Source organism: Gadus chalcogrammus, chromosome 7, assembly GCF_026213295.1.
Source record: "Gadus chalcogrammus isolate NIFS_2021 chromosome 7, NIFS_Gcha_1.0, whole genome shotgun sequence".
Taxonomy (NCBI): Eukaryota; Metazoa; Chordata; class Actinopteri; order Gadiformes; family Gadidae; genus Gadus; species Gadus chalcogrammus.
In genome coordinates this window covers 4,946,583-5,080,167 of record NC_079418.1, presented here as the reverse complement: position 1 = coordinate 5,080,167, position 133,585 = coordinate 4,946,583, and the positions used below count along the sequence as shown (strand labels likewise).

Below are 133,585 nucleotides of genomic sequence, written 5' to 3'. Positions count from 1 at the left end.
TCATGCAGATTCAGGATCGGAACGAGCCCATCAAAAAAAGGGTTAAAAAAAACAAAAACAAAAATTAATGAATTTTCAATTTCAAATTTGAAAAAAAAAAAGAATATATGAATGTCCAAAAAAATGCACCACAGACCACCACCAAACGACTCAAATGGCCTAAAACGTGATCCTAGACACTTCTGTGGGGATTCCACACTTTCACCAATTTTCACAAAATGTTCACAACATTTTCCAAGTATTTTTACATTGGGGTCAACGGCAGCTATGTGAAGGAAGTGAGCTACAACTCCAAAAATTCCCACACATGTAGAAGGAGTCGATTCCTACGTTGGACGATTTGCGGTTGCTGAGAAACGGAAAGCTTCGATGGACAGATGGCGCAAAAGATAACGTGGCTGAGAAACGTTCTTATCTTTATTTATCCGACAGAAAGAGGAAAAACCCACCTCACTCATCGCGTCGATAAAGAACTTTTTTTTTTTACGACCCAGCAAAAAGAGACACCAAAAGCGTTGGATCGAATCCCCGTGAAATCAACGCTTTTGACCTGCCGTTCTCGTCGGAAATGAAGACGAGAACCCTTTATTGTGTTATAATTATTATTACAATACTATATGCAAAATATGACAGACCAAAAGCACTTATTGTGAATTTTATTTTCTTGTCTTGTTACTTATAGACCTGAATTGCATCCTTGTCCAATAGGTGGCGCTCTTGAATAATGTCTGTAGAGCGTGGTGTGGGGAGGGGGGTCTTGACCTTGGTATGGTAACCGTTTTGTATTTATTTAGAATGAGATCGTATTTACTTAACGGTTGCTAAGTTATACTTGTCCAATAGGGGGCGCTCTCGAATAATGTTCAGGATCGGAACGAGCCCAGCAAAAAAAAGGTATAAAAAAAAAAAAAATGAAATTTTATCGGTTTTAAGTTATTTTCTCGGCCTAGGAAGGGTCTAGAAGCATAATTCCTGCAGATTCAGGATCGGAACGAGCCCAGCAAAAAAAGGTTAAAAAAAACAAAAAAAATGCAATTTTATCGGTTTGAAGTTATTTTCTCGGCCTAGGAAGGGTCTAGAAGCATAATTCATGCAGATTCAGGATCGGAACGAGCCCATCAAAAAAAGGGTTAAAAAAACAAAAACAAAAAATTAATGAATTTTCAAATTTCAAATTTGAAAAAAAAAAAAGAATATATATGAATGTCCAAAAAAATGCACCACAGACCACCACCAAACGACTCAAAATGGCCTAAAACGTGATCCTAGACACTTTCTGTGGGGATTCCACACTTTTCACCAATTTTCACAAAATGTTCACAACATTTTCCAAGTATTTTTACATTGGGGTCAACGGCAGCTATGTGAAGGAAGTGAGCTACAACTCCAAAAATTCCCACACATGTAGAAGGAGTCGATTCCTACGTTGGACGATTTGCGGTTGCTGAGAAACGGAAAGCTTCGATGGACAGATGGCGCAAAAGATAACGTGGCTGAGAAACGTTCTTATCTTTATTTATCCGACAGAAAAGAGGAAAAAACCCACCTCACTCATCGCGTCGATAAAGAACTTTTTTTTTTTACGACCCAGCAAAAAAGAGACACCAAAAGCGTTGGATCGAATCCCCGTGAAATCAACGCTTTTGACCTGCCGTTCTCGTCGGAAATGAAGACGAGAACCCTTTATGTGTTATAATTATTATTACAATACTATATGCAAAATATGACAGACCAAAAGCACTTATTGTGAATTTTATTTTCTTGTCTTTGTTACTTATAGACCTGAATTGCATCCTTGTCCAATAGGTGGCGCTCTTGAATAATGTCTGTAGAGCGTGGTGTGGGGAGGGGGGTCTTGACCTTGGTATGGTAACCGTTTTGTATTTATTTAGAATGAGATCGTATTTACTTAACGGTTGCTAAGTTATACTTTATGTCCAATAGGGGGCGCTCTCGAATAATGTTCAGGATCGGAACGAGCCCAGCAAAAAAAAGGTATAAAAAAAAAAAAATGAAATTTTATCGGTTTTAAGTTATTTTCTCGGCCTAGGAAGGGTCTAGAAGCATAATTCCTGCAGATTCAGGATCGGAACGAGCCCAGCAAAAAAAAGGTTAAAAAAAAAACAAAAAAATGCAATTTTATCGGTTTTAAGTTATTTTCTCGGCCTAGGAAGGTCTAGAAGCATAATTCCTGCAGATTCAGGATCGGAACGAGCCCAGCAAAAAAAAGGTTAAAAAAAAGGTTAAACAAAAAAAAATGCAATTTTATCGGTTTTAAGTTATTTTCTCGGCCTAGGAAGGGTCTAGAAGCATAATTCCTGCAGATTCAGGATCGGAACGAGCCCAGCTAAAAAAACAAAAAAACAAAAAAAATGAAATTTTATCGGTTTTAAGTTATTTTCTCGGCCTAGGAAGGGTCTAGAAGCATAATTCCTGCAGATTCAGGATCGGAACGAGCCCAGCAAAAAAAAGGTTAAAAAAACAAAAAAAATGCAATTTTATCGGTTTTAAGTTATTTTCTCGGCCTAGGAAGGGTCTAGAAGCATAATTCCTGCAGATTCAGGATCGGAACGAGCCCAGCAAAAAAAAGGTATAAAAAAAAAAAAAAATGAAATTTTATCGGTTTTAAGTTATTTTCTCGGCCTAGGAAGGGTCTAGAAGCATAATTCCTGCAGATTCAGGATCGGAACGAGCCCAGCAAAAAAAAGGTTAAAAAAAACAAAAAAAAATGCAATTTTATCGGTTTTGAAGTTATTTTCTCGGCCTAGGAAGGGTCTAGAAGCATAATTCATGCAGATTCAGGATCGGAACGAGCCCAGCAAAAAAGGGTTAAAAAAACAAAAACAAAAATTAATGAATTTTCAAATTTCAAATTTGAAAAAAAAAAAAGAATATATATGAATGTCCAAAAAAATGCACCACAGACCACCACCAAACGACTCAAATGGCCTAAAACGTGATCCTAGACACTTTCTGTGGGGATTCCACACTTTTCACCAATTTTCACAAAATGTTCACAACATTTTCCAAGTATTTTTACATTGGGGTCAACGGCAGCTATGTGAAGGAAGTGAGCTACAACTCCAAAAATTCCCACACATGTAGAAGGAGTCGATTCCTACGTTGGACGATTTGCGGTTGCTGAGAAACGGAAAGCTTCGATGGACAGATGGCGCAAAAGATAACGTGGCTGAGAAACGTTCTTATCTTTATTTATCCGACAGAAAAGAGGAAAAAACCCACCTCACTCATCGCGTCGATAAAGAACTTTTTTTTTTTACGACCCAGCAAAAAAGACCCAAAAGCGTTGGATCGAATCCCCGTGAAATCAACGCTTTTGACCTGCCGTTCTCGTCGGAAATGAAGACGACCCTTTATTGTGTTATAATTATTATTACAATACTATATGCAAATATGACAGACCAAAAGCACTTATTGTGAATTTTATTTTCTTGTCTTGTTACTTATAGACCTGAATTGCATCCTTGTCCAATAGGTGGCGCTCTTGAATAATGTCTGTAGAGCGTGGTGTGGGGAGGGGGGTCTTGACCTTGGTATGGTAACCGTTTTGTATTTATTTAGAATGAGATCGTATTTACTTAACGGTTGCTAAGTTATACTTTATGTCCAATAGGGGGCGCTCTCGAATAATGTTCAGGATCGGAACGAGCCCAGCAAAAAAAAGGTATAAAAAAAAAAAAATGAAATTTTATCGGTTTTAAGTTATTTTCTCGGCCTAGGAAGGGTCTAGAAGCATAATTCCTGCAGATTCAGGATCGGAACGAGCCCAGCAAAAAAAAGGTTAAAAAAAACAAAAAAATGCAATTTTATCGGTTTTAAGTTATTTTCTCGGCCTAGGAAGGGTCTAGAAGCATAATTCCTGCAGATTCAGGATCGGAACGAGCCCAGCAAAAAAAAGGTTAAAAAAAAAAAAAAAAAAAAAAAAATGCAATTTTATCGGTTTTAAGTTATTTTCTCGGCCTAGGAAGGGTCTAGAAGCATAATTCCTGCAGATTCAGGATCGGAACGAGCCCAGCTAAAAAAAACAAAAAAACAAAAAAAAATGAAATTTTATCGGTTTTAAGTTATTTTCTCGGCCTAGGAAGGGTCTAGAAGCATAATTCCTGCAGATTCAGGATCGGAACGAGCCCAGCAAAAAAAGGTTAAAAAAACAAAAAAAATGCAATTTTATCGGTTTTAAGTTTTTTCTCGGCCTAGGAAGGGTCTAGAAGCATAATTCCTGCAGATTCAGGATCGGAACGAGCCCAGCAAAAAAAAGGTTAAAAAAAACAAAAAAAAATGCAATTTTATCGGTTTGAAGTTATTTTCTCGGCCTAGGAAGGGTCTAGAAGCATAATTCATGCAGATTCAGGATCGGAACGAGCCCAGCAAAAAAAGGGTTAAAAAAAACAAAAACAAAAAATTAATGAATTTTCAAATTTCAAATTTGAAAAAAAAAAAAGAATATATGAATGTCCAAAAAAATGCACCACAGACCACCACCAAACGACTCAAAATGGCCTAAAACGTGATCCTAGACACTTTCTGTGGGGATTCCACACTTTTCACCAATTTTCACAAAATGTTCACAACATTTTCCAAGTATTTTTACATTGGGGTCAACGGCAGCTATGTGAAGGAAGTGAGCTACAACTCCAAAAATTCCCACACATGTAGAAGGAGTCGATTCCTACGTTGGACGATTTGCGGTTGCTGAGAAACGGAAAGCTTCGATGGACAGATGGCGCAAAAGATAACGTGGCTGAGAAACGTTCTTATCTTTATTTATCCGACAGAAAAGAGGAAAAAACCCACCTCACTCATCGCGTCGATAAAGAACTTTTTTTTTTACGACCCAGCAAAAAAGAGACACCAAAAGCGTTGGATCGAATCCCCGTGAAATCAACGCTTTTGACCTGCCGTTCTCGTCGGAAATGAAGACGAGAACCCTTTATTGTGTTATAATTATTATTACAATACTATATGCAAAATATGACAGACCAAAAGCACTTATTGTGAATTTTATTTTCTTGTCTTGTTACTTATAGACCTGAATTGCATCCTTGTCCAATAGGTGGCGCTCTTGAATAATGTCTGTAGAGCGTGGTGTGGGGAGGGGGGTCTTGACCTTGGTATGGTAACCGTTTTGTATTTATTTAGAATGAGATCGTATTTACTTAACGGTTGCTAAGTTATACTTTATGTCCAATAGGGGGCGCTCTCGAATAATGTTCAGGATCGGAACGAGCCCAGCAAAAAAAAGGTATAAAAAAAAAAAATGAAATTTTATCGGTTTTAAGTTATTTTCTCGGCCTAGGAAGGGTCTAGAAGCATAATTCCTGCAGATTCAGGATCGGAACGAGCCCAGCTAAAAAAAACAAAAAAACAAAAAAAAATGAAATTTTATCGGTTTTAAGTTATTTTCTCGGCCTAGGAAGGGTCTAGAAGCATAATTCCTGCAGATTCAGGATCGGAACGAGCCCAGCAAAAAAAGGTTAAAAAAAACAAAAAAAATGCAATTTTATCGGTTTTAAGTTATTTTCTCGGCCTAGGAAGGGTCTAGAAGCATAATTCCTGCAGATTCAGGATCGGAACGAGCCCAGCAAAAAAAAGGTTAAAAAAAACAAAAAAAATGCAATTTTATCGGTTTTAAGTTATTTTCTCGGCCTAGGAAGGGTCTAGAAGCATAATTCCTGCAGATTCAGGATCGGAACGAGCCCAGCAAAAAAAAGGTTAAAAAAAACAAAAAAAATGCAATTTTACGGTTTGAAGTTATTTTCTCGGCCTAGGAAGGGTCTAGAAGCATAATTCCTGCAGATTCAGGATCGGAACGAGCCCAGCAAAAAAAGGGTTAAAAAAACAAAAACAAAAAATTAATGAATTTTCAAATTTCAAATTTGAAAAAAAAAAAAGAATATATATGAATGTCCAAAAAATGCACCACAGACCACCACCAAACGACTCAAAATGGCCTAAAACGTGATCCTAGACACTTTCTGTGGGGATTCCACACTTTTCACCAATTTTCACAAAATGTTCACAACATTTTCCAAGTATTTTTACATTGGGGTCAACGGCAGCTATGTGAAGGAAGTGAGCTACAACTCCAAAAATTCCCACACATGTAGAAGGAGTCGATTCCTACGTTGGACGATTTGCGGTTGCTGAGAAACGGAAAGCTTCGATGGACAGATGGCGCAAAAGATAACGTGGCTGAGAAACGTTCTTATCTTTATTTATCCGACAGAAAAGAGGAAAAAACCCACCTCACTCATCGCGTCGATAAAGAACTTTTTTTTTTACGACCCAGCAAAAAAGAGACACCAAAAGCGTTGGATCGAATCCCCGTGAAATCAACGCTTTTGACCTGCCGTTCTCGTCGGAAATGAAGACGAGAACCCTTTATTGTGTTATAATTATTATTACAATACTATATGCAAAATATGACAGACCAAAAGCACTTATTGTGAATTTTATTTTCTTGTCTTGTTACTTATAGACCTGAATTGCATCCTTGTCCAATAGGTGGCGCTCTTGAATAATGTCTGTAGAGCGTGGTGTGGGGAGGGGGGTCTTGACCTTGGTATGGTAACCGTTTTGTATTTATTTAGAATGAGATCGTATTTACTTAACGGTTGCTAAGTTATACTTTATGTCCAATAGGGGGCGCTCTCGAATAATGTTCAGGATCGGAACGAGCCCAGCAAAAAAAAGGTATAAAAAAAAAAAAAAATGAAATTTTATCGGTTTTAAGTTATTTTCTCGGCCTAGGAAGGGTCTAGAAGCATAATTCCTGCAGATTCAGGATCGGAACGAGCCCAGCAAAAAAAGGTTAAAAAAAAAAAAAAAATGCAATTTTATCGGTTTGAAGTTATTTTCTCGGCCTAGGAAGGGTCTAGAAGCATAATTCATGCAGATTCAGGATCGGAACGAGCCCATCAAAAAAAGGGTTAAAAAAACAAAAACAAAAAATTAATGAATTTTCAAATTTCAAATTTGAAAAAAAAAAAAGAATATATATGAATGTCCAAAAAAATGCACCACAGACCACCACCAAACGACTCAAAATGGCCTAAAACGTGATCCTAGACACTTTCTGTGGGGATTCCACACTTTTCACCAATTTTCACAAAATGTTCACAACATTTTCCAAGTATTTTTACATTGGGGTCAACGGCAGCTATGTGAAGGAAGTGAGCTACAACTCCAAAAATTCCCACACATGTAGAAGGAGTCGATTCCTACGTTGGACGATTTGCGGTTGCTGAGAAACGGAAAGCTTCGATGGACAGATGGCGCAAAAGATAACGTGGCTGAGAAACGTTCTTATCTTTATTTATCCGACAGAAAAGAGGAAAAAACCCACCTCACTCATCGCGTCGATAAAGAACTTTTTTTTTTTACGACCCAGCAAAAAAGAGACACCAAAAGCGTTGGATCGAATCCCCGTGAAATCAACGCTTTTGACCTGCCGTTCTCGTCGGAAATGAAGACGAGAACCCTTTATTGTGTTATAATTATTATTACAATACTATATGCAAAATATGACAGACCAAAAGCACTTATTGTGAATTTTATTTTCTTGTCTTGTTACTTATAGACCTGAATTGCATCCTTGTCCAATAGGTGGCGCTCTTGAATAATGTCTGTAGAGCGTGGTGTGGGGAGGGGGGTCTTGACCTTGGTATGGTAACCGTTTTGTATTTATTTAGAATGAGATCGTATTTACTTAACGGTTGCTAAGTTATACTTTATGTCCAATAGGGGGCGCTCTCGAATAATGTTCAGGATCGGAACGAGCCCAGCAAAAAAAAGGTATAAAAAAAAAAAAAAGACATTTTATCGGTTTTAAGTTATTTTCTCGGCCTAGGAAGGGTCTAGAAGCATAAGTCCTGCAGATTCAGGATCGGAACGAGCCCAGCTAAAAAAACAAAAAAACAAAAAAAATGAAATTTTATCGGTTTTAAGTTATTTTCTCGGCCTAGGAAGGGTCTAGAAGCATAATTCCTGCAGATTCAGGATCGGAACGAGCCCAGCAAAAAAAGGTTAAAAAAAACAAAAAAAAATGCAATTTTATCGGTTTGAAGTTATTTTCTCGGCCTAGGAAGGGTCTAGAAGCATAATTCATGCAGATTCAGGATCGGAACGAGCCCAGCAAAAAAAGGGTTAAAAAAAACAAACAAAAAATTAATGAATTTTCAAATTTCAAATTTGAAAAAAAAAAAGAATATATATTAATGTCCAAAAAAATGCACCACAGACCACCACCAAACGACTCAAAATGGCCTAAAACGTGATCCTAGACACTTTCTGTGGGGATTCCACACTTTTCACACCAATTTTCACAAAATGTTCACAACATTTTCCAAGTATTTTTACATTGGGGTCAACGGCAGCTATGTGAAGGAAGTGAGCTACAACTCCAAAGATTCCCACACATGTAGAAGGAGCCTGGAAAACCTTCCACACCAATTTTCTTCAAAAGAAAATATTGGTAACACCCCTTTTTCCCCCGCGTTTAGTGAAAAACTTCAAATGCGATTTTCTATACCAAAACAAGCCACCAGGTGGCCAGAACTTGGCACAGACTTAGCCCTGATCCATAGCTACCACTCCATAGGGTTTATATTCCCACGCCTCTCTCCCTGTTCCCATGGCAACGCTTTTAGGTGTTTTCCAATGTTAAAAAATGTTGCCACTAGGGGCGCCAAATTCCCTTCTGCTTCATATTTACCGTACCAAAATGAACCTTTAAATGGGGGGGGGTCAATGGCAGCTATACGAAGGAAGTTGGCTAGAACTCCGAAACTTTGAATTAAAACTTAAAAGATAGAACGCTTCACGAATTTGCGTGTCATCCTTGCGCCACCGGAATGTTGTTGTGCTCTACACTTGTGTTTCACTTGTTTCACTTGCTCTCCCGCCCTCCCCCGCCCTGGCGGAAAAACCACTCCTGTCTGATTGGTCTGTTTCATTTACTGGGCCAAAACCACGCATGGTTTGATTGGACTGTTTCATTTGCGTCCTGAGACGTGATTGGCTGCCGGCGGGGAGCGCAAGTTATCATAAACTCCTCCAGCCGAAAGATTTTCATTACTTTGACAGTTTTCAACCGTCACTAGTTTTCCGTTCACTACCATCACGTAAGTAAATGACTAGAATCGTGGAAACTGCATTAAAGTGTGAATAGACGACTCGGTTATATGCTATAGACCATAGTGTGTATGTGGTATAAAGGCTGGGACGAATTTCGAATTATAAATAAGTAAAACGAATTGTTGAAAGTACGGAGCTTCCCTCTTCCCATTCAAACGCATTGCGCGACGGTTAGCCTTCTCAACGTCGAGTGCTTCTGGTAAATCGTGAAAAATGCATAAAAATGCGAACAGACGACTCGGTTATATTCTATAGACCATAGTGTGTATGTGGTATAAAGGCTGGGACGAATTTCGAATTATAAATAAGTAAAACGAATTGTTGAAAGTACGGAGCTTCCCTCTTCCCATTCAAACGCATTGCGCGACGGTTAGCCTTCTCAACGTCGAGTGCTTCTGGTAAATCTTGAAAAATGCATAAAAATGCGAACAGACGACTCGGTTATATTCTATAGACCATAGTGTGTATGTGGTATAAAGGCTGGGACGAATTTCGAATTATAAATAAGTAAAACGAATTGTTGAAAGTACGGAGTTTCCCTCTTCCCATTCAAACGCATTGCGCGACGGTTAGCCTTCTCAACGAGTGCTGCTTGCTGGTAAATCGTGAAAAATGCATAAAAATGCGAACAGACGACTCGGTTATATTCTATAGACCATAGTGTGTATGGGGTATAAATGATGGGACGAATTTCGAATTATAAATATGTAAAACGAATTGTTGAAAGTACGGAGCTTCGCGCTTCCCATTCATACGTATGGGGAGTGCTGCTTGTAAATCGTGAAAAATGCATTGGTGTAATATGTGATATAAAGGCTGGTCTAAATGTGAATTATTAATGTGTGATTTCGGTGTTTGAAATGCAACCGCGATTTGCATAGGAGAGGTGTTAATAGTGGGGGGAGAGCAACAGGTCACTCTCAGGCTAAACCTAATGGCCTCTTGACATTAACGTTGACAGTATTAACCTAACACCCCTGATGGTTAAAGGCCTCTTTTTGTATATTGGGTAAAAAAACCTCTAATTTGCCGAAATTGAGTGATAGGTTATACAATTAAGAATAAACAACGGTGGGCCTCTTCATGACTAATTTATATATATTTTTAATTCAATAATGTAATTGTTATTATGTATTTATTTTTACAAACCTTAATTCTGCCCCCCCCCCCCGGGGGGCCTGCCTAATGGGCTGATCTCCTGACATTAACATTGTTATCAACATTGTTATCTTAACACCCAATTAGTACATTGTAATACACTTCACTGACTTGTTTTGTTTCTTCTTGTCTTTCAGAAAATGTCTTTTGCTCCCCTTTTCCGGTTCGAACCCTCTTCCTCCGAGCTCACCCTTCGCCCCTCTGATGCCGCTGACGCAGTGGCAAGCAAACGCCAGGCCTCTACCACTGGGTCTCAGGTGAAGAGGGGTGATGTGGTTCGAGCCGAGGCGAGGGCCAGAGCCCTGCAGAAGGGTGGCATGTCGGGCGAGTTTGTGCTGGCGGAGAGCGAGGTGCAGTTTGGCCTGTACCGCGGCCAAACTTTCCAGTGGCTGCTGGGAAATGCGGTGGGGTACGCCGTCACCATCTTGGTGTCCCACCAGATGGAGAGAGAGGGAGGAGACACCAGCAAGTCGCCCCTCATGGAGAACAAGGACGCCCTCGCCTCCTACGCCGGGCTGTTCCCACCCATGGTGACGGCCGTCGCCAGGCGTAGGTTGTGCGAGGGCTCCGGGTCTTCCAGGGGGCTGGACGACGCGCTGGTGGGGTTCGGGGTGCATTCACACCGGACCTACAAGTCCCTGTATGGCGCGCGGGACCAAGAGAGTCGAACGTAAGTAGTGTGTGTGTGTGTGTGTTGATTTTATGTGTGTGTGTGTGTGTGTGTGTGTGTGTGTGCTGATTTTGTGTGTTTTTTCTTTGCTCTACTACAGCTATGTGGCTTGGGTCAGGACCCAGAAGGTGGGAGCTACTGCGTCAAGGATGGGGACCCTGAAGCAGTATGTGCTGGCCCGGGACGCTGAGCCCACAGCAGCACCGGAGCCAGGACATGTCCTCCCACGGCCAGGTAACTGCACCGTCTACAAAACAGCCTGGGAGGTGCTTTTAACAACACACCAGTGCTTCATCAGTTCATGTTGTCGTCTCGTTGTCGTTCTTTGCAGGTGTCTCCTACTCTGACCCGACCGACGCCGAACTGCTCGCCGCTGCCAACGAGGTCGACCCTCCCAGTGAGTATACGTTTTGATGTGAATACACTTGTACCGCACGTGTAACGTACCTCCCTAACGCTCATATGGGTTGTCAGGCACGTCCAGGGACGCCCCGCCGGCCGCGGCCCCGCTGGAAGGACCAGCACCAGGTCCAGGACCAGGACCGATGGCCACGAGGCCTGCCTCCGGCAAAGAGGTTTGTATAATGTGTGTGTGTGTGTGTGTGTATATGATGTGTGTGTGTATGTGTGCCTGTCTGCTGAACATTCACACCCGCTAACTGTGTGTGTCTGCTGCGTGTGTGTTTCAGCTGCTTCCCCTCAGCTGGAGGAAGACGCTGCCTGAGGAGCAGCAGGAGTGGGTGGGCCGGGCGCTGTTCCGCAGGGACCCCAGCAGCGGGAAGGCTGTGCTCACCACACCGCCCCGACTGTGGTGGTACCCGCCAGGCGCCCGGCTCCTCTACACTCAGCCCCCCGCCACAGCCCACGCCTTCTTCCAGCGCCCCTTCTTCCTCTGGCTTCCGTACCGGATGTGGGCGTACCACCTCAAGTGCCCCGCCGATGGGGGTAAGCTGATGGGCGCTGGCCTATACAAGACCGTGCGGAGGGTCTTGGACAGGAGCGGGTGGTATTATATGGCCACAGAGTGCCTTCAGTGCCCCTCCTGCGGCAAGAAGGTGGCGGGCTGGTCCCAGGACATCCTGGAGCAGCTGGACGTTGCTCACCGCGAGCAATTCCCGGCCGTTCTTACCTACAAGTATGTCACTTTTAGTCATTCTGCGTTTACCCAGCGTTTTGTCGCTCGTGGTTAACTACGGTTAACTGTCTGTGTTCTCTGTTTCCAGGTTGTCCTGCGACAGGGCGGTGATAGCCATGCTCAAGGAGCGCACCTTGGGCAACGGCGTCTCTCGCCTCCGTGCCTCCCTGGTGGAGCAGCACTCCAGGGACTGGATGCAGCGCTCCATCGCCTACCTGTCTGTGCTCCGCAAGCTGAGGGGACCCGGAGCGGCCCGGAAGGACGACGTGTCCCTGCCGACCTTCGTCAAGGTGCCCGGGCTCACCTGGTTTGGTCGGGTGTACGTGCTGGAGGCCGTGACCAGGCTGGACGAGACCAAGGCCAGGGTGACGTCGATCTTCGGCGACATCCTAAAGATGGACTCCACCAAGAAGGTGAGGTTTCTCTCTCCGTGCCGTCGCCTCGTATGACGTCTGTGTGCCGTCCGTCCGTCCGTGTGTCTAAACGTGTGTTTGTGTCTTGCAGATCGCCAAAAAGCTCGCGGGCGCCGCCGCCGGGTCTGCCGCCTGGATGACCAACGTTGGCAACGAGTACGGGCAGGTGCTCGTGTCCGTTCTCACCTCGGCCGAGGGGGAGGGACTTACCAACATGGCGGTCGGCCTCATGCGGCGGTACCGCGAAGCCGGGAAGGCCCCTCCGAGGGTCCTGTATGTGGACCGGGACTGCTGTGCCGCCGTGGGCAATTCTGCCACGCACGGCATGTACCACGAGTGGCAAGAGCTGGTGGTGCGGCTGGACGTGTGGCACCTCATGCGGCGCTTCGCGAGGGGCGTCACCACCGACAGCCACCAGCTCTACGGCCTCTTCATGGCCAGGCTGTCCTTCGCCATCTTTGAGTGGGACGGCGAGGACGTGCGGCGCCTGAAGGAGGCCAAGCAGTCCTCGGAGGGGAGGGACGCCCAGGTCACGCTGTCCGCCAAGGAGCTGGCTCGCCACTGTCGCCGCCGTACGAGGGGTGCGGCGGAGACGGAGCGGCTCATCCAGGAGGTGCTGGACGCCTTCTGGCATGTGACGGACACCATGGGCGTCGCTTTGATCGACCGCGCCCGCATGGAGGACATCTGGGGCACGCAGCGCCGCCACCTCGACTGCGTCCAGGACCCAGAGGGGGTGGAGCTGTACACCAAGACGGGAGAGATCACCAAGGGTGGTGTGAGGCTCCCCGTCTTCCGGTGCGCTCGCGGCTCCACCTCCCTCGAGTCCTTCCACCTGCACCAGTGCCGCTTCGTTCCGGGTAAATCTATTTCCACCGCGTTGACAAAGTTCTGCTTGTTTGTTTTCCTTTTTCACTAACTCTTCTCCCCCTCGTGTTTTATGTACAGGTACCACCTCGAGTGATGTTCACTATCAGGTGTACCTGCTGGAGGGCCTGGCTCGGTGGAACGAGGACCGCGGCAGGGCGGCAGTCGAGGGAGCCGCGAGCGGCGCTGCGGTGCTACAGCGCCCGGCTGCAGCACAGCTTCAACGAGCTGGCCTCTGAGGTCAACGGGGTCCAGCCGGTCGACGACTTCACCCAGCCCAGAGAGTACACAGGTACATGGAGATTAGCGACAGAGAGTGTTTGCTGCGGCTGTTCTTGTGGCATCTGCTAATGTGTGTGTGTGTGTGTGTGTGTGTGTGTGTGTGTGTGTGTGTGTGTGGTGTGTGTGTGTGTGTCTCTCTCTGCAGGGGAACTCTTAGGGGTGGAGTACTTGTACTCCCAGTCGGGCGCTGTGCTGCAGCCGGATCCCGAACCTCTGGATGGGGCAGAGGAGGAAGAGGCCGCCGCCGATGACGGCTTCGAGGAGGAGGAGGAGCACCCGGAGGAGGAGCCAGAGGAGATCCGTCTCCTGGCACACCACAGCGCCCTGCTCCAGGAGCCCTGCGGTGTGCTCCAGGTCGATGCCACCTTGGGATCGCCCCTTTCCGAGGTGGAGGAGGAGATGGAGATGGAGGAGGAGGAGGAAGTGAGTGGCAGTCGCCTGTCCACATTTCATATCGGCCGCGGTGTTTGTGTGCGGCGTCTCATCGTGTGCCGTGTCTGTGCGTTTTTTTCAGGACGTCGTCGGGCCGGACGGTCAGCCCGGGTACCACCACGCGGTGGCCCTGGCCCACGGCCTCGTGGAGCTGCGTCACCACGCCTTCGTCACCGCCCGTCAGACCAGAGGCATCATCGCTCTCTGGGAGAGGCTGACGGAGCGGGACAAGGCCGCGGTGACCTTCCCCCCCCGCCACCAGGACCGGCTGGCTAAAGGTCGGTTCAAGACCAGCAACCGCCACGCCCACATCCCGGGAGTGGACAGTGTGAAGCGGTAAGCAGTGCATTAACAATTTCATTCAATCTTTTTTTTTACAGCCCCCTATAATCAGTAACTAACACGCTCTCTCTCTCTCTCTCTGCAGTGTCGTCGTGGGTAAGGGTGCGGGAGCGGCACAGTACCCAAGCCTCAGCAGGGTCGTCGAGGCCATCATGTTGGAGCTGTGCCGCGTCCACAGCGGCGACGCCAAGACCATCGCCGGGGCACGCCTCAACCGCTGGGGTGCCGTCATGAGGGACTACAAGTTGATCCAGGACAACGTGGTCAACTGTCCTGCCCTCATGGCGAGCACCCGCATCATGCTGTACGACGTGAACCAGCGGACCCTGTCCATGTGGTAAGTCCACATACTTTGGCTCGCAGAACTGATGTGTGTGTGTGTGTGTGTGTGTGTGTTTGTCGTCGTGATTGATATCTTTGTCGTCATAATTAACGCATTGTTTCTATTTCTTGAAAGGCAAAACACCAGGGAAAAAAAAAGATGAGGGACACCCTCTCCCTCGCAGTCCCGGGCCCAGCGCTCCCCAGACTGCAGCGGAGCCCCTGTCGGCCCCACGGACTCTGCTGCAGCAGCCCCAGCAGCCAGACCAGCCCCTCCAGCACCACCTGCCCGCGGATGCCTCTGGTCTGGCTGCAACAATCAGAGGGCCGCTGGCCCCGGAGCTCTACGACCTCATGGTGAAGCAGCAGAGTGCCGCCGCCACCGCCACCGCCACCGCCCCCCCGGACCTCAGCCCGCTCTCAGCCGCGGCCACCGCTCCAGCCATTGCCGTCGCCATTGCTGGAGCCATGCCCCGCACCACTGCCTGGAGGCACAGGGTCCTGGAGGAGAAGGAGCGTCGTGCCCGGGAGCTAGGGGTCTACCTCAAGCCCCCTAAAAAGGTCTCCTCCTTTACCTGCAAGCGCTGTGGCCAGCACAAGACCAGGGAGAACGGCCACAGCCGCTACAAGCGGGAGACCTTTTGCGCCCGGGCCGACGGGGGAACGGTGGAGCAGTGGCGCCGAGATCGGCTGGCCAGAGACCGCGAGGCCCCCCCCCCGCCGCCACCCTGACATTCTCTCCCCCCCCCCCCCCCCCCCCCCGCAGCAGTGTGGAGCTGGCTGTGTAGAGGGACCACCAGCCATTGTAAATTATGTATATATATATAAACAGCCTACCGTTACCGAAAGACTCTGTGTCGTTTGTGTGGAAGAAAGAACGATTTTTGCTCAAATCACATCACAAAAAGAAAACACGCCTTAAAAGCTGGTTGAAAAAACACCATTCTTTATTAAACAATGTATAAATTAACAACACATAAAAGAGGGTTGCTAAAAGTCATTATTTTTTCCAGATCATGCATACGCATCCATTAATTTCTGCTACCTTTTTGGCTGTCCGAGTATTTTCCTTAAATCATGTCTTTAACTGCCACACACATACACACACACACACACATACAACACTTCAAACAGCATGATGGACACACACACATCACACACATCTATCATGACAGTAGCAGTGGGAATTAGAAGTGAAGCGCAGAGAGCCCCCCCCCCCCCCGACACCCTGAGTTCATTTCACACCTCCAACTTGGACTCTTTTGTCTATCAGGATGACTGATCAAGCTAAGACAAAAGATCAGACAGGGCAGCTGGCCTCGGGAAAGTCTCCCGTGTGCAGGTGAAGGTGAAGGTCCACCCCTTTCTCGTACAAGGTTCAAATAGGGCTGCAGGAGATGCCTCTAAACCACACTACGATGGAAGCCACTAACAGCAACCTCGGAGCGCAGCCTGAGCCAGAGGCCGTGGAACCAGAAGGTGTGTATCTAACTTGCTAAATTGTTGTGTGTGTGTGTGTGTGCACATCCATCCATTTAATTTGACCTAGACTAAAAGAGTTCTATATTGCCTTGTGTTCAGAGTCCGACAGCGCTGCTGCTGCTCCTCCTCCTCCATCAAAGAGGAAAAGGAAGCAAAAAAGGAAGCCAAGCAGGGTTACCATTTGCCGCCACAAGTCCCAACTGAGGCAGGACACCAGGGTGTTGAATGAGCAAAAGGGGAAGCCCCAATGCCAGCCGGGGGACCCCTGCCCCACGTGCGCCCAACCCAGGACCCTGGACACGGGGCACGCGCTCTACAAGAGCAGTGCGTACTGCGAGTCAGAGGCGGGCCCTGGGGGCCTCACCGCTCGTGAGTGGCTAATCAGCCAACAGGCCCCCGAGGACGCCGGGAAGGTGCCCAGGACCACCCTCTGGAACATCGCCCGCAGGAAGGAGGTCGGCGACTCCTCTTCCCCTGGGCGCAAAACCACAAGCTGCGGATCTGCCAGCGGTGCCTCCAGCCGGCGCAGAAAGATTTTGGCCACAGCCGGTTCGACGGGGAGAACTTCTGCTCCCTCTACGCCGGCAAAGGCGTAGACCTGTGGCTGGCCGAGAAGAGGGACCGCAAGAGGCGAAAGCCAAAGAGGTGAATTGATTGTTTCTGAATGCGTTTCGAAGTAAACTGCTTGCATTTACCTAAAGAACTAAAATTCGATGTTGAAATCCGTTCACCAGGAAGCAGAGGAAGCAGCGGGAGGAGAGGAGGGCGAAGGGCCCGGTGTCAGCCCCTGGAGAGGAACACAGCCCCGGCAGAGTGTGAGGCTGCTCCTCCCCGGGAACCCCCCTCCTGTGTTGTGCATGTTTTTAATTTAATAAATCTATTTGAATTACACACGCTTGTCCCTTCTTTTTACTTTAAGCAACAAGTCCACAACAACAATGATAACAAACGTTTTTAGTTTAATAATAAAAAAGCAATACATTAGAAACAGTGTAAAAGCGTCTCGAAATAAAGCCATTCTTTAAGAAACAATCACATTGAAAATAAAGCCTTTAATAAACACATTGAAAATAAAGCCATTCTTTAAGAAACAATCACATTGAAAATAAAGCCTTTAATAAACACATTGAAAATAAAGCCATTCTTTAAGAAACAAGCAATATATTGAAAATAAAGCCGCTCTTTGATAAACAATCAATACATTGAAAATAACGCCATTCTTTAATAAGCAATCACATTGAACATTAAAGCCTTCTTTGATAAACAATTGTGGCGACCCGGCGGCCCCAAACCCCTCAAGCCGGGCGGCCAGAGGGAGAGGCGGTGGATGGCGTATACCGCCGATGTCCACCAGCCGGAGCCCAAGAGGCCTCACCGACGGGGGTGACGAGACCCGCCCGGCCGGAGAGACAATTGCCATGGACACCACCGTGGCTCACCGAGTCACACGTATGATTTCTGATTTTCCCCTATATTTATAATAAATGAATATATAAATGAATTTATAATAAATGAATAAACGCCCTACCGAACGACTTGGCGTGTGTTGATTTCGGCGTGAGAGAGACGTTCCACACAATCGATACATTGAAAATAAAGCCGTTCTTTAACGAACAAGCAATACGTTGAAAATATAGCCTCTCTTTGATAAACAAGCGACGCGTTGCGATAACGGACACGGGTCGAATCAGACGAACGCTTGTTTATAACGGCACCGGTCCCTCGACATGGGCGTTTCCACCCGTGTCCCGACCCGACCCCGTGCGTTCCGTTTCGTTCCGATCGTTCCGATTTCGGCCTCTGCTCAAAGCAGACGGTGCGTTCCGATTTCGACCCCGAACCGTCGGTTCGACCGGTTGGACCGAACTTATTCTCGGTCCGAGGTGCCCGCGGGGGCCGGGACGGGCCCGAGGTGCGGCGGCCGAAAGGGGGCGCCAAAGCGGTCCGTCCCGCGGCTGCGCCGCGGGCCGGACCCCGATAGAGAACGGTAACCTTCCTTTGCGCAGGGGCCATGCTAATCTTCTCTGTATCGTTCCAATTTTAGTAGATGTGATACCGAAGTAACACAAATACTGCCTAATCCTCAGTTAGCTATGTACCTCTGCTCAGACACCAAACGCTATCTGCTGGTGGAGCTACAACAGACGATTCCTACGTTGGACGATTTGCGGTTGCTGAGAAACGGAAAGCTTCGATGGACAGATGGCGCAAAAGATAACGTGGCTGAGAAACGTTCTTATCTTTATTTATCCGACAGAAAAGAGGAAAAAACCCACCTCACTCATCGCGTCGATAAAGAACTTTTTTTTTTACGACCCAGCAAAAAAGAGACACCAAAAGCGTTGGATCGAATCCCCGTGAAATCAACGCTTTTGACCTGCCGTTCTCGTCGGAAATGAAGACGAGAACCCTTTATTGTGTTATAATTATTATTACAATACTATATGCAAAATGACAGACCAAAAGCACTTATTGTGAATTTTATTTTCTTGTCTTGTTACTTATAGACCTGAATTGCATCCTTGTCCAATAGGTGGCGCTCTTGAATAATGTCTGTAGAGCGTGGTGTGGGGAGGGGGGTCTTGACCTTGGTATGGTAACCGTTTTGTATTTATTTAGAATGAGATCGTATTTACTTAACGGTTGCTAAGTTATACTTTATGTCCAATAGGGGGCGCTCTCGAATAATATTCAGGATCGGAACGAGCCCAGCAAAAAAAAGGTATAAAAAAAAAAAAAATGAAATTTTATCGGTTTTAAGTTATTTTCTCGGCCTAGGAAGGGTCTAGAAGCATAATTCCTGCAGATTCAGGATCGGAACGAGCCCAGCTAAAAAAAACAAAAAAAACAAAAAAAAATGAAATTTTATCGGTTTTAAGTTATTTTCTCGGCCTAGGAAGGGTCTAGAAGCATAAATCCTGCAGATTCAGGATCGGAACGAGCCCAGCAAAAAAAAGGTTAAAAAAAACAAAAAAAAATGCAATTTTATCAGTTAGAAGTTATTTTCTCGGCCTAGGAAGGGTCTAGAAGCATAATTCATGCAGATTCAGGATCGGAACGAGCCCAGCAAAAAAAGGGTTAAAAAAAACAAAAACAAAAAATTAATGAATTTTCAAATTTCAAATTTGAAAAAAAAAAAGAATATATATGAATGTCCAAAAAAATGCACCACAGACCACCACCAAACGACTCAAAATGGCCTAAAACGTGATCCTAGACACTTTCTGTGGGGATTCCACACTTTTCACCAATTTTCACAAAATGTTCACAACATTTTCCAAGTATTTTTACATTGGGGTCAACGGCAGCTATGTGAAGGAAGTGAGCTACAACTCCAAAGATTCCCACACATGTAGAAGGAGCCTGGAAAACCTTCCACACCAATTTTCTTCAAAAGAAAATATTGGTAACACCCCTTTTTCCCGCGTTTAGTGAAAAACTTCAAATGCGATTTTCTATACCAAAACAAGCCACCAGGTGGCCAGAACTTGGCACAGACTTAGCCCTGATCCATAGCTACCACTCCATAGGGTTTATATTCCCACGCCTCTCTCCCTGTTCCCATGGCAACGCTTTTAGGTGTTTTCCAATGTTAAAAAATGTTGCCACTAGGGGCGCCAAATTCCCTTCTGCTTCATATTTACCGTACCAAAATGAACCTTTAAATGGGGGGGGTCAATGGCAGCTATACGAAGGAAGTTGGCTAGAACTCCGAAACTTTGAATTAAAACTTAAAAGATAGAACGCTTCACGAATTTGCGTGTCATCCTTGCGCAGGGGCCATGCTAATCTTCTCTGTATCGTTCCAATTTTAGTAGATGTGATACCGAAGTAACACAAATACTGCCTAATCCTCAGTTAGCTATGTACCTCTGCTCAGACACCAAACGCTATCTGCTGGTGGAGCTACAACAGACGATTCCTACGTTGGACGATTTGCGGTTGCTGAGAAACGGAAAGCTTCGATGGACAGATGGCGCAAAAGATAACGTGGCTGAGAAACGTTCTTATCTTTATTTATCCGACAGAAAAGAGGAAAAACCCACCTCACTCATCGCGTCGATAAAGAACTTTTTTTTTTACGACCCAGCAAAAAAGAGACACCAAAAGCGTTGGATCGAATCCCCGTGAAATCAACGCTTTTGACCTGCCGTTCTCGTCGGAAATGAAGACGAGAACCCTTTATTGTGTTATAATTATTATTACAATACTATATGCAAAATATGACAGACCAAAAGCACTTATTGTGAATTTTATTTTCTTGTCTTGTTACTTATAGACCTGAATTGCATCCTTGTCCAATAGGTGGCGCTCTTGAATAATGTCTGTAGAGCGTGGTGTGGGGAGGGGGTCTTGACCTTGGTATGGTAACCGTTTTGTATTTATTTAGAATGAGATCGTATTTACTTAACGGTTGCTAAGTTATACTTTATGTCCAATAGGGGGCACTCTCGAATAATGTTCAGGATCGGAACGAGCCCAGCAAAAAAAAGGTATAAAAAAAAAAAAAAAGACATTTTATCGGTTTTAAGTTATTTTCTCGGCCTAGGAAGGGTCTAGAAGCATAATTCCTGCAGATTCAGGATCGGAACGAGCCCAGCAAAAAAAAGGTTAAAAAAAACAAAAAAAAATGCAATTTTATCGGTTTGAAGTTATTTTCTCGGCCTAGGAAGGGTCTAGAAGCATAATTCATGCAGATTCAGGATCGGAACGAGCCCAGCAAAAAAAGGGTTAAAAAAAACAAAAACAAAAAATTAATGAATTTTCAAATTTCAAATTTGAAAAAAAAAAAATATATATGAATGTCCAAAAAAATGCACCACAGACCACCACCAAACGACTCAAAATGGCCTAAAACGTGATCCTAGACACTTTCTGTGGGATTCCACACTTTTCACACCAATTTTCACAAAATGTTCACAACATTTTCCAAGTATTTTTACATTGGGGTCAACGGCAGCTATGTGAAGGAAGTGAGCTACAACACCAAAGATTCCCACACATGTAGAAGGAGCCTAGAAAACCTTCCACACCAATTTTCTTCAAAAGAAAATATTGGTAACACCCCTTTTTCCCGTTTAGTGAAAAACTTCAAATGCGATTTTCTATACCAAAACAAGCCACCAGGTGGCCAGAACTTGGCACAGACTTAGCCCTGATCCATAGCTACCACTCCATAGGGTTTATATTCCCACGCCTCTCTCCCTGTTCCCATGGCAACGCTTTTAGGTGTTTTCCAATGTTAAAAAATGTTGCCACTAGGGGCGCCAAATTCCCTTCTGCTTCATATTTACCGTACCAAAATGAACCTTTAAATGGGGGGGTCAATGGCAGCTATACGAAGGAAGTTGGCTAGAACTCCGAAACTTTGAATTAAAACTTAAAAGATAGAACGCTTCACGAATTTGCGTGTCATCCTTGCGCAGGGGCCATGCTAATCTTCTCTGTATCGTTCCAATTTTAGTAGATGTGATACCGAAGTAACACAAATACTGCCTAATCCTCAGTTAGCTATGTACCTCTGCTCAGACACCAAACGCTATCTGCTGGTGGAGCTACAACAGACGATTCCTACGTTGGACGATTTGCGGTTGCTGAGAAACGGAAAGCTTCGATGGACAGATGGCGCAAAAGATAACGTGGCTGAGAAACGTTCTTATCTTTATTTATCCGACAGAAAAGAGGAAAAAACCCACCTCACTCATCGCGTCGATAAAGAACTTTTTTTTTTACGACCCAGCAAAAAAGAGACACCAAAAGCGTTGGATCGAATCCCCGTGAAATCAACGCTTTTGACCTGCCGTTCTCGTCGGAAATGAAGACGAGAACCCTTTATTGTGTTATAATTATTATTACAATACTATATGCAAAATATGACAGACCAAAAGCACTTATTGTGAATTTTATTTTCTTGTCTTGTTACTTATAGACCTGAATTGCATCCTTGTCCAATAGGTGGCGCTCTTGAATAATGTCTGTAGAGCGTGGTGTGGGGAGGGGGGTCTTGACCTTGGTATGGTAACCGTTTTGTATTTATTTAGAATGAGATCGTATTTACTTAACGGTTGCTAAGTTATACTTTATGTCCAATAGGGGGCGCTCTCGAATAATGTTCAGGATCGGAACGAGCCCAGCAAAAAAAAGGGAATAAAAAAAAAAAAATGAAATTTTATCGGTTTTAAGTTATTTTCTCGGCCTAGGAAGGGTCTAGAAGCATAATTCATGCAGATTCAGGATCGGAACGAGCCCAGCAAAAAAAAAGTTAAAAAAAACAAAAAATTAATGAATTTTCAAATTTCAAATTTGAAAAAAAAAAAGAATATATATGAATGTCCAAAAAAATGCACCACAGACCACCACCAAACGACTCAAATGGCCTAAAACGTGATCCTAGACACTTTCTGTGGGGATTCCACACTTTTCACCAATTTTCACAAAATGTTCACAACATTTTCCAAGTATTTTTACATTGGGGTCAACGGCAGCTATGTGAAGGAAGTGAGCTACAACTCCAAAGATTCCCACACATGTAGAAGGAGCCTGGAAAACCTTCCACACCAATTTTCTTCAAAAGAAAATATTGGTAACACCCCTTTTTCCCGCGTTTAGTGAAAAACTTCAAATGCGATTTTCTATACCAAAACAAGCCACCAGGTGGCCAGAACTTGGCACAGACTTAGCCCTGATCCATAGCTACCACTCCATAGGGTTTATATTCCCACGCCTCTCCCCTGTTCCCATGGCAACGCTTTTAGGTGTTTTCCAATGTTAAAAAATGTTGCCACTAGGGGCGCCAAATTCCCTTCTGCTTCATATTTACCGTACCAAATGAACCTTTAAATGGGGGGGGTCAATGGCAGCTATACGAAGGAAGTTGGCTAGAACTCCGAAACTTTGAATTAAAACTTAAAAGATAGAACGCTTCACGAATTTGCGTGTCATCCTTGCGCAGGGGCCATGCTAATCTTCTCTGTATCGTTCCAATTTTAGTAGATGTGATACCGAAGTAACACAAATACTGCCTAATCCTCAGTTAGCTATGTACCTCTGCTCAGACACCAAACGCTATCTGCTGGTGGAGCTACAACAGACGATTCCTACGTTGGACGATTTGCGGTTGCTGAGAAACGGAAAGCTTCGATGGACAGATGGCGCAAAAGATAACGTGGCTGAGAAACGTTCTTATCTTTATTTATCCGACAGAAAAGAGGAAAAAACCCACCTCACTCATCGCGTCGATAAAGAACTTTTTTTTTTACGACCCAGCAAAAAAGAGACACCAAAAGCGTTGGATCGAATCCCCGTGAAATCAACGCTTTTGACCTGCCGTTCTCGTCGGAAATGAAGACGAGAACCCTTTATTGTGTTATAATTATTATTACAATACTATATGCAAAATATGACAGACCAAAAGCACTTATTGTGAATTTTATTTCTTGTCTTGTTACTTATAGACCTGAATTGCATCCTTGTCCAATAGGTGGCGCTCTTGAATAATGTCTGTAGAGCGTGGTGTGGGGAGGGGGGTCTTGACCTTGGTATGGTAACCGTTTTGTATTTATTTAGAATGAGATCGTATTTACTTAACGGTTGCTAAGTTATACTTTATGTCCAATAGGGGGCGCTCTCGAATAATGTTCAGGATCGGAACGAGCCCAGCAAAAAAAGGTATAAAAAAAAAAAAAATGACATTTTATCGGTTTTAAGTTATTTTCTCGGCCTAGGAAGGTCTAGAAGCATAATTCCTGCAGATTCAGGATCGGAACGAGCCCAGCTAAAAAAACAAAAAAACAAAAAAAAATGAAATTTTATCGGTTTTAAGTTACAAATTTGAAAAAAAAAAAAGATATATGAATGTCCAAAAAAATGCACCACAGACCACCACCAAACGACTCAAAATGGCCTAAAACGTGATCCTAGACACTTTCCACCAATTTTACAAAATGTTCACAACATTTCCAAGTATTTTTACATTGGGGTCAACGGCAGCTATGTGAAGGAAGTGAGCTACAACTCCAAAAATTCCCACACATGTAGAAGGAGCCTGGAAAACCTTCCACACCAATTTTCTTCAAAAGAAAATATTGGTAACACCCCTTTTTCCCGCGTTTAGTGAAAAACTTCAAATGCGATTTTCTATACCAAAACAAGCCACCAGGTGGCCAGAACTTGGCACAGCCTTAGCCCTGATCCATAGCTACCACTCCATAGGGTTTATATTCCCACGCCTCTCTCCCTGTTCCCATGGCAACGCTTTTAGGTGTTTTCCAATGTTAAATTTTTTTGCCACTAGGGGCGCCAAATTCCCTTCTGCTTCATATTTACCGTACCAAAATGAACCTTTAAATGGGGGGGGTCAATGGCAGCTATACGAAGGAAGTTGGCTAGAACTCCGAAACTTTGAATTAAACTTAAAAGATAGAACGCTTCACGAATTTGCGTGTCATCCTTGCGCAGGGGCCATGCTAATCTTCTCTGTATCGTTCCAATTTTAGTAGATGTGATACCGAAGTAACACAAATACTGCCTAATCCTCAGTTAGGTATGTACCTCTGCTCAGACACCAAACGCTATCTGCTGGTGGAGCTACAACAGACGATTCCTACGTTGGACGATTTGCGGTTGCTGAGAAACGGAAAGCTTCGATGGACAGATGGCGCAAAAGATAACGTGGCTGAGAAACGTTCTTATCTTTATTTATCCGACAGAAAAGAGGAAAAAACCCACCTCACTCATCGCGTCGATAAAGAACTTTTTTTTTACGACCCAGCAAAAAAGAGACACCAAAAGCGTTGGATCGAATCCCCGTGAAATCAACGCTTTTGACCTGCCGTTCTCGTCGGAAATGAAGACGAGAACCCTTTTTGTGTTATAATTATTATTACAATACTATATGCAAAATATGACAGACCAAAAGCACTTATTGTGAATTTTATTTTCTGTCTTGTTACTTATAGACCTGAATTGCATCCTTGTGCAATAGGTGGCGCTCTTGAATAATGTCTGTAGAGCGTGGTGTGGGGAGGGGGGTCTTGACCTTGGTATGGTAACCGTTTTGTATTTATTTAGAATGAGATCGTATTTACTTAACGGTTGCTAAGTTATACTTCATGTCCAATAGGGGGCGCTCTCGAATAATGTTCAGGATCGGAACGAGCCCAGCAAAAAAAAGGTAAAAAAAAAAAAAAAAAAATGCAATTTTATCGGTTTTAAGTTATTTTCTCGGCCTAGGAAGGGTCTAGAAGCATAATTCCTGCAGATTCAGGATCGGAACGAGCCCAGCTAAAAAAACAAAAAAAAAAAAAAAATGAAATTTTTATCGGTTTTAAGTTATTTTCTCGGCCTAGGAAGGGTCTAGAAGCATAATTCCTGCAGATTCAGGATCGGAACGAGTCCAGCAAAAAAAAGGTTAAAAAAAACAAAAAAAAATGAAATTTTATCGGTTTTAAGTTTTTTTCGGCCTAGCAAGGGTCTAGAAGCATAATTCCTGCAGATTCAGGATCGGAACGAGCCCAGCAAAAAAAAGGGTTAAAAAAAACAAAAACAAAAAATTAATGAATTTTCAAATTTCAAATTTGAAAAAAAAAAAAGAATATATATGAATGTCCAAAAAAATGCACCACAGACAACCACCAAACGACTCAAAATGGCCTAAAACGTGATCCTAGACACTTTCTGTGGGGATTCCACACTTTTCACCAATTTTCACAAAATGTTCACAACATTTTCCAAGTATTTTTACATTGGGGTCAACGGCAGCTATGTGAAGGAAGTGAGCTACAACTCCAAAAATTCCCACACATGTAGAAGGAGCCTGGAAAACCTTCCACACCAATTTTCTTCAAAAGAAAATATTGGTAACACCCCTTTTTCCCGCATTTAGTGAAAAACTTCAAATGCGATTTTCTATGCCAAAACAAGCCACCAGGTGGCCAGAACTTGGCACAGACTTAGCCCTGATCCATAGCTACCACTCCATAGGGTTTATATTCCCACGCCTCTCTCCCTGTTCCCATGGCAACGCTTTTAGGTGTTTTCCAATGTTAAATTTTTTTGCCACTAGGGGCGCCAAATTCCCTTCTGCTTCATATTTACCGTACCAAAATGAACCTTAAATGGGGGGGGTCAATGGCAGCTATACGAAGGAAGTTGGCTAGAACTCCGAAACTTTGAATTAAAACTTAAAAGATAGAACGCTTCACGAATTTGCGTGTCATCCTTGCGCAGGGGCCATGCTAATCTTCTCTGTATCGTTCCAATTTTAGTAGATGTGATACCGAAGTAACACAAATATTGCCTAATCCTCAGTTAGCTATGTACCTCTGCTCAGACACCAAACGCTATCTGCTGGTGGAGCTACAACAGACGATTCCTACGTTGGACGATTTGCGGTTGCTGAGAAACGGAAAGCTTCGATGTACAGATGGCGCAAAAGATAACGTGGCTGAGAAACGTTCTTATCTTTATTATCCGACAGAAAAGAGGAAAAAAACCCACCTCACTCATCGCGTCGATAAAGAACTTTTTTTTTACGACCCAGCAAAAAAGAGACACCAAAAGCGTTGGATCGAATCCCCGTGAAATCAACGCTTTTGACCTGCCGTTCTCGTCGGAAATGAAGACGAGAAACCCTTTATTGTGTTATAATTATTATTACAATACTATATGCAAAATATGACAGACCAAAAGCACTTATTGTGAATTTTATTTTCTTGTCTTGTTACTTATAGACCTGAATTGCATCCTTGTCCAATAGGTGGCGCTCTTGAATAATGTCTGTAGAGCGTGGTGTGGGGAGGGGGGTCTTGACCTTGGTATGGTAACCGTTTTGTATTTATTTAGAATGAGATCGTATTTACTTAACGGTTGCTAAGTTATACTTTATGTCCAATAGGGGGCGCTCTCGAATAATGTTCAGGATCGGAACGAGCCCAGCAAAAAAAAGGTATAAAAACAAAAAAAAAATGAAATTTTATCGGTTTTTAAGTTATTTTCTCGGCCTAGGAAGGGTCTAGAAGCATAATTCATGCAGATTCAGGATCGGAACGAGCCCAGCTAAAAAAAACAAAAAAACAAAAAAAAATGAAATTTTTATCGGTTTTAAGTTATTTTCTCGGCCTAGGAAGGGTCTAGAAGCATAATTCCTGCAGATTCAGGATCGGAACGAGTCCAGCAAAAAAAAGGTTAAAAAAAACAAAAAAAAATGAAATTTTATCGGTTTAAAGTTATTTTCTCGGCCTAGCAAGGGTCTAGAAGCATAATTCCTGCAGATTCAGGATCGGAACGAGCCCAGCAAAAAAAGGATTAAAAAAAACAAAAACAAAAAATTAATGAATTTTCAAATTTCAAATTTGAAAAAAAAAAAAGAATATATATGAATGTCCAAAAAAATGCACCCAGACCACCACCAAACGACTCAAAATGGCCTAAAACGTGATCCTAGACACTTTCTGTGGGGATTCCACACTTTTCACCAATTTTCACAAAATGTTCACAACATTTTCCAAGTATTTTTACATTGGGGTCAACGGCAGCTATGTGAAGGAAGTGAGCTACAACTCCAAAAATTCCCACATGTAGAAGGAGTCGATTCCTACGTTGGACGATTTGCGGTTGCTGAGAAACGGAAAGCTTCGATGGACAGATGGCGCAAAAGATAACGTGGCTGAGAAACGTTCTTATCTTTATTTATCCGACAGAAAAGAGGAAAAAACCCACCTCACTCATCGCGTCGATAAAGAACTTTTTTTTTACGACCCAGCAAAAAAGAGACACCAAAAGCGTTGGATCGAATCCCCGTGAAATCAACGCTTTTGACCTGCCGTTCTCGTCGGAAATGAAGACGAGAACCCTTTATTGTGTTATAATTATTATTACAATACTATATGCAAAATATGACAGACCAAAAGCACTTATTGTGAATTTTATTTTCTTGTCTTGTTACTTATAGACCTGAATTGCATCCTTGTCCAATAGGTGGCGCTCTTGAATAATGTCTGTAGAGCGTGGTGTGGGGAGGGGGGTCTTGACCTTGGTATGGTAACCGTTTTGTATTTATTTAGAATGAGATCGTATTTACTTAACGGTTGCTAAGTTATACTTTATGTCCAATAGGGGGCGCTCTCGAATAATGTTCAGGATCGGAACGAGCCCAGCAAAAAAAAGGTATAAAACAAAAAAAAATGCAATTTTATCGGTTTTAAGTTATTTTCTCGGCCTAGGAAGGGTCTAGAAGCATAATTCCTGCAGATTCAGGATCGGAACGAGCCCAGCTAAAAAAAACAAAAAAAAAAAAAAAAAAAATGAAATTTTTCGGTTTTAAGTTATTTCTCGGCCTAGGAAGGGTCTAGAAGCATAATTCCTGCAGATTCAGGATCGGAACGAGTCCAGCAAAAAAAAGGTTAAAAAAAACAAAAAAAAATGAAATTTTATCGGTTTAAAGTTATTTCTCGGCCTAGCAAGGGTCTAGAAGCATAATTCCTGCAGATTCAGGATCGGAACGAGCCCAGCAAAAAAAGGGTTAAAAAAAACAAAAACAAAAAATTAATGAATTTTCAAATTTCAAATTTGAAAAAAAAAAAAGAATATATATGAATGTCCAAAAAAATGCACCACAGACCACCACCAAACGACTCAAAATGGCCTAAAACGTGATCCTAGACACTTTCTGTGGGGATTCCACACTTTTCACCAATTTTCACAAAATGTTCACAACATTTTCCAAGTATTTTTACATTGGGGTCAACGGCAGCTATGTGAAGGAAGTGAGCTACAACTCCAAAAATTCCCACACATGTAGAAGGAGTCGATTCCTACGTTGGACGATTTGCGGTTGCTGAGAAACGGAAAGCTTCGATGGACAGATGGCGCAAAAGATAACGTGGCTGAGAAACGTTCTTATCTTTATTTATCCGACAGAAAAGAGGAAAAAACCCACCTCACTCATCGCGTCGATAAAGAACTTTTTTTTTACGACCCAGCAAAAAAGAGACACCAAAAGCGTTGGATCGAATCCCCGTGAAATCAACGCTTTTGACCTGCCGTTCCTGTCGGAAATGAAGACGAGAACCCTTTATTGTGTTATAATTATTATTACAATACTATATGCAAAATATGACAGACCAAAAGCACTTATTGTGAATTTTATTTTCTTGTCTTGTTACTTATTGACCTGAATTGCATCCTTGTCCAATAGGTGGCGCTCTTGAATAATGTCTGTAGAGCGTGGTGTGGGGGGGGGTCTTGACCTTGGTATGGTAACCGTTTTGTATTTATTTAGAATGAGATCGTATTTACTTAACGGTTGCTAAGTTATACTTTATGTCCAATAGGGGGCGCTCTCGAATAATGTTCAGGATCGGAACGAGCCCAGCAAAAAAAGGTATAAAACAAAAAAAAATGCAATTTTATCGGTTTTAAGTTATTTCTCGGCCTAGGAAGGGTCTAGAAGCATAATTCATGCAGATTCAGGATCGGAACGAGCCCAGCAAAAAAGGGTTAAAAAAAACAAAAACAAAAAATTAATGAATTTCAAATTTCAAATTTTAAAAAAAAAAAGAATATTATGAATGTCCAAAAAAATGCACCACAGACCACCACCAAACGACTCAAAATGGCCTAAAACGTGATCCTAGACACTTTCTGTGGGGATTCCACACTTTTCACACAATTTTCACAAAATGTTCACAACATTTTCCAAGTATTTTACATTGGGGTCAACGGCAGCTATGTGAAGGAAGTGAGCTACAACTCCAAAAATTCCCACACATGTAGAAGGAGCCTGGAAAACCTTCCACACCAATTTTCTTCAAAAGAAAATATTGGTAACACCCCTTTTTCCCGCGTTTAGTGAAAAACTTCAAATGCGATTTTCTATACCAAAACAAGCCACCAGGTGGCCAGAACTTGGCACAGCTTAGCCCTGATCCATAGCTACCACTCCATAGGGTTTATATTCCCACGCCTCTCTCCCTGTTCCCATGGCAACGCTTTTAGGTGTTTTCCAATGTTAAATTTTTTGCCACTAGGGGCGCCAAATTCCCTTCTGCTTCATATTTACCGTACCAAAATGAACCTTTAAATGGGGGGGGTCAATGGCAGCTATACGAAGGAAGTTGGCTAGAACTCCGAAACTTTGAATTAAAACTTAAAAGATAGAACGCTTCACGAATTTGCGTGTCATCCTTGCGCTATCTGCCCAGCGATGCTCTCTGTCTCTCAGCCAATCGTGGACCTTCCGCGTTGACCTGCACCCAATCAGCATTAAGTCCTTGGACTGACCTTCGCCCAATCAGCATTAAGTCCTTGGACTTTCCGCGTCGACCTTCGCCCAATCAGCAACCCGCATCAGCATCAACTCCAGGAAAACCTTCCACGTGTGTCAGCCATTATCTCTGCAGTCGGTGATAAGGTAGGATGTGGCGATTAGCCTTGAAAACGAGAGCTGGTAAACCGTGAAAAATGCGTTAAAATGTTAGAGGAAGACTCGGTTATATGCTATAGACCCTATGTGTATGTGGTATAAAGGCTGGGACGAATTTCGAATTATAAATATGTAAAAATTAATGTTGAAATTACGGAGAGTCGCGATTGCCATTCAAACGGATTGCGCGGGAGTTAGCCTTGAAAACGAGTACTGGTAAATCGTGAAAAATGCGTTAAAATGTTAGAGGAAGACTCGGTTATATGCTATAGACCCTAGTGTGTATGTGGTATAAATGCTGGGACGAATTTCGAATTATAAATATGTTAAAATTAATGTTGAAATTACGGTGAGTCGCGATTCGCATTGAAACTGGTGGCGCGGCGATTAGCATTCCAACCTTTCAAACCTTCTGTTATCTTTCCTGTAAGCATCCATGAACATAAAAGTCACTTTAAGGTAGTAAACTGTAATGCACGTTTAATGCAATGCTCGTTTAATGCTGTGTCGTGTCATTTGTTGTCATTGTAGATGTCTTTTGCAAATTTAAGGATGACGCCGTCGCATCAGTTGGTCCTGCGGGCCTCTGATGCGGCGGCGGCCTTCACCGCCGCCATGGGGCCACGCGGGACCCAGGCTCCCGCCAGCGCCAAGAGGCCGGAGGAGGTGGAGAAGGAGGCCCGAGCCCGCGTCGTCTCCGAGGGTGGTGACCCCGGGAACCCCATGCTGGTGCTGGGCTGCCACAGCATCCAGCCTGGCAAGTACCGGGGTCAGACCTTCAGATGGCTCCTGGAGAACGACGCGGGCTACGCCTGTCACCTGGTCGCCAGTCACCAGCGGGAGCGGGAGACGAGTGCCTTGGACAGCCCGTTCATGGCCAACAAGGACAGCCTCGCCCGCTACTCCTGCGCCCACCCCGCTTTTGCGGAGCACCTCAAGTTCCGCCGGGCGCAGGAGGAGGCCCGGGCTCGCGCCACTCTGCCCGGGCGGGGGGGCGAGGCGCTTGTTGGCTTCGGGCTGTTCAAGGAGGACACCCTGAAGGACCTGTACGAATCCAAGGACAAGGACCGTCAGGAGTAAGTCATATTGTGGTGAAGGGCAGTGGAGACGGTGCTGTGACATGTTTATATTTTTTGATTTTCGATCATTGTCTTGCAGATACGTCAAGTGGCTACGACGGAAGACACCGCAGCCTGGGAGCTCCATGGACGCCGCCATTCAGTACTTCTTGGGCCGAGACAAGGAGCGGTCGGCGGAGGCGGCTGCTACACCCCCTCCGCCCGCCAGCAGCAGCACCAGCAGCGGCCCCAGCACCACCACCAGCCAGGCCGCTGCTTCAACCGTGCTGCCGCCCCGCAAGCCGACCGCTCCCAATTTCTCGGCCCTTGTGCGCGGGCGTCCGATGGGCCCCAGGGAGCTGCAGGCCCAGATCAGGAGACTGATGAGCCCACCAGCACGGCCTGCAGCTCCAGGTCGGTAGCTCTTTCTTTCTCTTTCACACAACAGAGGTTGAGTGTATACGATTTACTGACCGTTGCCCCCCCCCCCATAGCGGTGTCTTCCGTCAGAGACCAGCGCCCCTCGGTTCCGCCGCCCCCCACCACAGAGGTGACGGACGAGGAGCTGGTCCGGATGGTCACTGATGTAGAAATGGGTAACTGGCACCACACCGGACGTGTCGCACTGTAACATTGGCCTTGGATATCTATTCTTGAGTCAGTATGTTTGTATTAACTGTAACTTTTTAATTTGCTGGTCGCTAAAGCTGATGCCTGAAGGATAAAGGTAGGTTTATCAGGTGATGTAGCCGTCTTTGTAGGTGGTAGACGCGCCGTCCTCTCTCACGTGGTGGTAATGTGGATTTGATTAAACTCCCAGTCTAGCAAACCTCGCCTTGTAACTAACAGTCGCCTTGTAGCACTAAACCATTTGATCTAATCAACGGCATGCTGCACGTCATGAATGCTCAGACTCACTTAGTCTCGCTTGCCCGTGTGTTGCCCCGTCACTCTCATTGTGCTGATGCCATTTGGTTGTGCGTGACCGTGTCTGAAGCTGGCGTACAGGTCCTTCAGGCCCTCCCGCTCCCGCTGGTGACGCCTCCGACTCCACCTCCCCCGGCACCGTCCTCCACCCCACCACCACCACCACCACCACCACCACCACCACCACCACCACACCACCACCACCACAAGTTGCGGCTGCTCCACCGACGGTCGGGCTTCCTGCTCGGGCTCCGGCGCAGACCAGGGTGGAGCCTCGTGGCGTCTCCGTGGAGGAGACGCCGTGCGGGGAGGCCACCCTGGCGCCGGAGCCGAAGAAGAAGAGGAGGAAGACGACGACGACGGGCGACGTGGAGCAGCCGGCAACGCCCGCTCCTGCTCGGGCTGAGGTACAGACACACGCCCGTCGTACTCACAGACACACGACTCGGTGGAGACGACCGTCAGACTGCGTACGCAGCAGCGACTCGCCCTCCTCACGGTGTGTTTCTGTGTTGTCTTCATCTTCCTCACAGACCCGGTTGCCTGAGGGCTGGCGGACAGCCCTCACCGGGGCAGAGCAGGAGTGGATCGGCCGGGCGCTGTTCCAGCAGACCAGCGGGGGGTCCCTCAAGCTAACCACGGACCTCAAGCTGTGGTGGGACCCCCCCCAGCCCCGGCTGAACTATACTCAGCCACCCGCCTCGGCGGCTGCCTTCTTCGCGTGTCGGTTGTTCCTCTGGGCGCCCCTGCACATGTGGGGTCCCCGGCCGACATGCTGCCAGAAACATCTCACCAAGTGTGGGATGTACAAGACCATCCGGAAGGTCTTGGACATCGACGGCTGGTACTTGATGGCCACCGAGTACCTGGAGTGCCGTCGGTGTCGGAGGAAGGTAGCCGCCTGGTCGCAGGAGGTCGTGAGGCAGCTGGGAGAGGGGCATCGCGCCCTCTTCCCGGCGATCCTCACCTACAAGTAAGCAGCTGTCTGAAAACTGTCGGTGTGTCTGCGTGTGGCTCTTCTGTAACACGTGCGCTCCCCTGTAGGCTTGCCTGCGACCGGCGGGTCATCATCCAGCTGCGTGAGCGTACTCGGGGGAACAGCGCCACGCAGCTGCAAAAAAAACTCTGTGAGGCACACACAGAGGCCTGGATGCGGCGGTCCATACACTACCTCAGCGTCATGGAGCCCTTCACGTCGACGGGTGTCGTGCGCCAGTGCACCCCACCGCCGAAACCATCGCCAGACGTGCCGCAGTACGGCTGGCTGTTGGTGGTGTACTGCCACGACATCCTGTCTCGCCTGGAGGACGTGAAGGCCCGGGTCACCTCAGTCTTCGGATCCATCTTGAAGATGGATTCGACCAAGAAGGTGAATGTGGTGTCGGAGCACGAGCGTTACTCTCTTGCGACGTGCGTGCAGCCCTATTGACTTGCGACGTGCGTGCAGCCTTATTGACGTGTGTGTGTGTGTGTGTGTGTGTGTGTGTGTCTGTGTCTGTGTCTGTGTCTGTCGCCTCACCTTCAAACAGGTGACCCGGAAGCTCGCCGGTGCCGCCGCCCATACCGCAGCCTGGGCGACCAACGTGGGCAACGAGCACGGGCAGGTGCTAATGTCCGTGCTCACGGCCACCGAGGGGGGTGGCCTGTTGCCCATGGCCGCGGGGTTAATGCGGCGGTACCGGGACGCTGGGGTAGCGCAGCCTCGCGTCCTCTACGTCGACCGGGACTGCTGTTCGTCCCACGGGGGGTCCAAGGCAGCTGCTGCGTTCCAGGAGTGGGACAAGCTGGTGGTCCGGTTGGACATTTGGCACCTGATGCGACGCTACGCATCAGGTGTCACAACCGAGAGCCACCAGCTCTACAAGCCCTTCCTGCAGCAGCTGTCCGCCAGTATCTTCCTGTGGGACCCAGAGGACACAGCCCGGTTGCTCAACGCCAAGAGGAGGACGCTAGAGGCGCAGGGGATGACCTTCTCGTCCGAAGCCGGAGTGTGGAGGCACGTCAGCCGCAGGGAGATGGCTCTCCATTGCCGTCGCCGCACGCGTGGAGCTGCGGCGACCGAGCGGCTGATTGATGACCTCCTGCAAACCTTCGGCGGTGCCAACGGGCGAGACACCATGGGGATTCCCCTGCTGGACCGAGACCGCATCCAGGCAATCCGTGCGGAGCAGCGACGGCACCTCGAGTGCATCCAGGACCCGCCGGGCGTGGAGCTGTACACGGAGACAGGCAGGCTGACCAAGGGGGGGATCAGCCTGCCGACGTACCGTTGTGCGCGCGGCTCCACGTCCCTGGAGTCGTTCCATCTCCACCTCAACCGCTTCATTCCAGGTAAACCACGGGTTTCACCGTCGTGTCTATCTTTCACCGCCGCCGCCCTCGTTGTCGTTCACGTTGTGCGTGCTAAACCGCTAAACGCGTCTGTGTTCCTCCTCAGGAGAAAGTGCCAACCCTTGGCACTTCCAGGCTTTTCTCCTGGAGGGGTTGGTGAGATGGAACGAGGACAGGGCGGCGTCCGCGGCACAGGAGGGTCGTCCGCTGCTCCGCACCTACAGTGGCCCCCTGCAGCACTCCCTTGACCAGCTCAGCCAACGGGTGCTTGGCTCGAGTTTGGTCAGGGACTACACCAAGCCCAGGGAGTACACGGGTAAGAACGTTTTGAGCGCCGTCACCACGCTTACACGTGTCCGCGCCGAGGCGATGTTTGTAACCAGATTGAGTGACGATGCCCGTTGTGCTTCAGGGGAACTCATCGGCATCGAGTACTGTACTCCCAGACGGGCAGAGTGCTGCAGGACGTCCAGCTTGGACCCTGACGTCCGGGACGCGGGTCCACCGCCTACCGAGGAGGACGACGAGCTCGCCGAAGGCCGGCATGAGTTTGGAGGACCTCACACTCCACGTGCCTGGCGAGTTCACCGCTCCTCGGACGGACCCGCGGTCAGGGCAACCAGCTGACTCACCCGCGCCCGAGCCATCCCGTCCGACCGATCCCCCCGAGCCCGCGCCCCGCTCCCCCGGCCGGTCCTCACCAGAGCCTCAGCAGACCGCTGAGGTGAGTGCGACAGCGGTGCGACTCACTGGCTCGATCAAACGCAGCGCTCTGTGGCGTCCGTCTGACTTGTTGTTTTCTTGTATCCGCTTGTGTTCGCAGGACTACCGAGGACCAGACGACCAGCCGGGGTACCTGGCCGTGGTCCGCTTGGCCACGGCCTTAGTGGGGCTGCGCCACGAACAGGCCCTGTCCGAGGGAGGGTAGACGAGCTCATCGGGCTCCTACGAGGCCCTGTCCCCGTTCGACAGGGCCCGAGTAGTTTACCCTCCCCGCTACACGGACGGGGCAGCTCGGGGGGTCGATTCATGGCAGCGAAGCCAGGCCGCACCAGTATCCCTGGTGTGGAGAGCCTGCGACGGTGAGGAGGCTAAGCTTCGGTCGTACATTTCCCCGACGTACACGCAGGCCGCTTTACGTAACGTCTGTCGTTGTTTTTGTCCCTCGTCCGCAGCTGCCTGGTCGGACAGACCTCTGGACCCGCCAGCAGTCCCAGCACAAGCCGGCTGGTAGAAGCAGTGTGCGTCCAGCTCTGCAACCTGTTACCCTACGGGCACCCGTGTGCAAGGCGGCGCCCTTGGGGGGTTACACGGTGGGACAGCGCCATCGCTTCGTTACCGCCACATCCGGGGAGCTTGTGCTGGGACACCAGAGGTTGATGGCTCGGGCGCCCGTTCAGCTCTTTGAGCTGAACGCTAGGACCCTCTCGCTGTGGTGCGTGGATGCTTTGGGCGTGACACGCTTGAACCACACGCTCTCGATGGTGTAACTGTGACTAAAACACTATGTCGCCACCACGCTCTCAGGTTTACCCGACGCAGCGAGAGAAGGAGAGGGCTGTGCTGACTCCAGGCGTTGCAGCAGACGGAGGACGACCACCGGCGGCGGCGGCCGCGGCGACAGCGCCGGGCCCGGCCTCAGCAGCGGCGGTGGATCGTCCGGCGGCAGCAGCAACGGCGACGCCGGCGGTGCCTCAAGGCCGGGCGACGACAGCGGCAGCGAGGGGGGCTGCGGCGGCGGCCCCGGCAGCGGCACCGGCTGTGGCAGCACCGGTGCCCGCTCTGCCGGCGCCCAGACGGCTACTGGCACCTCGACAGCCCGCCCCCTCGGCTGCTTACCCGGTCTTCCTGCCGACGGCTGCTGCTGCCGCAGCTGCAACTGGACCTTTAAGAGCAGCCACAGCCTCTCCTTGTGGACCTCTCACTGCCCCGGCAGTAATGTGTGGGTGCTCCCCGTCCCCCCCCCCCCTCCTGACGCTCCCTCGGACATTGCCGGCTCCACACGTCCTCCCTCGGCCGCTGGCCGCCGCACAGCACGCCGGCCCTGAGCTGCCTGTAGCCCTGCCCGCCGCACAGCACGCCGGCGAGCTCCCTGTACCCTGAGAACTGTACAATGGAGGAGGCTGACCGCCGAGCGGCGGGCGGAGGGGGGGAAACCGCTCTAGCCGGGCCCAACGTGGGCGTGCCACAGGCACATAAGTGCAGTAAATGCGGCCAGCCGAGGCGGAGGGAGACCGGACACTCCCGCCACGGCAGAGAATACTTCTGCTCTGTCGCGGCGGGTCAGAGTGTGGAGGACTGGCTGAGGGAGAAGAAGGAGCGGGACCAGGGTGGAGCCCCGCGCTGATGCGCACTCACTTGCCGGGGATGGTGTTGTACATAGTTATTTTGTATATAGTTGTTATTCTGTTGTGTATATAGTTATTTTGCAGTGTTAGTGTATATAGTTATTTTGCAGTGTATATAGTTGTTTAGTGTGTGTATAGTTCTGTTTTGTGGTTAATTACTAAGTGCATACACACTGCCATATTTATTCATATGGCATATAACATAACATAGCATATAACATATAACATAGCATCTAACTTCGCGGAGGACGGTTCACGACTCATTAATTCCTGATAATGGACCACCTCGTCGGGCATCATCCCTTACATACATATATATATATATATACTGTATATGAATGAATAATAAAATAAGTTTTCTCTTTCGACAGTACATGCTTGTCCCTTGTTTTTTCTTCTTTAAGCAAAAAGTCCACAAGAATAATAATTAATGGTTTATTTCAATAAAGTCATAACACTGACAGCAAATGGATTCTAAATATATACATAAAGCAATAAGTTGACAATAAATGATGTTCTTTTAATATAATACTCACAAGAATAATAATAAATGGTTTTTTTATTTCAATAAACTCATAACACTGACAGCAAATGGATTATAAAAAGATATCATTGAAAGCAATAAGTTGACAATAACAAATGGCATTATTTTAATATAAAAAATCACAAGAATAAATGGTTTGTTTAATTCAATGAAAGCAAGTAATATAAGCGTTGGTTTGACGGGGGTTCGATCCGACGCTTTGGGCTTCTCCGTCGTAGTCGTCGTCCTCGTCGCTGATTGGTGGTCGTCAAAAAAAAAACTTTCTTTATCGCCGCGAGGGGGCGGGCTTTTTCGTCTTTTTCTGCAGGATCAACACAGGAGGTGCGAGGGTGTCAAAACAGAGAGGAATGCGGGGTGTCCTTTGCGCAGGGGCCATGCTAATCTTCTCTGTATCGTTCCAATTTTAGTATATGTGATACCGAAGTAACACAAATACTGCCTAATTCCTCAGTTAGCTATGTACCTCTGCTCAGACACCAAACGCTATCTGCTGGTGGAGCTACAACAGACGATTCCTACGTTGGACGATTTGCGGTTGCTGAGAAACGGAAAGCTTCGATGGACAGATGGCGCAAAAGATAACGTGGCTGAGAAACGTTCTTATCTTTATTTATCCGACAGAAAAGAGGAAAAAACCCACCTCACTCATCGCGTTCGATAAAGAACTTTTTTTTTTACGACCCAGCAAAAAAGAGACACCAAAAGCGTTGGATCGAATCCCCGTGAAATCAACGCTTTTGACCTGCCGTTCTCGTCGGAAATGAAGACGAGAACCCTTTATTGTGTTATAATTATTATTACAATACTATATGCAAAATATGACAGACCAAAGCACTTATTGTGAATTTTATTTTCTTGTCTTGTTACTTATAGACCTGATTTGCATCCTTGTCCAATAGGTGGCGCTCTTGAATAATGTCTGTAGAGCGTGGTGTGGGGAGGGGGGTCTTGACATTGGTATGGTAACCGTTTTGTATTTATTTAGAATGAGATCGTATTTACTTAACGGTTGCTGAAGTTATACTTTATGTCCAATAGGGGGCGCTCTCGAATAATGTTCAGGATCGGAACGAGCCCAGCAAAAAAAAGGTATAAACAAAAAAAAAATGCAATTTTATCGGTTTTAAGTTATTTTCTCGGCCTAGGAAGGGTCTAGAAGCATAATTCCTGCAGATTCAGGATCGGAACGAGCCCAGCTAAAAAAAAAAAAAAAACAAAAAAAAATGAAATTTTTATCGGTTTTAAGTTATTTCTCGGCCTAGGAAGGGTCTAGAAGCATACTCATGCAGATTCAGGATCGTAACGAGCCAGCAAAAAAAGGGTTAAAAAAAAACAAAAAAAATGAAATTTTATTCGGTTTTAAGTTATTTTCTCGGCCTAGCAAGGGTCTAGAAGCAATAATTCCTGCAGATTCAGGATCGGAACGAGCCCAGCAAAAAAAAGGGTTAAAAAAACAAAAACAAAAAATTAATGAATTTCAAATTTCAAATTGAAAAAAAAAAAAAAGAATATATATGAATGTCCAAAAAAATGCACCACAGACCACCACCAACGACTCAAATGGCCTAAAACGATGATCCTAGACACTTTCTGTGGGGGATTCCACACTTTTCACCAATTTTCACAAAATGTTCACAACATTTTCCAAGTATTTTACATTGGGGTCAACGGCAGCTATGTGAAGGAAGTGAGCTACAACTCCAAAAATTCCCACACATGTAGAAGGAGTCGATTCTACGTTGGACGATTTGCGGTTGCTTGAGAAACGGAAAGCTTCGATGGACAGATGGCGCAAAACGAATAACGTGGCTGCGAGAACGTTCTTATCTTTATTTATCATCCGACAGAAAAAGAGGAAAAAACCCACCTCACTCATCGCGTCGATAAAGAACTTTTTTTTTTAACGACCCAGCAAAAAAGAGACACAAAAGCGTTGGATCGAATCCCGTGAAAATCAACGCTTTTGACCTGCCGTTCTCGTCGGAATGAAGACGAGAACCCTTTAATTGTGTTATAATTATTATTACAATACTATATGCAAAATATGACAGACCAAAAGCACTTATTGTGAATTTTATTTTCTTGTCTTGTTACTTATAGACCTGATTTGCATCCTTGTCCAATAGGTGGCGCTCTTGAATAATGTCTGTAGAGCGTGGTGTGGGGAGGGGGGTCTTGACCTTGGTATGGTAACCGTTTGTATTTATTTAGAATGAGATCGTATTTACTTAACGGTTGCTAAGTTATACTTTATGTCCATAGGGGGCGCTCTCGAATAATGTTCAGGATCGGAACGAGCCAGCAAAAAAAAGGTATAAACAAAAAAAAATGCAATTTTATCGGTTTTAAGGTTATTTTCTCGGCCTAGGAAGGGTCTAGAAGCATAATTCCTGCAGATTCAGGATCGGAACGAGCCCAGCTAAAAAAAAACAAAAAAACAAAAAAAATGAAATTTTTATCGGTTTTAAGTTATTTTCTCGGCCTAGGAAGGGTCTAGAAGCATAATTCCTGCAGATTTCAGGATCGGAACGAGTCCAGCAAAAAAAGGTTAAAAAAAAACAAAAAAATGAATTTTATCGGTTTTAAGTTATTTTCTCGGCCTAGCAAGGGTCTAGAAGCATAATTCCTGCAGATTCAGGATCGGAACGAGCCCAGCAAAAAAGGGTTAAAAAAACAAAACAAAACAAATTAATGAATTTTCAAATTTCCAATTTGAAAAAAAAAAAAAAAGAATATTATTATGAATGTCCAAAAAATGCACCACAGACCACCCACCAAACGACTCAAAATGGCCTAAAAACGTGATCCTAGACACTTTCTGTGGGATTCCCACTTTTCACTCAATTTTCACAAATGTTCACAACATTTTCCAAGTATTTTACATTGGGGTCAACGGCAGCTATGTGAAGAAGTGAGCTCTACAACTCCCAAAAATTCCCACACATGTAGAAGGAGTCGATTCCTACGTGGACGATTTGCGGTTGCTGAGAAACGGAAAGCTTCGATGGACAGATGGCGCAAAAGATTAACGGGCTGAGAAACGTTACTATCTTTATTTATCCGACAGAAAAGAGGAAAAAACCCACCTCACTCATCGCGTCGATAAAGAACTTTTTTTTTACGACCCAGCAAAAAAGAGACACCAAAAGCGTTGGATCGAATTCCCCGTGAAATCAACGCTTTTGACCTGCCGTTCTCGTCGGAAATGAAGACGAGAACCCTTTATTGTGTTATAATTAGTTATTACAATACTATATGCAAAATATGACAGACCAAAAGCACTTATTGTGAATTTTATTTTCTTGTCTTGTTACTTATAGACCTGAATTGCATCCTTGTCCAATAGGTGGCGCTCTTGAATAATGTCTGTAGAGCGTGGTGTGGGGAGGGGGTCTTGACCTTGGTATGGTAACCGTTTTGTATTTATTTAGAATGAGATCGTATTTACTTAACGGTTGCTAAGTTATACTTTATGTCCAATAGGTGGGCGCTCTCGAATAATGTTCAGGATCGGAACGAGCCCAGCAAAAAAAAGGTATAAAAAAAAAAAAAATGAAATTTTATCGGTTTTAAGTTATTTTCTCGGCCTAGGAAGGGGTCTAGAAGCATAATTCATGCAGATTCAGGATTCGGAACGAGCCCAGCAAAAAAAAGGGTTAAAAAAAAACAAAAACAAAAATTAATGAATTTTCAAATTTCACAATTTGAAAAAAAAAAAAGAATATATATGAATGTCCAAAAAAATGCACCACAGACCACCACCAAACGACTCAAATGGCCTAAAACGTGATCCTAGACACTTTCTGTGGGGATTCCACACTTTTCACCAATTTTCACAAAATGTTCACAACATTTTCCAAGTATTTTTACATTGGGGTCAACGGCAGCTATGTGAAGGAAGTGAGCTACAACTCCAAAATCTCCCACACATGTAGAAGGAGTCGATTCCTACGTTGGACGATTTGCGGTTGCTGAGAAACGGAAAGCTTCGATGGACAGATGGCGCAAAAGATAACGTGGCTGAGAAACGTTCTATCTTTACTTTATCCCGACAGAAAAGAGGAAAAAACCACCTCACTCATCGCGTCGATAAAGAACTTTTTTTTTTTACGACCCCCAGCAAAAAAGAGACACCAAAAGCGTTGATCGGAATCCCCGTGAAATCAACGCTTTTGACCTGCCGTTCTCGTCGGAAATGAGACGAGAACCCTTTATTGTGGTATAATTATTATTACAATATACTATATGCAAAATATGACAGACCAAAAGCACTTATTGTGAATTTTATTTTCTTGTCTTGTTACTTATGACCTGAATTGCATCCTTGTCCAATAGGTTGGCGCTCTTGAATAATGTCTGTAGAGCGTGGTGTGGGGAGGGGGGGTCCTTGACCTGGGTAGGGTAACCGTTTGTATTTATTTAGAATGAGATCGTATTTACTTAACGGTTGCTAAGTTATACTTATGTCCAATAGGGGGCGCTCTCGAATAATGTTCAGGATCGGAACGAGCCCAGCAAAAAAAAGGTATAAAAAAAAAAAAAATGAAATTTTTATCGGTTTTAAGTTATTTTCTCGGCCTAGGAAGGGTCTAGAAGCATAATTCATACAGATTCAGGATCGGAACGAGCCCAGCCAAAAAAGGGTTAAAAAAAACAAAAACAAAAAATTAATGAATTTTCAAATTTCAAATTTGAAAAAAAAAAAAAGAATATATAATGAATGTCCAAAAAAATGCACCACAGACCACCACCAAACGACTCAAAATGGCCTAAAACGTGATCCTAGACACTTTCTGTGGGGATTCCACACTTTTCACCAATTTTCACAAAATGTTCACACATTTTCCAAGTATTTTTACATTGGGGGTCAACGGCAGCTATGTGAAGGAAGTGAGCTACAACTCCAAAATTCCCACACATGTAGAAGGAGCCTGGAAACCTTCCACACCAATTTTCTTCAAAAGAAAATATTGGTAACACCCCTTTTCCCGCGTTTAGTGAAAAACTTCAAAGTGCGATTTTCTATACCAAAACAAGCCACCAGGTGGCCAGAACTTGGCACAGCCTTAGCCCTGATCCATAGCTACCACTCCATAGGGTTTATATTCCCACGCCTCTCTCCCTGTTCCCATGGCAACGCTTTTAGGTGTTTTCCAATGTTAAATTTTTTTTGCCACTAGGGGCGCCAAATTCCCTTCTGCTTCATATTTACCGTACCAAAATGAACCTTAAATGGGGTGGGTCAATGGCAGCTATACGAAGGAAGTTGGCTAGAACTCCGAAACTTTGAATTAAAACTTAAAAGATAGAACGCTTCACGAATTTGCGTGTCATCCTTGCGCTATCTGCCCAGCGATGCTCTCTGTCTCTCAGCCAATCGTGGACCTTCCGCGTTGACCTGCACCCAATCAGCATTAAGTCCTTGGACTGACCTTCGCCCAATCAGCATTAAGTCCTTGGACTTTCCGCGTCGACCTTCGCCCAATCAGCAACCCGCATCAGCATCAAACTCCAGGAAAACCTTCCACGTGTGTCAGCCATTATCTCTGCAGTCGGTGATAAGGTAGGATGTGGCGATTAGCCTTGAAAACGAGAGCTGGTAACCGTGAAAAATGCGGTTAAAATGTTAGAGGAAGACTCGGTTATATGCTATAGACCCTAGTGTGTATGTGGTATAAAGGCTGGGACGAATTTCGAATTATAAATATGTAAAAATTAATGTTGAAATTACGGAGAGTCGCGATTGCCATTCAAACGGATTGCGCGGGAGTTAGCCTTGAAACGAGTACTGGTAAATCGTGAAAAATGCGTTAAAATGTTAGAGAAGACTCGGTTATATGCTATAGACCCTAGTGTGTATGTGGTATAAATGCTGGACGAATTTCGAATTATAAATATGTTAAAATTAATGTTGAAATTACGGTGAGTCGCGATTCGCATTGAAACTGGTGGCGCGGCGATTAGCATTCCAACCTTCAAACCTTCTGTTATCTTTCCTGTAAGCATCCATGAACATAAAAGTCACTTTAAGGTAGTAAACTGTAATGCACGTTTAATGCAATGCTCGTTTAATGCTGTGTCGTGTCATTTGTTGTCATTGTAGATGTCTTTTGCAAATTTAAGGATGACGCCGTCGCATCAGTTGGTCCTGCGGGCCTCTGATGCGGCGGCGGCCTTCACCGCCGCCATGGGGCCACGCGGGACCCAGGCTCCCGCCAGCGCCAAGAGGCCGGAGGAGGTGGAGAAGGAGGCCCGAGCCCGCGTCGTCTCCGAGGGTGGGTGACCCCGGGAACCCCATGCTGGTGCTGGGCTGCCACAGCATCCAGCCTGGCAAGTACCGGGGTCCAGACCTTCAGATGGCTCCTGGAGAACGACGCGGGCTACGCCTGTCACCTGGTCGCCAGTCACCAGCGGGAGCGGGAGACGAGTGCCTTGGACCAGCCCGTTCATGGCCAACAAGGACAGCCTCGCCCGCTACTCCTGCGCCCACCCCGCTTTTGCGGAGCACCTCAAGTTCCGCCGGGCGCAGGAGGAGGCCCGGCTCGCGCCACTCTGCCCGGGCGGGGGGCGAGGCGCTTGTTGGCTTCGGGCTGTTCAAGGAGGACACCCTGAAGGACCTGTACGAATCCAGGACAAGGACCGTCAGGAGTAAGTCATATTGTGGTGAAGGGCAGTGGAGACGGTGCTGTGACATGTTTATATTTTTTGATTTTCGATCATTGTCTTGCAGATACGTCAAGTTGCTACGACGGAAGACACCGCAGCCTGGGAGCTCCATGGACGCCGCCAGTCAGTACTTTCTTGGGCCGAGACAAGGAGCGGTCGGCGGAGGCGGCTGCTACACCCCCTCCGCCCGCCAGCAGCAGCACCAGCAGCGGCCCCAGCACCACCACCAGCCAGGCCGCTGCTTCAACCGTGCTGGCCGCCCCGCAAGCCGACCGCTCCCAATTTCTCGGCCCTTGTGCGCGGGCGTCCGATTGGCCCCAGGGAGCTGCAGGCCCAGATCAGGAGACTGATGAGCCCACCAGCACGGCCTGCAGCTCCAGGTCGGTAGCTCTTTCTTTCTCTTTCACACAACAGAGGTTGAGTGTATACGATTACTGACCGTTGCCCCCCCCCCCCATAGCGGTGTCTTCCGTCAGAGACCAGCGCCCCTCGGTTCCGCCGCCCCCCACCACAGAGGTGACGGACGAGGAGCTGGTCCGGATGGTCACTGATGTAGAAATGGGTAACTGGCACCACACCGGACGTGTCGCACTGTACATTGGCCTTGGATATCTATTCTTGAGTCAGTATGTTTGTATTAACTGTAACTTTTTAATTTGCTGGTCGCTAAAGCTGATGCCTGAAGGATAAAGGTAGGTTTATCAGGTGATGTAGCCGTCTTTGTAGGTGGTAGACGCGCCGTCCTCTCTCACGTGGTGGTAATGTGGATTTGATTAAACTCCCAGTCTAGCAAACCTCGCCTTGTAACTAACAGTCGCCTTGTAGCACTAAACCATTTGATCTAATCACGGCATGCTGCACGTCATGAATGCTCAGACTCACTTAGTCTCGCTTGCCCGTGTGTTGCCCCGTCACTCTCATTGTGCTGATGCCATTTGGTTGTGCGTGACCGTGTCTGAAGCTGGCGTACAGGTCCTTCAGGCCCTCCCGCTCCCGCTGGTGACGCCTCCGACTCCACCTCCCCCGGCACCGTCCTCCACCCCACCACCACCACCACCACCACCACCACCACCACCACCACCACCACCACCACCACCACCACAAGTTGCGGCTGCTCCACCGACGGTCGGGCTTCCTGCTCGGGCTCCGGCGCAGACCAGGGTGGAGCCTCGTGGCGTCTCCGTGGAGGAGACGCCGTGCGGGAGGCCACCCTGGCGCCGGAGCCGAAGAAGAAGAGGAGGAAGACGACGACGACGGGCGACGTGGAGCAGCCGGCAACGCCCGCTCCTGCTCGGGCTGAGGTACAGACACACGCCCGTCGTACTCACAGACACACGACTCGGTGGAGACGACCGTCAGACTGCGTACGCAGCAGCGACTCGCCCTCCTCACGGTGTGTTTGTCTGTGTTGTCTTCATCTTCCTCACAGACCCGGTTGCCTGAGGGCTGGCGGACAGCCCTCACCGGGGCAGAGCAGGAGGGGATCGGCCGGGCGCTGTTCCAGCAGACCAGCGGGGGGGTCCCTCAAGCTAACCACGGACCTCAAGCTGTGGTGGGAACCCCCCCCAGCCCCGGCTGAACTATACTCAGCCACCCGCCTCGGCGGCTGCCTTCTTCGCGTGTCGGTTGTTCCTCTGGGCGCCCCTGCACATGTGGGGTCCCCGGCCGACATGCTGCCAGAAACATCTCACCAAGTGTGGGATGTACAAGACCATCCGGAAGGTCTTGGACATCGACGGCTGGTACTTGATGGCCACCGAGTACCTGGAGTGCCGTCGGTGTCGGAGGAAGGTAGCCGCCTGGTCGCAGGAGGTCGTGAGGCAGCTGGGAGAGGGGCATCGCGCCCTCTTCCCGGCGATCCTCACCTACAAGTAAGCAGCTGTCTGAAAACTGTCGGTGTGTCTGCGTGTGGCTCTTCTGTAACACGTGCGCTCCCCTGTAGGCTTGCCTGCGACCGGCGGGTCATCATCCAGCTGCGTGAGCGTACTCGGGGGAACAGCGCCACGCAGCTGCAAAAAAAACTCTGTGAGGCACACACAGAGGCCTGGATGCGGCGGTCCATACACTACCTCAGCGTCATGGAGCCCTTCACGTCGACGGGTGTCGTGCGCCAGTGCACCCCACCGCCGAAACCATCGCCAGACGTGCCGCAGTACGGCTGGCTGTTGGTGGTGTACTGCCACGACATCCTGTCTCGCCTGGAGGACGTGAAGGCCCGGGTCACCTCAGTCTTCGGATCCATCTTGAAGATGGATTCGACCAAGAAGGTGAATGTGGTGTCGGAGCACGAGCGTTACTCTCTTGCGACGTGCGTGCAGCCCTATTGACTTGCGACGTGCGTGCAGCCTTATTGACGTGTGTGTGTGTGTGTGTGTGTGTGTGTGTGTGTGTCTGTGTCTGTGTCTGTGTCTGTCGCCTCACCTTCAAACAGGTGACCCGGAAGCTCGCCGGTGCCGCCGCCCATACCGCAGCCTGGGCGACCAACGTGGGCAACGAGCACGGGCAGGTGCTAATGTCCGTGCTCACGGCCACCGAGGGGGGGTGGCCTGTTGCCCATGGCCGCGGGGTTAATGCGGCGGTACCGGGACGCTGGGGTAGCGCAGCCTCGCGTCCTCTACGTCGACCGGGACTGCTGTTCGTCCCACGGGGGGTCCAAGGCAGCTGCTGCGTTCCAGGAGTGGGACAAGCTGGTGGTCCGGTTGGACATTTGGCACCTGATGCGACGCTACGCATCAGGTGTCACAACCGAGAGCCACCAGCTCTACAAGCCCTTCCTGCAGCAGCTGTCCGCCAGTATCTTCCTGTGGGACCCAGAGGACACAGCCCGGTTGCTCAACGCCAAGAGGAGGACGCTAGAGTGCGCAGGGGATGACCTTCCTCGTCCGAAGCCGGAGTGTGGAGGCACGTCAAGCCGCAGGGAGATGGCTCTCCATTGCCGTCGCCGCACGCGTGGAGCTGCGGCGACCGAGCGGCTGATTGATGACCTCCTGCAAACCTTCGGCGGTGCCAACGGGCGAGACACCATGGGGATTCCCCTGCTGGACCGAGACCGCATCCAGGCAATCCGTGCGGAGCAGCGACGGCACCTCGAGTGCATCCAGGACCCGCCGGGCGTGGAGCTGTACACGGAGACAGGCAGGCTGACCAAGGGGGGGATCAGCCTGCCGACGTACCGTTGTGCGCGCGGCTCACGTCCCTGGAGTCGTTCCATCTCCACCTCAACCGCTTCATTCCAGGTAAACCACGGGTTTCACCGTCGTGTCTATCTTTCACCGCCGCCGCCCTCGTTGTCGTTCACGTTGTGCGTGCTGACTAAACCGCTAAACGCGTCTGTGTTCCTCCTCAGGAGAAAGTGCCAACCCTTGGCACTTCCAGGCTTTTCTCCTGGAGGGGTTGGTGAGATGGAACGAGGACAGGGCGGCGTCCGCGGCACAGGAGGGTCGTCCGCTGCTCCGCACCTACAGTGGCCCCCTGCAGCACTCCCTTGACCAGCTCAGCCAACGGGTGCTTGGCTCGAGTTTGGTCAGGGACTACACCAAGCCCAGGGAGTACACGGGTAAGAACGTTTGAGCCGCCGTCACCACGCTTACACGTGTCCGCGCCGAGCGATGTTTGTACCAGATTGAGTGACGATGCCGTTGTGCTTCAGGGGAACTCATCGGCATCGAGTACCTGTACTCCCAGACGGGCAGAGTGCTGCAGGACGTCAGCTTGGACCCTGACGTTCCGGACGCGGGTCCACCGCCTACCGAGGAGGACGACGAGCTCGCCGAAGGCCGGCATGAGTTGGAGGACCTCACACTCCACCGTGCCTGGCGAGTTCACCGCTCCTCGGACGGACCCGCGGTCAGGGCAACCAGCTGACGCACCCGCGCCCCGAGCCATCCCGTCCGACCGATCCCCCCGAGCCCGCGCCCCGCTCCCCCGGCCGGTCCTCACCAGAGCCTCAGCAGACCGCTGAGGTGAGTGCGACAGCGGTGCGACTCACTGGCTCGATCAAACGCAGCGCTCTGTGGCGTCCGTCTGACTTGTTGTTTTCTGTATCCGCTTGTGTTCGCAGGACTACCGAGGACCAGACGACCAGCCGGGGTACCTGGCCGTGGTCCGCTTGGCCACGGCCTTAGTGGGGCTGCGCCACGAACAGGCCCTGTCCGAGGGGAGGGTAGACGAGCTCATCGGGCTCTACGAGGCCCTGTCCCCGTTCGACAGGGGCCCGAGTAGTTTACCCTCCCCGCTACACGGACGGGGCAGCTCGGGGGGGTCGATTCATGGCAGCGAAGCCAGGCCGCACCAGTATCCCTGGTGTGGAGAGCCTGCGACGGTGAGGAGGCTAAGCTTCGGTCGTACATTTCCCCGACGTACACGCAGGCCGCTTTACGTAACGTCTGTCGTTGTTTTTGTCCCTCGTCCGCAGCTGCCTGGTCGGACAGACCTCTGGACCCGCCAGCAGTCCCAGCACAAGCCGGCTGGTAGAAGCAGTGTGCGTCCAGCTCTGCAACCTGTACCCTACGGGCACCCGTGTGCAAGGCGGCGCCCGGGGTACACGGTGGGACAGCGCACTGCTTCGTTACCGCCACATCCGGGAGCTTGTGCTGGGACACCAGAGGTTGATGGCTCGGGCGCCCGTTCAGCTCTTTGAGCTGAACGCTAGGACCCTCTCGCTGTGGTGCGTTGGATGCTTTGGGCAGTGACACGCTTGAACCACACGCTCTCGATGGTGTAACTGTGACTAAAACACTATGTCGCCACCCGCTCTCAGGTTTACCCGGACGCAGCGAGAGAAGGAGAGGGCTGTGCTGACTCCAGGCGTTGCAGCAGACGGAGGACGACCACCGGCGGCGGCGGCCGCGGCGACAGCGCCGGGCCCGGCCTCAGCAGCGGCGGTGGATCGTCCGGCGGCAGCAGCAACGGCGACGCCGGCGGTGCCTCAAGGCCGGGCGACGACAGCGGCAGCGAGGGGGGCGGCGGCGGCGGCCCCGGCAGCGGGCACCGGCTGTGGCAGCACCGGTGCCCGCTCTGCCGGCGCCCAGACGGCTACTGGCACCTCGACAGCCCGCCCCCTCGGCTGCTTACCCGGTCTTCCTGCCGACGGCTGCTGCTGCCGCAGCTGCAACTGGACCTTTAAGAGCAGCACAGCCTCTCCTTGTGGACCTCTCACTGCCCCGGCAGTATGTGTGGGTGCTCCCCGTCCCCCCCCCCCTCCTGACGCTCCCTCGGACATTGCCGGCTCCACACGTCCTCCCTCGGCCGCTGGCCGCCGCACAGCACGCCGGCCCTGAGCTGCCTGTAGCCCTGCCCGCCGCACAGCACGCCGGCGAGCTCCCTGTACCCCTGAGAACTGTACAATGGAGGAGGCTGACCGCCGAGCGGCGGGCGGAGGGGGGGAACCGCTCTAGCCGGGCCAACGTGGGCGTGCCACAGGCACATAAGTGCAGTAAATGCGGCCAGCCGAGGCGGAGGGAGACCGGACACTCCCGCCACGGCAGAGAATACTTCTGCTCTGTCGCGGCGGGTCAGAGTGTGGAGGACTGGCTGAGGGAGAAGAAGGAGCGGGACCAGGGTGGAGCCCCGCGCTGATGCGCACTCACTTGCCGGGGATGGTGTTGTACATAGTTATTTTGTATATAGTTGTTATTCTGTTGTGTATATAGTTATTTTGCAGTGTTAGTGTATATAGTTATTTTGCAGTGTATATAGTTGTTTAGTGTGTGTATAGTTCTGTTTTGTTGGTTAATTACTAAGTGCATACACACTGCCATATTTATTCATATGGCATATAACATAACATAGCATATAACATATAACATAGCATCTAACTTCGCGGAGGACGGTTCACGACTCATTAATTCCTGATAATGGACACCTCGTCGGGCATCATCCCTTACATACATATATATATATATATACTGTATATGAATGAATAATAAAATAAGTTTTCTCTTTCGACAGTACATGCTTGTCCCTTGTTTTTTCTTCTTTAGCAAAAAGTCCACAAGAATAATAATTAATGGTTTATTTCAATAAAGTCATAACACTGACAGCAAATGGATTCTAAATATATACATAAAGCAATAAGTTGACAATAAATGATGTTCTTTTAATATAATACTCACAAGAATAATAATAAATGGTTTTTTATTTCAATAAACTCATAACACTGACAGCAAATGGATTATAAAAAGATATCATTGAAAGCAATAAGTTGACAATAACAAATGGCATTATTTTAATATAAAAAATCACAAGAATAAATGGTTTGTTTAATTCAATGAAAGCAAGTAATATAAGCGTTGGTTTGACGGGGGTTCGATCCGACGCTTTGGGCTTCTCCGTCGTAGTCGTCGTCCTCGTCGCTGATTGGTGGGTCGTCAAAAAAAACTTTCTTTATCGGCCGCGAGGGGGCGGGCTTTTTCGTCTTTTTCTGCAGGATCAACACAGGAGTGCGGGGTGTCAAAACAGAGAGGAATGCGGGGTGTCCTTTGCGCGAGGGCCATGCTAATCTTCTCTGTATCGTTCCAATTTTAGTAGATGTGATACCGAAGTAACACAAATACTGCCTAATCCTCAGTTAGGTATGTACCTCTGCTCAGACACCAAACGCTATCTGCTGGTGGAGCTACAACAGACGATTCCTACGTTGGACGATTTGCGGTTGCTGAGAAACGGAAAGCTTCGATGGACAGATGGCGCAAAAGATAACGTGGCTGAGAAACGTTCTTATCTTTATTTATCCGACAGAAAAGAGGAAAAAAACCCACCTCACTCATCGCGTCGATAAAGAACTTTTTTTTTTACGACCCAGCAAAAAAGAGACACCAAAAGCGTTGGATCGAATCCCCGTGAAATCAACGCTTTTGACCTGCCGTTCTCGTCGGAAATGAAGACGAGAACCCTTTATTGTGTTATAATTATTATTACAATACTATATGCAAAATATGACAGACCAAAAGCACTTATTGTGAATTTTATTTTCTTGTCTTGTTACTTATAGACCTGAATTGCATCCTTGTCCAATAGGTGGCGCTCTTGAATAATGTCTGTAGAGCGTGGTGTGGGGAGGGGGGTCTTGACCTTGGTATGGTAACCGTTTTAAAACAAAAAAAAATGCAATTTTATCGGTTTTAAGTTATTTTCTCGGCCTAGGAAGGGTCTAGAAGCATAATTCCTGCAGATTCAGGATCGGAACGAGCCCAGCTAAAAAAAACAAAAAAACAAAAAAAATGAAATTTTTATCGGTTTTAAGTTATTTTCTCGGCCTAGGAAGGGTCTAGAAGCATAATTCATGCAGATTCAGGATCGGAACGAGCCCAGCAAAAAAAGGGTTAAAAAAAACAAAAACAAAAAATTAATGAATTTTCAAATTTCAAATTTGAAAAAAAAAAAAAGAATATATATGAATGTCCAAAAAAATGCACCACAGACCACCACCAAACGACTCAAAATGGCCTAAAACGTGATCCTAGACACTTTCTGTGGGGATTCCACACTTTTCACCAATTTTCACAAAATGTTCACAACATTTTCCAAGTATTTTTACATTGGGGTCAACGGCAGCTATGTGAAGGAAGTGAGCTACAACTCCAAAAATTCCCACACATGTAGAAGGAGCCTGGAAAACCTTCCACACCAATTTTCTTCAAAAGAAAATATTGGTAACACCCCTTTTTCCCGCGTTAGTGAAAAACTTCAAATGCGATTTTCTATACCAAAACAAGCCACCAGGTGGCCAGAACTTGGCACAGCCTTAGCCCTGATCCATAGCTACCACTCCATAGGGTTTATATTCCCACGCCTCTCTCCCTGTTCCCATGGCAACGCTTTTAGGTGTTTTCCAATGTTAAAAAATGTTGCCACTAGGGGCGCCAAATTCCCTTCTGCTTCATATTTACCGTACCAAAATGAACCTTTAAATGGGGGGGGTCAATGGCAGCTATACGAAGGAAGTTGGCTAGAACTCCGAAACTTTGAATTAAAACTTAAAAGATAGAACGCTTCACGAATTTGCGTGTCATCCTTGCGCAGGGGCCATGCTAATCTTCTCTGTATCGTTCCAATTTTAGTAGATGTGATACCGAAGTAACACAAATACTGCCTAATCCTCAGTTAGATATGTACCTCTGCTCAGACACCAAACGCTATCTGCTGGTGGAGCTACAACAGACGATTCCTACGTTGGACGATTTGCGGTTGCTGAGAAACGGAAAGCTTCGATGGACAGATGGCGCAAAAGATAACGTGGCTGAGAAACGTTCTTATCTTTATTTATCCGACAGAAAAGAGGAAAAAACCCACCTCACTCATCGCGTCGATAAAGAACTTTTTTTTTTACGACCCAGCAAAAAAGAGACACCAAAAGCGTTGGATCGAATCCCCGTGAAATCAACGCTTTTGACCTGCCGTTCTCGTCGGAAATGAAGACGAGAACCCTTTATTGTGTTATAATTATTATTACAATACTATATGCAAAATATGACAGACCAAAAGCACTTATTGTGAATTTTATTTTCTTGTCTTGTTACTTATAGACCTGAATTGCATCCTTGTCCAATAGGTGGCGCTCTTGAATAATGTCTGTAGAGCGTGGTGTGGGGAGGGGGGTCTTGACCTTGGTATGGTAACCGTTTTAAAACAAAAAAAAATGCAATTTTATCGGTTTTAAGTTATTTTCTCGGCCTAGGAAGGGTCTAGAAGCATAATTCCTGCAGATTCAGGATCGGAACGAGCCCAGCAAAAAAAAGGTTAAAAAAACAAAAAAAAATGCAATTTTATCAGTTTGAAGTTATTTTCTCGGCCTAGGAAGGTCTAGAAGCATAATTCATGCAGATTCAGGATCGGAACGAGCCCAGCAAAAAAAGGGTTAAAAAAACAAAAACAAAAAATTTATGAATTTTCAAATTTCAAATTTGAAAAAAAAAAAAGAATATATATGAATGTCCAAAAAAATGCACCACAGACCACCACCAAACGACTCAAAATGGCCTAAAACGTGATCCTAGACACTTTCTGTGGGGATTCCACACTTTTCACCAATTTTCACAAAATGTTCACAACATTTTCCAAGTATTTTTACATTGGGGTCAACGGCAGCTATGTGAAGGAAGTGAGCTACAACTCCAAAGATTCCCACACATGTAGAAGGAGCCTGGAAAACCTTCCACACCAATTTTCTTCAAAAGAAAATATTGGTAACACCCCTTTTTCCCGCGTTTAGTGAAAAACTTCAAATGCGATTTACTATACCAAAACAAGACACCAGGTGGCCAGAACTTGGCACAGACTTAGCCCTGATCCATAGCTACCACTCCATAGGGTTTATATTCCCACGCCTCTCTCCCTGTTCCCATGGCAACGCTTTTAGGTGTTTTCCAATGTTAAAAAATGTTGCCACTAGGGGCGCCAAATTCCCTTCTGCTTCATATTTACCGTACCAAAATGAACCTTTAAATGGGGGGGGTCAATGGCAGCTATACGAAGGAAGTTGGCTAGAACTCCGAAACTTTGAATTAAAACTTAAAAGATAGAACGCTTCACGAATTTGCGTGTCATCCTTGCGCAGGGGCCATGCTAATCTTCTCTGTATCGTTCCAATTTTAGTAGATGTGATACCGAAGTAACACAAATACTGCCTAATCCTCAGTTAGCTATGTACCTCTGCTCAGACACCAAACGCTATCTGCTGGTGGAGCTACAACAGACGATTCCTACGTTGGACGATTTGCGGTTGCTGAGAAACGGAAAGCTTCGATGGACAGATGGCGCAAAAGATAACGTGGCTGAGAAACGTTCTTATCTTTATTTATCCGACAGAAAAGAGGAAAAAACCCACCTCACTCATCGCGTCGATAAAGAACTTTTTTTTTTACGACCCAGCAAAAAAGAGACACCAAAAGCGTTGGATCGAATCCCCGTGAAATCAACGCTTTTGACCTGCCGTTCTCGTCGGAAATGAAGACGAGAACCCTTTATTGTGTTATAATTATTATTACAATACTATATGCAAAATATGACAGACCAAAAGCACTTATTGTGAATTTTATTTTCTTGTCTTGTTACTTATAGACCTGAATTGCATCCTTGTCCAATAGGTGGCGCTCTTGAATAATGTCTGTAGAGCGTGGTGTGGGGAGGGGGGTCTTGACCTTGGTATGGTAACCGTTTTGTATTTATTTAGAATGAGATCGTATTTACTTAACGGTTGCTAAGTTATACTTTATGTCCAATAGGGGGCGCTCTCGAATAATGTTCAGGATCGGAACGAGCCCAGCAAAAAAAAGGGAATAAAAAAAAAAAAAATGAAATTTTATCGGTTTTAAGTTATTTTCTCGGCCTAGGAAGGGTCTAGAAGCATAATTCATGCAGATTCAGGATCGGAACGAGCCCAGCAAAAAAAGGGTTAAAAAAAAACAAAAACAAAAAATTAATGAATTTTCAAATTTCAAATTTGAAAAAAAAAAAAGAATATATATGAATGTCCAAAAAAATGCACCACAGACCACCACCAAACGACTCAAAATGGCCTAAAACGTGATCCTAGACACTTTCTGTGGGGATTCCACACTTTTCACCAATTTTCACAAAATGTTCACAACATTTTCCAAGTATTTTTACATTGGGGTCAACGGCAGCTATGTGAAGGAAGTGAGCTACAACTCCAAAAATTCCCACACATGTAGAAGGAGTCGATTCCTACGTTGGACGATTTGCGGTTGCTGAGAAACGGAAAGCTTCGATGGACAGATGGCGCAAAAGATAACGTGGCTGAGAAACGTTCTTATCTTTATTTATCCGACAGAAAAAGAGGAAAAAACCCACCTCACTCATCGCGTCGATAAAGAACTTTTTTTTTTACGACCCAGCAAAAAAGAGACACCAAAAGCGTTGGATCGAATCCCCGTGAAATCAACGCTTTTGACCTGCCGTTCTCGTCGGAAATGAAGACGAGAACCCTTTATTGTGTTATAATTATTATTACAATACTATATGCAAAATATGACAGACCAAAAGCACTTATTGTGAATTTTATTTTCTTGTCTTGTTACTTATAGACCTGAATTGCATCCTTGTCCAATAGGTGGCGCTCTTGAATAATGTCTGTAGAGCGTGGTGTGGGGAGGGGGGTCTTGACCTTGGTATGGTAACCGTTTTGTATTTATTTAGAATGAGATCGTATTTACTTAACGGTTGCTAAGTTATACTTTATGTCCAATAGGGGGCGCTCTCGAATAATGTTCAGGATCGGAACGAGCCCAGCAAAAAAAAGGTATAAAAAAAAAAAAAATGAAATTTTATCGGTTTTAAGTTATTTTCTCGGCCTAGGAAGGGTCTAGAAGCATAATTCATTGCAGATTCAGGATCGGAACGAGCCCAGCTAAAAAAAACAAAAAAAAATGAAATTTTATCGGTTTTAAGTTATTTTCTCGGCCTAGGAAGGGTCTAGAAGCATAATTCCTGCAGATTCAGGATCGGAACGAGCCCAGCAAAAAAAGGTTAAAAAAAACAAAACAAAATGCAATTTTATCGGTTTGAAGTTATTTTCTCGGCCTAGGAAGGGTCTAGAAGCATAATTCATGCAGATTCAGGATCGGAACGAGCCCAGCAAAAAAAGGGTTAAAAAAAACAAAAACAAAAAATTTATGAATTTTCAAATTTGAAAAAAAAAAAAGAATATATATGAATGTCCAAAAAAATGCACCACAGACCACCACCAAACGACTCAAAATGGCCTAAAACGTGATCCTAGACACTTTCTGTGGGGATTCCACACTTTTCACCAATTTTCACAAAATGTTCACAACATTTTCCAAGTATTTTTACATTGGGGTCAACGGCAGCTATGTGAAGGAAGTGAGCTACAACTCCAAAGATTCCCACACATGTAGAAGGAGCCTGGAAAACCTTCCACACCAATTTTCTTCAAAAGAAAATATTGGTAACACCCCTTTTTCCCGCGTTTAGTGAAAAACTTCAAATGCGATTTTCTATACCAAAACAAGCCACCAGGTGGCCAGAACTTGGCACAGACTTAGCCCTGATCCATAGCTACCACTCCATAGGGTTTATATTCCCACGCCTCTCTCCCTGTTCCCATGGCAACGCTTTTAGGTGTTTTCCAATGTTAAAAAATGTTGCCACTAGGGGCGCCAAATTCCCTTCTGCTTCATATTTACCGTACCAAAATGAACCTTTAAATGGGGGGGGTCAATGGCAGCTATACGAAGGAAGTTGGCTAGAACTCCGAAACTTTGAATTAAAACTTAAAAGATAGAACGCTTCACGAATTTGCGTGTCATCCTTGCGCAGGGGCCATGCTAATCTTCTCTGTATCGTTCCAATTTTAGTAGATGTGATACCGAAGTAACACAAATACTGCCTAATCCTCAGTTACCTATGTACCTCTGCTCAGACACCAAACGCTATCTGCTGGTGGAGCTACAACAGACGATTCCTACGTTGGACGATTTGCGGTTGCTGAGAAACGGAAAGCTTCGATGGACAGATGGCGCAAAAGATAACGTGGCTGAGAAACGTTCTTATCTTTATTTATCCGACAGAAAAGAGGAAAAAACCCACCTCACTCATCGCGTCGATAAAGAACTTTTTTTTTTACGACCCAGCAAAAAGAGACACCAAAAGCGTTGGATCGAATCCCCGTGAAATCAACGCTTTTGACCTGCCGTTCTCGTCGGAAATGAAGACGAGAACCCTTTATTGTGTTATAATTATTATTACAATACTATATGCAAAATATGACAGACCAAAAGCACTTATTGTGAATTTTATTTTCTTGTCTTGTTACTTATAGACCTGAATTGCATCCTTGTCCAATAGGTGGCGCTCTTGAATAATGTCTGTAGAGCGTGGTGTGGGGAGGGGGGTCTTGACCTTGGTATGGTAACCGTTTTGTATTTATTTAGAATGAGATCGTATTTACTTAACGGTTGCTAAGTTATACTTTATGTCCAATAGGGGGCGCTCTCGAATAATGTTCAGGATCGGAACGAGCCCAGCAAAAAAAAGGTATAAAAAAAAAAAAAAATGAAATTTTATCGGTTTGAAGTTATTTTCTCGGCCTAGGAAGGCTCTAGAAGCATAATTCATGCAGATTCAGGATCGGAACGAGCCCAGCAAAAAAAGGGTTAAAAAAAACAAAACAAAAAATTAATGAATTTTCAAATTTCAAATTTGAAAAAAAAAAAAGAATATATATGAATGTCCAAAAAAATGCACCACAGACCACCACCAAACGACTCAAAATGGCCTAAAACGTGATCCTAGACACTTTCTGTGGGGATTCCACACTTTTCACCAATTTTCACAAAATGTTCACAACATTTTCCAAGTATTTTTACATTGGGGTCAACGGCAGCTATGTGAAGGAAGTGAGCTACAACTCCAAAAATTCCCACACATGTAGAAGGAGTCGATTCCTACGTTGGACGATTTGCGGTTGCTGAGAAACGGAAAGCTTCGATGGACAGATGGCGCAAAAGATAACGTGGCTGAGAAACGTTCTTATCTTTATTTATCCGACAGAAAAGAGGAAAAAACCCACCTCACTCATCGCGTCGATAAAGAACTTTTTTTTTTACGACCCAGCAAAAAAGAGACACCAAAAGCGTTGGATCGAATCCCCGTGAAATCAACGCTTTTGACCTGCCGTTCTCGTCGGAAATGAAGACGAGAACCCTTTATTGTGTTATAATTATTATTACAATACTATATGCAAAATATGACAGACCAAAAGCACTTATTGTGAATTTTATTTTCTTGTCTTGTTACTTATAGACCTGAATTGCATCCTTGTCCAATAGGTGGCGCTCTTGAATAATGTCTGTAGAGCGTGGTGTGGGGAGGGGGGTCTTGACCTTGGTATGGTAACCGTTTTGTATTTATTTAGAATGAGATCGTATTTACTTAACGGTTGCTAAGTTATACTTTATGTCCAATAGGGGGCGCTCTCGAATAATGTTCAGGATCGGAACGAGCCCAGCAAAAAAAAGGTATAAAAAAAAAAAAAATGAAATTTTATCGGTTTTAAGTTATTTTCTCGGCCTAGGAAGGGTCTAGAAGCATAATTCATGCAGATTCAGGATCGGAACGAGCCCAGCAAAAAAAGGGTTAAAAAAAAACAAAAACAAAAAATTTATGAATTTTCAAATTTCAAATTTGAAAAAAAAAAAAGAATATATATGAATGTCCAAAAAAATGCACCACAGACCACCACCAAACGACTCAAAATGGCCTAAAACGTGATCCTAGACACTTTCTGTGGGGATTCCACACTTTTCACCAATTTTCACAAAATGTTCACAACATTTTCCAAGTATTTTTACATTGGGGTCAACGGCAGCTATGTGAAGGAAGTGAGCTACAACTCCAAAAATTCCCACACATGTAGAAGGAGTCGATTCCTACGTTGGACGATTTGCGGTTGCTGAGAAACGGAAAGCTTCGATGGACAGATGGCGCAAAAGATAACGTGGCTGAGAAACGTTCTTATCTTTATTTATCCGACAGAAAAGAGGAAAAAACCCACCTCACTCATCGCGTCGATAAAGAACTTTTTTTTTTACGACCCAGCAAAAAAGAGACACCAAAAGCGTTGGATCGAATCCCCGTGAAATCAACGCTTTTGACCTGCCGTTCTCGTCGGAAATGAAGACGAGAACCCTTTATTGTGTTATAATTATTATTACAATACTATATGCAAAATATGACAGACCAAAAGCACTTATTGTGAATTTTATTTTCTTGTCTTGTTACTTATAGACCTGAATTGCATCCTTGTCCAATAGGTGGCGCTCTTGAATAATGTCTGTAGAGCGTGGTGTGGGGAGGGGGGTCTTGACCTTGGTATGGTAACCGTTTTGTATTTATTTAGAATGAGATCGTATTTACTTAACGGTTGCTAAGTTATACTTTATGTCCAATAGGGGGCGCTCTCGAATAATGTTCAGGATCGGAACGAGCCCAGCAAAAAAAAGGTATAAAAAAAAAAAAAATGAAATTTTATCGGTTTTAAGTTATTTTCTCGGCCTAGGAAGGGTCTAGAAGCATAATTCATGCAGATTCAGGATCGGAACGAGCCCAGCAAAAAAAGGGTTAAAAAAAACAAAAACAAAAAATTTATGAATTTTCAAATTTCAAATTTGAAAAAAAAAAAAGAATATATATGAATGTCCAAAAAAATGCACCACAGACCACCACCAAACGACTCAAAATGGCCTAAAACGTGATCCTAGACACTTTCTGTGGGGATTCCACACTTTTCACCAATTTTCACAAAATGTTCACAACATTTTCCAAGTATTTTTACATTGGGGTCAACGGCAGCTATGTGAAGGAAGTGAGCTACAACTCCAAAAATTCCCACACATGTAGAAGGAGTCGATTCCTACGTTGGACGATTTGCGGTTGCTGAGAAACGGAAAGCTTCGATGGACAGATGGCGCAAAAGATAACGTGGCTGAGAAACGTTCTTATCTTTATTTATCCGACAGAAAAGAGGAAAAAACCCACCTCACTCATCGCGTCGATAAAGAACTTTTTTTTTTACGACCCAGCAAAAAAGAGACACCAAAAGCGTTGGATCGAATCCCCGTGAAATCAACGCTTTTGACCTGCCGTTCTCGTCGGAAATGAAGACGAGAACCCTTTATTGTGTTATAATTATTATTACAATACTATATGCAAAATATGACAGACCAAAAGCACTTATTGTGAATTTTATTTTCTTGTCTTGTTACTTATAGACCTGAATTGCATCCTTGTCCAATAGGTGGCGCTCTTGAATAATGTCTGTAGAGCGTGGTGTGGGGAGGGGGGTCTTGACCTTGGTATGGTAACCGTTTTGTATTTATTTAGAATGAGATCGTATTTACTTAACGGTTGCTAAGTTATACTTTATGTCCAATAGGGGGCGCTCTCGAATAATGTTCAGGATCGGAACGAGCCCAGCAAAAAAAAGGTATAAAAAAAAAAAAATGAAATTTTATCGGTTTTAAGTTATTTTCTCGGCCTAGGAAGGGTCTAGAAGCATAATTCCTGCAGATTCAGGATCGGAACGAGCCCAGCAAAAAAAAGGTTAAAAAAAACAAAAAAAATGCAATTTTATCGGTTTTAAGTTATTTTCTCGGCCTAGGAAGGGTCTAGAAGCATAATTCCTGCAGATTCAGGATCGGAACGAGCCCAGCAAAAAAAAGGTTAAAAAAAACAAAAAAACAAAAAAAAATGCAATTTTATCGGTTTTAAGTTATTTTCTCGGCCTAGGAAGGGTCTAGAAGCATAATTCATGCAGATTCAGGATCGGAACGAGCCCAGCAAAAAAAGGGTTAAAAAAAACTAAAACAAAAAATTAATGAATTTTCAAATTTCAAATTTGAAAAAAAAAAAAGAATATATATGAATGTCCAAAAAAATGCACCACAGACCACCACCAAACGACTCAAAATGGCCTAAAACGTGATCCTAGACACTTTCTGTGGGGATTCCACACTTTTCACCAATTTTCACAAAATGTTCACAACATTTTCCAAGTATTTTTACATTGGGGTCAACGGCAGCTATGTGAAGGAAGTGAGCTACAACTCCAAAGATTCCCACACATGTAGAAGGAGCCTGGAAAACCTTCCACACCAATTTTCTTCAAAAGAAAATATTGGTAACACCCCTTTTTCCCGCGTTTAGTGAAAAACTTCAAATGCGATTTTCTATACCAAACAAGCCACCAGGTGGCCAGAACTTGGCACAGACTTAGCCCTGATCCATAGCTACCACTCCATAGGGTTTATATTCCCACGCCTCTCTCCCTGTTCCCATGGCAACGCTTTTAGGTGTTTTCCAATGTTAAAAAATGTTGCCACTAGGGGCGCCAAATTCCCTTCTGCTTCATATTTACCGTACCAAAATGAACCTTTAAATGGGGGGGGTCAATGGCAGCTATACGAAGGAAGTTGGCTAGAACTCCGAAACTTTGAATTAAAACTTAAAAGATAGAACGCTTCACGAATTTGCGTGTCATCCTTGCGCCACCGGAATGTTGTTGTGCTCTACACCTGTGTTTCACTTGTTTCACTTGCTCTCCCGCCCTCCCCCGCCCTGGCGGAAAAACCACTCCTGTCTGATTGGTCTGTTTCATTTACTGGGCCAAAACCACGCATGGTTTGATTGGACTGTTTCATTTGCGTCCTGAGACGTGATTGGCTGCCGGCGGGGAGCGCAAGTTATCATAAACTCCTCCAGCCGAAAGATTTTCATTACTTTGACAGTTTTCAACCGTCACTAGTTTTCCGTTCACTACCATCACGTAAGTAAATGACTACAATCGTGGAAACTGCATTAAAGTGTGAATAGACGACTCGGTTATATGCTATAGACCATAGTGTGTATGTGGTATAAAGGCTGGGACGAATTTCGAATTATAAATAAGTAAAACGAATTGTTGAAAGTACGGAGCTTCCCTCTTCCCATTCAAACGCATTGCGCGACGGTTAGGTTAGCCTTCTCAACGAGTGCTGCTGGTAAATCTTGAAAAATGCATAAAAATGCGAACAGACGACTCGGTTATATTCTATAGACCATAGTGTGTATGTGGTATAAAGGCTGGGACGAATTTCGAATTATAAATAAGTAAAACGAATTGTTGAAAGTACGGAGCTTCCCTCTTCCCATTCAAACGCATTGCGCGACGGTTAGCCTTCTCAACGTCGAGTGCTTCTGGTAAATCGTGAAAAATGCATAAAAATGCGAACAGACGACTCGGTTATATTCTATAGACCATAGTGTGTATGGGGTATAAAGGCTGGGACGAATTTCGAATTATAAATATGTAAAACGAATTGTTGAAAGTACGGAGCTTCGCGCTTCCCATTCAAACGCATTGCGTGACGGTTAGCCTTCTCAACGTCGAGTGCTTCTGGTAAATCGTGAAAAATGCATAAAAATGCGAACAGACGACTCGGTTATATTCTATAGACCATAGTGTGTATGGGGTATAAATGATGGGACGAATTTCGAATTATAAATATGTAAAACGAATTGTTGAAAGTACGGAGCTTCGCGCTTCCCATTCATACGTATGGGGAGTGCTGCTTGTAAATCGTGAAAAATGCATTGGTGTAATTGTGATATAAAGGCTGGTCTAAATGTGAAATTATTAATGTGTGATTTCGGTGTTTGAAATGCAACCGCGATTTGCATAGGAGAGGTGTTAATAGTGGGGGGAGAGCAACAGGTCACTCTCAGGCTAAACCTAATGGCCTCTTGACATTAACGTTGACAGTATTAACCTAACACCCCTGATGGTTAAAGGCCTCTTTTTGTATATTGGGTAAAAAAAACTCTAATTTGCCGAAATTGAGCGATAGTTTATACAATTAAGAATAAACAACGGTGGGCCTCTTCATGACTAATTTATATATATTTTTAATTCAATAATGTAATTGTTATTATGTATTTATTTTTACAAACCTTCTGCCCCCCCCCCCCCAGGTACTTGGTGTGCTTAGCACTCTGCCTTTCATGCGTATAGGGAGCGGCGGGCCTGCCTAATGGGCTGATCTCCTGACATTAACATTGTTATCAACATTGTTATCTTAACACCCAATTAGTACATTGTAATACACTTCACTGACTTGTTTTGTTTCTTCTTGTCTTTCAGAAAATGTCTTTTGCTCCCCTTTTCCGGTTCGAACCCTCTTCCTCCGAGCTCACCCTTCGCCCCTCTGATGCCGCTGACGCAGTGGCAAGCAAACGCCAGGCCTCTACCACTGGGTCTCAGGTGAAGAGGGGTGATGTGGTTCGAGCCGAGGCGAGGGCCAGAGCCCTGCAGAAGGGTGGCATGTCGGGCGAGTTTGTGCTGGCGGAGAGCGAGGTGCAGTTTGGCCTGTACCGCGGCCAAACTTTCCAGTGGCTGCTGGGAAATGCGGTGGGGTACGCCGTCACCATCTTGGTGTCCCACCAGATGGAGAGAGAGGGAGGAGACACCAGCAAGTCGCCCCTCATGGAGAACAAGGACGCCCTCGCCTCCTACGCCGGGCTGTTCCCACCCATGGTGACGGCCGTCGCCAGGCGTAGGTTGTGCGAGGGCTCCGGGTCTTCCAGGGGGCTGGACGACGCGCTGGTGGGGTTCGGGGTGCATTCACACCGGACCTACAAGTCCCTGTATGGCGCGCGGGACCAAGAGAGTCGAACGTAAGTAGTGTGTGTGTGTGTGTGTGTGTTGATTTTATGTGTGTGTGTGTGTGTGTGTGTGTGTGTGTGTGTGTGTGTGTGTGTGTGCTGATTTTGTGTGTTTTTTCTTTGCTCTACTACAGCTATGTGGCTTGGGTCAGGACGCAGAAGGTGGGAGCTACTGCGTCAAGGATGGGGACCCTGAAGCAGTATGTGCTGGCCCGGGACGCTGAGCCCACAGCAGCACCGGAGCCAGGACATGTCCTCCCACGGCCAGGTAACTGCACCGTCTACAAAACAGCCTGGGAGGTGCTTTTAACAACACACCAGTGCTTCATCAGTTCATGTTGTCGTCTCGTTGTCGTTCTTTGCAGGTGTCTCCTACTCTGACCCGACCGACGCCGAACTGCTCGCCGCTGCCAACGAGGTCGACCCTCCCAGTGAGTATACGTTTTGATGTGAATACACTTGTACCGCACGTGTAACGTACCTCCCTAACGCTCATATGGGTTGTCAGGCACGTCCAGGGACGCCCCGCCGGCCGCGGCCCCGCTGGAAGGACCAGCACCAGGTCCAGGACCAGGACCGATGGCCACGAGGCCTGCCTCCGGCAAAGAGGTTTGTATAATGTGTGTGTGTGTGTGTGTGTGTGTGTGTGTGTGTGTGTGTGTGTGTGTGTGTGTGTGTGTGTGTGTGTGTGTGTGTGTGTGTGTGTGTGTGTGTGTGTGTATGATGTGTGTGTGTGTGTATGATGTGTGTGTGTATGTGTGCCTGTCTGCTGAACATTCACACCCGCTAACTGTGTGTGTCTGCTGCGTGTGTGTTTCAGCTGCTTCCCCTCAGCTGGAGGAAGACGCTGCCTGAGGAGCAGCAGGAGTGGGTGGGCCGGGCGCTGTTCCGCAGGGACCCCAGCAGCGGGAAGGCTGTGCTCACCACACCGCCCCGACTGTGGTGGTACCCGCCAGGCGCCCGGCTCCTCTACACTCAGCCCCCCGCCACTGCCCACTCCTTCTTCCAGCGCCCCTTCTTCCTCTGGCTTCCGTACCGGATGTGGGCGTACCACCTCAAGTGCCCCGCCGATGGGGGTAAGCTGATGGGCGCTGGCCTATACAAGACCGTGCGGAGGGTCTTGGACAGGAGCGGGTGGTATTACATGGCCACAGAGTGCCTTCAGTGCCCCTCCTGCGGCAAGAAGGTGGCGGGCTGGTCCCAGGACATCCTGGAGCAGCTGGACGTTGCTCACCGCGAGCAATTCCCGGCCGTTCTTACCTACAAGTATGTCACTTTTAGTCATTCTGCGTTTACCCAGCGTTTTGTCGCTCGTGGTTAACTACGGTTAACTGTCTGTGTCTCTGTTTCCAGGTTGTCCTGCGACAGGGCGGTGATAGCCATGCTCAAGGAGCGCACCTTGGGCAACGGCGTCTCTCGCCTCCGTGCCTCCCTGGTGGAGCAGCACTCCAGGGACTGGATGCAGCGCTCCATCGCCTACCTGTCTGTGCTCCGCAAGCTGAGGGGACCCGGAGCGGCCCGGAAGGACGACGTGTCCCTGCCGACCTTCGTCAAGGTGCCCGGGCTCACCTGGTTTGGTCGGGTGTACGTGCTGGAGGCCGTGACCAGGCTGGACGAGACCAAGGCCAGGGTGACGTCGATCTTCGGCGACATCCTAAAGATGGACTCCACCAAGAAGGTGAGGTTTCTCTCTCCGTGTGCCGTCGCCTCGTATGACGTCTGTGTGCCGTCCGTCCGTCCGTGTGTCTAAACGTGTGTTTGTGTCTTGCAGATCGCCAAAAAGCTCGCGGGCGCCGCCGCCGGGTCTGCCGCCTGGATGACCAACGTTGGCAACGAGTACGGGCAGGTGCTCGTGTCCGTTCTCACCTCGGCCGAGGGGGAGGGACTTACCAACATGGCGGTCGGCCTCATGCGGCGGTACCGCGAAGCCGGGAAGGCCCCTCCGAGGGTCCTGTATGTGGACCGGGACTGCTGTGCCGCCGTGGGCAATTCTGCCACGCACGGCATGTACCACGAGTGGCAAGAGCTGGTGGTGCGGCTGGACGTGTGGCACCTCATGCGGCGCTTCGCGAGGGGCGTCACCACCGACAGCCACCAGCTCTACGGCCTCTTCATGGCCAGGCTGTCCTTCGCCATCTTTGAGTGGGACGGCGAGGACGTGCGGCGCCTGAAGGAGGCCAAGCAGTCCTCGGAGGGGAGGGACGCCCAGGTCACGCTGTCACGCCAAGGAGCTGGCTCGCCACTGTTGCCGCCGTACGAGGGGTGCGGCGGAGACGGAGCGGCTCATCCAGGAGGTGCTGGACGCCTTCTGGCATGTGACGGACACCATGGGCGTCCCTTGATCGACCGCGCCCGCATGGAGGACATCTGGGGCACGCAGCGCCGCCACCTCGACTGCGTCCAGGACCCAGAGGGGGTGGAGCTGTACACCAAGACGGGAGAGATCACCAAGGGTGGTGTGAGGCTCCCCGTCTTCCGGTGCGCTCGCGGCTCCACCTCCCTCGAGTCCTTCCACCTGCACCAGTGCCGCTTCGTTCCGGGTAAAGCTATTTCCACCGCGTTGACAAAGTTCTGCTTGTTTGTTTTCCTTTTTCACTAACTCTTCTCCCCCTCGTGTTTTATGTACAGGTACCACCTCGAGTGACGTCCACTATCAGGTGTACCTGCTGGAGGGCCTGGCTCGGTGGAACGAGGACCGCGGCAGGGCGGCAGTCGAGGGAGGACCGCGAGCGGCGCTGCGGTGCTACAGCGCCCGGCTGCAGCACAGCTTCAACGAGCTGGCCTCTGAGGTCAACGGGGTCCAGCCGGTCGACGACTTCACCCAGCCCAGAGAGTACACAGGTACATGGAGATTAGCGACAGAGAGTGTTTGCTGCGGCTGTTCTTGTGGCATCTGCTAATGTGTGTGTGTGTGTGTGTGTGTGTGTGTGTGTGTGTGTGTGTGTGTGTGTGTGTGTGTGTGTGTCTCTCTCTGCAGGGGAACTCTTAGGGGTGGAGTACTTGTACTCCCAGTCGGGCGCTGTGCTGCAGCCGGATCCCGAACCTCTGGATGGGGCAGAGGAGGAGGAAGAGGCCGCCGCCGATGACGGCTTCGAGGAGGAGGAGGAGCACCCGGAGGAGGAGCCAGAGGAGATCCGTCTCCTGGCACACCACAGCGCCCTGCTCCAGGAGCCCTGCGGTGTGCTCCAGGTCGATGCCACCTTGGGATCGCCCCTTTCCGAGGTGGAGGAGGAGATGGAGATGGAGGAGGAGGAGGAGGAAGTGAGTGGCAGTCGCCTGTCCACATTTCATATCGGCCGCGGTGTTTGTGTGCGGCGTCTCATCGTGTGCCGTGTCTGTGCGTTTTTTTCAGGACGTCGTCGGGCCGGACGGTCAGCCCGGGTACCACCACGCGGTGGCCCTGGCCCACGGCCTCGTGGAGCTGCGTCACCACGCCTTCGTCACCGCCCGTCAGACCAGAGGCATCATCGCTCTCTGGGAGAGGCTGACGGAGCGGGACAAGGCCGCGGTGACCTTCACCCCCCGCCACCAGGACCGGCTGGCTAAAGGTCGGTTCAAGACCAGCAACCGCCACGGCCACATCCCGGGAGTGGACAGTGTGAAGCGGTAAGCAGTGCATTAACAATTTCCTTCAATCTTTTTTTTTTTAACAGCCCCCTATAATCAGTAACTAACACGCTCTCTCTCTCTCTCTCTCTCTCTCTCTCTCTCTCTCTCTCTCTCTCTCTACAGTGTCGTCGTGGGTAAGGGTGCGGGAGCGGCACAGTACCCAAGCCTCAGCAGGGTCGTCGAGGCCATCATGTTGGAGCTGTGCCGCGTCCACAGCGGCGACGCCAAGACCATCGCCGGGGCACGCCTCAACCGCTGGGGTGCCGTCATGAGGGACTACAAGTTGATCCAGGACAACGTGGTCAACTGTCCTGCCCTCATGGCGAGCACCCGCATCCAGCTGTACGACGTGAACCAGCGGACCCTGTCCATGTGGTAAGTCCATATACTTTGGCTCGCAGAACTGATGTGTGTGTGTGTGTGTGTGTGTGTGTGTGTGTGTGTGTGTGTGTGTGTTTGTCGTCGTGATTGATATCTTTGTCATAATTAACGCATTGTTTCTATTTCTTGAAAGGCAAAACACCAGGGAAAAAAAAATGATGAGGGACACCCTCTCCATCGCAGTCCCGGGGCCCAGCGCTCCCCAGACTGCAGCGGAGCCCCTGTCGGCCCCACGGACTCTTCTGCAGCAGCCCCAGCAGCCAGACCAGCCCCTCCTTGTGGTGAAGCAGCAGAGTGCCGCCGCCGCCGCCGCCGCCACCGCCACCGCCACCGCCCCCCCGGACCTCAGCCCGCTCTCAGCCGCGGCCACCGCTCCAGCCATTGCCGCTCCGGCCGTCGCCATTGCTGGAGCCATGTCCCGCACCACTGCCTGGAGGCACAGGGTCCTGGAGGAGAAGGAGCGCCGTGCCCGGGAGCTAGGGGTCTACCTCAAGCCCCCTAAAAAGGTCTCGGGCTTTACCTGCAGCCGCTGTGGCCAGCACAAGACCAGGGAGAACGGCCACAGCCGCTACAAGCGGGAGACCTTTTGCGCCCGGGCCGACGGGGGAACGGTGGAGCAGTGGCGCCGAGATCGGCTGGCCAGAGACCGCAAGGCCCCCCCCCCCCGCTGCCACCCTGACATTCTCTCCCCCCCCCCCCCCCCCCCCCCCCAGCAGCAGTGTGGAGCTGGCTGTGTAGAGGGACCACCAGCCATTGTAAATTATGTATATATATATATATAAACAGCCTACCGTTACCGAAAGACTCTGTGTCGTTTGTGTGGAAGAAAGAACGATTTTTGCTCAAATCACATCACAAAAAGAAAACACGCCTTAAAAGCTGGTTGAAAAAACACCATTCTTTATTAAACAATGTATAAATTAACAACACATAAAAGAGGGTTGCTAAAAGTCATTATTTTTTCCAGATCATGCATACGCATCCATTAATTTCTGCTACCTTTTTGGCTGTCCGAGTATTTTCCTTAAATCATGTCTTTAACTGCCACACACACAACACTTCAAACAGCATGATGGACACACACACATCAATCATGACAGTAGCAGTGGGAAATAGAACTGAAGCGCAGAGAGCCCCCCCCAACACCCTGAGCAGCGGGAGGAGAGGAGGGCGAAGGGCCCGGTGTCAGCCCCTGGAGAGGAACACAGCCCCGGCAGAGTGTGAGGCTGCTCCTCCCCGGGAACCCCCCTCCTGTGTTGTGCATGTTTTTAATTTAATAAATCTATTTGAATTACACACGCTTGTCCCTTCTTTTTACTTTAAGCAACAAGTCCACAATAACAATGATAACAAACGTTTTTAGTTTAATAATAAAAAAGCAATACATTAGAAACAGTGTAAAAGCGTCTCGAAATAAAGCCATTCTTTAAGAAACAATCACATTGAAAATAAAGCCTTTAATAAACACATTGAAAATAAAGCCATTCTTTAAGAAACAATCACATTGAAAATAAAGCCTTTAATAAACACATTGAAAATAAAGCCATTCTTTAAGAAACAAGCAATATTTTGAAAATAAAGCCGCTCTTTGATAAACAATCAATACATTGAAAATAACGCCATTCTTTAATAAGCAATCACATTGAAAATTAAAGCCTTCTTTGATAAACAATTGTGGCGACCCGGCGGCCCCAAACCCCTCAAGCCGGGCGGCCAGAGGGAGAGGCGGTGGATGGCGTATACCGCCGATGTCCACCAGCCGGAGCCCAAGAGGCCTCACCGACGGGAGTGACGAGACCCGCCCGGCCGGAGAGACAATTGCCCTGGACACCACCGTGGCTCACCGAGTCACACGTATGATTTCTGATTTTCCCCTTTATTTATAATAAATGAATATATAAATGAATTTATAATAAATGAATAAACGCCCTACCGGGCTTTTGAACGACTTGGCGTGTGTTGATTTCGGCGTGAGAAAGACGTTCCACACAATCGATACATTGAAAATAAAGCCGTTCTTTAACGAACAAGCAATACGTTGAAAATAAAGCCTCTCTTTGATAAACAAGCGACGCATTGCAATAACGGACACGGGTCGAATCAGACGAACGCTTGTTTATAACGGCACCGGTCCCTCGACATGGGCGTTTCCACCCGTGTCCCGACCCGACCCTGCGCGTTCCGTTGCGTTCCGATCGTTCCGATTTCGGCCTCTGCTCAAAGCAGACGGTGCGTTCCGATTTCGACCCCGAACCGTCGGTTCGACCGGTTGGACCGAACTTATTCTCGGTCCGAGGTGCCCGCGGGGGCCGAAAGGGGGCGCCAAAGCGGTCCGTCCCGCGGCTGTGCCGCGGGCCGGACCCCGATAGTGAAGAACGGTAACCTTCCTTTGCGCTATCTGTCCAGCGATGCTCTCTGTTTCTCAGCCAATCGGCAGCCGCAAATCTTCCCTCGACTTTCGCCCGCCCAATCAGCAACCCCGCATCCACTCGAGGGACCTCAGCTCGAGGGACTCCCCGCCCAATCAGCAACCCGCGTCAGCATCAGCATCAACTCGAGGAAAACCTTCCACGTGTGTCAGCCATTATCTCTGCATTCGATGATAAGGTAGGATGTGGCGATTAGCCTTGAAAACGAGAGCTGGTAAACCGTGAAAAATGCGTTAAAATGTTAGAGGACGACTCGGTTATATGCTATAGACCCTACTGTGTATGTGGTATAAAGGCTGAGACGAATTCCGAATTATAAATATGTTAAAATTAATGTTGAAATTACGCAGAGTCGCGATTTCCCATTGAAACGGATTGCGCGGCAGTTAGCCTTGAAAACGAGTACTGGTAAATCTTGAAAAATGCTTTAAAATGTGAGAGGACGACTCGGTATTATGCTATAGACCCTATTGTGTATGTGGTATAAATGCTGGGACGAATTTCTAATTATAAATATGTTAAAATTAATGTTGAAATTACGGAAAGTCGCGATTCCCATTGAAACGGATTGCGCGGGAGTTAGCCTTGAAAACGAGTACTGGTAAATCGTGAAAAATGCATTAAAATGTGAGAGGACGACTCGGTTATATGCTATAGAGCATAGTCTGTATGTGGTATAAAGGCTGGGACGAATTTCGAATTATAAATATGTTAAAATTAATGTTGAAATTACGGAGAGTCGCGATTCCCATTGAAACGGATTGCGCGGGCGGTTAGCATTCCAACCTGTCAAACCATCTGTTATCTTTCATGCAAGCATCCATGAACACAAAAGTCACTTTAAGGGAGTGAACTGTAATGCTCGTTTAATGCAATGCTCGTTTAATGCTGTGTCGTGTCATTTGTTGTCATTGTAGATGTCTTTTGCAAATTTAAAAATGACGCCGTCGCCGTCGCATCAGTTGGTCCTGCGGGCCTCTTCACCGCCGCCATGGGGCCACGCGGGCCCCAGGATCCCGCCAGGGCCAAGAAGCCGGGGGAGGTGGAGAAGGAGGCCCGAGCCCGCGTCGTCTCCGAGGGTGGTGACCCTGGGAACCCATGCTGGTGCTGGGCTGCCACAGCATCCAGCTGGGGAAGTACCAGGGTCAGACCTTCCGGTGGCTCCTGGAGAACGACGCGGGCTACACCTGTCACCTGGTCGCCAGTCACCAGTGGGAGCGGGAGACGAGTGCCTTGGACAGCCCGTTCATGGCCAACAAGGACAGCCTCGCCCGCTACTCCTGCGCCCACCCCGCTTTTGCTGAGCACCTCGAGTTCCGCCGGGCGCAGGAGGAGGCCCGGGCTCGCGCCACTCTGCCCGGGCGGGGGGGCGAGGCGCTTGTTGGCTTCGGGCAGTTCAAGGAGGACACCCTGAAGGACCTGTACGACTCCAAGGAGAAGGAGCGTCAGAAGTAAGTCATATTGTGGTGAAGGGCAGTGGAGACGGTGCTGTGACATGTTTATATTTAATATTTATATATAGTTGATTTTCGATCATTGTCTTGCAGCTACGTCAAGTGGCTACGGCGGAAGACCCCGCAGCCTGGGAGCTCCATGGACGTCGCCATAAAGTACATTCTGGGCCGAGACAAGGAGCGGTCGGCGGAGGCGGCTGCTACACCCCCTCCGCCCGCCAGCAGCAGCACCAGCAGCGGCCCCAGCACCACCACCAGCCAGGCCGCTGCTTCCACCGTGCTGCCGCCCCGCAAGCCGACCACTCCCAATTTCTCGGCCCTTGTGCGGGGGCGTCCGATGGGCCCCAGGGAGCTGCAGGCCCAGATCAGGAAACTGATTAACCCACCAGCACGGCCTGCAGCTCCAGGTCGGTAGCTCTTTCTTTCTCTTTCACACAACAGAGGTTGAGTGTATACGATTTACTAACCATTGCCCCCCCCCCCCCATAGCGGTGTCTTCCGTCAGAGACCAGCGCCCCTCGGTTCCGCCGCCCCCCACCACAGAGGTGACGGACGAGGAGCTGGTCCGGATGGTCACTGACGTAGAAATGGGTAACTGGCACCACACCGGACGTGTCGCACTGTAACATTGGCCTTGGATATCTATTCGTGAGTCAGTATGTTTGCATTAACTGTAACTTTTTCATTTGCTGGTCGCTAAAGCTGATGCCTGAAGGATAAAGGTAGGTTTATCAGGTGATGTAGCCGTCTTTGTAGGTGGTAGACGCGCCGTCCTCACTCACGTGGTGGTAATGTGGATTTGATTAAACTCCCAGTCTAGCAAACCTCGCCTTGTAACTAACAGTCGCCTTGTAGCACACCTCTTAACGGTCGCCTTGTAGCACTAAACCATTTTATCTAATCAACGGCATACTGCACGTCATGAATGCTCAGACTCACTTTGGCCCTTTCCCAATCCTTTGGTCTAAAGAAAATCTCAGCCCTAGCCCTGGCTGTTGCGCGTGCACGCACCGTGGAGCAATGTCCCAATACCGCTTTAAGGTAGCTTTAAGGGGTAAGGGGGAGGGCTAACATCCCCTCAAAATTGAGATTTTCGATGGGCACCCTCAAAGCGATTCAATTCTGACTTGCTCCCACAATACCTTGCGAGAAAACGGAAATCCAGAAATATCTAGACAAGATGGAGGACGAAAAGATGCGACAGGATTGGAAAACACAAATGTAAGTATTTCTCTGTAATTAACTAGTAATTATTTTATTAATTATACTCCTGCAGCCCGGCTGCGGGCTTCGAAGCCCGGCCAAGGACTCTCGGAAGATCGCGAAAGTCTGTGGCCGACTTTCGCGGAAGATCGCGAAAGTCCCCCGGCCGACTTTCAAGGGCCGCCCGACCCCGGTTCTCGGCCGGGCTGCAGCCCGTGATCGTGCTCTGCGGCCCGGCCGAGAGCCGGGGTCGGGCGGGCCCACTCTGCGGCCCGGCCGTCTGACTTTCGCAGGCCGCCCGACCCCGGTTCTCGGCCGGGCTGCAGCCCGTGATCGTGCTCTGCGGCCCGGCCGAGAGCCGGGGTCGGGCGGCCCCACTCTGCGGCCCGGCCGTCGGACTTTCGCAGGCCGCCCGACCCCGGTTCTCGGCCGGGCTGCAGCCCCTGATCGTGCTCTGCGGCCCGGCCGGGAGCCGGGGTCGGGCGGCCCACGGGGGTCCGACGGCCGGGCTGCAAGACCGGGCTGGATATCATGTCGTATGATATCCAGATCTTCATGTTCTAGTGACTCCAGGTTAAAAATAAGCTTTATACTAATAAATTATATTATATTAGTAACATTCTATAAGTAATATTATATATACTAATATATTATATTATATTAGTAATATTACATGGTTAATCAACGTAATTTTTGGCAGTACTATATTGTGTACATAGCTATTATATATTGTACGTAACATATGGCCATATCACCCAGTTCTGGCATATAATTCCTAATTCCTTCTTATTCGTTTTCTTTCAGTACATCATTGAGTCCACTGCCACCAGCCCCCCCACCTCTCCCTCATGCTCCTCCACCCCAGGCACCTCTTCCACCACCCCAGACACCCCTTCCAAGAGGAGAGTGCCAGGGAGCAGGCGAGGCATGAGGAGAGCGAGGCAAAGTTGGCGGAATGGTGGAGAAGATGTGATTCTCCACCATTCTCTCAAAGCTGAGAGAGGGTGTGTGTGTGTGTGTGTGTATTTTTAGGTGTGCGTGTGTGTGTATTTTTTGATGCGTGGTTCAGTGTTTATTTAAATAAAGTGTTTCTTCTAAAGTGTTCTTGTTCTTAACCGATTATTATCTAAGGGTGCACTCACACACCTTTAACATGTAGCTAAGTGACATTCAAAATAAAGGTATATTACGAGGGACAAATAGTATTATTATTTTTATTTTTTTTCAACAACATTCAACACATTTAAACATGCCAATTACAAAATATAAGTACCATTTCAGGTTAAACATCTTTACAATGGGTCTTGCTCGTTGCCCGAGACAATGGCAGCCAGTCTGTCTCTTGTAACATTGCTAGGGGGCACGGGGAGGCCATGATGACGTCACAGGGTAGGGTTGTCCCATTTGGTAGGGTCGGTTAGGGGTAGCAATGAGGGGTAGCAATGAGCATGAGCAATGAGGGGTAGGGTTGAGATGTAGGGTTGAGACAGTGAGCAAAGAAACGGGATTGGGCCTTAGTCTCGCTTGCCTGTGTGTTGCCCCGTCACTCTCATTGTGCTGATGCCATTTGGTTGTGTGTAACCGTGTCTGAAGCTGGCGTACAGGTCCTTCAGGCCCTCCCGCTCCCGCTGGTGACGCCTCCGACTCCACCTCCCCCGGCACCGTCCTCCACCCCATCCCCACCACCACCACCACCACCACCACCACAGGTTGCGGCTGCTCCACCGACGGTCGGGCTTCCTGCTCGGGCTCCGGCGCAGACCAGGGTGGAGCCTCGTGGCGTCTCCGTGGAGGAGACGCCATGCGGGGAGGCCACCCTGGCGCCAGAGCCGAAGAAGAAGAGGAAGACGACGACGACGACGGGCGACGTGGAGCAGCCGGCAACGCCCACTCCTGCTCGGGCTGAGGTACAGACACACGCCCGTCGTACTCACAGACACACAACTCGGTGGAGACGACCGTAAGACTGCGTACGCAGCAGCCTCCTCACGGTGTGTTTGTCTGTGTTGTCTTCATCTTCCTCACAGACCCGGTTGCCTGAGGGCTGGCGGACAGCCCTCACCGGGGCAGAGCAGGAGTGGATCGGCCGGGCGCTGTTTCAGCAGACCAGCGGGGGGTCCCTCAAGCTCACCACGGACCTCAAGCTGTGGTGGGACCCCCCCCAGCCCCGGCTGAACTACACTCAGCCACCCGCCTCGGCGGCTACATTCTTCGCGTGTCGGGTTGTTCCTCTGGGCGCCCCTGCACATGTGGGGTCCCCGGCCGACATGCTGCGAGAAGCATCTCACCAAGTGTGGGATGTACAAGACCATCGGGAAGGTCTTTGACATCGACGGCTGGTACTTGATGGCCACCGAGTACCTGGAGTGCCGTCGGTGTCGGAGGAAGGTAGCCGCCTGGTCGCAGGAGGCAGCTGGGAGAGGGGCATCGCGCCCTCTTCCCGGCGATCCTCACCTACAAGTAAGTAGCTCTCTGAAAACTGTCGGTGTGTCTGCGTCTGGCTCTTCTGTAACACGTGCGCTCCCCTGTAGGCTTGCCTGCGACCGGCGGGTCATCATCCAGCTGCGTGAGCGTACTCGGGGGAACAGCGCCACGCAGCTGCAAAAAAAACTCTGTGAGGCACACACAGAGGCCTGGATGCGGCGGCCCATACACTACCTCAGCGTCATGGAGCCCTTCACGTCGACGGGTGTCGTGCGCCAGTGCACCCCATCGCCGAAACCATCGCCAGACGTGCCGCAGTACGGCTGGCTGTTGGTGGTGTACTGCCACGACATCCTGTCCTCGCCTGGAGGACGTGAAGGCCCGGGTCACCTCAGTCTTTGGATCCATCCTGAAGATGGATTCGACCAAGAAGGTCAATGTGGTGTCGGAGCATGAGCGTTACTCTCTTGCGACGTGCGTGCAGCCTTATTGACTTGTGTGTGTGTGTGTCTGTGTCTGTGTCTGTCGCCTCGCCTTCAAACAGGTGACCCGGAAGCTCGCCGGTGCCGCCGCCCATACCGCAGCCTGGGCGACCAATGTGGGCAACGAGCACGGGCAGGTGCTAATGTCCGTGCTCACGGCCACCGAGGGGGGTGGCCTGTTGCCCATGGCCGCGGGGTTAATGCGGCGGTACCGGGACGCTGGGGTAGCGCAGCCTCGGCTCCTCTATGTCGACCGGGACTGCTGTTCGTCCCACGAACGCAGCAACTGCTGCGTTCCAGGAGTGGGACAAGCTGGTGGTCCGGCTGGACATTTGGCACCTGATGCGACGCTACGCATCAGGTGTCACAACCGAGAGAGCCAACAGCTCTACAAGCCCCTCCTGCAGCAGCAGTCTGCCAGTATCTTCCTGTGGGACCCAGAGGACACAGCCCGGTTGCTGAACGCCAAGAGGAGGACGCTATAGGCGCAGCGGATGACCTTCTCGTCTGACGCCGGAGTGTGGAGGCACGTCAGCCGCAGGGAGATGGCTCTCCATTGCCGTCGCCGCATGGTGGAGCTGCGGCGACGGAGTGGCTGATCGATGACCTCCTCCAAACCTTCGGCGGTTGATGAGATGGAACGAGGACAGGGCGGCGTCCGCGGCCCAGGAGGGTCGTCCGCTGCTCCGCACCTACAGTGGCCCCCTGCAGCACTCCCTTGACCGGCTCAGCCAACGGGTGCTTGGCTCGAGTTTGGTCAGCGACTACACCAAGCCCAGGGAGTACACGGGTAAGAACGTTTGAGCCGCCGTCACCACGCTTACACGTGTCCGCGCCGAGCGATGTTTGTACCGGATTGAGTGACTTATGCCCTTGTGCTTCAGGGGAACTCATCGGCATCGAGTACCTGTACTCCCAGACGTCAGCTTGGACCCTGACGTTCCGGACGCGGGTCCACGTCCTACCGAGGAGGACGACGAGCTCGCCGAAGGCCGGCAGGAGTTGGAGGACCCCACCCTCCACGTGCCTGGCGAGTTCACCGCTCCTCGGACGGACCCGCGGTCAGGGCATCCGGCTGACGCACCCGAGCCATCCCGTCCGACCGATCCCCCCGAGCCCCGCTCCCCCGGCCGGTCCTCGCCAGAGCCTCAGCAGGCCGCTGAGGTGAGTGCGACTCACTCGCTCGATCAAACGCTGAGCTCTGTGGCGTCCGTTTGACTTGTTTTCCGTGTCAGCGTGTGTTCGCAGGAGTATCGAGGACCAGATAACCAGCCGGGGTACCTGGCCGTGGTCCGCTTGGCCACGGCCTTAGTGGGGCTGCGCAACGAACAGGCCCAGCCACCCCCAGCCCTGGAAACACACACAGCCATGACACAGAGACCCCGCCCACACCAAGGTCACTTGTGTGCGCAGTGACACTGAGCACACAGCCCGAACCCGCCGTACCCTTTTCAATGCAATTGTTCTTGCAAGAGGACCTCCACAGTTTGTTCCATGACCAACACATGTCACCCACATCCACAGACGCATTTAATGCATACTTAACTGATCCAATTGGCTAACTTGTGTTCCATTGTTGATATGTTCCATTGTTGTTATGTTAATATATTCTATTGTTGATATGTTTAAATGTTCCAATGTTACAGCATTAATAAGTAAATGCTTTATTGTTGACCGTCTTATCGTCTTGTTTAGTGATGAAGTGACATTTTTAATTAGGAATAATTATGGCCAAATCCATCTCAACACATATTATATATAGAATATACATAAAACCCTGTAGATGTTGGTGTGTTTGTGACAATGTTTTGATTTTGACAAATTATAAATACTTTTATTTAGTTTATTTATAATTCGTTTATAGTTTAGTTTATTTGTTTGCTCAAGAATTAGTCTCAGCATTGAACATGTGTTGATTTGTAAATTGGATTTTTTGTCAGTGTCACCATTGAACATTAACACCAGTTAATTTCGGATTACAAATGCATTGTTACTGAGATTTGTTCAGAGTAAAATATTACCTTTTTTTGTAATGCCTTACATTGCCGCAAAAAGTAATACATTACAGTAATCACATTACTTTTGTAAGGCGTTACTCCCAACACTCCTCATGAGTAGATCTTGATGGAACTTTACTTGACGAAAATTGTACCGGCCTACGTCATAAATTGTCCGTTACCAGGCAACGGACAACAGATTACGTAAGGGGTTGTCCGATGCCAGGCAGGTTTCAATCGCACTCATGTTGCCGAAGACGAAATAATATAATACAGATAACGGATCGCTAGATAACACTTGTTTTTACTTTATATTTGTATTGCATTTAATTGTTTAATCGAATTTAGCTAGTAAACTGAGTGTTTAATGTGTATCATAGTCTAGCTAACTTGTGTTCACTTAATTTCCTTAATTCAATTTAGAGAATAGATTATAGGTAATAGATAGATAGTTATCTGTCTTGTCGCGCTCAATGAACGAGTTCGCGAATGTTCAAGAACCTTCCACGTCATTCGACGCGATCGTCTGTTGCCAGGCAGGTTTGGAATGGATTAGTATGGATGACGTAGGCCGGTACAATCTTCGCCCCCGGTACAATTTTAACGTGACACCGCCCATAGGTTTGGCATAGTTATAATGGCGCTCGACGGCGTATTTATGCGTTTTGATGTAAACTACAACTTTTTTGAAAACAATGTGTTATTTTGGAAAACGAAGGGGGGGAAATATTTGTTTCTATAAATACCCTGCTACGTATAAACGTGGCCTGAAACAGCATGCTCGAAGGCGCATTCAGGGCTCTCTTGGCTTGGGTGTGAGGAGAGACCAGCCGTTGTGGCTGTGGTGGTTCCACCCAGCGGAACCAGGCAGTGGATCCCGCCAATTATCTTTTTGTTATTTTAAGTAAAAGATCCTTGTTTTGTATTATTAAAAGTGTCTTTGTGGCTTAAGAACTAAAGAGAATCGTGTGCTGTTTGAGGAGGCGGTCCAGTCCCCGAGCCGGGTTGCCACAGTATGTGTGAATGAATGAATCAGGGGGGTATACCACGAACCTCGCTGAACATACCCAGGCTCGACAGAGCCGCAACTCGCAATCAGAGTTAAATGGTACCACAACGCTCACTTTAGATTCAATTAGTTGAACCAGGTTTTCCGCTTTAGGTTCAATGCGCGTTCACATAAAAGGGGCGTTTCTCGCATCATTTGACTCACCCTTATGCAAAATAAATCGCGCGAGAGCGGTGTATTTCATCCAAGGCGAGCAGTGTATTATTATGAACTCCTACAAGGAATTCAAAGTTCAAATCACAGCCAAGGGGAACACGGTTGCCCATAATATAGCTATGTGAAATAAGTGGCTGCCTCTGCCATGAATCGTCCCCCCCAAGTTGCGTATGGCAAAAACCTGTTACTTTATGCAACTAATTGCTGACTCAAAGGGGAAAGCAATGAGCCCCGGGCTTAAGCCCGGTTCACTCCGCGGTTACCTATTGATCTCTGGCCTCTCCAACTGAATCACGCGCTATTGCCCGTCAAGTGGGCGTGGCCTATGTGAAGTGGGCGTGGCCTATTAGCATCGGCTTCCTCACCTGTCTGAGGTGCTGCCTTCTGTGGATGGAGTAGCTATTGCAGCCTTCAGTAAGGTCCTGCTCCCCTTGTGGCTATGTACAGTATTTACGGCTTATATGTTCGGTCCTGCTTCCTAATGGCTATGTGGGGGCAGCTTATGTGCTTAAAATACAAACATATTAAAGATTTATATCAAAGCGAGATTGTTAAAGATATAATGGAGTTACGGCTAAGGCCAAGGATTATTTGGATAGGATTCTTAAATTATAAACACAGTTCTGTTGTTCAAGTGCCAGTGACTCATGTTGTCAACTGCTCCATCAGAAGTAATGAATTTCCTGTGCCCCGGAAAAAGGCAATTATAACTTCCATTCACAAGTCTGGTTCAGCGGACCTGGGGCCTGTACTGCGAAGCTCGATTAGAGGGTTAGCGAGATATGTTGAGCTGAAAGCCTGGGTTAGCTGTACCACTTAAATCTCTTTAAGCGTCGCTGTATCACGATGGTGACTTATGCTCGCAACCAAACCTGGTCGGGAGCAGCTTTTCAGCTTAGTCTACCTGGAGATCGGCTACTTAATCGGTGTGCGCAGCTTCCTAGCCCCTCCTCCGACAATGGTGTCACCATTTTTGGTTGTTCCCGTGGACCTCTGCACACTATTCGTACAGGCGTCTCTCTGGAGAGACAGAACCGATCCCCTGGCATTGTCTGACGATATTCTTTAGAGATACAGATTCTCATCAGAGGGTATTCGTTATTTGATTGTCCTTGTTGGACCGTATGTAGGTAATGCTACACAAAGAAGCCGTGCACTTACTGTTGCGCAGTGTGTCTGTGTTTGAAGTTCAAAGGTGGCCCCACGTTCAACATACATTAACCTTGGATAGTCAAGTGCCGTGTTGTCCATTATCCCTTACATAACCGCTATGCCAGTGACACAATTAGGCCTAGGCATTTTTTATTCTCCAAATTCATATTATAGCTGTGAGAATTGTTAAGAAAAATCTCCTCCATAGCCGCCCTGGAGTCACAGGCTGACAGAGTCTCCTGCAAGAATCTAGGGAAACCTAGACATTCTTTCCAAAGATTAAACATTTAGAAGATACGTGACACTTTGCTTTGATACTTATATACCTCTGATTGTAGATTGATCGTCGGCGGCTCCTCCAAAATAATGTTTGTACCTTCAACTAAAAATGACACAATTAATTTACACTTAATCATTTCACATTTGATTAGCAAGACAATTATTTATGTCCATTGCCAATACATGAATACATGCTCATTTCAAATGCCTTGGATGTCGAGGCAGTGGGGTCAGAGGACATCCCCCCTTCCACTCCTACCATCATCGGCCGACCTTTGTTATTAATTGGCGAGCCAGCTCCTCCGAAGTGGTGAAGAGAACTCCCCCTCCCAGTCGTATTAATTTGGGTTTTCTTTTTATTTGCTACAGGTAATCAACATGAGATTAAAAGGTTGGAACCTAGGCCATTGCAAATCATAGGCTAGATTCACCTGAAATTATTCAAATGGATGCTTACAACTTACCACATTGAATAATATTTTTATATTTATTTTTGACTTGGCCCCATGTTCGTAGGAGCGTGCTGGCACCACATCTATGGGGGTAAATGGCATGATGATAGCTACATGATATTCTTTAGACCAGCCGTTCTCAATCTGTGGTACGCGTACCACTGGTGGTACGCGAGCGCCCTCCGTTAAAAAGCAGGGATGGGCGTGGAGAATCGATAACTCGAGTACTACTCGTTACAAATGAACTCGGTTGGTGGACAGGCAAACTCGAGTTTGCATACACACAAACAAACAAAGTTTTCTGAAGCAAATGTATCAATTTTCTGTGCGGCGCCACTAACGCATGCCGTGGGCACAAAGCAAATTAAATGTATCCATTTCTGTGTGGCGCATTCCGTGCCGTGTGCAGGCACGCCAGAATAAGAGATGGCGGTTAAAGCAAAGCGCAGCGAAGAATTGAAATAGGCCTACTTTAAAGAAATAGGAGATCATAAGGTGAAATGTAAAATATGCCAAGCGAAATCGAGCTACCAGAGTAGCTACTACAAGCACTAGGCGGCAACCTATGCTCCTGAAACACAACGGTGAGTTTGGGAAAGCAGACCCGCAGCAACCAAGTGTGTCGCTATTTTAACCGCCGCAAGACGCAGCCGTAATCCCGGCCGTGTAGAGAAGATCACAATGCGTAATCCATAGTCCATTTGCTGCCGTTTTATTTGCAGCTTTAAATTATTTGCAATGGTTAGGCTACTTGTTTCATTTTAGTTTTTTTTTAAACTGTTACAGGCCTTGGTTCGACGTGATTTAAATTGTGAGACGCATAGGCCTATTTATTTTTGTAAGGAAAATGTGTTTTGAACGTTTGCAAAAATAAATAATGAATACTCTGATAACGCTGACTGTTTTGATGGAGAATAAGCATTAGGCCTACATGTTTGGTTGGTAATATTGCCGTTCATCATCAGGCCTCTTCCTGCTGCAGTTGCGTTGCATTCTAAAAATAGATTTGATTAAACGAGTACTCGATCTCGATTGATCCTCGAGGATTTCCTTCGATCACTCGAGTTTACTCGTGCCCATCCCTAGGCCATGTACCCATCATATGCAATCATCTTAACCTGCATTGACTAACTGCTGTGACGACGAGTAGGGGAAGCAACATTTTTGCAAAATCGTCCTGTAACGAGACGTTGAAAGTCTGCTTTCAGAGGCCAGACATTTCTGGACTTTTGGATGCAGCGACGCAGCGAATATCCTGCGCTTTCAGACAAGGCTGTGCGCTTTCTCATTCCATTTGCGACCAGGCTTCTCTTGGTCGCAAATGGTCGCAAATCTTAATTTATCCCCAAAAACGCAGCTGATCGGACGCATCACACGATTCGGAGGCATGCATCACATTTAAGGATTTTAAAAACTGATTCTTATTATTTTTTTTAAAAAATGCATTCGGAAGAGAAGGGAGACTAGCGTTGCTCACGGGTTGGAATGAAAGGGAGAAAAGGGGACAGAGTTGCCTGCGGAAGCGATGTCTGAGATGCAGAGACTGCTTCACGCTACCAGTGTCAGTTTCGTACGGTGTGGAATGAGAGCTCGGGAAGGCACTATTGCGCAAGTACGCCTGCGTGCTGGCGCAATAGCATACTGCCCGAGAATGCAGTATCGCTGTCAAATCTGTCCCTGGGAAAAGTAACGTTGCTTGCGCCGAATTGAAAAAGGAAACCGCTATAATGAAATAGCGGTAATATTTCCACATTAATTGATAAAATAACAGGGGATGGCTGTTTCAGAAGGGGGATGATTTTGATCATTTTAATTCCAAAGGGGGATGCCATCCCCCCTCAACTTGTGTGCTGGAAGCAGGTTGGATACTGAACCAAGTCTGAGGCTAAAGCTAACCTCAATCGACCCAGACATCACACCCCTCCCACTAAGCATGATAGGCCTAATTTTCAATGTGTGCCTGAGTACATTCTCCTTCAAACCTAAACATAGTTTATATTCTGACTTTATGGCACTTACTGCAGTATTTTTTAATACTGAATACGTTGTTTTTCTATGATACACTTGTTCTTACTCATGATAGTTTGATCACAGTGTTATCGCAGTACACATGATTTCTCTCTTTGCTGCGCATGATTACTTATAACAGGATTGTTTGACTCCAGTATTTAAATATTCATGTTCAATTCTTTGAATGTTTTGATGCAGTACAATTTACCTCACATGATTGGTTGACTGCAGTTGTTAAAATTAATATTCAGTGCTCTGAATGCTTTAATGCAGTATACTTGTTAATAACCTCACTAGATTGACTGGTATGTTATATGCCAGATGATATCCCCATTTGCTGGGTAGCCCTATTGAGGCAGTTGTTCAATTGTTAGTATTATCCCGTTGCAAGTGTTTAAATACAATACATGAGTTATAGACAGTTGGTTGCTTCAGTCAAGTCAAGTTATGTGAATAATAAATCGTGTTATTAGGGGTCCAAGCCAACAGGTTGGATCCCTATTGTTTTTGTAGTGTTTATTATTATACTTCCGTGGTTAGAAGTGGTTCTACAGCCCAAACCGTAAATGTTGCACACAAGCCCATTACATGACTAGATCCAGATCTGTTCGGACTACGCAGACGCCAAAATCCAGACATTTTGGTCACTAGGTGGCGCTATACCTAAGAAAACGTATTTGGGGCTATAACTCCCACACCGAACCTCCCACAGCACAAAACGTTATACCAGCAGATGCACTGGAGTCTGCTGCATCTTTTGGCCTGGGCCACGCCCATTTGCGTCCATGAATATTTTTCGCTAAATCGCGAAAACCGCAAAACTGTATTTTCGCTACTTCTCCCACATTTATTGACCAATCAACACCAAACTTTGCACAGGGCATCTACAGACGCACACGCAAAGAGATCATAGACAGTTTTTTGATCCGACCTTCGACGACGAAACGGTAGAGTTTTGAATATTTGTTTATAAGCTAAATTAGACGTGGAAAATTAAAAAACAAAAAAATCCAAAATTCGACATCGGATTGAGTCTGGGGCTATAACTCCCACACCGAACCTCCCACAGTCCAAAACCTTATACCCACAGATGCACTGGAGTCTGCTGCATCTTTTGGCATAGGCCACGCCCATTTGCGTCAATAATTTTTTTTCGCAAAATCGCGAAAACCGCAAAACTGTTTTTTTGCTACTCCTCCCACATTTCTTGACCAATTGACACAAAACTTTGCACACGGCATCTTCAGACGCACACGCAAAGAAATCATAGACACTTTTTTGATCCGACCTTCGACGACGAAACGGTAGCGTTTTGAATATTTGTTTATTAGCTAAATTAGACGTGAAAAATCAAAGATCCAAAGAAATCCAGAATTATACATCGGATCGAGTCCAAATTTTACAGACATGTCGGTGCTAACCTTCATGACGTTCGATAAAAATATCGGAACATTTCGAAATTAGGGGGCGCAATAAACGAGGAAATTGTATATCTTCTACAAAATTTCGCCGCAAAAACGCTACACTGACTTCTCGCTACTCCTACCACAGTCAAATCCTTTGTATCCACAGGTTCAGGGTAGCGTTTTGAACACATGCTTCGCGTTGTGCCGGCGAAATGCACACTTCTTGGACCCCTGCATAACTGCTTGCAGTTCTAGTTATTAGGGGTCCAAGCCAACAGGTTGGATCCCTATTGTTTTTGTAAGGATTATTAGGGGTCCAAGCCAACAGGTTGGATCCCTATTGTTTTTGTAAGGATTTTTCTTCCTATTATTAGGGGTCCAAGCCAACAGGTTGGATCCCTATTGTTTTTGTAAGGATTTTTATTTGGGGTCCAAGCCAACAGGTTGGATCCCTATTGTTTTTGTAAAGATTTTTCTTTTTTTTTTATTGGGGGTCCAAGCCAACAGGTTGGATCCCTATTGTTTTTGTAAGGATTATTGGGTGTCAAGCAACTATGTTGCGAGACAACCTATTGTTTTTGTACGAATTCCTATTATTATTATTGGGTGTCAAGCAACTATGTTGCGAGACAACCTATTGTTATTGTACGAATTCTTATTATTGGGTGTCAAGCAACTATGTTGCGAGACAACCTATTGTTATTGTACGAATTCTTATTGGGTGTCAAGCAACTATGTTGCGAGACAACCTATTGTTATTGTACGAATTCTTATTGGGTGTCAAGCAACTATGTTGCGAGACAACCTATTGTTTTCGTATGAATTCTTATTGGGTGTCAAGCAACTATGTTGCGAGACAACCTATTGTTTTTGTATGAATTCCTATTATTATTATTATTATTATTATCCTTCAGTGGGAGTCAATGGCAGCCCATAGAACCGCTTGGCGAAAAGTTGTGAAATTTGGCACACTGGTTTAGGACAGCCCCATTAGCCCATTGAGCGAATCTCAGGTTGCTAGCCCAACAGCTCTAGCGCCACCAACAGGTCAAAGTTGGGCATGCATTCATGTTCATAACTTTCGACCTATTCGACCAATTTTCACAAACCAGGTATCATTGGATTCCTTGAACCAAGCCCAGTTCAACACACCCTATGACGTCATTGCGCCATGACGTATATGTCCGCCATCTTGGTTTATGTCAAAAACCCTCAAAATGCTAGTTCTATCACAAATCTTGTCCAATCATCTCGAAACTTGGCACACATGTCCTTCTGGCCATGCTTGATACAAAACATCGAATAGATTTGCCAAATTCAAAACTGTTTGCCCGCTACAGCCAATCAAATTTTGCGGCGTAGCCGCCAAACCGGATGTAAGCCCATATCTCAGCAGCCCTTTGACATATCATAACCAACCTTGGTACATAGACCCATGACCCCATAAAGGTTACACTGAATGAATTCAGTGACCTTTGACCTCTAGGGCGCGCTGTTATTAATGTAGATGTGTTTTGACTCCTCTCTCTTCACATGAGTACATTTAAAACTTATTTTCAATGTTTAGTGATACTATCAGACCTCCCCGTATAGCTAGTATATTATTTCTTGCAGAAACATCCACGAAAGCCAATGATATTCGACCGCGAAGCCGCCAAATCGGAAACACGCCAATATCTCAGCAGCCCTTTGACATATCATAACCAAACTTGATACATAGACCTATAACATCATCATGGGGACACTCAATGAATTTGGTGACCATTGACCCGTAGGGGGCGCTATAATTAATGAAGACGTGTTTTAACTCCTCTCTCTTCACATGAGTACATTTCAAACTTATTTTCAATGTGTGATGATACTGTCAGACCTCCTCATATAGCTTATGAATTATTTCTCATGGCAACATCAGAACTGGGCCACCATGTTGAAAGTTGTCAAAATCAGTTGTACATTTCCACAGGCCACAAATGATGTCCAATCTTCATGAAACTTGGCAAATATGATCTTCAGACCAAGTTGAACAAACTTATTAAACAGCTTTCTCAAATTCAAAACGGTTTGGCCGTGACAGCCAATCAAACTTGACGTTGCTCATTAATGGGTAGACACTGCACTCGTGTGGCGCTCATTAATGGGTAGACACTGCACTCGTGTGGCGACAAGCGGTACTTAGTGTATAATACAACAATGACTATATTTACCATTCCGCCCACCTACAATATAAACTGCAATTTCCACTGGATTAGATGCCTCACGAACCACCTCCATAACGGATGCTTGTTTACATTGTGTCTCTTTTAGGGATATTGTTCTGTATACCCCTATGTATTTGTGACATTTGTTCTGTCAGGCAGACTGTATTGCTCCCTTACCTCTAGGTGGGGTCCTTTTCCCATTTGGTAAAATAATGCGCATCCCACCGGCTGTCGGTATTGCCGATTTCCGAGACGGTCGTCATGTAACCCCCTGGCCGATTACGTCCATCCGCCGGAATTAGCTTACCGAGTCCCATTATGCTTGACACCCACATTGCTGCTCGCAGCTATATTTATTATTATTATGCTGCCATTGGAGTCAATGGCAGCCCATAGAACCGCTTGGCGAAAAGTTGTGAAATTTGGCACACTTGTTCAGGACAGCCCCATTAGCCCATTAAGCCAATCTCAGGTCGCTAGCCCAACAGCTCTAGCGCCACCAACAGGTCAAAGTTGGACATGCATTCATGTTCATAACTTTCGACCCATTCGACCAATATTCACAAACCAGGTATCATTAAGTTCCTTGAACCAAGCCCAGTTCAACAAACCTTATGAAGTCATTGCGCCATGACGTATATTTCCGTCATCTTGGTTTATGTCCAAAACCATCAAAATGCTACTTCTATCACAAATCTTGTCCAATCATCTCGAAACTTGGCACACATGATCTTATGGCCATGGTTGATACAAAACATCAAATAGATTTGTCAAATTCAAAACTGTTTGCCCACTACAGCCAATCAAATTTGGAGGCGAAGCCACCAAACCGGATGTAAGCCGATATCTCAGCAGCCCTTTGACATATCATAACCAACCTTCGTATATAGACCCATGACCCCATAAAGGTTACACTGAATGAATTTGGTGACCTTTGACCTCTAGGGGGCGCTGTTATTAATGTCGATGTGTTTTGACTCCTCTCTCTTCACATGAGTACAGTCAAAACTTATTTTCAATGTATTGTGATACTCTCAGACCTCCCCGTATAGCTAGTATATTATTTCTTGCAGAAATATCCGCGACAGCAAATGATATTCGAGCGCGAAGCCCCCAAACCGGAAACACGCCAATATCTCAGCAGCCCTTTGACATATCATGACCAAACTTGTTACATAGACCCATAACATCATCATGGGGACACTCAATGAATTTGGTGACCATTGACCCCTAGGGGGCGCTATAATTAATGAAGACGTGTTTTAACTCCTCTCTCTTCTCATGAGTACATTTCAAACTTATTTTTAATGTTTGAGAATACTGCCAGACCTCCTTATATAGCTTATCAATTATTTCTCATTGCAACATCAGAACTTGTCCGCCATGTTGAAAGTTGTCAAAATCAGTTGTAAATTTCCACAGGCCACAAATGATGTCCAATCTTCATAAAACTTTGCATATATGATCTTCAGACCAAGCTGAACAAATGTGTTAAACAAATTTCTCAAATTCAAAACCGTTTGGCCGTGACAGGCAATCAAACGTGACGGCGCTCATTAATGGGTAGACACTGCACTCGTGTGGCGATAAGCGGTACTTAATGTATAATGCAACAATGACTCTGTTCACCATTCCGCCAAACTACAATATAAACTGCAATTCCCACTGGATTAAATGCTTCATGAACCACCTCCAGAACGGATGCCTGTTTACATTGTGTCTCTTTTAGGGATATTCTTCCGAATACCCCTATGTATTTGTGACATTTGTTCTGTCAGGCAGACTGTATTGCGCCCTTACCTCTAGGTGGGGTCCTTTTCCCATTTACTCATCCCACCGGCTGTCGGTATTGCCGATTTCCGAGACGGTCATCATGTAGCCCCCTGGCCGATTGCGTTCATCCGGCAGAATTAGCCTACCGCTGATTATGCTTGACACCCACATTGCTGCTCGCAGCTATATTTGGGTGTCAAGCAACTATGTTGCGAGACAACCTATTGTTTTCGTACGAATTCCTATTATTATTGGGTGTCAAGCAACTATGTTGCGAGACAACCTATTGTTATTGTACGAATTCTTATTGGGTGTCAAGCAACTATGTTGCGAGACAACCTATTGTTATTGTACGAATTCTTATTATTATTATTATTATTATTATGCTGCCATTGGAGTCAATGGCAGCCCATAGAACCGCTTGGCGAAAAGTTGTGAAATTTGGCACACTTGTTCAGGACAGCCCCATTAGCCCATTAAGCCAATCTCAGGTCGCTAGCCCAACAGCTCTAGCGCCACCAACAGGTCAAAGTTGGGCATGCATTCATGTTCATAACTTTCGACCCATTCGACCAATATTCACAAACCAGGTATCATTTGATTCCTTGAACCAAGCCCAGTTCAACAAACCCTATGACGTCATTGCGCCATGACGTATATTTCCGCCATCTTGGTTTATGTCAAAAACCATCAAAATGCTACTTCTATCACAAATCTTGTCCAATCATCTCGAAACTTGGCACACATGATCTTCTGGCCATCCTTGATGAAAAACATCGAATAGATTTGTCAAATTCAAAACTCTTTCCCCGCTTAAGCCAATCAAATTTGGCGGCTAAGCCGCTAAACAGGAAGTGAGCCGATTTCTCAGCATCCCTTAGAAATATCATAACCAGACTTGGTATATAGACCCATGGCCTCATAAAGGTGACACTGATTGAATGTGGTGACCTTTGACCTCTAGGTGGCGCTGTTATTAATGTCGAAGTGTTTTGACTCCTCTCTCTTCACATGAGTACATTTCAAACTTATTTTCAATGTCTGGTGATACTAACAGACCTCCCCGTGTGGCAAGCATATTATTTATTGCAGAAATATCCGTGACAGCCAATGATATTCGACCGCGAAGCCACCAAACCGGAAACACGCAAATATCTCAGCATCCCTTTGACATATCATGACCAAACTTGTTACATAGACCCATAACATCATCATGGGAACACTCAATGAATTTGGTGACCATTGACCTCTAGGGGGCGCTATAATTAATGAAGACGTGTTTTAACTCCTCTCTCTTCACATGAGTACATTTCAAACTTATTTTCAATGTTTAATGATACTGTCAGACCTCCCCATATATCTTGTAAATTATTTTGTTGATATTGTTCCGAATACCCCTATGTATTTGTGACATTTGTTCTGTCAGGCAGACTGCATTGCGCCCCTACCTCTAGGTGGGGTCCTTTTCCCATTTACTCATCCCACCGGCTGTCGGTATTGCCGATTTCCGAGGCGGTCGTCATGTAGCCCCCTGGCCGATTGCGTCCATCCGGCAGAATAAGCCTACCGAGTCCCATTATGCTTGACACCCACATTGCTGCTCGCAGCTATATTTATTATTATTATTATTATGCTGCCATTGGAGTCAATGGCAGCCCATAGAACCGCTTGGCGAAAAGTTGTGAAATTTGGCACACTTGTTCAGGACTGCCCCATTAGCCCATTAAGCCAATCTAAGGTCGCTAGCCCAACAGCTCTAGCGCCACCAACAGGTCAAAGTTGGGCATGCATTCATGTTCATAACTTTTGACCTATTCGACCAATTTTCACAAACCAGGTATCATTGGATTCCTTGAACCAAGCCCAGTTCAACAAACCCTATGACGTCATTGCGCCATGACGTATATGTCCGCCATCTTGGTTTATGTCAAAAACCTTCAAAATGCTACTCCTATCACAAATATTGTCCAATCATCTCGAAACTTGGCACACATGATCTTCTGGCCATCCTTGATGAAAAACATCGAATAGATTTGTCAAATTCAAAACCGTTTGCCCGCTAAAGCCAATCAAATTTGGCGGCGAAGCCGCCAAACAGGAAGTGAGCCGATTTCTCAGCATCCCTTTGACATATCATAACCAGACTTGGTATATAGACCCATGGCCTCATAAAGGTGACACTGATTTAATTTGGTGACCTTTGACCTGTAGGGGGCGCTGTTATTAATGTCCATGTGTTTTGACCTCTTTCCCTTCACATGAGTACATTTACAACTTATTTTCAATGTCTGGTGATACTATCAGACCTCCCCGTATAGCTAGTCTATTATAACTTGCACAAATATCCGCGACAGCCAATGATATTCAACCGCGAAGCCGCCAAACTGGAAAAACGCCAATATCTCAGTATCCCTTGGACAAATCATAACCAAACTTGATACCTAGACCCATAACATCATTATGGGGACACTCAATGAATTTGGTGACCATTGACCTCTAGGGGGCGCTATAATTAATGAAGACGTGTTTTAACTCCTCTCTCTTCACATGAGTACATTTCAAACTTATTATCAATGTTTAATGATACTGTCAGACCTCCCCATATATCTTGTAAATTATTTTGTTGATATTGTTCCGAATACCCCTATGTATTTGTGACATTTGTTCTGTCAGGCAGACTGCATTGCCCCCTTACCTCTAGGTGGGGTCCTTTTCCCATTTACTCATCCCACCGGCTGTCGGTATTGCCGATTTCCGAGACGGTCGTCATGTAGCCCCCTTGCAGATTGCGTCCGTCCGGCAGAATTAGCTTACCGAGTCCCATTACGGTTGACACCCACATTGCTGCTCGCAGCTATATTTATTATTATTATGCTGCCATTGGAGTCAATGGTAGCCCATAGAACCGCTTGGCGAAAAGTTGTGAAATTTGGCACACTGGTTCAGGACAGCCCCATTAGCCCATTAAGCCAATCTCAGGTCGCTAGCCCAACAGCTCTAGCGCCACCAACAGGTCAAAGTTGGGCATGCATTCATGTTCATAACTTTCGACCTATTCGACCAATATTCACAAACCAGATATCATTGGATTCCTTGAACCAAGCCCAGTTCAACACACCCTATGACGTCATTGTGCCATGACGTATATTTCCGCCATCTTGGTTTATGTCAAAAACCTTCAAAATGCTACTTCTATCACAAATCTTGTCCAATCATCTCGAAACTTGGTACACATGATCTTCTGGCCATGCTTGATACAAAACATCTAATAGATTTGTCAAATTCAAAACCGTTTGCCCGCTACAGCCAATCAAATTTGGCAAAGTAGCCGCCAAACCGGATGTAAGCCCATATCTCAGCAGCCCTTTGACGTATTATAACCAACCTTAGTATATAGACCCATGGCCCCATAAAGTTTACACTGAATGAATTTGGTGATATTTGAACTCTAGGGGGCGCTGTTATTAATGTCGATGTGTTTTGACTCCTCTCTCTTCACATGAGTACATTTAGAACTTATTTTCAATGTCTAGTGATACTATTAGACCTTCCCGTATAGCTAGTATATTATTTTTTGCAGAAATATCCGCGGCAGCAAATGATATTCGACCGTGAAGCCGCCAAACCGGAAACACGCCAATATCTCAGCAGCCCTTTGACATATCATGACCAAACTTGTTACATAGACCCATAACATCATCATGGGGACACTCAATGAATTTGGTGACCATTGACCCCTAGGGGGCGCTATAATTAATGAAGACGTGTTTTAACTCCTCTCTCTTCACATGAGTACATTTCAAACTTATTTTTAATGTTTGAGGATACTGCCAGACCTCCTTATATAGCTTATCAATTATTTCTCATTGCAACATCAGAACTTGTCCGCCATGTTGAAAGTTGTCAAAATCAGTTGTAAATTTCCACAGGCCACAAATGATGTCCAATCTTCATAAAACTTTGCATATATGATCTTCAGACCAAGCTGAACAAATGTGTTAAACAAATTTCTCAAATTCAAAACCGTTTGGCCGTGACAGGCAATCAAACGTGACGGCGCTCATTAATGGGTAGACACTGCACTCGTGTGGCGATAAGCGGTACTTAATGTATAATGCAACAATGACTCTGTTCACCATTCCGCCAAACTACAATATAAACTGCAATTCCCACTGGATTAAATGCTTCATGAACCACCTCCAGAACGGATGCCTGTTTACATTGTGTCTCTTTTAGGGATATTCTTCCGAATACCCCTATGTATTTGTGACATTTGTTCTGTCAGGCAGACTGTATTGCGCCCTTACCTCTAGGTGGGGTCCTTTTCCCATTTACTCATCCCACCGGCTGTCGGTATTGCCGATTTCCGAGACGGTCATCATGTAGCCCCCTGGCCGATTGCGTTCATCCGGCAGAATTAGCCTACCGCTGATTATGCTTGACACCCACATTGCTGCTCGCAGCTATATTTGGGTGTCAAGCAACTATGTTGCGAGACAACCTATTGTTTTCGTACGAGTTCCTATTATTATTGGGTGTCAAGCAACTTTGTTGCGAGACAACCTATTGTTATTGTACGAATTCTTATTATTATTATTATTATTGGGTGTCAAGCAACTATGTTGCGAGACAACCTATTGTTATTGTACGAATTCTTATTATTGGGTGTCAAGCAACTATGTTGAGAGACAACCTATTGTTATTGTACGAATTCTTATTGGGTGTCAAGCAACTATGTTGCGAGACAACCTATTGTTATTGTACGAATTCTTATTATTATTATTATTATTATGCTGCCATTGGAGTCAATGGCAGCCCATAGAACCGCTTGGCGAAAAGTTGTGAAATTTGGCACACTTGTTCAGGACTGCCCCATTAGCCCATTAAGCCAATCTCAGGTCGCTAGCCCTACAGCTCTAGCGCCACCAACAGGTCAAAGTTGGACATGCATTCATGTTCATAACTTTCGATCCATTTGACCAATATTCACAAATCAGGTATCATTGGATTCCTTGAACCAAGCCTACTTCGACAAACCCTATGACGTCATTGCGCCATGACGTATATTTCCGCCATCTTGGTTTATGTCAAAAACCTTCAAAATGCTACTTCTATCACAAATCTTGGCCAATCAACTCGAATCTTGGCAAACATGATCTCCCGGCCATGCTTGATAAAAAACATCGAATAGATTTTTCAAATTCAAAACCATTTGCCTGCTAAAGTCAATCAAATTTGGCGGCTAAGCCGCCAAACCGGATATAAGCCCATATCTCAGCAGCCCTTTGACATATCATAACCAACCTTGTTAGGTAGACCTATGACCCCATAAAGGTGACACTAAATGAATTTGGTGACCTTTGACCTCTAGGGGGCGCTGTTAATAATGTCGATGTGTTTTGACTCCTCTCTCTTCACATGAGTACATTTAAAACTTATTTTCAATGTCTAGTGATACTATTAGACCTCCCCATATAGCTAGTATATTATTTATTGCAGAAATATCCGCGACAGCAAATGATATTCGAACGCGAATCCCCCAAACCGGAAACACGCCAATATCTCTGCAGCCCTTTGACATATAATAACCAAACTTGATAAATAGACCCATAACATCATCATGGGGACACTCAATGAATTTGGTGACCATTGACCTCTAGGGGGCGCTATAATTAATGAAGGCGTGTTTTAACTCCTCTCTCTTCACATGAGTACATTTCAAACTGATTTTTAATGTCTGAGGATACTGCCAGACCTTCTTATATAGCTAATAAATTATTTCTCATTGCAACATCAGAACTTGGCCACCATGTTGAAAGTTGTCAAAATCAGTTGTAAATTTCCACAGGCCACAAATTATGTCCAATCTTCATAAAACTTGGCATATATGATCTTCCGACCAAGCTGAACAAATATATCAAACTGCTTTCTCAGATTCAAAACCGTTTGGCCGTGACAGCCAATCAAACTCGAGTGGCGCTCATTAATGGGTAGACACTGCACTCGTGAGGCGATAAGCGGTACTTAATGTATAATGCAACAATGACTATATTTACCATTCCGCCCACTTAAAATATAAACTGCAATTCCCTCTGGATTAGACGCTTCACGAACCACCTCCAGAAGGGATGCTTGTTTACATTGTGTCTCTTTTAGGGATATTGTTCCGAATACCCCTATGTATTTGTGACATTTGTTCTGTCAGGCAGCCTGTATTGCGCCCTTACCTCTGGGTGGGGTCCTTTTCCCATTTACTCATCCCACCGGCTGTCGGTATTGCCGACTTCCGGGACGGTCGTCATGTAGCCCCCTGGCCGATTACGTCCATCCGGCAAAATTAGCTTACCGAGTCCCATTATGCTTGACACCCACATTGCTGCTCGCAGCTATATTTATTATTATTATTATTATGCTGCCATTGGAGTCAATGGCAGCCCATAGAACCGCTTGGCGAAAAGTTGTGAAATTTGGCACACTTGTTCAGGACTGCCCCATTAGCCCATTAAGCCAATCTAAGGTCGCTAGCCCAACAGCTCTAGCGCCACCAACAGGTCAAAGTTGGGCATGCATTCATGTTCATAACTTTTGACCTATTCGACCAATTTTCACAAACCAGGTATCATTGGATTCCTTGAACCAAGCCCAGTTCAACAAACCCTATGACGTCATTGCGCCATGACGTAAATGTCCGCCATCTTGGTTTATGTCAAAAACCTTCAAAATGCTACTCCTATCACAAATCTTGTCCAATCATCTTGAAACTTGGCACACATGATCTTCTGGCCATCCTTGATGAAAAACATCGAATAGATTTGTCAAATTCAAAACCGTTTGCCCGCTAAAGCCAATCAAATTTGGCGGCGAAGCCGCCAAACAGGAAGTGAGCCGATTTCTCAGCATCCCTTTGACATATCATAACCAGACTTGGTATATAGACCCATGGCCTCATAAAGGTGACACTGATTTAATTTGGTGACCTTTGACCTGTAGGGGGCGCTGTTATTAATGTCCATGTGTTTTGACCTCTTTCTCTTCACATGAGTACATTTACAACTTATTTTCAATGTCTGGTGATACTATCAGACCTCCCCGTATAGCTAGTATATTATAACTTGCACAAATATCCGCGACAGCCAATGATATTCAACCGCGAAGCCGCCAAACTGGAAAAACGCCAATATCTCAGTATCCCTTGGACAAATCATAACCAAACTTGATACATAGACCCATAACATCATTATGGGGACACTCAATGAATTTGGTGACCATTGACCTCTAGGGGGCGCTATAATTAATGAAGACGTGTTTTAACTCCTCTCTCTTCACATGAGTACATTTCAAACTTATTATCAATGTTTAATGATACTGTCAGACCTCCCCATATATCTTGTAAATTATTTTGTTGATATTGTTCCGAATACCCCTATGTATTTGTGACATTTGTTCTGTCAGGCAGACTGCATTGCCCCCTTACCTCTAGGTGGGGTCCTTTTCCCATTTACTCATCCCACCGGCTGTCGGTATTGCCGATTTCCGAGGCGGTCGTCATGTAGCCCCCTGGCCGATTGCGTCCATCCGGCAGAATAAGCCTACCGAGTCCGATTATGCTTGACACCCACATTGCTGCTCGCAGCTATATTTATTATTATTATTATTATGCTGCCATTGGAGTCAATGGTAGCCCATAGAACCGCTTGGCGAAAAGTTGTGAAATTTGGCACACTGGTTCAGGACTGCCCCATTAGCCCATTAAGCCAATCTCAGGTCGCTAGCCCAACAGCTCTAGCGCCACCAACAGGTCAAAGTTGGGCATGCATTCATGTTCATAACTTTCGACCTATTCGACCAATATTCACAAACCAGGTATCATTGGATTCCTTGAACCAAGCCCAGTTCAACACACCCTATGACGTCATTGTGCCATGACGTATATTTCCGCCATCTTGGTTTATGTCAAAAACCTTCAAAATGCTACTTCTATCACAAATCTTGTCCAATCATCTCGAAACTTGGCACACATGATCTTCTGGCCATCCTTGATGAAAAACATCGAATAGATTTGTCAAATTCAAAACTCTTTGCCCGCTTAAGCCAATCAAATTTGGCGGCGAAGCCGCTAAACAGGAAGTGAGCCGATTTCTCAGCATCCCTTAGAAATATCATAACCAGACTTGGTATATAGACCCATGGCCTCATAAAGGTGACACTGATTGAATGTGGTGACCTTTGACCTCTAGGTGGCGCTGTTATTAATGTCGAAGTGTTTTGACTCCTCTCTCTTCACATGAGTACATTTCAAACTTATTTTCAATGTCTGGTGATACTAACAGACCTTCCCGTGTGGCTAGCATATTATTTATTGCAGAAATATCCGTGACAGCCAATGATATTCGACCGCGAAGCCACCAAACCGGAAACACGCCAATATCTCAGCATCCCTTTGACATATCATAACCAAACTTGTTACATAGACCCATAACATCATCATGGGAACACTCAATGAATTTGGTGACCATTGACCTCTAGGGGGCGCTATAATTAATGAAGACGTGTTTTAACTCCTCTCTCTTCACATACAAATAAATAATAATAAAATAATAATAATAATAAAAATACATTTCAAACTTATTTTCAATGTTTAATGATACTGTCAGACCTCCCCATATATCTTGTAAATTATTTTGTTGATATTGTTCCGAATACCCCTATGTATTTGTGACATTTGTTCTGTCAGGCAGACTGCATTGCGCCCTTACCTCTAGGTGGGGTCCTTTTCCCATTTACTCATCCCACCGGCTGTCGGTATTGCCGATTTCCGAGGCGGTCGTCATGGAGCCCCCTGGCCGATTGCGTCCATCCGGCAGAATAAGCCTACCGAGTCCGATTATGCTTGACACACACATTGCTGCTCGCAGCTATATTTGGGTGTCAAGCAACTATGTTGCGAGACAACCTATTGTTATTGTACGAATTCTTATTATTATTATTATTATTATGCTGTCATTGGAGTCAATGGCAGCCCATAGAACCGCTTGGCGAAAAGTTGTGAAATTTGGCACACTTGTTCAGGACTGCCCCATTAGCCCATTAAGCCAATCTAAGGTCGCTAGCCCAACAGCTCTAGCGCCACCAACAGGTCAAAGTTGGGCATGCATTCATGTTCATAACTTTTGACCTATTCGACCAATTTTCACAAACCAGGTATCATTGGATTCCTTGAACCAAGCCCAGTTCAACACATCCTATGACGTCATTGCGCCATGACGTATATGTCCGCCATCTTGGTTTATGTCAAAAACCTTCAAAATGCTACTCCTATCACAAATCTTGTCCAATCATCTCGAAACTTGGCACACATGATCTTCTGGCCATCCTTGATGAAAAACATCGAATAGATTTGTCAAATTCAAAACCGTTTGCCCGCTAAAGCCAATCAAATTTGGCGGCGAAGCCGCCAAACAGGAAGTGAGCCGATTTCTCAGCATCCCTTTGACATATCATAACCAGACTTGGTATATAGACCCATGGCCTCATAAAGGTGACACTGATTTAATTTGGTGACCTTTGACCTGTAGGGGGCGCTGTTATTAATGTCCATGTGTTTTGACCTCTTTCTCTTCACATGAGTACATTTACAACTTATTTTCAATGTCTGGTGATACTATCAGACCTCCCCGTATAGCTAGTATATTATAACTTGCACAAATATCCGCGACAGCCAATGATATTCAACCGCGAAGCCGCCAAACTGGAAAAACGCCAATATCTCAGTATCCCTTGGACAAATCATAACCAAACTTGATACATAGACCCATAACATCATTATGGGGACACTCAATGAATTTGGTGACCATTGACCTCTAGGGGGCGCTATAATTAATGAAGACGTGTTTTAACTCCTCTCTCTTCACATGAGTACATTTCAAACTTATTATCAATGTTTAATGATACTGTCAGACCTCCCCATATATCTTGTAAATTATTTTGTTGATATTGTTCCGAATACCCCTATGTATTTGTGACATTTGTTCTGTCAGGCAGACTGCATTGCCCCCTTACCTCTAGGTGGGGTCCTTTTCCCATTTACTCATCCCACCGGCTGTCGGTATTGCCGATTTCCGAGGCGGTCGTCATGTAGCCCCCTGGCCGATTGCGTCCATCCGGCAGAATAAGCCTACCGAGTCCGATTATGCTTGACACCCATATTGCTGCTCGCAGCTATATTTATTATTATTATCCTTCAATGGGAGTCATGGGCAGCCCATAGAACCGCTTGGCGAAAAGTTGTGAAATTTGGCACACTGGTTCAAGACAGCCCCATTAGCCCATTAACCCAATCTCAGGTCGCTAGCCCAAAAGCTCTAGCGCCACCAACAGGTCAAAGTTGGACATGCATTCATGTTCATAACTTTTGACCCATTCGACCAATATTCACAAACCAGGTATCAATGGATTCCTTGAAACAAGCCCAGTTCAACACACCCTATGACCTCATTGCGCCATGACGTATATTTCCGCCATCTTGGTTTATGTCAAAAACCATCAAAATGCTACTTCTATCACAAATCTTGTCCAATCATCTCGGAACTTGGCGCACATGATCTTCTGGCCATCTTTGATAAAAAACATTGAATAGATTTGTCATATTCAAAACAGTTTGCCCGCTAAAGCCAGTCAAATTTGGCGGCGAAGCCGCCAAACAGGAAGTGAGCCAATTTCTCAGCATCCCTTTGACATATCATAACCAGGCTTGGTATATAGACCAATGGCCTCATAAAGGTGACACTGATTGAATTTGGTGACCTTTGACCTCTAGGGGGCGCTGTTATTAATGTCGATGTGTTTTGACTCCTTTCACTTCACATGAGTATATTTAAAACTTATTTTCAATGTCTGGTGATACTATTAGACCTATCAGTATAGCTAGTGTATTATTTCTTGCAGAAATATCCGCGACAGCCAATGATATTCGACCGCGAAGCCGCAAAACCGGAAACACGCCAATATATCAGCAGCCATTTGACATATCATAACCAAACATGATACATAGACCCATGGCCTCATTAAGGTGACACTCAATGAATTTGGTGACCATTGACCAATAGGGGGCGCTGTTATTAATGACGATGTGTTTTAACTCCTCTCTCTTCACATGAGTACATTTCAAACTTATTTTTAACGTCTGAGGATACTGCCAGACCTCCTTATATAGCTTATGAATCATTTCTCATTGCAACATTAGAACTTGGCCGCCATGTTGAAAGTTGTCAAAATCAGTTGAAAATGTCCTAAGGCCACAAATTATGTCCAATCTTCATGGAACTTGGCATATATGTTCTTCAGACCAAGCTGAACAAAGGTATCAAACAGCTTTCTCAAATTCAAAACCGTTTGGCCGTGACAGCCAATCAAACTTGACGGCGCTCATTAATGGGTAGACACTGCACTCGTGTGGCGACATGCGGTACTTAATGCATAATGCAACAATGACTCTATTAACCATTCCGCCCGCTTACGATATAAACTGCAATACCCACTGGATTAGATGCTTCACGAACCACCTCCAGAACGGATACTTGTTTACATTGTGTCTCTTTTAGAGATATTGTTCCGAATACCCCTATGTATTTGTGACATTTGTTCTGTCAGGCAGGCTGTATTGCGCCCATACCTCTAGGTGGGGTCATTTTCCCACATAATGCTCATCCCACCGGCTGTCGGTATTGCCGATTTCCGAGACGGTCGTCATGTAGCCCCCTGGCCAATTGCGTCCATCAGGCAGAATTAGCCTACCGAGTCCGATTATGCTTGACACCCACATTGCTGCTCGCAGCTATATTTGGGTGTCAAGCAACTATGTTGCGAGACAACCTATTGTTATTGCACGAATTCTTCTTATTATTATTATTATTATTATTATTATTATGCTGCCATTGGAGTCAATGGCAGCCCATAGAACCGCTTGGCGAAAAGTTGTGAAATTTGGCACACTTGTTCAGGACTGCCCCATTAGCCCATTAAGCCAATCTCAGGTCGCTAGCCCAACAGCTCTAGCGCCACCAACAGGTCAAAGTTGGGCATGCATTCATGTTCATAACTTTCGACCTATTCGACCAATTTTCACAAACCAGGTATCATTGGATTCCTTGAACCAAGCCCAGTTCAACACACCCTATGACGTCATTGCGTTATGACGTATATGTCCGCCATCTTGGTTTATGTCAAAAACCCTCAAAATGCTACTTCTATCACAAATCTTGTCCAATCATCTCGAAACTTGGTACACATGATCTTCTGGCCATGCTTGATGAAAAACATCGAATAGATTTGTCAAATTCAAAACCGTTTGCCCGCTAAAGCCAATCAAATTTGCCCAGGAAGTGAGCCGATTTCTCAGCATCCCTTTGACATATCATAACCAGACTTGGTATATAGACCCATGGCCTCATAAAGGTGACACTGATTTAATTTGGTGACCTTTGACCTGTAGGGGGCGCTGTTATTAATGTCCATGTGTTTTGACCTCTTTCTCTTCACATGAGCACATTTACAACTTATTTTCAATGTCTGGTGATACTATCAGACCTCCCCGTATAGCTAGTATATTATAACTTGCACAAATATCCGCGACAGCCAATGATATTCAACCGCGAAGCCGCCAAACTGGAAAAACGCCAATATCTCAGTATCCCTTGGACAAATCATAACCAAACTTGATACCTAGACCCATAACATCATTATGGGGACACTCAATGAATTTGGTGACCATTGACCTCTAGGGGGCGCTATAATTAATGAAGACGTGTTTTAACTCCTCTCTCTTCACATGAGTACATTTCAAACTTATTATCAATGTTTAATGATACTGTCAGACCTCCCCATATATCTTGTAAATTATTTTGTTGATATTGTTCCGAATACCCCTATGTATTTGTGACATTTGTTCTGTCAGGCAGACTGCATTGCCCCCTTACCTCTAGGTGGGGTCCTTTTCCCATTTACTCATCCCACCGGCTGTCGGTATTGCCGATTTCCGAGGCGGTCGTCATGTAGCCCCCTGGCCGATTGCGTCCATCCGGCAGAATAAGCCTACCGAGTCCGATTATGCTTGACACCCACATTGCTGCTCGCAGCTATATTTGGGTGTCAAGCAACTATGTTGCGAGACAACCTATTGTTATTGTACGAATTCTTATTATTATTATTATTATTATGCTGCCATTGGAGTCAATGGCAGCCCATAGAACCGCTTGGCGAAAAGTTGTGAAATTTGGCACACTTGTTCAGGACTGCCCCATTAGCCCATTAAGCCAATCTAAGGTCGCTAGCCCAACAGCTCTAGCGCCACCAACAGGTCAAAGTTGGGCATGCATTCATGTTCATAACTTTTGACCTATTCGACCAATTTTCACAAACCAGGTATCATTGGATTCCTTGAACCAAGCCCAGTTCAACAAACCATATGACGTCATTGCGCCATGACGTAAATGTCCGCCATCTTGGTTTATGTCAAAAACCTTCAAAATGCTACTCCTATCACAAATCTTGTCCAATCATCTTGAAACTTGGCACACATGATCTTCTGGCCATCCTTGATGAAAAACATCGAATAGATTTGTCAAATTCAAAACCGTTTGCCCGCTAAAGCCAATCAAATTTGGCGGCGAAGCCGCCAAACAGGAAGTGAGCCGATTTCTCAGCATCCCTTTGACATATCATAACCAGACTTGGTATATAGACCCATGGCCTCATAAAGGTGACACTGATTTAATTTGGTGACCTTTGACCTGTAGGGGGCGCTGTTATTAATGTCCATGTGTTTTGACCTCTTTCTCTTCACATGAGTACATTTACAACTTATTTTCAATGTCTGGTGATACTATCAGACCTCCCCGTATAGCTAGTATATTATAACTTGCACAAATATCCGCGACAGCCAATGATATTCAACCGCGAAGCCGCCAAACTGGAAAAACGCCAATATCTCAGTATCCCTTGGACAAATCATAACCAAACTTGATACATAGACCCATAACATCATTATGGGGACACTCAATGAATTTGGTGACCATTGACCTCTAGGGGGCGCTATAATTAATGAAGACGTGTTTTAACTCCTCTCTCTTCACATGAGTACATTTCAAACTTATTATCAATGTTTAATGATACTGTCAGACCTCCCCATATATCTTGTAAATTATTTTGTTGATATTGTTCCGAATACCCCTATGTATTTGTGACATTTGTTCTGTCAGGCAGACTGCATTGCCCCCTTACCTCTAGGTGGGGTCCTTTTCCCATTTACTCATCCCACCGGCTGTCGGTATTGCCGATTTCCGAGGCGGTCGTCATGTAGCCCCCTGGCCGATTGCGTCCATCCGGCAGAATAAGCCTACCGAGTCCGATTATGCTTGACACCCACATTGCTGCTCGCAGCTATATTTATTATTATTATTATTATGCTGCCATTGGAGTCAATGGCAGCCCATAGAACCGCTTGGCGAAAAGTTGTGAAATTTGGCACACTTGTTCAGGACTGCCCCATTAGCCCATTAAGCCAATCTAAGGTCGCTAGCCCAACAGCTCTAGCGCCACCAACAGGTCAAAGTTGGGCATGCATTCATGTTCATAACTTTTGACCTATTCGACCAATTTTCACAAACCAGGTATCATTGGATTCCTTGAACCAAGCCCAGTTCAACACACCCTATGACGTCATTGTGCCATGACGTATATTTCCGCCATCTTGGTTTATGTCAAAAACCTTCAAAATGCTACTTCTATCACAAATCTTGTCCAATCATCTCGAATCTTGGCACACATGATTTTCTGGCCATGCTTGATAAAAAACATCGAATAGATTTGTCAAATTCAAAACCGTTTGTCCGCTAAAGCCAATCAAATTTAACCGCCAAGTTGCCAAACCGGAAGTAAGCCCATATCTCAGAAGCCCTTTGACCTATCATAACCAACCTTGGTAGAGAGACCCATGACCGCATCACGGTGACACTGAATGAATTTGGTGACCCTTGACCTCTAGGTGGCGCTGTTATTAATGTCGATGTGTTTTGACTCCTCTCTCTTCACATGAGTACATTTAAAACTTATTTTCAATGTCTGGTGATACCATCAGACCTCCCCATATAGCTCATATATTACGTCTTGCAGAAATATCCGCGACAGCCAATGATATTCGAGCGCGAAGCCGGAAAACCGGAAACACGCCAATATCTCTGCAGCCCTTTGACACATCATAACCAAACTTGATACATTGACCCATAACATAATCATGGGGACAATCAAAGAATTTGGTGACCATTGACCGCTAGGGGGCGCTATAATTAATGAAGACGTGTTTTAACTCCTCTCCCTTCACATGAGTACATTTCAAACTTATTTTCAATGTCTGATGATACTGTCAGACCTACTCATATAGCTTATAAATTATTTCTCATTGCAACATCAGAACTTGGCCGCCATGTTGAAAGTTGTCAAAATCAGTTGTAAATTCCCACAGGCCACAAATTATGTCCAATCTTCATGAAACTCTGCATATATGATCTTCAGACCAAGCTGAACTAATGTGTTAAACAGCTTTCTCTAATTCAAAACCGTTTGGCCGTGACAGGCAATCAAACTTGACGGCGCTCATTAATGGGTAGACACTGCACTCGTGTGGCGATAAGCGGTACTTAATGTATAATGCAACAATGACTATATTTACCATTCCGCCCACTTAAAATATAAACTGCAATTCCCACTGGATCAGATGCTTCACGAACCACCTCCAGAAGGGATGCTTGTTTACATGGTGTCTCTTTTAGGGATATTGTTCCGAATACCCCTATGTATTTGTGACATTTGTTCTGTCAGGCAGACTGCATTGCGCCCTTACCTCTAGGTGGGGTCCTTTTTCCCATTTACTCATCCCACCGGCTGTCGGTATTGCCGATTTCCGAGGCGGTCGTCATGTAGCCCCCTGGCCGATTACGTCCATCCGGCAGAATTATCCTACCGAGTCCCTTTATGCTTGACACCCACATTGCTGCTCGCAGCTATATTTATTATTATTATTATTATTATTATGCTGCCATTGGAGTCAATGGTAGCCCATAGAACCGCTTGGCGAAAAGTTGTGAAATTTGGCATACTGGTTCAGGACAGCCCCATTAGCCCATTAAGCCAATCTCAGGTCGCTAGCCCTACAGCTCTAGCGCCACCAACAGGTCAAAGTTGGGCATGCATTCATGTTCATAACTTTCGACCTATTCGACCAATATTCACAAACCAGGTATCATTGGATTCCTTGAACCAAGCCCAGTTCAACACACCCTATGACGTCATTGTGCCATGACGTATATTTCCGCCATCTTGGTTTATGTCAAAAACCTTCAAAATGCTACTTCTATCACAAATCTTGTCCAATCATCTCGAATCTTGACACACATGATCTTCTGGCCATGCTTGATAAAAAACATCGAATAGATTTGTCAAATTCAAAACCGTTTGTCCGCTAAAGCCAATCAAATTTAACCGCCAAGTTGCCAAACCGGAAGTAAGCCCATATCTCAGAAGCCCTTTGACCTATCATAACCAACCTTGGTAGAGAGACCCATGACCGCATCACGGTGACACTGAATGAATTTGGTGACCCTTGACCTCTAGGTGGCGCTGTTATTAATGTCGATGTGTTTTGACTCCTCTCTCTTCACATGAGTACATTTAAAACTTATTTTCAATGTCTGGTGATACTATCAGACCTCCCCATATAGCTCATATATTACGTCTTGCAGAAATATCCGCGACAGCCAATGATATTCGAGCGCGAACCCGGAAAACCGGAAACACGCCAATATCTCTGCAGCCCTTTGACATATCATAACCAAACTTGATACATTGACCCATAACATAATCATGGGGACACTCAAAGAATTTGGTGACCATTGACCGTTAGGGGGCGCTATAATTAATGAAGACGTGTTTTAACTCCTCTCTCTTCACATGAGTACATTTCAAACTTATTTTCAATGTCTGATGATACTTTCAGACCTACTCATATAGCATATAAATTATTTCTCATTGCAACATCAGAACTTGGCCGCCATGTTGAAAGTTGTCAAAATCAGTTGTAAATTCCCACAGGCCACAAATTATGTCCAATCTTCATGAAACTCTGCATATATGATCTTCAGACCAAGCTGAACTAATGTGTTAAACAGCTTTCTCAAATTCAAAACCGTTTGGCCGTGACAGGCAATCAAACTTGACGGCGCTCATTAATGGGTAGACACTGCACTCGTGTGGCGATAAGCGGTACTTAATGTATAATGCAACAATGACTATATTTACCATTCCGCCCACTTAAAATATAAACTGCAATTCCCACTGGATCAGATGCTTCACGAACCACCTCCAGAAGGGATGCTTGTTTACATGGTGTCTCTTTTAGGGATATTGTTCCGAATACCCCTATGTATTTGTGACATTTGTTCTGTCAGGCAGACTGCATTGCGCCCTTACCTCTAGGTGGGGTCCTTTTCCCATTTGGTAAAATAATGCTCATCCCACCGGCTGTCGGTATTGCCGATTACCGAGACGGTCGTCATGTAGCCCCCTGGCCGATTACGTCCATCCGGCAGAATTAGCCTACCGAGTCCCATTATGCTTGACACCCACATTGCTGCTCGCAGCTATATTTATTGGGTGTCAAGCAACTATGTTGCGAGACAACCTATTGTTATTGTACGAATTCTTATTATTATTATTATTATTATGCTGCCATTGGAGTCAATGGCAGCCCATAGAACCGCTTGGCGAAAAGTTGTGAAATTTGGCACACTTGTTCAGGACTGCCCCATTAGCCCATTAAGCCAATCTAAGGTCGCTAGCCCAACAGCTCTAGCGCCACCAACAGGTCAAAGTTGGGCATGCATTCATGTTCATAACTTTTGACCTATTCGACCAATTTTCACAAACCAGGTATCATTGGATTCCTTGAACCAAGCCCAGTTCAACACACCCTATGACGTCATTGTGCCATGACGTATATTTCCGCCATCTTGGTTTATGTCAAAAACCTTCAAAATGCTACTTCTATCACAAATCTTGTCCAATCATCTCGAATCTTGGCACACATGATCTTCTGGCCATGCTTGATAAAAAACATCGAATAGATTTGTCAAATTCAAAACCGTTTGTCCGCTAAAGCCAATCAAATTTAACCGCCAAGTTGCCAAACCGGAAGTAAGCCCATATCTCAGAAGCCCTTTGACCTATCATAACCAACCTTGGTAGAGAGACCCATGACCGCATCACGGTGACACTGAATGAATTTGGTGACCCTTGACCTCTAGGTGGCGCTGTTATTAATGTCGATGTGTTTTGACTCCTCTCTCTTCACATGAGTACATTTAAAACTTATTTTCAATGTCTGGTGATACCATCAGACCTCCCCATATAGCTCATATATTACGTCTTGCAGAAATATCCGCGACAGCCAATGATATTCGAGCGCGAAGCCGGAAAACCGGAAACACGCCAATATCTCGGACAATCAAAGAATTTGGTGACCATTGACCGCTAGGGGGCGCTATAATTAATGAAGACGTGTTTTAACTCCTCTCCCTTCACATGAGTACATTTCAAACGTATTTTCAATGTCTGATGATACTGTCAGACCTACTCATATAGCTTATAAATTATTTCTCATTGCAACATCAGAACTTGGCCGCCATGTTGAAAGTTGTCAAAATCAGTTGTAAATTCCCACAGGCCACAAATTATGTCCAATCTTCATGAAACTCTGCATATATGATCTTCAGACCAAGCTGAACTAATGTGTTAAACAGCTTTCTCAAATTCAAAACCGTTTGGCCGTGACAGGCAATCAAACTTGACGGCGCTCATTAATGGGTAGACACTGCGCTCGTGTGGCGATAAGCGGTACTTAATGTATAATGCAACAATGACTATATTTACCATTCCGCCCACTTAAAATATAAACTGCAATTCCCACTGGATCAGATGCTTCACGAACCACCTCCAGAAGGGATGCTTGTTTACATGGTGTCTCTTTTAGGGATATTGTTCCGAATACCCCTATGTATTTGTGACATTTGTTCTGTCAGGCAGACTGCATTGCGCCCTTACCTCTAGGTGGGGTCCTTTTTCCCATTTACTCATCCCACCGGCTGTCGGTATTGCCGATTTCCGAGGCGGTCGTCATGTAGCCCCCAGGCCAATTGCGTCCATCCGGCAGAATTAGCCTACCGAGTCCGATTATGCTTGACACCCACATTGCTGCTCGCAGCTATATTTGGGTGTCAAGCAACTATGTTGCGAGACAACCTATTGTTATTGTACGAATTCTTATTATTATTATTGGGTGTCAAGCAACTATGTTGCGAGACAACCTATTGTTATTGTACGAATTCTTATTATTATTATTGGGTGTCAAGCAACTATGTTGCGAGACAACCTATTGTTATTGTACGAATTCTTATTGGGTGTCAAGCAACTATGTTGCGAGACAACCTATTGTTATTGTACGAATTCTTATTATTGGGTGTCAAGCAACTATGTTGCGAGACAACCTATTGTTATTGTACGAATTCTTATTATTATTATTATTATTGGGTGTCAAGCAACTATGTTGCGAGACAACCTATTGTTATTGTACGAATTCTTATTATTATTATTATTATTATGCTGCCATTGGAGTCAATGGCAGCCCATAGAACCGCTTGGCGAAAAGTTGTGAAATTTGGCACACTTGTTCAGGACTGCCCCATTAGCCCATTAAGCCAATCTAAGGTCGCTAGCCCAACAGCTCTAGCGCCACCAACAGGTCAAAGTTGGGCATGCATTCATGTTCATAACTTTTGACCTATTCGACCAATTTTCACAAACCAGGTATCATTGGATTCCTTGAACCAAGCCCAGTTTAACACATCCTATGACGTCATTGCGCCATGACGTATATGTCCGCCATCTTGGTTTATGTCAAAAACCTTCAAAATGCTACTCCTATCACAAATCTTGTCCAATCATCTCGAAACTTGGCACACATGATCTTCTGGCCATCCTTGATGAAAAACATCGAATAGATTTGTCAAATTCAAAACCGTTTGCCCGCTAAAGCCAATCAAATTTGGCGGCGAAGCCGCCAAACAGGAAGTGAGCCGATTTCTCAGCATCCCTTTGACATATCATAACCAGACTTGGTATATAGACCCATGGCCTCATAAAGGTGACACTGATTTAATTTGGTGACCTTTGACCTGTAGGGGGCGCTGTTATTAATGTCCATGTGTTTTGACCTCTTTCTCTTCACATGAGTACATTTACAACTTATTTTCAATGTCTGGTGATACTATCAGACCTCCCCGTATAGCTAGTATATTATAACTTGCACAAATATCCGCGACAGCCAATGATATTCAACCGCGAAGCCGCCAAACTGGAAAAACGCCAATATCTCAGTATCCCTTGGACAAATCATAACCAAACTTGATACCTAGACCCATAACATCATTATGGGGACACTCAATGAATTTGGTGACCATTGACCTCTAGGGGGCGCTATAATTAATGAAGACGTGTTTTAACTCCTCTCTCTTCACATGAGTACATTTCAAACTTATTATCAATGTTTAATGATACTGTCAGACCTCCCCATATATCTTGTAAATTATTTTGTTGATATTGTTCCGAATACCCCTATGTATTTGTGACATTTGTTCTGTCAGGCAGACTGCATTGCGCCCTTACCTCTAGGTGGGGTCCTTTTTCCCATTTACTCATCCCACCGGCTGTCGGTATTGCCGATTTCCGAGGCGGTCGTCATGTAGCCCCCAGGCCAATTGCGTCCATCCGGCAGAATTAGCCTACCGAGTCCGATTATGCTTGACACCCACATTGCTGCTCGCAGCTATATTTGGGTGTCAAGCAACTATGTTGCGAGACAACCTATTGTTATTGTACGAATTATTATTATTATTATTATTATTATGCTGCCATTGGAGTCAATGGCAGCCCATAGAACCGCTTGGCGAAAAGTTGTGAAATTTGGCACACTTGTTCAGGACTGCCCCATTAGCCCATTAAGCCAATCTAAGGTCGCTAGCCCAACAGCTCTAGCGCCACCAACAGGTCAAAGTTGGGCATGCATTCATGTTCATAACTTTTGACCTATTCGACCAATTTTCACAAACCAGGTATCATTGGATTCCTTGAACCAAGCCCAGTTCAACAAACCCTATGACGTCATTGCGCCATGACGTATATGTCCGCCATCTTGGTTTATGTCAAAAACCTTCAAAATGCTACTCCTATCACAAATCTTGTCCAATCATCTTGAAACTTGGCACACATGATCTTCTGGCCATCCTTGATGAAAAACATCGAATAGATTTGTCAAATTCAAAACCGTTTGCCCGCTAAAGCCAATCAAATTTGGCGGCGAAGCCGCCAAACAGGAAGTGAGCCGATTTCTCAGCATCCCTTTGACATATCATAACCAGACTTGGTATATAGACCCATGGCCTCATAAAGGTGACACTGATTTAATTTGGTGACCTTTGACCTGTAGGGGGCGCTGTTATTAATGTCCATGTGTTTTGACCTCTTTCCCTTCACATGAGTACATTTACAACTTATTTTCAATGTCTGGTGATACTATCAGACCTCCCCGTATAGCTAGTATATTATAACTTGCACAAATATCCGCGACAGCCAATGATATTCAACCGCGAAGCCGCCAAACTGGAAAAACGCCAATATCTCAGTATCCCTTGGACAAATCATAACCAAACTTGATACCTAGACCCATAACATCATTATGGGGACACTCAATGAATTTGGTGACCATTGACCTCTAGGGGGCGCTATAATTAATGAAGACGTGTTTTAACTCCTCTCTCTTCACATGAGTACATTTCAAACTTATTATCAATGTTTAATGATACTGTCAGACCTCCCCATATATCTTGTAAATTATTTTGTTGATATTGTTCCGAATACCCCTATGTATTTGTGACATTTGTTCTGTCAGGCAGACTGCATTGCGCCCTTACCTCTAGGTGGGGTCCTTTTTCCCATTTACTCATCCCACCGGCTGTCGGTATTGCCGATTTCCGAGGCGGTCGTCATGTAGCCCCCAGGCCAATTGCGTCCATCCGGCAGAATTAGCCTACCGAGTCCGATTATGCTTGACACCCACATTGCTGCTCGCAGCTATATTTGGGTGTCAAGCAACTATGTTGCGAGACAACCTATTGTTATTGTACGAATTATTATTATTATTATTATTATTATGCTGCCATTGGAGTCAATGGCAGCCCATAGAACCGCTTGGCGAAAAGTTGTGAAATTTGGCACACTTGTTCAGGACTGCCCCATTAGCCCATTAAGCCAATCTAAGGTCGCTAGCCCAACAGCTCTAGCGCCACCAACAGGTCAAAGTTGGGCATGCATTCATGTTCATAACTTTTGACCTATTCGACCAATTTTCACAAACCAGGTATCATTGGATTCCTTGAACCAAGCCCAGTTCAACAAACCCTATGACGTCATTGCGCCATGACGTATATGTCCGCCATCTTGGTTTATGTCAAAAACCTTCAAAATGCTACTCCTATCACAAATCTTGTCCAATCATCTTGAAACTTGGCACACATGATCTTCTGGCCATCCTTGATGAAAAACATCGAATAGATTTGTCAAATTCAAAACCGTTTGCCCGCTAAAGCCAATCAAATTTGGCGGCGAAGCCGCCAAACAGGAAGTGAGCCGATTTCTCAGCATCCCTTTGACATATCATAACCAGACTTGGTATATAGACCCATGGCCTCATAAAGGTGACACTGATTTAATTTGGTGACCTTTGACCTGTAGGGGGCGCTGTTATTAATGTCCATGTGTTTTGACCTCTTTCCCTTCACATGAGTACATTTACAACTTATTTTCAATGTCTGGTGATACTATCAGACCTCCCCGTATAGCTAGTATATTATAACTTGCACAAATATCCGCGACAGCCAATGATATTCAACCGCGAAGCCGCCAAACTGGAAAAACGCCAATATCTCAGTATCCCTTGGACAAATCATAACCAAACTTGATACCTAGACCCATAACATCATTATGGGGACACTCAATGAATTTGGTGACCATTGACCTCGAGGGGGCGCTATAATTAATGAAGACGTGTTTTAACTCCTCTCTCTTCACATGAGTACATTTCAAACTTATTATCAATGTTTAATGATACTGTCAGACCTCCCCATATATCTTGTAAATTATTTTGTTGATATTGTTCCGAATACCCCTATGTATTTGTGACATTTGTTCTGTCAGGCAGACTGCATTGCCCCCTTACCTCTAGGTGGGGTCCTTTTCCCATTTACTCATCCCACCGGCTGTCGGTATTGCCGATTTCCGAGGCGGTCGTCATGTAGCCCCCTGGCCGATTGCGTCAATCCGGCAGAATAAGCCTACCGAGTCCGATTATGCTTGACACCCACATTGCTGCTCGCAGCTATATTTATTATTATTATTATGCTGCCATTGGAGTCAATGGTAGCCCATAGAACCGCTTGGCGAAAAGTTGTGAAATTTGGCACACTGGTTCAGGACTGCCCCATTAGCCCATTAAGCCAATCTCAGGTCGCTAGCCCAACAGCTCTAGCGCCACCAACAGGTCAAAGTTGGGCATGCATTCATGTTCATAACTTTCGACCTATTCGACCAATATTCACAAACCAGGTATCATTGGATTCCTTGAACCAAGCCCAGTTCAACACACCCTATGACGTCATTGTGCCATGACGTATATTTCCGCCATCTTGGTTTATGTCAAAAACCTTCAAAATGCTACTTCTATCACAAATCTTGTCCAATCATCTCGAAACTTGGCACACATGATCTTCTGGCCATGCTTGATAAAAAACATCGAATAGATTTGTCAAATTCAAAATCGTGTGTCCGCTAAAGCCAATCAAATTTGACCGCCAAGTTGCCAAACCGGAAGTAAGCCCATATCTCAGAAGCCCTTTGACCTATCATAACCAACCTTGGTAGAGAGACCCATGACCGCATCACGGTGACACTGAATGAATTTGGTGACCCTTGACCTCTAGGTGGCGCTGTTATTAATGTCGATGTGTTTTGACTCCTCTCTCTTCACATGAGTACATTTAAAACTTATTTTCAATGTCTGGTGATACTATCAGACCTCTCCATATAGCTCATATATTACGTCTTGCAGAAATATCCGCGACAGCCAATGATATTCGAGCGCGAACCCGGAAAACCGGAAACACGCCAATATCTCTGCAGCCCTTTGACATATCATAACCAAACTTGATACATTGACCCATAACATAATCATGGGGACACTCAAAGAATTTGGTGACCATTGACCGCTAGGGGGCGCTATAATTAATGAAGACGTGTTTTAACTCCTCTCTCTTCACATGAGTACATTTCAAACTTATTTTCAATGTCTGATGATACTGTCAGACCTACTAATATAGCTTATAAATTATTTCTCATTGCAACATCAGAACTTGGCCGCCATGTTGAAAGTTGTCAAAATCAGTTGTAAATTCCCACAGGCCACAAATTATGTCCAATCTTCATGAAACTCTGCATATATGATCTTCAGACCAAGCTGAACTAATGTGTTAAACAGCTTTCTCAAATTCAAAACCGTTTGCCCGCTAAAGCCAATCAAATTTGGCGGCGAAGCCGCCAAACCGGATGTAAGCCAATATCTCAACAGCCCTTTGACATATCATAACCAACCTTGGTATATAGACCCAAGCCCCCATAAAGCTGACACTGAATGAATTTGGTGACCTTTGACCTCTAGGGGGCGCTGTTATTAATGTCGATGTGTTTTGACTCCTCCCTCTTCACATGAGTACATTTAAAAATTATTTTCAATCTCTGGTGATACTATCAGACCTCCCCGTATAGCGAGTATATTATTTTTTGCAGAAATATCCGCGGCAGCTAATGATATTCGACCGCGAAGCCGCCAAACCGGAAACACGCCAATATCTCAGCAGCCCTTTGACATATCATAACCAAACTTGATACATAGACCCATAACATCATCAGGGGGACACTCAATGAATTTGGTGACCATTGACCTATAGGGGGCGCTATAATTACTGAAGACGTGTTTTAACTTCTCTCTCTTCACATGAGTACATTTCAAACTTATTTTTAATGTCTGAGGATACTGCCAGACCTCCTTATGTAGCTTATGAATTATTTCTCATTGCATCAGAACTTGGCCGCCATGTTGCAAGTTGTCAAAATCAGTTGAAAATTTCCACAGGCCACAAATTATGTCTGTGTTGTCTCTCCTGGCACTCATTTAATATTCTTACATTGATTTCTTAAATATGTATATGTAAAAACGGATGTGAATAATTACTTTACAGTTAAAATAAGCCAATGTATAAATTCATATTATTTTGCCGTTTTAGGTTTGTTATTATTTCACTTCCGGTTTAGTCACTTCCTGTGACGTCATTTCCTGTTAAAAATCGTACCTCTGTAGAAGGAATGGCAGACATGTGCATCTTCTGATTGTAATCCGCTAGCATCCACATGAAAGCATCTAAGAGGCAATGCCGTAAGTTTGTTTAATCAATGCAAGACATGTTTAAGATAATATATTAGAGTGGATTTAGTTTAAAATAATGTTTGATGTGTTGTTAAAAACGTTTTGGTTAGCAATTGTGTACAAACTAAAATCAATGCAATTGGCATCAGAATGTCTTCTTGCAGTGTTAGACAGTTTATATTATTATTTACAACTATGTACAACATGCTGTTTAGTCAAATGTACATTCAGTATTTTTGTATTCTTTTATTTGCAGTTTTCACCGTCTGTTCATGAGGAATTGTGACAGTAAATGGTCAACCTTACTACGACTCTGTCTTCATTGGCTACGGTTTAACTCGGTGTTAAGTCAGGGTTACAACACACTGCACGAGAACACTACAATGTCCAATCTTCATAGAACTTGGCATATATGACCTTCCGACCAAGCTGAACAAATGTATCAAACCGCTTTCTCAAATTCATAACCGTTTGGCCGTGACAGCCAATCAAACTTGACGACGCTGATTAATGGGTAGACACTGCACTTGTGTGGCGACAAGCGGTACTTAATGTATACTACAACAATGACTATATTTACCATTACGCCGATTTACAATATAAACTTCAATTCCCGATGGATTAGATGCTTCACGAACCACCTCCAGAACGGGTGCTTGTTTACATTGTGTCTCTTTTAGGAATATTGTTCCGAATACCCCTATGTATTTGTGACATTTGTTCTGTCAGGCAGACTGTATTGCGCCCTTACCTCTAGGTGGGGTCCTTTTCCCATTTCCTCATCCCACCGGCTGTCGGTATTGCCGATTTCCGAGACGGTCGTCATGTAGCCCCCTGGCCGATTGCGTCCATCCGGCAGAATAAGCCTACCGAGTCCGATTATGCTTGACACCCACATTGCTGCTCGCAGCTATATTTATTGGGTGTCAAGCAACTATGTTGCGAGACAACCTATTGTTATTGTACGAATTCTTCTTATTATTATTATTATTATTATTATTATGCTGCCATTGGAGTCAATGGCAGCCCATAGAACCGCTTGGCGAAAAGTTGTGAAATTTGGCACACTTGTTCAGGACTGCCCCATTAGCCCATTAAGCCAATCTAAGGTCGCTAGCCCAACAGCTCTAGCGCCACCAACAGGTCAAAGTTGGGCATGCATTCATGTTCATAACTTTTGACCTATTCGACTTATTTTCACAAACCAGATATCATTGGATTCCTTGAACCAAGCCCAGTTCAACACATCCTATGACGTCATTGCGCCATGACGTATATGTCCGCCATCTTGGTTTATGTCAAAAACCTTCAAAATGCTACTCCTATCACAAATCTTGTCCAATCATCTCGAAACTTGGCACACATGATCTTCTGGCCATCCTTGATGAAAAACATCGAATAGATTTGTCAAATTCAAAACCGTTTGCCCGCTAAAGCCAATCAAATTTGGCGGCGAAGCCGCCAAACAGGAAGTGAGCCGATTTCTCAGCATCCCTTTGACATATCATAACCAGACTTGGTATATAGACCCATGGCCTCATAAAGGTGACACTGATTTAATTTGGTGACATTTGACCTGTAGGGGGCGCTGTTATTAATGTCCATGTGTTTTGACCTCTTTCCCTTCACATGAGTACATTTACAACTTATTTTCAATGTCTGGTGATACTATCAGACCTCCCCGTATAGCTAGTATATTATAACTTGCACAAATATCCGCGACAGCCAATGATATTCAACCGCGAAGCCGCCAAACTGGAAAAACGCCAATATCTCAGTATCCCTTGGACAAATCATAACCAAACTTGATACCTAGACCCAAAACATCATTATGGGGACACTTAATGAATTTGGTGACCATTGACCTCTAGGGGGCGCTATAATTAATGAAGACGTGTTTTAACTCCTCTCTCTTCACATGAGTACATTTCAAACTTATTATCAATGTTTAATGATACTGTCAGACCTCCCCATATATCTTGTAAATTATTTTGTTGATATTGTTCCGAATACCCCTATGTATTTGTGACATTTGTTCTGTCAGGCAGACTGCATTGCCCCCTTACCTCTAGGTGGGGTCCTTTTCCCATTTACTCATCCCACCGGCTGTCGGTATTGCCGATTTCCAAGGCGGTCGTCATGTAGCCCCCTGGCCGATTGCGTCCATCCGGCAGAATAAGCCTACCGAGTCCGATTATGCTTGACACCCACATTGCTGCTCGCAGCTATATTTATTGGGTGTCAAGCAACTATGTTGCGAGACAACCTATTGTTATTGTACGAATTCTTATTATTATTATTATTATTATTATTATTATGCTGCCATTGGAGTCAATGGCAGCCCATAGAACCGCTTGGCGAAAAGTTGTGAAATTTGGCACACTTGTTCAGGACTGCCCCATTAGCCCATTAAGCCAATCTAAGGTCGCTAGCCCAACAGCTCTAGCGCCACCAACAGGTCAAAGTTGGGCATGCATTCATGTTCATAACTTTTGACCTATTCGACTTATTTTCACAAACCAGATATCATTGGATTCCTTGAACCAAGCCCAGTTCAACACATCCTATGACGTCATTGCGCCATGACGTATATGTCCGCCATCTTGGTTTATGTCAAAAACCTTCAAAATGCTACTCCTATCACAAATCTTGTCCAATCATCTCGAAACTTGGCACACATGATCTTCTGGCCATCCTTGATGAAAAACATCGAATAGATTTGTCAAATTCAAAACCGTTTGCCCGCTAAAGCCAATCAAATTTGGCGGCGAAGCCGCCAAACAGGAAGTGAGCCGATTTCTCAGCATCCCTTTGACATATCATAACCAGACTTGGTATATAGACCCATGGCCTCATAAAGGTGACACTGATTTAATTTGGTGACATTTGACCTGTAGGGGGCGCTGTTATTAATGTCCATGTGTTTTGACCTCTTTCTCTTCACATGAGTACATTTACAACTTATTTTCAATGTCTGGTGATACTATCAGACCTCCCCGTATAGCTAGTATATTATAACTTGCACAAATATCCGCGACAGCCAATGATATTCAACCGCGAAGCCGCCAAACTGGAAAAACGCCAATATCTCAGTATCCCTTGGACAAATCATAACCAAACTTGATACATAGACCCATAACATCATTATGGGGACACTCAATGAATTTGGTGACCATTGACCTCTAGGGGGCGCTATAATTAATGAAGACGTGTTTTAACTCCTCTCTCTTCACATGAGTACATTTCAAACTTATTATCAATGTTTAATGATACTGTCAGACCTCCCCATATATCTTGTAAATTATTTTGTTGATATTGTTCCGAATACCCCTATGTATTTGTGACATTTGTTCTGTCAGGCAGACTGCATTGCCCCCTTACCTCTAGGTGGGGTCCTTTTCCCATTTACTCATCCCACCGGCTGTCGGTATTGCCGATTTCCGAGGCGGTCATCATGTAGCCCCCTGGCCGATTGCGTCCATCCGGCAGAATAAGCCTACCGAGTCCGATTATGCTTGACACCCACATTGCTGCTCGCAGCTATATTTATTATTATTATTATGCTGCCATTGGAGTCAAGGGCAGCCCATAGAACCGCTTGGCGAAAAGTTGTGAAATTTGGCACACTTGTTCAGGACTGCCCCATTAGCCCATTAAGCCAATCTAAGGTCGCTAGCCCAACAGCTCTAGCGCCACCAACAGGTCAAAGTTGGGCATGCATTCATGTTCATAACTTTTGACCTATTCGACCAATTTTCACAAACCAGGTATCATTGGATTCCTTGAACCAAGCCCAGTTCAACAAACCCTATGACGTCATTGCGCCATGACGTATATGTCCGCCATCTTGGTTTATGTCAAAAACCTTCAAAATGCTACTCCTATCACAAATCTTGTCCAATCATCTCGAAACTTGGCACACATGATCTTCTGGCCATCCTTGATGAAAAACATCGAATAGATTTGTCAAATTCAAAACCGTTTGCCCGCTAAAGCCAATCAAATTTGGCGGCGAAGCCGCCAAACAGGAAGTGAGCCGATTTCTCAGCATCCCTTTGACATATCATAACCAGACTTGGTATATAGACCCATGGCCTCATAAAGGTGACACTGATTTAATTTGGTGACCTTTGACCTGTAGGGGGCGCTGTTATTAATGTCCATGTGTTTTGACCTCTTTCCCTTCACATGAGTACATTTACAACTTATTTTCAATGTCTGGTGATACTATCAGACCTCCCCGTATAGCTAGTATATTATAACTTGCACAAATATCCGCGACAGCCAATGATATTCAACCGCGAAGCCGCCAAACTGGAAAAACGCCAATATCTCAGTATCCCTTGGACAAATCATAACCAAACTTGATACCTAGACCCATAACATCATTATGGGGACACTCAATGAATTTGGTGACCATTGACCTCTAGGGGGCGCTATAATTAATGAAGACGTGTTTTAACTCCTCTCTCTTCACATGAGTACATTTCAAACTTATTATCAATGTTTAATGATACTGTCAGACCTCCCCATATATCTTGTAAATTATTTTGTTGATATTGTTCCGAATACCCCTATGTATTTGTGACATTTGTTCTGTCAGGCAGACTGCATTGCCCCCTTACCTCTAGGTGGGGTCCTTTTCCCATTTACTCATCCCACCGGCTGTCGGTATTGCCGATTTCCGAGGCGGTCGTCATGTAGCCCCCTGGCCGATTGCGTCCATCCGGCAGAATAAGCCTACCGAGTCCGATTATGCTTGACACCCACATTGCTGCTCGCAGCTATATTTATTATTATTATGCTGTCATTGGAGTCAATGGCAGCCCATAGAACCGCTTGGCGAAAAGTTGTGAAATTTGGCACACTTGTTCAGGACTGCCCCATTAGCCCATTAAGCCAATCTAAGGTCGCTAGCCCAACAGCTCTAGCGCCACCAACAGGTCAAAGTTGGGCATGCATTCATGTTCATAACTTTTGACCTATTCGACCAATTTTCACAAACCAGGTATCATTGGATTCCTTGAACCAAGCCCAGTTCAACACATCCTATGACGTCATTGCGCCATGACGTATATGTCCGCCATCTTGGTTTATGTCAAAAACCTTCAAAATGCTACTCCTATCACAAATCTTGTCCAATCATCTCGAAACTTGGCACACATGATCTTCTGGCCATCCTTGATGAAAAACATCGAATAGATTTGTCAAATTCAAAACCGTTTGCCCGCTAAAGCCAATCAAATTTGGCGGCGAAGCCGCCAAACAGGAAGTGAGCCGATTTCTCAGCATCCCTTTGACATATCATAACCAGACTTGGTATATAGACCCATGGCCTCATAAAGGTGACACTGATTTAATTTGGTGACCTTTGACCTGTAGGGGGCGCTGTTATTAATGTCCATGTGTTTTGACCTCTTTCCCTTCACATGAGTACATTTACAACTTATTTTCAATGTCTGGTGATACTATCAGACCTCCCCGTATAGCTAGTATATTATAACTTGCACAAATATCCGCGACAGCCAATGATATTCAACCGCGAAGCCGCCAAACTGGAAAAACGCCAATATCTCAGTATCCCTTGGACAAATCATAACCAAACTTGATACCTAGACCCATAACATCATTATGGGGACACTTAATGAATTTGGTGACCATTGACCTCTAGGGGGCGCTATAATTAATGAAGACGTGTTTTAACTCCTCTCTCTTCACATGAGTACATTTCAAACTTATTATCAATGTTTAATGATACTGTCAGACCTCCCCATATATCTTGTAAATTATTTTGTTGATATTGTTCCGAATACCCCTATGTATTTGTGACATTTGTTCTGTCAGGCAGACTGCATTGCCCCCTTACCTCTAGGTGGGGTCCTTTTCCCATTTACTCATCCCACCGGCTGTCGGTATTGCCGATTTCCGAGGCGGTCGTCATGTAGCCCCCTGGCCGATTGCGTCCATCCGGCAGAATAAGCCTACCGAGTCCGATTATGCTTGACACCCACATTGCTGCTCGCAGCTATATTTATTATTATTATTATTATTATGCTGCCATTGGAGTCAATGGCAGCCCATAGAACCGCTTGGCGAAAAGTTGTGAAATTTGGCACACTTGTTCAGGACTGCCCCATTAGCCCATTAAGCCAATCTAAGGTTGCTAGCCCAACAGCTCTAGCGCCACCAACAGGTCAAAGTTGGGCATGCATTCATGTTCATAACTTTTGACCTATTCGACCAATTTTCACAAACCAGGTATCATTGGATTCCTTGAACCAAGCCCAGTTCAACACATCCTATGACGTCATTGCGCCATGACGTATATGTCCGCCATCTTGGTTTATGTCAAAAACCTTCAAAATGCTACTCCTATCACAAATCTTGTCCAATCATCTCGAAACTTGGCACACATGATCTTCTGGCCATCCTTGATGAAAAACATCGAATAGATTTGTCAAATTCAAAACCGTTTGCCCGCTAAAGCCAATCAAATTTGGCGGCGAAGCCGCCAAACAGGAAGTGAGCCGATTTCTCAGCATCCCTTTGACATATCATAACCAGACTTGGTATATAGACCCATGGCCTCATAAAGGTGACACTGATTTAATTTGGTGACCTTTGACCTGTAGGGGGCGCTGTTATTAATGTCCATGTGTTTTGACCTCTTTCCCTTCACATGAGTACATTTACAACTTATTTTCAATGTCTGGTGATACTATCAGACCTCCCCGTATAGCTAGTATATTATAACTTGCACAAATATCCGCGACAGCCAATGATATTCAACCGCGAAGCCGCCAAACTGGAAAAACGCCAATATCTCAGTATCCCTTGGACAAATCATAACCAAACTTGATACCTAGACCCATAACATCATTATGGGGACACTCAATGAATTTGGTGACCATTGACCTCTAGGGGGCGCTATAATTAATGAAGACGTGTTTTAACTCCTCTCTCTTCACATGAGTACATTTCAAACTTATTATCAATGTTTAATGATACTGTCAGACCTCCCCATATATCTTGTAAATTATTTTGTTGATATTGTTCCGAATACCCCTATGTATTTGTGACATTTGTTCTGTCAGGCAGACTGCATTGCCCCCTTACCTCTAGGTGGGGTCCTTTTCCCATTTACTCATCCCACCGGCTGTCGGTATTGCCGATTTCCGAGGCGGTCGTCATGTAGCCCCCTGGCCGATTGCGTCCATCCGGCAGAATAAGCCTACCGAGTCCGATTATGCTTGACACCCACATTGCTGCTCGCAGCTATATTTATTATTATTATTATTATTATGCTGCCATTGGAGTCAATGGCAGCCCATAGAACCGCTTGGCGAAAAGTTGTGAAATTTGGCACACTTGTTCAGGACTGCCCCATTAGCCCATTAAGCCAATCTAAGGTTGCTAGCCCAACAGCTCTAGCGCCACCAACAGGTCAAAGTTGGGCATGCATTCATGTTCATAACTTTTGACCTATTCGACCAATTTTCACAAACCAGGTATCATTGGATTCCTTGAACCAAGCCCAGTTCAACACATCCTATGACGTCATTGCGCCATGACGTATATGTCCGCCATCTTGGTTTATGTCAAAAACCTTCAAAATGCTACTCCTATCACAAATCTTGTCCAATCATCTCGAAACTTGGCACACATGATCTTCTGGCCATCCTTGATGAAAAACATCGAATAGATTTGTCAAATTCAAAACCGTTTGCCCGCTAAAGCCAATCAAATTTGGCGGCAAAGCCGCCAAACAGGAAGTGAGCCGATTTCTCAGCATCCCTTTGACATATCATAACCAGACTTGGTATATAGACCCATGGCCTCATAAAGGTGACACTGATTTAATTTGGTGACCTTTGACCTGTAGGGGGCGCTGTTATTAATGTCCATGTGTTTTGACCTCTTTCTCTTCACATGAGTACATTTACAACTTATTTTCAATGTCTGGTGATACTATCAGACCTCCCCGTATAGCTAGTATATTATAACTTGCACAAATATCCGCGACAGCCAATGATATTCAACCGCGAAGCCGCCAAACTGGAAAAACGCCAATATCTCAGTATCCCTTGGACAAATCATAACCAAACTTGATACATAGACCCATAACATCATTATGGGGACACTCAATGAATTTGGTGACCATTGACCTCTAGGGGGCGCTATAATTAATGAAGACGTGTTTTAACTCCTCTCTCTTCACATGAGTACATTTCAAACTTATTATCAATGTTTAATGATACTGTCAGACCTCCCCATATATCTTGTAAATTATTTTGTTGATATTGTTCCGAATACCCCTATGTATTTGTGACATTTGTTCTGTCAGGCAGACTGCATTGCCCCCTTACCTCTAGGTGGGGTCCTTTTCCCATTTACTCATCCCACCGGCTGTCGGTATTGCCGATTTCCGAGGCGGTCGTCATGTAGCCCCCTGGCCGATTGCGTCCATCCGGCAGAATAAGCCTACCGAGTCCGATTATGCTTGACACCCACATTGCTGCTCGCAGCTATATTTATTATTATTATTATTATGCTGCCATTGGAGTCAATGGTAGCCCATAGAACCGCTTGGCGAAAAGTTGTGAAATTTGGCACACTGGTTCAGGACAGCCCCATTAGCCCATTAAGCCAATCTCAGGTTGCTAGCCCAACAGCTCTAGCGCCACCAACAGGTCAAAGTTGGGCATGCATTCATGTTCATAACTTTCGACTTATTCGACCAATATTCACAAACCAGGTATCATTGGATTCCTTGAACCAAGCCCAGTTCAACACACCCTATGACGTCATTGTGCCATGACGTATATTTCCGCCATCTTGGTTTATGTCAAAAACCTTCAAAATGCTACTTCTATCACAAATCTTGTCCAATCATCTCGAATCTTGACACACATGATCTTCTGGCCATGCTTGATGAAAAACATCGAATAGATTTGTCAAATTCAAAACCGTTTGTCCGCTAAAGCCAATCAAATTTAACCGCCAAGTTGCCAAACCGGAAGTAAGCCCATATCTCAGAAGCCCTTTGACCTATCATAACCAACCTTGGTAGAGAGACCCATGACCGCATCACGGTGACACTGAATGAATTTGGTGACCCTTGACCTCTAGGTGGCGCTGTTATTAATGTCGATGTGTTTTGACTCCTCTCTCTTCACATGAGTACATTTAAAACTTATTTTCAATGTCTGGTGATACTATCAGACCTCCCCATATAGCTCATATATTACGTCTTGCAGAAATATCCGCGACAGCCAATGATATTCGAGCGCGAAGCCGGAAAACCGGAAACACGCCAATATCTCTGCAGCACTTTGACATATCATAACCAAACTTGATACATTGACCCATAACATAATCATGGGGACACTCAAAGAATTTGGTGACCATTGACCGCTAGGGGGCGCTATAATTAATGAAGACGTGTTTTAACTCCTCTCTCTTCACATGAGTACATTTCAAACTTATTTTCAATGTCTGATGATACTGTCAGACCTACTCATGTAGCTTATAAATTATTTCTCATTGCAACATCAGAACTTGGCCGCCATGTTGAAAGTTGTCAAAATCAGTTGTAAATTCCCACAGGCCACAAATGATGTCCAATCTTCATGAAACTCTGCAGATATGATCTTCAGACCAAGTTGAACTAATGTGTTAAACAGCTTTCTCAAATTAAAAACCGTTTGGCCGTGACAGGCAATCAAACTTGACGGCGCTCATTAATGGGTAGACACTGCACTCGTGTGGCGATAAGCGGTACTTAATGTATAATGCAACAATGACTATATTTACCATTCCGCCCACTTAAAATATAAACTGCAATTCCCACTGGATCAGATGCTTCACGAACCACCTCCAGAAGGGATGCTTGTTTACATGGTGTCTCTTTTAGGGATATTGTTCCGAATACCCCTATGTATTTGTGACATTTGTTCTGTCAGGCAGACTGCATTGCGCCCTTACCTCTAGGTGGGGTCCTTTTTCCCATTTACTCATCCCACCGGCTGTCGGTATTGCCGATTTCCGAGGCGGTCGTCATGTAGCCCCCAGGCCAATTGCGTCCATCCGGCAGAATTAGCCTACCGAGTCCGATAATGCTTGACACCCACATTGCTGCTCGCAGCTATATTTATTATTATTATTATTATGCTGCCATTGGAGTCAATGGTAGCCCATAGAACCGCTTGGCGAAAAGTTGTGAAATTTGGCACACTGGTTCAGGACAGCCCCATTAGCCCATTAAGCCAATCTCAGGTCGCTAGCCCAACAGCTCTAGCGCCACCAACAGGTCAAAGTTGGGCATGCATTCATGTTCATAACTTTCGACCTATTCGACCAATATTCACAAACCAGGTATCATTGGATTCCTTGAACCAAGCCCAGTTCAACACACCCTATGACGTCATTGTGCCATGACGTATATTTCCGCCATCTTGGTTTATGTCAAAAACCTTCAAAATGCTACTTCTATCACAAATCTTGTCCAATCATCTCGAATCTTGACACACATGATCTTCTGGCCATGCTTGATAAAAAACATCGAATAGATTTGTCAAATTCAAAACCGTTGGTCCGCTAAAGCCAATCAAATTGAACCGCCAAATTGCCAAACCGGAAGTAAGCCCATATCTCAGAAGCCCTTTGACCTATCATAACCAACCTTGGTAGAGAGACCCATGACCGCATCACGGTGACACTGAATGAATTTGGTGACCCTTGACCTCTAGGTGGCGCTGTTATTAATGTCGATGTGTTTTGACTCCTCTCTCTTCACATGAGTACATTTAAAACTTATTTTCAATGTCTGGTGATACTATCAGACCTCCCCATATAGCTCATATATTACGTCTTGCAGAAATATCCGCGACAGCCAATGATATTCGAGCGCGAAGCCGGAAAACCGGAAACACGCCAATATCTCTGCAGCCCTTTGACATATCATAACCAAACTTGATACATTGACCCATAACATAATCATGGGGACACTCAAATAATTTGGTGACCATTGACCGCTAGGGGGCGCTATAATTAATGAAGACGTGTTTTAACTCCTCTCTCTTCACATGAGTACATTTCAAACTTATTTTCAATGTCTGATGATACTGTCAGACCTACTCATATAGCTTATAAATTATTTCTCATTGCAACATCAGAACTTGGCCGCCATGTTGAAATTTGTCAAAATCAGTTGTAAATTCCCACAGGCCACAAATTATGTCCAATCTTCATGAAACTCTGCATATATGATCTTCAGACCAAGCTGAACTAATGTGTTAAACAGCTTTCTCAAATTCAAAACCGTTTGGCCGTGACAGGCAATCAAACTTGACGGCGCTCATTAATGGGTAGACACTGCACTCGTGTGGCGATAAGCGGTACTTAATGTATAATGTAACAATGACTATATTTACCATTCCGCCCACTTAAAATATAAACTGCAATTCCCACTGGATCAGATGCTTCACGAACCACCTCCAGAAGGGATGCTTGTTTACATGGTGTCTCTTTTAGGGATATTGTTCCGAATACCCCTATGTATTTGTGACATTTGTTCTGTCAGGCAGACTGCATTGCGCCCTTACCTCTAGGTGGGGTCCTTTTTCCCATTTACTCATCCCACCGGCTGTCGGTATTGCCGATTTCCGAGGCGGTCGTCATGTAGCCCCCAGGCCAATTGCGTCCATCCGGCAGAATTAGCCTACCGAGTCCGATTATGCTTGACACCCACATTGCTGCTCGCAGCTATATTTATTAGGGGTCCAAGCCAACAGGTTGGATCCCTATTGTTTTTGTAAGGATTTTTATTGTTATACTTACCTCACTAGAAGTGGTACCACAGCCCAAACCGTAAATGGTGCCAACACGCCAATTGCATGACTAGATCCAGATCTCTTCGGACAATGCAGACGACCAAATCCAGACACGCCGGCCACTAGGTGGCGCTATACCAAGGAATACGCGTTTGGGGCTATAACTCCCACACCGAACGTCCCACAGTCAAAAACTTGTACCCACATATTCACTGGAGTCTGCTGCATCTTTTGGCCTAGGCCACGCCCATTTGCGTCAATAATTTTTTTTCGCAAAATCGCGAAAAACGAAAAAATGTTTTTTCGCTACTCCTCACACATTTCTTGACCAATTGACACAAATCTTTGCACACGGCATCTTCAGACGCACACGCAAAGAAATCATCAACAGTTTTTTGATCCGACTTTCGACGACGAAACGGTAGCGTTTTGAATATTGATTTATTAGCTAAATTTTACGTGGAAAATCAAAAATCCAATAAAATCCAAAATCAGACATCGGATCGAGTCCAAATTGTACAGACATGTTGGTGCTAACCTTATTGTCGTTCGATAAAAATTCCGGAATTTTTCGCCATTAGGGGGCGCAATAAACGAGGAAATTGTATATCTTCTAATTGGCCCAAGGAATGTTCTTCAAACTATACGGAAACCATCAAGGGGCAAACCCGAGTCTATATAAAAAATATGGCCAAGAATTATTAATGTGGGCGGGAGTTATTTGGAAAAGGAAAATTGTCTTTGGAAAATTTCGCCAACAGGGCGGCGCCAAAAAACGACGACATTGTATATCTCCTATTTGGCCAATGGAATGTTCTGTAAACGCGTTTTGGGCTATAACTTCCACACCGAAGCTCCCACAGTCAAAACCTTTATATCCACAGATTCACTGGAGTCAGCTGCATCTTTTGTCATACGCCGTTCCTCAACTTCGAACACATGCTTCGCGTTGTGCCGGCGAAATGCACATTTCTTGGACCCCTGCATAACTGCTTGCAGTTCTAGTTAGGGGTCCAAGCCAACAGGTTGGATCCCTATTGTTTTTGTAAGGATTTTTCTTTTTAGGGGTCCAAGCCAACAGGTTGGATCCCTATTGTTTTTGTAAGGATTTTTTTTATTATTATTAGGGGTCCAAGCCAACAGGTTGGATCCCTATTGTTTTTGTAGGGATTTTTAGGGGCCCAAGCCAACAGGTTGGATCCCTATTGTTTTTGTAAGGATTATTATTAGGGGTCCAAGCCAACAGGTTGGATCCCTATTGTTTTTGTAGCGATTATTATTCTTTTTATACTTCCTACCAAGAAAGTGGTACTACAGCCCAAACCGTAAATGGTGCACACACGCCAATTACATGACTAGATCCAGGTACGTGAAGACTATGCAGACGACAAAATCCAGACATGCCGGCCACTAGGTGGCGCTATACCAAGGAATACGCGTTTGGGGCTATAACTCCCACACCGAACCTCCCACAGTCAAAAACTTGTACCCACATATTCACTGGAGTCTGCTGCATCTTTTGACATAGGCCACGCCCATTTGCGTCTATAATTTTTTATCGCAAAATCGCGAAAACCGCAAAACTGTATTTTCGCTACTCCTCCCACATTTCTTGACCAATTGACACAAAACTTTGCACACGGCATCTTCAGACGCACACGCATAGAAATCCTCGGACACTTTTTTGATCCAACCTTCGATTACGAAAGGGTAGCATTTTGAATATTTGTTTATTAGCTACGTTTTACGTCGAAACGCAAAAATTCAAAAAATACAAAAATTAGAGATCGGATCAAGTCCAAATTTTAGACACATGTCGGTGCTACCCTTAATGGCGTTCAATAAAGAATTCGGAATATTTCGCCATTAGGGGGCGCAATAAACGAGGAAATTGTGTATCTTCTAATTGGCCAAAGGAATGTTCTTCAAACTCAATGGAAACCATCAAGGGGCAAACCCGAGTCTATATAAAAAATATGGCCAAGAATTAATAATGTAGGCGGGAGTTATTTGGCAAAGGAAAATTGTCTTTGGAAAATTTCGCCAACAGGGCGGCGCCAAAAAACGACGAAATAATATATCTCCTATTTGGCCAATGGAATGTTCTGAAAACGCGTTTTAGGCTATAACTCCCACACCGAAGCTCCCACAGTCAAAAACGTTATACGCACAGATTCACTGGAGTCAGCTGCATCTTTTGGCATAGGCCAGGCCCATTTGCGTCAGTATTTTCTTTATGCAAAATCGCAAAAACAGCTAAACTGCCTTTTCGCTACTCCTCCCACATTTCTTGCCCAATTGACACCAAACTTTGCACACGACATCTTCAGACGCACACTACAAGAAATCAGCAAAACTATTTTGATCCGACCATCGTTGACGAAACGGTAGCGTTTTGAATATATGTTTTGCGTTGCAAATCAGTAAAAACTATTTTGATCCAACCGTCGACGACTAAACGGTAGCGGAAAATGCGTTTGGGGCCGAAACTCCCACACTGAACCTCTCACAGTCAAAACCTTTATATCCACAGGTTGTTCACGGTAGCGTTTTGAATACTTGCTTCGCGTTGTGCCGGCGAAATGCACATTTCTTGTCGCGTTGTGCCGGCGAAATGCACACTTCTTGGACCCCTGCATAACTGCTTGCAGTTCTAGTTATTCTTACCTCCCTAAAACTGGTACCACAGCTCAAACCGTAAATGGTGCAGACACGCCAATTGCATGACTAGATCCACGTCTCTTCGGACTACGCAGACGTCAAAATCCAGACAAGCCGGTCACTAGGTGGCGCTATACCAAGGGAAAATGCGTTTGGGGCTATAACTCCCACACAAAACCTCCCACAGTCAAAAACTTATACCCACTTATTCACTGGAGTCTGCTGCATCTTTTGGCATAGGCCACGCCCATTTGCGTCTATAATTTTTTATCGCAAAATTGCGAAAACCGCTAAACTGCCTTTTCCCTACTCCTCCCACATTTCTTGACCAATTGACACAAAACTTTGCACACGACATCTTCAGACGCACACGAACAGAAATCATGCAAAACTTTTTGATCCGACCTTCGATTACGAAACGGTAGCGTTTTGAATATTTGTTTATTAGCTACGTTTTACGTCGAAACGCAAAAAAATAAAAAAATACCAAATTTAGACATCGGATCAAGTCCAAATTTTAGAAACATGTCGGTGCTACCCTTATTGGCGTTCAATAAAAGATTCGGAATATTTCGCCATTAGGGGGCGCAATAAACGAGGAAATTGTATATCTTCTAATTGGCCAAAGGAATGTTCTTCAAACTCAATGGAAACCATCAAGGGGCAAACCCGAGTCTATATAAAAAATATGGCCAAGAATTATTAATGTGGGCGGGAGTTATTTGGCAAAGGAAAATTGTCTTTTTAAAAATTCGCCACAAGGGGGTGCAAAAAAACGACGAAATAATATATCTCATAATTGGCCAATGAAATGTTCTGAAAACGCGTTTTGGGCTATAACTCCCACAACGAACCTCCCACAGTCAAAACCTTTATATCCACAGATTCACTGGGGTCAGCTGCATCTTTTGGCATACGCCGTGCCCATTTGTTTTGAACACATGCTTCGCGTTGTGCCGGCGAAATGCACATTTCTTGGACCCCTGCATAACTGCTTGCAGTTCTAGTTAGGGGTCCAAGCCAACAGGTTGGATCCCTATTGTTTTTGTAGGGATTTTTCTTATTATACTTCCTACCAAGAAAGTGGGAATACAGCCCATACCGTAAATGTTGCACACACGCCAATTGCATGACTAGATCCAGGTCAGTGAAGACTATGCAGACGACAAAATCCAGACACGCCGGCCACTAGGTGTCTGGTTTTTTTCGCAAAGTCGCGAAAACCGCAAAACTGTTTTTTCGCTACTCCTCCCACATTTCTTGACCAATCGACACAAAACTTTGCACACGACATCTTCAGACGCACACGCAAAGGAATCATATACAGTTTTTTGATCCGACCTTCGACGACGAAACGATAGCATTTTGAATATTGGTATATTAGCTAAATTAGACGTGGAAAATCAAAAATACTAAAAAATCCAAAATTAGACATCGGATCGAGTCCAAATTCTACACACATGTTGGTGCTAACCTTAATGACGTTCGATAAAAATTTCGGAAAATTCCGCCATTAGGGGGCGCAATAAACGAGGAAATTGTATATCTTCTACAAAATTTCGCCGCAAAAACGCTACACTGACTTCTCGCTACTCCTACCACAGTCAAATCCTTTGTATCCACAGGTTCAGGGTAGCGTTTTGAACACATGCTTCGCGATGTGCCGGCGAAACGCACATTTCTTGTCGCGTTGTGCCGGCGAAATGCACACTTCTTGGACCCCTGCATAACTGCTTGCAGTTCTAGTTAGGGGTCCAAGCCAACAGGTTGGATCCCTATTGTTTTTGTAAGGATTTTTCTTATTAGGGGTCCAAGCCAACAGGTTGGATCCCTATTGTTTTTGTAAGGATTTTTTTTATTATTATTATACTACCTCCCCGTGAAAGTGGAACCACAGCCCAAACCGTAAATGGTGCACACGCGCCAATTGCATGGCTAGATCCAGAATCGGCACCGCTACTCAGATAACAAAATCCAGACACGCCGGCCACTAGGTGGCGCTATACCAACGAATACGCGTTTGGGGCTATAACTCCCACACCGAACCTCCCAGAGTCCAAAAACTTGTACACACAGATGCACTGGAGTCTGCTGCATCTTTTGGCCTAGGCCACGCCCATTTGCGTCTATGAATATTTTTCGCTAAATCGCGAAAACCGCAAAACTGTTTTTTCCCTACTCCTCCCACATTTCTTGACCAATCAACACCAAACTTTGCACACGGCATCTTCAGACGCACACGCAAAGAAATCATATACAGTTTTTTGATCCGACCTTCGACGACGAAACGGTAGAGTTTTGAATATTCTTTTATTAGCTAAATTAGACGTGGAAAATTAAAAAACCAAAAAATTCCAAAATTAGACATCGGATCGAGTCCAAATTTTAGACACATGTTGGTGCTAACCTTATTGACCTTCGATAAAAATTTCGGAAAATTTCGCCATTAGGGGGCGCAATAAACGAGGAAATTGTATATCTTCTACAAAAATTTCGCCGCGAAAACGCTACACTGACTTCACGCTACTCCACAGGTTCAGGGTAGCGTTTTGAACACATGCTTCGCGTTTTTCCGGCGAAATGCACATTTCTTGTCGCGTTGTGCCGGCGAAATGCACACTTCTTGGACCCCTGCATAACTGCTTGCAGTTCTAGTTAGGGGTCCAAGCCAACAGGTTGGATCCCTATTGTTTTTGTAAGGATTTTTATTCTTACCCCCCTAAAAGTGGGACCACAGCCCAAACCGTAAATGGTGCCGACACGCGAATCACATGACTAGATCCAGATCTGTTCGGACTAAGCAGACGACAAAATCCAGACGCGCCGGTCACTAGGTGGCGCTATACCAAGGAATACGCGTTTGGGGCTATAACTCCCACACCGAACCTCCCACATTCAAAACCTTGTACACACAGATGCACTGGAGTCTGCTGCATCTTTTGGCATAGGCCACGCCCATTTGCGTCTATGAATATTTTTCGCTAAATCGCGAAAACCGCAAAACTGTTTTTTCCCTACTCCTCCCACATTTCTTGACCAATCGACACCAAACTTTGCACACGACATCTTCAGACGCACACGCAAAGGAATCATATACAGTTTTTTGATCCGACCTTCGACGACGAAACGGTAGCATTTTGAATATTGGTATATTAGCTAAATTAGACGTGGAAAATCCAAAATCCAAAAAAATCCAAAATTAGAAATCGGATCGAGTCCAAATTCTACACACATGTTGGTGCTAACCTTAATGACGTTCGATAAAAATTTCGGACAATTTCGCCATTAGAGGGCGCAATAAACGAGGAAATTGTATATCTTCTACAAAATTTTGCCGCGAAAACGCTACACTGACTTCTCGCTACTCCTACCACAGTCGAATCCTTTGTATCCACAAGTTCAGGGTAGCGTTTTGAACACATGCTTCGCGTTGTGCCGGCGAAATTCACATTTCTTGTCGCGTTGTGCCGGCGAAATGCACACTTCTTGGACCCCTGCATAACTGCTTGCAGTTCTAGTTATTATTATTATTATACTTACCCCCCTAAAAGTGGTACCACAGCCCAAACCGTAAATGGTGCAGACACGCCAATTGCATGACTAGATCCACGTCTCTTCGGACTACGCAGAGGTCAAAATCCAGACAAGCCGGTCACTAGGTGGCGCTATACCAAGGGAAAATGCGTTTGGGGCTATAACTCCCACACAAAACCTCCCACAGTCAAAAACTTATACCCACTTATTCACTGGAGTCTGCTGCATCTTTTGGCATAGGCCACGCCCATTTGCGTCTATAATTTTTTATCGCAAAATTGCGAAAACCGCTAAACTGCCTTTTCCCTACTCCTCCCACATTTCTTGACCAATTGACACAAAACTTTGCACACGACATCTTCAGACGCACACGAACAGAAATCATGCAAAACTTTTTGATCCGACCTTCGATTACGAAACGGTAGCGTTTTGAATATTTGTTTATTAGCTACGTTTTACGTCGAAACGCAAAAAAATAAAAAAATACCAAATTTAGACATCGGATCAAGTCCAAATTTTAGAAACATGTCGGTGCTACCCTTATTGGCGTTCAATAAAAGATTCGGAATATTTCGCCATTAGGGGGCGCAATAAACGAGGAAATTGTATATCTTCTAATTGGCCAAAGGAATGTTCTTCAAACTCAATGGAAACCATCAAGGGGCAAACCCGAGTCTATATAAAAAATATGGCCAAGAATTATTAATGTGGGCGGGAGTTATTTGGCAAAGGAAAATTGTCTTTTTAAAAATTCGCCACAAGGGGGTGCAAAAAAACGACGAAATAATATATCTCATAATTGGCCAATGAAATGTTCTGAAAACGCGTTTTGGGCTATAACTCCCACAACGAACCTCCCACAGTCAAAACCTTTATATCCACAGATTCACTGGGGTCAGCTGCATCTTTTGGCATACGCCGTGCCCATTTGTTTTGAACACATGCTTCGCGTTGTGCCGGCGAAATGCACATTTCTTGGACCCCTGCATAACTGCTTGCAGTTCTAGTTAGGGGTCCAAGCCAACAGGTTGGATCCCTATTGTTTTTGTAGGGATTTTTCTTATTATACTTCCTACCAAGAAAGTGGGAATACAGCCCATACCGTAAATGTTGCACACACGCCAATTGCATGACTAGATCCAGGTCAGTGAAGACTATGCAGACGACAAAATCCAGACACGCCGGCCACTAGGTGTCTGGTTTTTTTCGCAAAGTCGCGAAAACCGCAAAACTGTTTTTTCGCTACTCCTCCCACATTTCTTGACCAATCGACACAAAACTTTGCACACGACATCTTCAGACGCACACGCAAAGGAATCATATACAGTTTTTTGATCCGACCTTCGACGACGAAACGATAGCATTTTGAATATTGGTATATTAGCTAAATTAGACGTGGAAAATCAAAAATACAAAAAAATCCAAAATTAGACATCGGATCGAGTCCAAATTCTACACACATGTTGGTGCTAACCTTACTGACGTTCGATAAATATTTCGGAAAATTCCGCCATTAGGGGGCGCAATAAACGAGGAAATTGTATATCTTCTACAAAATTTCGCCGCAAAAACGCTACACTGACTTCTCGCTACTCCTACCACAGTCAAATCCTTTGTATCCACAGGTTCAGGGTAGCGTTTTCAACACATGCTTCGCGATGTGCCGGCGAAATGCACATTTCTTGTCGCGTTGTGCCGGCGAAATGCACACTTCTT

At 45.7% G+C, this 133,585-nt stretch overlaps 5 protein-coding genes, 1 long non-coding RNA gene, 8 other non-coding genes and 3 pseudogenes across 14 annotated transcripts; 6 read left to right on the top strand and 11 right to left on the bottom strand.

Annotated features, from left to right (window-relative positions):
- Window positions 1-18,250: 18,250 nt before the first annotated feature.
- On the bottom strand, window positions 18,251-18,325 carry LOC130386751 (U6 spliceosomal RNA; annotated as a pseudogene).
- Window positions 18,326-19,990: 1,665 nt separating this feature from the next.
- LOC130386741 (U6 spliceosomal RNA) lies at window positions 19,991-20,096 on the bottom strand. The gene has a single exon (XR_008896202.1). It is a non-coding gene; the product is annotated as a U6 spliceosomal RNA (small nuclear RNA).
- A 1,543-nt stretch (window positions 20,097-21,639) lies between these two features.
- LOC130386740 (U6 spliceosomal RNA) lies at window positions 21,640-21,745 on the bottom strand. The gene has a single exon (XR_008896201.1). It is a non-coding gene; the product is annotated as a U6 spliceosomal RNA (small nuclear RNA).
- Window positions 21,746-23,165: 1,420 nt separating this feature from the next.
- Window positions 23,166-23,271, bottom strand: LOC130386739 (U6 spliceosomal RNA). The gene has a single exon (XR_008896200.1). It is a non-coding gene; the product is annotated as a U6 spliceosomal RNA (small nuclear RNA).
- Window positions 23,272-24,670: 1,399 nt separating this feature from the next.
- LOC130386792 (U6 spliceosomal RNA) lies at window positions 24,671-24,776 on the bottom strand. Its single transcript, XR_008896234.1, has one exon. It is a non-coding gene; the product is annotated as a U6 spliceosomal RNA (small nuclear RNA).
- Window positions 24,777-26,440: 1,664 nt separating this feature from the next.
- Window positions 26,441-26,546, bottom strand: LOC130386738 (U6 spliceosomal RNA). Its single transcript, XR_008896199.1, has one exon. It is a non-coding gene; the product is annotated as a U6 spliceosomal RNA (small nuclear RNA).
- A 4,111-nt stretch (window positions 26,547-30,657) lies between these two features.
- Window positions 30,658-32,834, top strand: LOC130386438 (uncharacterized). Its single transcript, XM_056595361.1, has 4 exons — window positions 30,658-30,668; window positions 31,212-31,756; window positions 31,839-32,152; window positions 32,233-32,834. The coding sequence occupies exons 2-4, from the start codon at window positions 31,212-31,214 to the stop codon at window positions 32,367-32,369; spliced, it is 996 nt and encodes a 331-aa protein (XP_056451336.1). The 5' UTR covers window positions 30,658-30,668; the 3' UTR covers window positions 32,370-32,834.
- A 40-nt stretch (window positions 32,835-32,874) lies between these two features.
- LOC130385533 (uncharacterized) lies at window positions 32,875-35,623 on the top strand. The gene is made up of 6 exons (XM_056594055.1): window positions 32,875-33,072; window positions 33,199-33,638; window positions 33,710-34,034; window positions 34,195-34,996; window positions 35,103-35,312; window positions 35,409-35,623. Exons 2-6 carry the CDS (start codon window positions 33,418-33,420, stop codon window positions 35,621-35,623), a joined length of 1,773 nt encoding a protein of 590 aa, XP_056450030.1. The 5' UTR covers window positions 32,875-33,072; window positions 33,199-33,417.
- A 2,599-nt stretch (window positions 35,624-38,222) lies between these two features.
- LOC130386742 (U6 spliceosomal RNA) lies at window positions 38,223-38,318 on the bottom strand (annotated as a pseudogene).
- A 7,088-nt stretch (window positions 38,319-45,406) lies between these two features.
- Window positions 45,407-47,698, top strand: LOC130385530 (uncharacterized). The gene is made up of 8 exons (XM_056594048.1): window positions 45,407-45,452; window positions 45,710-45,855; window positions 45,984-46,073; window positions 46,124-46,425; window positions 46,497-46,821; window positions 46,986-47,132; window positions 47,230-47,613; window positions 47,690-47,698. The coding sequence occupies exons 1-8, from the start codon at window positions 45,407-45,409 to the stop codon at window positions 47,696-47,698; spliced, it is 1,449 nt and encodes a 482-aa protein (XP_056450023.1).
- A 45-nt stretch (window positions 47,699-47,743) lies between these two features.
- LOC130385215 (uncharacterized) lies at window positions 47,744-48,343 on the top strand. Its single transcript, XR_008895977.1, has 3 exons — window positions 47,744-47,790; window positions 47,901-48,110; window positions 48,204-48,343. It is a non-coding gene; the product is annotated as an uncharacterized LOC130385215 (long non-coding RNA).
- Window positions 48,344-51,006: 2,663 nt separating this feature from the next.
- On the bottom strand, window positions 51,007-51,102 carry LOC130386754 (U6 spliceosomal RNA; annotated as a pseudogene).
- Window positions 51,103-52,531: 1,429 nt separating this feature from the next.
- Window positions 52,532-52,637, bottom strand: LOC130386737 (U6 spliceosomal RNA). The gene has a single exon (XR_008896198.1). It is a non-coding gene; the product is annotated as a U6 spliceosomal RNA (small nuclear RNA).
- A 1,428-nt stretch (window positions 52,638-54,065) lies between these two features.
- On the bottom strand, window positions 54,066-54,171 carry LOC130386736 (U6 spliceosomal RNA). Its single transcript, XR_008896197.1, has one exon. It is a non-coding gene; the product is annotated as a U6 spliceosomal RNA (small nuclear RNA).
- A 2,638-nt stretch (window positions 54,172-56,809) lies between these two features.
- LOC130386735 (U6 spliceosomal RNA) lies at window positions 56,810-56,915 on the bottom strand. Its single transcript, XR_008896196.1, has one exon. It is a non-coding gene; the product is annotated as a U6 spliceosomal RNA (small nuclear RNA).
- Window positions 56,916-61,578: 4,663 nt separating this feature from the next.
- Window positions 61,579-68,947, top strand: LOC130385524 (uncharacterized). Its single transcript, XM_056594044.1, has 14 exons — window positions 61,579-61,859; window positions 63,213-63,745; window positions 63,868-64,001; window positions 64,099-64,164; window positions 64,242-64,342; window positions 64,554-64,999; window positions 65,087-65,411; window positions 65,505-66,273; window positions 66,362-66,574; window positions 66,711-66,994; window positions 67,086-67,339; window positions 67,466-67,717; window positions 67,857-68,376; window positions 68,879-68,947. Exons 2-14 carry the CDS (start codon window positions 63,216-63,218, stop codon window positions 68,945-68,947), a joined length of 3,963 nt encoding a protein of 1,320 aa, XP_056450019.1. The 5' UTR covers window positions 61,579-61,859; window positions 63,213-63,215.
- A 2,303-nt stretch (window positions 68,948-71,250) lies between these two features.
- On the top strand, window positions 71,251-72,507 carry LOC130385523 (uncharacterized). The gene is made up of 3 exons (XM_056594043.1): window positions 71,251-71,603; window positions 71,700-72,013; window positions 72,096-72,507. The coding sequence occupies exons 1-3, from the start codon at window positions 71,251-71,253 to the stop codon at window positions 72,230-72,232; spliced, it is 804 nt and encodes a 267-aa protein (XP_056450018.1). The 3' UTR covers window positions 72,233-72,507.
- The last annotated feature ends 61,078 nt before the right edge of the window (window positions 72,508-133,585 follow it).

What these genes read in the sequence shown, in the direction of transcription:
- LOC130386438 (XM_056595361.1), top strand. Translation starts at nt 31,212, where the DNA reads ATGTCTTTTGCAAATTTAAGGATGACGCCGTCGCATCAGTTGGTCCTG. An exon ending in AAGGACAAGGACCGTCAGGA is followed by an intron (nt 31,757 to 31,838) that starts GTAAGTCATATT and finishes ATTGTCTTGCAG; the next exon opens with ATACGTCAAGTGGCTACGAC. An exon ending in AGCACGGCCTGCAGCTCCAG is followed by an intron (nt 32,153 to 32,232) that starts GTCGGTAGCTCT and finishes CCCCCCCCATAG; the next exon opens with CGGTGTCTTCCGTCAGAGAC.
- LOC130385523 (XM_056594043.1), top strand. Translation starts at nt 71,251, where the DNA reads ATGCTGGTGCTGGGCTGCCACAGCATCCAGCTGGGGAAGTACCAGGGT. An exon ending in AAGGAGAAGGAGCGTCAGAA is followed by an intron (nt 71,604 to 71,699) that starts GTAAGTCATATT and finishes ATTGTCTTGCAG; the next exon opens with CTACGTCAAGTGGCTACGGC. An exon ending in AGCACGGCCTGCAGCTCCAG is followed by an intron (nt 72,014 to 72,095) that starts GTCGGTAGCTCT and finishes CCCCCCCCATAG; the next exon opens with CGGTGTCTTCCGTCAGAGAC.
- LOC130385530 (XM_056594048.1), top strand. Translation starts at nt 45,407, where the DNA reads ATGCTGCACGTCATGAATGCTCAGACTCACTTAGTCTCGCTTGCCC. An exon ending in TCACTTAGTCTCGCTTGCCC is followed by an intron (nt 45,453 to 45,709) that starts GTGTGTTGCCCC and finishes GCTCCGGCGCAG; the next exon opens with ACCAGGGTGGAGCCTCGTGG. An exon ending in GCCGCGGGGTTAATGCGGCG is followed by an intron (nt 47,133 to 47,229) that starts GTACCGGGACGC and finishes GCTGCGTTCCAG; the next exon opens with GAGTGGGACAAGCTGGTGGT.
- LOC130385524 (XM_056594044.1), top strand. Translation starts at nt 63,216, where the DNA reads ATGTCTTTTGCTCCCCTTTTCCGGTTCGAACCCTCTTCCTCCGAGCTC. An exon ending in CCGGCCGTTCTTACCTACAA is followed by an intron (nt 65,000 to 65,086) that starts GTATGTCACTTT and finishes CTCTGTTTCCAG; the next exon opens with GTTGTCCTGCGACAGGGCGG. An exon ending in CCAGTGCCGCTTCGTTCCGG is followed by an intron (nt 66,274 to 66,361) that starts GTAAAGCTATTT and finishes TTTTATGTACAG; the next exon opens with GTACCACCTCGAGTGACGTC.
- LOC130385533 (XM_056594055.1), top strand. Translation starts at nt 33,418, where the DNA reads ATGTGGGGTCCCCGGCCGACATGCTGCCAGAAACATCTCACCAAGTGT. An exon ending in CCTCAACCGCTTCATTCCAG is followed by an intron (nt 34,997 to 35,102) that starts GTAAACCACGGG and finishes GTTCCTCCTCAG; the next exon opens with GAGAAAGTGCCAACCCTTGG. An exon ending in CAAGCCCAGGGAGTACACGG is followed by an intron (nt 35,313 to 35,408) that starts GTAAGAACGTTT and finishes GTTGTGCTTCAG; the next exon opens with GGGAACTCATCGGCATCGAG.